Below are 144,179 nucleotides of genomic sequence, written 5' to 3'. Positions count from 1 at the left end.
CTAGCTTGGTCTACAAAGGATATTCTCAAAAGGAAGGAATTGATTATGATGAAACTTTTGCTCCGGTAGCAAGGATTGAAGCTATGAGATTATTTCTTGCTTATGCTACCCATAAGAAATACAAAGTTTATAAGATGGATGTTAAGTGTGCATTTCTAAATGGAGATCTTGAAGAGGAAGTCTACATTGAGCAGCCTGGTGGATTTTCTCTTTCAGATGGCAATAACATGGTTTGCAGATTGAGGAAAGCTTTATATGGATTGAAGCAAGCCCCTAGAGCTTGGCATGCCAGATTGGACAAATTTCTTTTGAAGCTTGGTTTCACTAAAGGTAATGCTGATAGTAACTTGTATTATAAGATCACTAATGATGACATACTGATTGTTGAGGTCTTTGTTGATGATATCATTTTTGGAGGTGAAGAAAAGTTACGTATGGAATTCTCTGATAATATGAAAAATGAATTTGAGATGTCTATGATTGGAGAAATGAGATTTTTCTTAGGTTTGCATATTAATCAGATTGATAAAGGTATTTTTATTTATCAAACTAAGTATGCTAGAGAATTGTTGAAGAAATTTGGTATGGAAAATTCTAAACCGGTTGGTACTCTTGTGGTTACAAGTGAGAAATTGACAAAGAAAGATGTATCAGTTCCGGTAAATCCTATAAGGTATAAATCTATGATTGGAGGTTTGTTATATTTGACTCAAACTAGACCGGATATAATGAATGCAGTTTGTATTGTATCAAGGTATTAGAGTGATCCAAGAGAGATTCATGAGAGTGCAGTGAAAAGGATTTTTAGATATTTACAAGGAACAATTGAATATGGTTTGTGGTATCCTAAAGATGATGACTTTACACTATGTGCATATACAGATGCAGATCGGGCTGGAGATATAGATGACCAGAAAAGCACATCTGGTGGAGCTTTCTTTCTTGGAAAGAAACTTGTTTCATGGATCATCAAGAAACGGTCATGTACTTCTTTGTCTACTTTTGAAGTTGAGTATGTTGTTGCTGCTACTAGTTGTACACAAGTTCTATGGATGAAGCAAATGGTGAAATATATAAGGGTATATTGTGATGAACTGATAGTCATTCACTATGATATCTCTACTGCTATTTGTTGACGTTGCTAAAGTCATGTTGCTACAACTCTCTCCAATCAACACAAAATAGAATGCTAAGTATCCTATCCTATCTTGAGATAAGGAAATCCCTAATGTTGTTTTAGTTGATCAGAGGGGGTGACCTTAAGGTTTCGATTGTTAGGTTTTGACTGCAGGATAGCTCAACAATTTGATGTGTTTTATTGGAAACACAAAAGGGACTCATGATTAGATAGTGTAGCGTCGTAAATTGTACGCACTTGCTAAAGTGGTACAATTTCACACTTGGTTTAGCTCCCGCCTTGGCGCATCTTGCACTTTGCATCGCATTTTTCTTTAGCACTTAATTAATCAAATTAATTAGGTCTAAGGTCTTATTTCATCATCTTCCAGTTGGGCCCTTTCATTAAAGTGTGCCCCTTTTATTTTATTCCTCCAATACATCATTTAATCAAAAACCCTAATTAGGTCCTATTTTGAACTTGGGGGCTTGATTTTGGGGGTCAAAACATCTTGAAATCAGCTGTAACTTCGGGATTTTCTCTAAAATCATCATATCCGACGGCCCTGAAAATTTGGTGAAAAGTTGTCGGGACCATGGCGCCCGGAGTGCACACGGTCCCGGATATTTTTCCCAAAATTTTAGGAGTGCAATCCAATCATAAAATAAAGCTTAACCCCAAGAAATTGGTGGGAGATTCAATCTCTAGGTCGGCCAAAAGTTGAAATTAAGACCTAGGGTTTCATATATAAGAGCTCTCTTTCTTCATTTGAAAGGATCTAAATTTTGGTTGTAGGGGCCTTCTACGCAGCGAAAGAGCAGATCTTTGAAGACTTCAACAACATTCAACATCCATCCATCAAGCATTCATCAATTTCATTCATCCATTTAGGGCTTTGAAGACATTGAAGAGCAATAGGGGATCACCAACTAAAGATTGGCTTGTACCCCTCCCTTGGGGTTGGGTATGATTTCATGTTGTTTTCATGTCTTTGCATAAGCCTCATTATATCATTTGTATTCATGCTTTAGATCACTTTGCATCTTGATTTGGAGCATTTACATTATCATTTACAATCAATTAGGGTTTACTTTCTAGGTTGCTCTAGTTTGCTTACTTGCATTTTAGGATCTTGCACACACACAAGGTCTGCACACACACTACTTTTACAATACAACTTGGCTATTCATGGAGGTGGAAATCACCAAAGCGGGGGTTTGACTAAGGCAAAACCCTATATAGCCGCCCACCACACCTTTTCAAATATAAGTGCAGATTTCAGGATTCGGATGACGCCACAAGTTGCAGATTCGGCAGAAGCAAACAGAAACTGAGCTACACACCAAATTTCAGGGCAAAAGACTAGGACAGGGGCATGGGGCACCCTGGTCCTGCCAGGACAGGGGCACTGGGCGCCCTGGTCCCTGGGACAGGGGCGTTGGGTGCCCTGGTCCCTCTGTCAGACAGCAAGTTTCAGCATTTCCAACAGCTTTTCAGGTTGCAAAATAGCAGTTTCAGGAGCAGTATCAGGACAGTGGCGCCTGCACCCCCATCCCAAACATTTTCACTCAGATTTTAACTCCAAGTATGCATCTGCATTCTTGCCTTGTCCTTGTGTTTACAGCTTTCCATTGTTTAATCTCAATTCTGCAATCTTGTTATTAGTTCATACTTGCACTTTAGGGTTAGGAATTGAACTTGCATCATTTTATCTTTCAATTACAACAAAGGAATAGAAACCCTAATAGGTAGCCTGTGGCTCTCTCTTCCACAAAAAGAAGTAGCCAATTGTGTGATACCTCTAGGCTCTTTCGTATTCCACAATGTGTGTCAAAAGGTAGGATTAGGGCATGTTAGCCTAGTCTTGCTTTTTCCCCTACACATTTTGGTGAACCCGACATGAAACTTATTATTGCTTTCTCTTGCATTGCATTTGTTAGATCTAGATCTAGATTTAGTGTGTTTCATTTAAGTTTCATTTTCATTAAAAAAAAAAAAAAAAAAGGAGGGAAAAGAAAGAGTGTGTTTCTTTGTTTCTTTGCAATGTGTGTCAAAAGGTAGGATTAGGGCATGTTAGCCTAGTCTCGCTTTTTCCCCTACACAGATAGAATTGGTTTTTTTGCAAAGGTTCCCTAAGATCCTATAGTTTTGATTTCATCAAATTTTACTTTAATATGATGTTGTTCGAACTTCAACTTTGGTAAAAAAAGGGAAAAAGGAAGGGAAAAGGGAGAAAATGTCTAATTAATCTACCTAAAAATAATACCTTCAAGCTAATAGACAAAAATCTTGGAATAATCAAATTTTATTTTGCCAACAATTCGCACAACTACATAAAATTGATGCAATTTCCAAAGGGGAAAGAGATTTTCAAGTTTTTAAACATAAACACTGAATTTGAGAGATTCATACATTCCATATTCAAAAACCGAACTAAGCATACTAATAAGTTCAGACCAACCATGCAGAGGAACTGGCAATCAACCAATCCTTAATGGTATGAACAAATATTTCTATCAAATATAAACTTGCACATATTATTTTGTAAAGCAAAATGCATACATAAATTTAAAGAGTGAAGAAATAGACCATGCACTCACATGAAATAGTAACAACTTTAATTTCCATTAAGTCTGAATATATATCTGCAGAGCTTTTGCAACAATCCACAATTTCTTACTAAAAAGAAGGAAGGGACTATCCCTCATATAGACCTTCAAAATGGATGAATGGCTAGGATTAGATTCTACAAGTGGCCCAGATTCATCCTATGAAACATGGCTGCCCATACCCATAAATGGAAAACAAAATATCACCATCAACCATAAAGTAACTAATAACTACCAACTACCAAACATAAAGTTGCTCCAAAAAGTGCACTTGCACGGAGCTCAAAAATTTACAATGACTTTGATAGTTGGAAAGGAACTTTATGTTGAAAAAGTGCATTTATAATTTGAAAGAAATAGATATTTTCAAGAAAGCACTTTTTCCTTCCACGAAGTAGACTTTTTCTCCAAAAATTCAACTTCCTCATGCAAGTAACCTTTCCAGATGTCCCAGTGTGCCGCACGTTCTTCCCAGACATATTCCTGAAATTTTATACAAATAGGGAACAATTCCTCATTAGAGGGAAAAAGGAGTATTGTGCATTTTGAACTATGTGCCCTCAAGATTAGAGTCCACTATCCCTAGTTGCTCACGCCAATCCGATTGTTGATCTTTGAAGCCTAATATGTCTATGTGTAGCTTGTTGATGCACACTATGTCCTCCACAAAGTATGCATTTTTATCGGGCTTCAACCCGACATTCCATCGTGACACTACATCAACATCCTTCATGGTATCCATCCAGCCAATGACCAATGCCTTATGGATATTTTCACTGCCATTTTTTATATGGAATAAGTCCTCCTCGCATTCCTCCCAAATTTTCCTAACGATGTCTGCCATGTCCATCTTCATGTTGACGATCCAATACCACTCTTTCAAAGTATTGACATCATAGGTATCTAGTATAGAATGTATTGTCGAAATCTGAGTGTGTCCAAAAAAGAGCCCTCATGAGTGGTTGAGCTAAGGCAACCGTTTCCTAAATTTTGACATACTCCCTTTATACCTCCAACATCTTTATCTATGTTGCTTGTATTTTGATTGTTAATTCAAACACATCATTAATGATTTTCTTTCCTTTTACTTTAATGCCCCAAATCCTTTCCCTAATGACCTTGGCAATATCACGCACCCCTTTAAATTCAATTGTAGTCTTTTGTGCTAGTGTCAATGGGGGAACATGGGATTCAACAACTTGTTGCAACGGTCTCAATAGGTGATCTATGTACCCCTCAGCTTTCTCAACACGAGCTTGGTACATATCTCTCTCAACAGTCATTTCATTGAGCCGTCTGAGCATATTTTGTGTGGAATCTTTGAATTATTCCCTTTCCTGTTCTTTGGATGCTTACCCTATTGGGATGGTCATGATGTTGTAATCAAGAAATGCAATCTGATCTGTTGGTTTGTCTGTAGGTTTGATCTACTATTTTTTTTGAGTCCTTCTATTAGCCCTTGCTCTCTTTCTCTTCTTTCCAGGTTTCTCAACCTCTTGCTTTGGTGCGCTTGAGGTTCCCTCATCCCCTTAAGACTGGGAGTCGATACTACCCATCAAATTGTATGTGAATTGGGTTCCTTCGTGGGTCAACCTCTCTATTTGTTGGGATAACCAATTATCTGTGTACCTTATTGGATCTTCCATGACTGCTTCAAAATATGTGATTGGGTCCTAAGTCCAATCAATGGCTGGCAGGAGGTCCTTGACTACTTCAAATTCTTGGACTTGCAAGCAATTTCCATAGTCCATTACATGATCTAGGACCTGGCGATACTCATAAAGTCTCATTTGTTGAACACTCGACCTTGAATATTCCCTCTGACAGACCTCAAAGTCATTTGAACAATTTCTCCAATAGTCCTTAATCGATACCTTGGCCATTTAATGCTTGTCGTTGACCTTCTTTCCCAATCCATCATGGTCAAAGCATTTCCTAGGGAAATGCTCCTATAAGCAAAAGGATGCCAATTCAGCAAATGATTCTTCAGCTTGCACCGAATTATTGAAGTGTGCATCAAGATTACCCAAAATCAATGGGAAGGTGAACCTCGATTTCTTTTTATCTCTGAGGAAGCTACATGTTGGGTGTGCTTGCCTTGCTACCTCCATGAGGACTAATCTGTCTGATGGATGACGTAGAAGCCGGTATGGTGTTCCCTAAAAGCCTGCTATTCTGATGTAGGTGAATTTGGGGAACTGGATGAACCATGCACCATATTTCTGGATCAGGGTGGTAGCCTATTTTGACATCCTTATATGCAATCCTCCTTGCATTAATCTAATCAAGCGCATTGTAAAAGCATCATTAACACGCTTGTACTGACCAATTGCATATGCGATGTTATTTTTTTCTCTTTGGGAAATGTCAAAGTAATCCAACTGAGGGTAGCAGTCGTATACTTTCACCTGATTTGGCCCATTCCCAATCTTGCCTTTCTTAACTAATCCTAACAATGGCTAGTGTCGAGCAAACATGTAGACCAAGTAGGAAGTCATGGAAAAGTACTTTTTTTCTTCAAGCTCAACCAGCTGTGTATGAATATTGTCATTGATGATCTGAGCCTAGTCGAACTTAGACTTCCCATTGAAGACTTGCTCAGTGAAGTAGAACATCCATTCCTCAAAGAGATTGGATTGAGTAAGTCCCATGACCCGACTGAGTAAGGTGACCATATCACCATACTCATTATGGAAATCGCTTCTGATGGTCTTTTTATTGATTCTAGTGCTTGGTGGTCTTCTCTTGCTAAACCATTCTTCATTTATCAATTTTTTGCACTTAATAGGATTCATGTCATAAGCAATTTGAGATTCATCGATATTTGTGGCAATGGGATCATCAGGAAATGGGATATCAAATGCTTCGCCAAGGGTCTCAGGCATGAAGTCAGCCAGTGCCATCCCCTTCAATACCACTAATCTAGTTTCCGACTAATAATATTTAGCAACCTCAACCACTAATTCATAATTGTACATGGCTGGAGGGAAACCAGTTGTCTGAGCAATGCTACTCTCCATCATCCGTTTGAGCTTGCCATAGGTGTTACGAGAGTATACTTTATTCCTGAAAACCTGAATATCAATATGTCCTAGGTTCGTATCTCCTATGTTGTCCCACACACTCTAGACCTTTGACTCCTTCACTCCTCCTCCCTGGTACTGGTACCTCATTTTTTGACCTTGTGGGGAATATCATCTTTGGAAATCCATGATGTTCTAGTTGCGTCAGGTGCTTTTGAGGACTCTGACGCTGATTTAGGCATCTATCCTGCACAACCAGACATGGATTATGAGATGAGATTAAGGTTAAAAAAATGGGTTAGCAAAGCCAAAAGATGACATTAGCGTTAAAATTGACGATCAACGAGATAATCAAAATTTGAAAACATTGCTAAAACGTGACATTTAAACAATTTTTAAATCTGACCACGCTGGGAGCTAAATGCAATTTGAAGCTGAAAAATCAAGTTGGTTTGGTTAACCACTAGTTTGAATGAATTTCAAGATACTACTATTTATGATGCTAATGATGAAAGTTTCTAGTGTTATTGGATCACGCGACTCAACATTTTAAGTTTTCAGTTTGAACTCGAAACTTCTAGAATTTCTCTAAGTTTACATTTTCGGCTGGAAAGCTAATTTTGATAGTTCGTTGTTATTGATTTTGAGCAAGTTTAAAATTTTATCATTCCATTTGTTGCCAATGATTGAAAATCACAAATGTTTTCTTCTTTCTAAAATCATTTAGTTTTCATACTTGTTTCCTTTGAGCATTCAAATTAGATCAAAATCCCAAAATTTGCCTGAGTCCCAAATTGTCAGCTGGAGGCCAAATTTGATAGATCATTGATGTTTCATGGGATTAAACTTAAGATTTCCACAATGCACTTCGCAAGTTAACCCTGGGTAAAAGAACTATGATCATTTTGCAAAACCTTAACCATGTGAAGGGTAAATTTTAACTTACCTGGGAATGAACCGAAGCGGTTTTAACTGCAAAAGGTCAAACTTGACATTGAAGAGAAAACCTGGCCAGCTAAAATTCACCCTCCTTTTGATGTGGAATTCGAGATATGAACTACAAGACTTCTTTATCTTTCGGCATTTCACTACTACATGTGAATCTTGATTTCAAAATGCCCTCTTTCTAAAATTGGATTCCTAAAACGAATCACGCAACTTTCTTGCTCCTGAAGATTTTCGGCCTTGAGACTGATTTCGAGAGCTGCAAATTGATGAGCCTTGTCTGCGCAATTTTACCTTGTGTTCATGATGGATGCGTTTGAAGATAATTGGAGAAATGAGGGTCAAAATAGCGATTTTGGATTTACCTCCCTTTTAGCTTCCCACGTGATTTCCTCCTTGAATGGTCTTTCACGATTTTTGATGTTCTCACATGATCCTGCAAGTTTTAAGTTTGCTTCTACATTTTTTGGGCCATTTGATGTGGAATGGGCAATTTTCTTATTTCCTTAAAACCTTCTCTCTTTGTCGATTTGGGGAGGAAGTTTGTCTTTTCAAGGGGAATACAAGTTGTTCTCTCTTTAACTTATCCCAAACTTGCGTGATCTTTGTTTTTGCCCCCTATTGTCAGCATGAAAGATTTTTTGTGAACTTGTTATTTAGCCCCCTTTCTCCTTTTCGGGCTATAAAGGGAGAATGGACGAATTTATTTTTTTAGTTTTTGGTTTAAATGGCAACTTCAACCTCTGAGCCGATTTTGGAAGTTGTTTTAATTTCAGCCAAATAGGTCGATTTGAAAGCTTTTGCTTGTTTTCAGCTTAGGAGAGCTCGTGTTAATTTTCTGGTCAAAAGACCTTTTCATGTGATTTTATTTTATTTCTTATCATTTTCACTTTAAACCATTACATTGCACGAATTTGTTCTTACTGACTTTTCAGCTCAAAAGCCTATAATGCATGATTTGTTAACCATTAAAGTTTTCGGGTAAATAATTTGAAATGTGTGATCTTTGTTTATGACTTGGTTTTCGGCCTAGAGGCCTCTTTTGTGAGATTTTTACTTGTCTTTTTCAAGCTAAAAGGCCATTTTGCAAACTTGTCTCCTATTTTGACTTAGGATGCAGATTTGTAAGCCTTTTCTCTTATTTTGACTTCTTAAGCCAATTTTTTCCTTTGAGTATCATTTCGGCTTTAAAGTGTTTTTATGCGAATTTGTTATTCCTTAGCGAATTTCGGCTTACATGACTAAAAGATGTGATTTGAGCTTTTAAGGTCTTTTCGGCCTAGAACAAGGAAATGCACGACTTAGATTATTTCGCCAATTTCAGCCTTTGAGTTGGTTTTGTGAGCTTACACCTTCTTTATCTTCAATTTCATCCTACAGGACCAAAGCGTACGATATGTTCTTTTTCGGCCTACGAGCTCTATTTAGATGAATTTAGCTTTTGGTTTTAGAGGCCGAAGTTTAACTTTTGAACTTTGCACTTCGGCCCTAGAGGCTGAATTTGGCCTCTTTCTATCATTTCGACCCTTTAGGTCGACTTTAGAGCCTTCTATCGTTGGAATTTCGGTCTTTGAAGCCGATTGACCAACCTCGTCTCACGTTTTAGTCTTTCAAGTCGAATTGGAATTCTTTGTGGTATTCTGACTTGAATTTTGGCCCTCTAGGCTGATTTGTAGCCTTAGAGATTTTTTTTGATTTCACATTTTGGCCTTACAGGCCAAATTTGGCCTTTTGGCTCATGTTCTTGCATTCACAAAGCTGATTTTGAAAAACGTTATGCTCGCTCACCCTATTCACTTTGCAATTTCGTCAAACACAAGTTTTGATTCGCCTTAGGCATTCTTGCTTCAAGCCTTAAACTTGCTAATGAGCAATCTTGTCTTGGCATCATTTCAAGGATTTACCTTAATCTCTTTCTTACTCAAGTAACCAATTTTCTTATCGGCTCAAGACTCTCTTGTCAACCTGTCGATCTGACTCAACTACAACATCTTGCTTCTCATTTTCAAGATGCAAATACTTCAGTATCTAGGACTTAGGCTAGCTCACTCTTGAAAAGGATCATCTCCTCTTGCCTAATGTTTCAGATGGTTGCATATTCTCTGTGAATTGTCGAAACTCCCTACTCAGGACCTGAGCGAGGACGAGATGAGAAAATTAAAAAAGGGGGGGACCCTGTCGACAACGGGGAGTGTGTGAAAGGTACAACACTATTGAAATATCAATGAATCTGGTATTTCATTCTAAGACAAAGCACATATCAAACAAGTATAACTTTTTGATGGAAAAGGTAGAAGCAAATAAAGTCAGATTGGTTTATGTGAACACTAAAGAGAAAATTGCAGATATCTTCACTAAAAATTGCCCAAGGAATCATTTGAGTACTTTAGAGACAGATTGGGGTTCTCTACCCCCCAATAGAGACTTAAGTGATGTTGATTGGCATCAGTCTTGTATGCATTATCTAAGCTATTATTCATTCCAGATTGATGAGATGGTTCTACTACTCAGGGGGAGTAGTCAGCTGTGTGGTTCAGAGTATCTATGTTTTTTCTTTGATGTTTATGTCAGATTTATGGCATTGATGTCAAAGGGGGAGAGATATACATGTGGAAACCAGAGCTTAACAGAGATATTAGTCAAAGTGGGAGTTTGGTTCAGGTCTATGGATGGATAATTGGTTCAGAACTTCATTGCTATATTATTTGTTGGGTGTCTTCCATTGGGGGAGACCTAGTTGGCATTTCTTAGCACTTGGATATTTTTCACATCTAGTGTTGCCATCAATGCCAAAGGGGGATATTGTTGGCAATATGGAGGAATTGATTGTGTTGCATTGATGTTTATCATTGATGTCAACACTAGCTTGTTTGGTTGTGTACTGGGCTCCAATAGAGTGGTTGTATTGCGATGTTGATCAGTAGACCATCTCCGATATTCTCTAGTATGTTCAGATAGGTGGAAATGGTTTGGTTTGGTCATTCATGTGGTTCAGATGCATGTCACATTTAGTTGGTTTGGGATTTTGTGATCCAAAAGCTATCATATGTTCTAGTAAACCGTTTGGTTACCAATAAGGGTTTTACCGACAGAGCTTTGTTGAAGATCTTTTGATGGATTTGATCAGTGGTGTTGGTGCGGCTTCTAGAAGGTTCTCAGGATGCTGATGGTTATCATGTTCGTGTTCCAATTGATCAATGGTGTTTCATTTGGATTATGGTGACTTATTTTAGGTCCAGTGCTATTATGTGTTGTTCTCCTAGGTTATGGACCGGTTTGTGTAACGTGTTGGTGGATGCTCCCGATGTGTTATAGGTTGGATTTATTGTTTGGTTAATAATGTTTCGGTCTCAGACCGACTTGGGTTATCATTGGTTTGTGGGTTTATGTAATAGATTTATTGTATTATCTTTTATGTGGTTGACCTAATTGTTTAGGTCCTGGGTTTGTATAAATATGATGTAAGATCTCTTTGTAGATCACGGTCATGGATGGTTACGGGATTATCTGTGTGTGAATAAAGTTGTAATCATATGCAGAGGTTTTGGTCAATCATAGGTGATTAAATTGGGTTTGTGTAAGAATTTTAATACCTCCGGTATTGAGCTTGTAGCGTCGTAAATTGTATGCACTTGCTAGGGTGGTACAATTTCACACCTAGTTTAGCACCCGCCTTGGCGCATTTTGCATTTTGCATTGCATTTCCCCTTTAGCACTTAATTAATCAAATTAATTAGGTCTAAGGTTCTATTTTATCATCTCCCACATCATAAAGTTGGGCCCTTTCATTAAAGTGTGCCCTTTTCATTTTATTCCTCCTATACATCATTTAATCAAAAACCCTAATTAGGTCCTATTTTGAACTTGGGGGCTTGATTTCGGGGGTCAAAACATCTCGAAATCACCTGTAACTTCGGGATTCTCTCTAAAATCATCATATCCGACGGCCCTGAAAATTTGGTGAAAAGTTGTCAGGACCATGGCACCCGGAGTGCAACATGGTCCTGGACATTTTTCCCAAAATTTTAGGAGCGCGATCCAATCATAAAATAAAGTTTAACCCCAAGAAATTGGCGGGATATTCAATCTCTAGGTCGGCCAAAATACGAATTTATGATCTAGGGTTTCCTACATAAGAGCTCTCTTTCTTCATTTCAAGGCATCCAATTTTTGTTTTCAGGAACCTCATATGCAGCGAAAGAGCAGATCTTTGAAGACTTCAACAACATTCAACATTCCTCTATCAAGCACTTATCAAATTCATTCATCCACTTAGGGCTTGGAAGACATTGAAGAATAATAGGAAATTACCGACTGAAGATTGGCTTGTACTCCTCCCTTGAGGGTTGGGTATGATTTCATGTTGTTTTCATGTCTTTGCATAAGCTTCAATATATCCTTTATTCATGCTTTAGATCACTTTGCATCTTGATTTAGAGCATTTACATTATCATTTACAAGCAATTAGGGTTTACTTTCTAGGTTGCTCTAGTTTGCTTTCTTGCATTTTAGGACCTTGCACACACACTAGGTTTGCACACGCAATACATTTTACAATACAACTTGGCTATTCATGGAGGTGGAAATCACCGAAGCGGGGGTTTGACTAAGGCAAAACCCTATATAGCCGCCCAAACACCTTTTCAGATATAAGTGCAGGTTTCAGAATTCGGACGACGCCGCAAGTTGCAAATCCGGAAGAAGCAGACTGAGACCGACCTTCCCACCAAATCTCAGAGCAAAAGACCAGGACAGGGGCGTGGGGCGCCCTGGTCCTACCAGGACAGGGGTGCTGGGCGCCTTGGTCCCTGGGACAGGGGCGCTGGGCGCCCTGGTCCTTCTGTCAGATAGCAAGTTTCAGCATTTTGACAGCTTTTCAGGTTGCAAAACAGCAATTTTCGGAGCAGTTTTAGGGGCAGAATCAGGACAGTGGCGCCCGCACCCCCGTCCCGAACATTTTCACTCAGATTTTGACTCCGGGTACGCATTTGTATTCTTTTCTTGTACTTGTGTTTACAGCTTTCCATTGTTTAAGTTCAATTCTGCAATCTTGTTATTAGTTCATACTTGCACTTTGGGGTTAGGAATTGAACTTGCATCATTCTATCTATCATTTGCAACAAAGGAATAGAAATCCTAATAGGTAGCCCATGGCTCTCTCTTCCACAAAAAGAAGTATCCAATTGTGTGATACCTCTAGGCTCTTTCGTATTCCACAAGTGTGTGATTGAAAGTGAGATTAGGGCAGGTTTGCTTAGTGTCACTTTTTTCCCCTACACATTTTGGTGAACCCGACGTGAACTCCAATCTTCTCTAATTCTGATTTATATTTTCAAATTTGAGTGTTTTCAAATTCAAATTTGTATTTAAAAGTTTTTGCAAGATTCAAAAATTTAGAGGAAATTTTTGCTAAAACCCTAATTTTTCAATTCAAAGTTGAACTTGTGGATAGCTTAATTGGGATCAATAATTTCAAATCTGATTTAGGAACTCATTTGAATCATAAATTTCATTTTCTAAATCTATATTTTAAGTGCTTGCATTGAACATTTCCTTCTATTTTGTATGTGTTATCATTTGAAAGAGGAAAATTGTTGTCATGATGCATTCATTTCATAGATGTGATAATGGGTTATCTTCTCTTGTTTCAATTTTTCCTTCTCCTAAAGAACCTCCCCCTATCTATAACAACATTTTAGTGCCTAAAAGAGTTTCTATCAATCCCTTTGAGACTCTCCCATGCTCTAAGGATGAAGACTTTAAGAGTGATCTTGACAACTCTCCTAAAATGTGCCCTTCCTATTTAGCTATCCTAGAGGAAGAGAAAAATATCATAAACACATTTCTTAATGTTACTTTACCTTCCCTACATGATGCCTCTCTAAGTGAAAAGGTATTGATGGACATTGAATTATTTTCTCCTAAAGTTGGTCCTTCCAATGGGGGCATGTTAGTGCAACAAGAGGTTATGAACACTTCTTTCAAAGATCTCCTTCCTAAGTATGAATCTTTGGAGAAATATGTTCATGTTCCTCCTAAAAAACACTCCCTTCATGAGGATCCTTTTGTGCAAGAAGATGACATTATCCCTACATTTCCTAGTGATGGCATTTCCTTTTCCAACAAAATTCCCACTAGAGATGATGAATTAATGATAAATGCTTACCCTTCTCCTAAAGTTTGTCTTACCCATAAGCATCCCTTAGAGAAAGAAGATGAAATAATAAGCAATTTCCTTAATTCTCTCTCCCCTAAAGATCATATTGAACATATTTTGAGAAAAGAGGATGAGTTTAACACATCTATTGATGCTCTCCCTCCTAAGGATGAGGAATTAATAAACAATGTTATCTCCTCTCTTGAAATTGACAATACTTCAAACATTCCTTTCAACAACTTCACCATTTGGGATGAACCATTAGAAGAAGGTGTAGATTATTCTCTCTCCCTTGATAGTTTCTCACCTTCCTTGAATATCAATTATTCTCCCTCTAAAAAATCATCTCCCTCTCCTCAACTTGGTTCTACTAATAAGGATACCCTAGTTCAAAGAAAGATGGTTAACATCTCTTTCAAAGATCTCCCTCTCAAAAGTGAGACTTTAGAGAGTAATGTTGATCCTTCTCCTAGAGAGTTTATTCCCCATGTAGGTCATTTGATGATAGAGGATGATATGACCTTTCCTCTTCCTACTAGAACATCAATGCCTGTCCCTTGTCTCTCTCCTAAAATTGATAAAATTTTAGTGCAAGAGAAGACTATCAATAATCCTTCCAACACTTTTGTTCATTCCTCTAAACCATCCTCAATCAATTTGATACATGTGAATGAAAGACCTAACAAACCTCTCTTCACTATCCAAGGTGCTTGTCCTTCTCAAAATTCTCAACCTTTAAATAAGCCTATCTTAGTGGTTCAAGGTGGTTATGCTAATGATTCTTTTTGCACTCCTAAGAAACCTATTATTACTGTGCAAGGAGGTTATTCTTCTAAGAGCCCTTATGAGTATGCTAAGCAACTGACTAGAGAGAGTTATCATGCGGTTGCTCATACCTATAACACAAGAAACAATAGGCAACCTAATCCTCCTCCAGTTATCCCAACTTCACTTCCTCCTTCTCAACCAATTCTTCTGCAAGCTCCACGTATTTCACAAGTTCTTGGTAAGGAATATGATCTCATAGAACAACTTAAAGCTACCCCTGCTAAGATATCCCTTTGGGATTTGATCCAAACTTCTTCCGCTCATCATAGAATGTTACAAGATGCCTTGAAAGATTTGAATGTTCCTCCACCGAATACATCTAGTAATATAGCATCTTTAGTTAACTCTGTGATGAATCCTAAAGCTCAAATTGTGTTTACCCAAGATGAGTTGCCTACTAGTGAAATTCAACAACAATATGATCCCTTGATGATTGTGGTTATCATAAATGACACTGCTATAAGACGAACACTGGTAGATAATGGCTCTGGTCTTAATGTGTGTAGCATTAATATATTGCACAAGATGAATGTGGATACATCCCTTATTGAGCCTGACTCTCGTCCCATTCGAGGCTTTGATAATGTGGCTAAGTCTTCATTGGGTATTATCACCTTACCAATCACAGTGGGACCTATTACTTTGCCTACTCCTATCCATGTTATGTCGGGAAATCTAACATACAACTTGTTATTAGGGAGACCTTGGATTCACAGTATGCAAGTTGTCCCCTCTACATTGCATAGACAAGTTAAATTTATTTATAACAATAAGACATATACCTTGATAGGTGATACTAATCTTCAGGCTTGTTTGCAAACATCTACTTCCAAAGGGAGTTCTTCTAAGCCTTCCTCTTCTAATGATGACTCTTTAAACAAGATACCTATGAACAAATCATTACCCTATGATAATCAAAATTCTTTGGATGAGTCTAAAGCTCCTGAAGAAGATCCTTCTCGACTTGAGTCTACACATGAAAAGGCTTTTGATCCTGAGAAGGTTCTCACAGAAGACGATTGGGGATCTCTTGACTTTAATCCCACCTTTGTAGGTGAGTATAGGGTTCCTCCTAGAGAGCTTAAAGTTAAAAGAAGGAAGAAAATAGAGATCAATCAGTCTTACTTGAACCTATGAGCAATAATTTTGTGGCCGCTTCTCAAACTTCTTCTCCTCACACCTCTAATTATGAAGAGTTTGATTCTTTGTCTTATGAAAAACCACCTTCTCTTCCTGAAATGGCTGATCGTTATGGTCGTAGTTTTCGCATTTTTGCTAAGCATGGGTATCATGGAAATGGTTGTGGCGCTCATGAACAAGGGATCAAAGTTCCTCTAGAGACTAATTTTCACAATTATGCCTTTGGACTCGGCTATAATCCCTGCAAACATACCAAAGCATCTAAAAGACCATCTCTCAATGTGAATGCTATATTTAGTAGTGATGATGATCTCACTTCAACTAAATCATCTTCTACTTCTATCAACTCTCATTCCCCTCATAAGGAAATCTTGGCGATGAACAAATCTCTTTATGACTCCCCTCAAATTTCTAAATCCACTTATGAATCTTTATCTCCTATTCATCATAAAGTCCTTTCCTCTAGGGATAAGGCTCTAATAAATTACACTCATCCCTCTTCTAAGATTTCTTGTGACTTTTCTTCTTCAGTTTTTATCATTTTATACATGTTTTTTATCTCACTTATAGTTGAGCATTTAGCATGTCATATTCAAATACCTCATTTAGTCTATCATGTCTTTAAATAACATTAATGGCTATTATGTTGCTCATCATTATGTGACATTGGTAGCTCATTTACTGGGGGCTCATTGTCATTCATGATGGTACAATTTCAAGTGCAATCATATTTTTGAAGCAACATAATAGCCTAATTTTCTATGTTATCTCTTGTTCCTATGGGGACAAGAGTGATTTCATACATCTCTTCTTTTTCTCATGTCTAAATCTCTCCCTAGAAGATTGTGTAAGTCCTTCTCATTATCCTTATCCTTGGGAGGCAATGATCTTTCCTTATTTTATCTAAGGATCCACTTTTTCCTATTTCGTGGATGGTGTGAACTTTATTACTTGATGTTATTCCTTGTATGCATTTGTTGTTGTTTGTTCAAGGATTCTCTCTTACAAGAGGTGTAAGTCCTTGACTACAACCTCTTTTGCACTTGGTAAAATACATCCATAATGAATTCACTCTCCCAATTGGGTTAAAAAGAGCATCATCCTTCATTAAGAATCACTTTCACCTCGCAAAAGAAGGAAGTATTGCATTCTTATTCTCTTTTTTTGTCTTATTCTAGAAGATGTTATATTTGTCTAAGACAATTTCTCTCAGGGATAGGTGTCTTTTGTACAAAGATCTCTTCTCCTCTAAGGATCTCCTTTACACATACTACAAGATATCCCTTTTCAACTATCTTATCCTTGCTTAAAGAGTGCAAAACTCTCTTACTTGGATCTATGACATTGTTGCATTTTTTGGGGTATCTTCTTGTGTGATGAAGGTAGGTATCCTTGTTCTACTTTTCTTATGACATAAACATTACACTTTTTGAGCAATGGGTCATTCTCGGAACCAGAGCACAGACTCTTAGAGCGAGATGTCTCCTTTTTTTCTTTTATGCAAGGTGATTATTCTCGGAACCAGAGCACAGACTCTTAGAGCGAGATGTCACGCTTTTGTACTATACATATACAGGTTGTAGCATACTCGGGCATAGACTCCTATGAGATACTTCTAACCTCCCTTACACACACATGCATGAGGTTGAGTGGAACTAGCGGCATAAGGCTAGACTTTCTCACTCTCCTCCCTTACATGGATCACCTAGACAGACTCTAGGGGCTAGTTTTCCATGTCCTTTTTCCCATGGATCACCTAGACAAGATCTAGGGGCGAGAAGTCCATGTTTTTCTCTCTTACTATTCTTCTCATGGATCACCAATGTGTGTATTCATGCTTTTTTTTTTCCTTTCTTTTCTTCTCTTTGCATTTTGTTTCCATTTACATCCTTCATCTTGTGTTAGAGAACTCTCAAATCCTCACACTCTTTGTTGTGTTGGAATTGAGATTTAGTCCTCTTTCTTACCAAATGATTCTCCATTAGTTTTTGATCTCATATCAAATCTTCTTGTGAGCATTTGTCATCAATATTCTTTAACAATTCGAAGTGGTAAACATGATACCCTGTTTCAACTCACTAAAATTAGCAAGCCGAAACAGGGGGGGCATATAGCTACCCTCGAATTTTCATCACCTTCCTTAGTAAGCATTAGGTGATTTTGTGATCTAACGTGTGTTTTGTAGGGTGCGGTTCCTAACTGTGTACTGCAGATAGCGCTGGGGGCTTCGTTCGACAGACTTATGGATATATCCTTTTTCAAATAATGTTTACTTTTCTGTACTTTAGCTTGCATATGCACGTAGTGTTCATATGACCGCTAAAGTGGGGGCTAAATGTAGCGTCATAAATTGTACGCACTTGCTAGGGTGGTACAATTTCACACCTAGTTTAGCACCCGCCTTGGCGCATTTTGCATTTTGCATTGCATTTCCCCTTTAGCACTTAATTAATCAAATTAATTAGGTCTAAGGTTCTATTTTATCATCTCCCACATCATAAAGTTGGGCCCTTTCATTAAAGTGTGCCCTTTTCATTTTATTCCTCCTATACATCATTTAATCAAAAACCCTAATTAGGTCCTATTTTGAACTTGGGGGCTTGATTTCGGGGGTCAAAACATCTCGAAATCACCTGTAACTTCGAGATTCTCTCTAAAATCATCATATCCGACGGCCCTGAAAATTTGGTGAAAAGTTGTCAGGACCATGGCGCCCGGAGTGCAACATGGTCCCGGACATTTTTCCCGAAATTTTAGAAGCACGATCCAATCATAAAATAAAGCTTAACCCCAAGAAACTAGCAGGATATTCAATCTCTAGGTCGGCCAAAATACGAATTTACGATCTAGGGTTTCCTACATAAGAGCTCTCTTTCTTCATTTCAAGGCATCCGATTTTTGTTTTCAGGAACCTCATATGCAGCGAAAGAGCAGATCTTTGAAGACTTCAACAACATTCAACATTCCTCTATCAAGCACTTATCAAATTCATTCATCCACTTAGGGCTTGGAAGACATTGAAGAACAATAGGAAATTACCGACTGAAGATTGGCTTGTACTCCTCCCTTGAGGGTTGGGTATGATTTCATGTTGTTTTCATGTCTTTGCATAAGCTTCAATATATCCTTTATTCATGCTTTAGATCACTTTGCATCTTGATTTAGAGCATTTACATTATCATTTACAAGCAATTAGGGTTTACTTTCTAGGTTGCTCTAGTTTGCTTTCTTGCATTTTAGGAACTTGCACACACACTAGGTCTGCACACGCAATACATTTTACAATACAACTTGGCTATTCGTGGAGGTGGAAATCACCGAAGTGGGGGTTTGACTAAGGCAAAACCCTATATAGCCGCCCAAACACCTTTTCAGATATAAGTGCAGGTTTCGAAATTCGGACGACACCACAAGTTGCAGATCCGGAAGAAGCAGACTGAGACCGACCTTCCCACCAAATCTCAGAGAAAAAGACCAGGACAGGGGCGTGGGGTGCCCTGGTCCTGCCAGGACAGGTGCGCTGGGCACCCTGGTCCCTGGGACAGGGGCGCTGGGCGCCCTGGTCCTTCTGTCAGATAGCAAGTTTCAGCATTTTGACAGCTTTTCAGGTTGCAAAACAGCAATTTCCGGAGCAGTTTCAGGGGCAGAATCAGGACAGTGGCGCCCGCGCCCCCGTCCCGAACATTTTCACTCAGATTTTGACTTCGGGTACGCATTTGTATTCTTGTCTTGTACTTGTGTTTACAGCTTTCCATTGTTTAAGTTCAATTCTGCAATCTTGTTATTAGTTCATACTTGCACTTTGGGGTTAGGAATTGAACTTGCATCATTCTATCTATCATTTGCAACAAAGGAATAGAAATCCTAATAGGTAGCCCGTGGCTCTCTCTTCCACAAAAAGAAGTAGCCAATTGTGTGATGCCTCTAGGCTCTTTCGTATTCCACAAGTGTGTGATTGAAAGTGAGATTAGGGCAGGTTTGCTTAGTGTCACTTTTTTCCCCTACACAGAGCTTAACTAGAACTGTACTCAGGCATAGGAGATGCCATTCTTGTTGTTCAATCTTCTTTCCGAATTGTAGTCCGAAGATTTCTTATAGTCAGTGAGACTCCTTATGTGATGAGAAGTGCACTCTAGGCAGTGTGTGTTCCTGAATGTGTAGGCCCCTTATATGTAATATTTATTCATTTGATTAGTGGATAGATATTGTGGGTCACCAATCCCATCATGATTTTTCCTCTTTGAGGTTTTCCACGTATAAATCTTTGTGTTATGGTGTTGATCTTTGTGGTTGCATTATTACTTCTTGTTATTTGCTTTTATGCATATCGCTTACTAAGTTGTTGTCCTGATAAGGTTAAAATTAATCATACCAAGAGAACATTGATTCAACTCACCCTCCCCCCTCTCAGTGTTCTTGGATTCTAACATTTGGATCTGTTCCTAGAAGGAGCTCTTGATTTGTCAAGAATGGGATGGTGGTCGCTCTGGTCCTCCACATTTTTCACACTCCAATGGGGGATTGATTTGTCATTGTAAATAAAGCCAATTTTGAAGATCGCAACTTCATACTTTCTCCTGCACATGATAGAGAAGGGAAATAGGTTGGGAATAGGGGTTTCCCTTAGGTCAAATCCCAATTTTGAAATTAACCTTGAAATAGAAATGAAATATAATTGAATTGCAATAATGGAAATGTTCTTTTGAGGGAGATGCTAAATTGTAAGGCCTTCCCCAAACCAAGATTTGATTTACTTAGTTGACCATGTTTGACCCTATTAATAAATGCCTTAAAATTAAGTAAAATGGACTATGTTAGGCAGATAGATTTGTGAGAAAATTAATTGAACCAAGTTATAGAGTTATCACACCTTGTGGTGTACATTTTGATGTGTTATGGATTTTAAATCCTAAAAGATCCATTGATTGGATAATCTTGATTTAACGTATGCCAGCTATGTCTGGATGTAGGACTTATATGATTCTGTGATTGGGTAACATTGATGAATGTGGATGCTTCATTTATATGCTTTATAAATACAAAACTCTATATGATTCTAGAATAGGATAAATTTGAGAGGAAGTATGTCATTATTAGATTTGTAGGACTTACTATGATGATAGAAATAGGAATGCATGTTTTAATGTATGGATCAAAATTATGTGAATGATGATAATTGTTATGAGGAGTTATTTGGATGAAAGATGTATTGATTGATAAATGTATGTTGTATGCAGAGTGTTGTAGTGCATTATTATTCATGTGTTTTATATTATATGAGATTACTTGGAAGTACTAATGTGTGAATTGAGTTGCGCAGGAATTATCCATGTGACCATGGAAATATTACGGAGAACCAAACCTAGACCTATGTATGTGCGTAAAGCCAGGGTTTGTCTATTTGGAGAGACAACACCCCGTTTGTGTTGTATTTTATTCGTAAAAGTAAATGATTCATGTGTGTTAAGTGTTATTTAATTGATTTATGTAAAATCCACAATAGACGATTTCATGTATAAATTTGTAAAAGTATTTTCTTTGTGTCACTTGACACATGTGTGGATTTATGTTTTTTTAAAATTTGTCTCTTGGTGGAAATTGTTTGACTATAGCTTTTTCAATTAATGTGATGTGATTTCCATAAATGCCTTGGGTAAAGAATCTTTGGGATGGTCAACATAGGTTTGACCCGAAAATAAACTTCAGAGGGGTTAAAAAAGGGTTAAATGGACACCTAGGGGTAGTTTAATAGGGTTTCCTAAAGCCCATAAGGTATACCTAAGGGTTAGGGGTAATTTTAGGCAAGTTTCTACTCCCATGTGACCTTTTAGACACCCTAAAAAGTAGGTTTTCTAAGTTGTGCGAAAATTGAAATTAGAAGGCTTGAGCTAAGTGGTTAACCTTCCTTTTTGGATGAGAGTTCCCTTTCCCATTTTACCCTACTTTCCTTTTCAGTTTTAGAAACTTGAGAGAACTCACACTAGTGTCTTCTTAAGCAAGAAAGAGAGATTTTGGGGGTAATCACCCACTCTCCATTTTTGGAGACAAAAGAATTTTGTAAAGAAATAGATAGAATTTGGTTTGAGAATTTTGGCTAAGGGTAGAAAGAGAAGAACCGTGGAATTGGGCTGCTCATCCTCAACAAAACTAGCATACCTTTGGGGCAGTTTAAGGTTGGTTGTATTTTTCTTATAATGATTTCTTATTGCATGTGTGTTGAAAGTAATGTTTGTGTAAAAGACTAGTATCCGTGCATGTTCTCTTGGAGACTTATTGGGTATTTTATGTTTATACTTTGTATGTGTTTTGGGGAGTAATCAAGACCTCCTACTCTTGGGAGAGAGAAGGATCTTGTGGGTGGTAGAAGTGACAGCCCTCGAGTGAGAGACTCTCATTATGAGAGCGATCACAAGGGAATTTATGTGACCCTTGCTGCATGGCTTGTTTATGCATTGGGGGTCATAAGGAGGGAAATAAGGCATGAATGCCTTGGGGGGCATAAGGAATAAAGGGTTGATTATGTTATACTTGATGTATTTGGTTTTCCATGAGGTGGCTATATGTTTTGGTTTGCCATGAGGTGGCTATTTGTTTTACCATACTTGCAGTCTCCTCAGGGTACTTGGTCCACTACCACCCTTGAAAAGACATCACCAATGTGTGGTGCAGTGTAGCCTGGGTTTGGGAGTGTGCTTGAGTTTGTGTATTCTATCTTCTTTGGTTGCATGTTTGTTACTTGTCTAGGGTTTGGTTCTCCGAGCTCGGGGGTGGCTACTAGTTAGCCTAGGCTGAGAGGTGAGCACTCCATGGTCATCTCTTTGTTTTATTTGCAGGTTGTTAGAAGAAAATATCAGGACATGTAGATATGGCTGGAGTTAATTGTTGCAGAAAATTTTTGTAAATGTAATTAATATTCTTTGAAAGTCCTCATCTATTTGAAATGAGAGACCTATTTGTAAAATGACAATAAAGACTTGGGAATATGTTTTAAAGATATGTGATATTTATTTATGTTATATTGCAGAAAAGAAATGATTATTTCTGGTTTTTAGTTTTGAAATAAATATTTGTTGTGTATAGGATGCTTTGAAAAGAAAGAAATGTATTGGTTCCCTTTATGCATTTAAAATCAAGATATTAGAAAAGAAATGGAATAGATCTACCTGCATGTAGTAGGTTGGAAAATAAAATAAAATCTAAAATTTAGATCTATACATGGAAATGTCATATTTAGTTTTATTTAAATCTGTCATTTTGTTTATTGCAGAAAATAAAATAAAAAACAGATTTATTATAGTCATTTCTAAAGTTTTATTTTAGTCTAGATTTATCTAGTTGCTGTTAAATTTATTAAATTGGTCATTTATATAGTTGTTGTTAAAATCATTAAATAATGTCATTTGTTTAGTTACAAAGAATAAAATCTATAGTTGAACAGATTAAATGAAATAAATAGAAATTCTAAAGTTGCTATTCTAACTGATTTAATTATGCTTTTTACTATATTTTGTCGATAGTAAATCAATATTTAAATAACCTATCTATTTCTTTTAGCAACTAGGATTTTGATAAAAAGGAAATAAATTCAATGATTCAAATCTGTAGAAATTATCCAATCTGCTAAATATGTTTCAGATTTTATATTTTTCACAGAAAGCTTTTTCATAGAAAGCTTTTGTCCTAGACACCACATATATATAAACAGCTTTTCATGCCTATATTGAATATTTAAAAAATTCATTTCTCAGATATAAACATAAATAAATTTATTGTCCAATATATCTATATATATATTAAATGTTTAAATGAATTCATTACTTAATAATAAACTTATTTGTTTGATATATATATATATATATATATATATATATATATATATATATATATATATATATATATATATATATATATATATATATATATATATATATATATATATATATATATATATATATATATATATATATATATATATAAACTTAAACCAACATATTCATATATCAAAATATATAATTGCGCTTTTTAAATAAAGCAAAAAAAAAAAATACTATTTAAAACTTTATTTTATAAAAAAAAATATTATTACAAAACAAAATCTTTTTTAAAAAACAAATCTATAAAAAATAAAATAAATAAATAAAAGAGGCTTTTTGTAATGATTAAAACAGAATTGGGGTTTATGGGTATCATGGTAAATTTAGGTATGTTTAACTAAAAGGGGGATAAACCTCACTTTAAATATATAAGTGTATATTAGATAGATATATATGTAATCGTATGTGTATTTTATATATATATATATATATATAGTTTAAAATTATGGAAGTGAAAAAAAAAAAAAATTGTCCTGAATTTAATTAGTTTATTTACCAACCTTAATTCCTTTTTATCAATGTTAAATGTGCATTTATATATAATGTATAGGACAAATTGAAGAGTTAATTATTTTATTAGGTGTTTATATTTTATAAACGTTTAAATAGTCAAGAGGGCATATTTAAAAATAAATAAATAAATGCTTAAAATTCTAATTAATTTTGGAGGTTAACCTTTTAGGGGATTTTTAATGGAAAATATAATGAAATATCCTACAACATTATTATTATCATATTTGGATAAACATAGTTTAGAAGTTCAATCGGTTGAAATTAAAGCAAGGGGTAATGGGATTAATAGAAGCAAAATATTAAATAGTTGATGTTGGAAAAAGTAATATATAAACTTGATTTAAATTATTTTAATTCATTTTAGAGATCAAAATGGTTTTTTTTTAATAATTAAACGGAATGATTCAATATAGTAAAATAAATAATTTAAGAGGATATTGTAATAAAATTTCTCTATAAAAAAATTAAGGGACTAAGTCAGGCGTACCTTATTATCCCAAGTGGAGTCTTTCATCAGACAATTTAATTAACTTAATGATGTTTGGCACCTTAATTGTATCTACTAAATTAGGCAATATTAATGAAATGAAATAGCAATAGTGTTAACATTTAGTAAATAATTGATATCAAACCCGGTCATTATATTAATGTCTGTTTAGTAGAAATGGATCCAAATAAGTACTAAAAAGCGCAACTGAAATGAAAAGAACTTTCGAGAGAACTTAATAACACCCTCATGAAAATTATTTGCTCTGCTTGATAATAGAAGTTATCATAATTGTTATGTTAGTATTTAATATCAATTAAGATTTCGTTTAGAACAAACTATTAAGTTGTCACAACTATTTAAGTAAATGAATGCATGTAATTAAGTGCTTAAAAAAAAAAACAAATTGTCGGTTGTGTTTTGCCCAAAAGTTTGGGCATGACATAAATAATGATTGAAACACAATTGCACACTAGTTATTTGCCCTAATTAATTAAGTAATTCTTTAATTATTATTTAATTAAACTAATTATTCTTCTAAACTGACTCAATCATCACATTCAACATTTCTAATTATAGAATTTCTATTCTTTAATTAATTAATCAGTTAAAAATGTCTCAAATATTAATTAAATATTATTTATTTAATTAATCATGATTTATTCTTTAGTTAAATAATCTTTATTATTTAATTAATCACATTTCCAATGTTATTTAAATTAACTAACTTATTCATCCAATTTCCCAAATTCAAATTTCAAATAATTCCATCTAATTTCATTTCTCTCAAATTCACAATTCCCCAAATGTGGATTGTTGGCGGCAATATTGTACACAAAAATAAAACTAGTTAATTGAGTTGTAATTGTGTTGGTTAGTTGACAATCGAGGGGTGGTAGTTGTGGTGCGACAGTTGGTGCTCGCACCCCCTCGACATCTTTATATACTTCTGAATGTAACTTGTGTAGGACATTTATGAATGGAATAACATCTCTTATACTTGTCTGATATCCATGGCGTTATCATTCTGCATTACGTGCTTTATGTTCTAAGTTATTCACCCGAGAGGGAAAACATTTGGCATCGTTGCCTAGACATACTCGGGAATGGAAGACGCTGATGGCGCACGAACATGATGGGCCTACCCATTGGTGAGATAAACCCAGAGGCCGATGACGCGCAAGCATAACTTTACACAAGAGAAGACACGACAACGAGAGAATTTTCAATTCTACTCCAGGTAGCCATCCAGACCTACGTTTGACGAGAGGCGACGGAGGCAGAAATCCCACCAAGTGCTGTGTGGACAGCGTTGGAGGTGAGCCCGACATTAAATCGGTTGATGAACCATCTTCCCCAGTTGCTTGCACAGGCATCGCTGGCACAACAAGCTCGCCTGGAGGAGATTCCCCAGGAGGAGAGATGCCAACAGATCCTTCAACAATATGAAGATAATAGCCGATGGGAAGCGGAACAGGATGGCGCCAGGCCAGGAAGGAATCGAACCTTGAATCTTCTATATTCAAGTAAAAGTGTCATTGACACGAGTTGTATTTGAGGAAATGAATTAATAAAGACGTGTTTTGAATTATGTATTATGAGATATGGAAATGTGCAGCAATTAATGCCCAACCTATAGAATAAAGATAGAAATAAAAAAGCAGAAGCAGACGAGTGAAAGGCCGCGCAGAGGGCCTTCATTCTGGAGCAGTGAGTAGAACGGAGATGGAGGCTGAGGCAACTTGTCGAAGGATGACTTGCCGAAGGGTGCCCCGAAGGGAACCACGGAGGTGTCACGGAGGGTGCAGAAGTTGAGGGAAATTTCTACGCGTTGCAAGAACACCATAGGGTGCGAATCCACGAAGAGTTTCTGGAAGAAACGAGGTTACGACAAAATCTAGTCGATGAGACTCGGGATCAGTTTAGAAACTTATCCCTTACACCACGGAGTGAGGATCACCAAGGAGAGCAAGGAGTGGGCGCGGGTGAGAACGAGGGGGAGGGCAACCATACAGCTGTAGGTACGACGCACGGCGAGCAAAACACCATACCACAAGTCTCCCACGCAGGACACACCATGGGCGCTGGAGGGAGCAGCGTAGGGGCTCAGACATAGTAATAGCCACCGCAGGGGAGACGACCCCCATCAATGGCAGGTAAACAAAAACTACCGAAGTTCAATGGCGACGGGAAGGAAGATCCCATTTGCCATTGTCGAATGTGCAAAACTATATGGTCAGCAAATGGTGTTACCGATCAAGATGAATGGGTAACACAATTCCCAGCAACCTTGAGAGGAGTGGCCATAGACTGATACTTAGATATGGACAAGGCCAAAGTTGGCACATGGCCCGACCTGAAGAAGGAGTTTGGGATAGAGTTCCACCTCCTGAGAGATGACAATGAAATAGTCGCCGAGATCTATGGAATGAAGCAGAATAAGAATGAGACAATGCAAGCTTATAGTCGGCGGCTGAAGGAACTACTAGGAAAAATGGAGAGTCAACCAGCAGATGGGTTGAAAAAGCGATGGTTCGTGGAGGGACTAAAGCATTCCCTCTGAAAGAAGATGAAAATTGTTCCACCTACATCATACAAAGATGCATACAATAGAGCGATGGATCTCGAGAGCGAGACCAAGACATCGAAGAAAAAGAAGAAGAAGGATAGCTCATCTGAGGAGGATGACTCATCACAGGAAAGCAACAGCGACAACGAGGCTGGCAAATGGGTGTAAGCGCTCCAGAAAGACATGGAGCGAATGAGGAGGGAATTCAAAACAATGAGAAGCACCGGTCAGACCAAAGGGGACATATGGTGCACTGAGTGCAAAGAGGAGGGGCACACAAAGGGTACTTGCCAGAAGAAGGCATTCTACGAGATTTTCCAAGTGATGGGACACTCCACCAAGGAGTGACCATACAACATGAAAACCTGAAATACGCAAATGAACCAGGTGTTGTTCACGGAGCAAGCCACAACGTCCGCACCAGTGGGTACGGGCCAACAAACAAACACAACGGCATCATTTGGAGGATACCGAGATAACAGACACAGCAGCAAAAGAAATAATAACAATAATAGAAACCGGATCTAGTATGACACCAAAGGCTGACCAATGATCTAGTGTAGGGCTTGCAATTAGTGGGGACACTTCGCCCATGATTGCACAAAGGAAGCCAACCCTCAGCACCTCTGCCGATGGTGCGGGCTAGGTGACCATGAGGACGCAAATTGCCTGAAGCCTGGTGTAAACCTTCTAAACATAGAACCCACGAAGGTAGAAGTGTTGGCAATCACCAGGGCACAGGCCAAAAAGAGTGCATACCCAAATCCCCGCACGGAGACCGAGAGGATGCGGGAAGCAAGAGACGAGATCATAAAGGAAATGGTCGCACAAAGGCAGAACAGCCACCAGAACACAAGTCCACCACGAACGAGGGGAGAAGAGGAAATCTTACGGCAAATATTGCAGGCGGAGGTACCCGTGAGAATTCAAGACCTCCTGGAGACCATGCCGCAGCTAAAAATGGCTATCTTAAACTCTGTACCTTCACAGGTGAAAATGAGGGAGGTCGTGAGCCCCATAGCTGACTCTGCGTTAAGGGAGGTCCTAAGCCCCATGATCGACCCCATGTTGTTGGTAGTCAACAGCGGACCCCAACCGGTGGTAGTAGAAATGGGCATACTGGGGACTACCTTGACAGAGATTATTGTGGACGGAGGGTCGGGAGTAAATGTGCTCCCAGAAGTGACATGGAAAAAATTGGGAAAGCTTACGTTGTGCCCCCCAACGTTCAACCTACTAGGGGCAGATCAGCATGGGATTAAACCCCTTGGTACCCTCATGAGCTAGCAAGTGATGATTGGCATGCAACCCTTTGTGCTGGATTTTGTAGTAATTCCCTCAAGAAGCAGAAAGGGTATGATGCCATCCTCGGGCATGGGTGGCTCATTGTAGCAAAAGAAAACCATAACTGGAAGCGTAATACTCTGTCCTTGGAAAACATGGGGAGGAAGTACGTGATCGATCTCCATACATAGATGGTGAGTGAGGAGTTGGCATCCTCCTTTGACTTAGAATCTAAGGGAGATCAGTTGGCAGAGGGCGGAGACGGACGCCGCATGGAACCTAGTGATGAAGGGGTGTTAGAATTGGAGGCATGCTCAGGGGACAACGGGTACTCCTTGAATGGCCTCTTCCATTGGCAAATGGGAGATTATGAATTATTTACACCCTTGTGCAATGTATTGAGCATCAAGGAAGAACCAGATATCACTAGTACATTCGGAGCTGATTTTTGACGGCCGTTTGTTGGATTTTCGATGAATTTTCGTCAGAGTGTCGACAAAATCCACCGTCAAAAACTCAGCATCAGATTGGTCGACGATGCCATGCCCGTCAAAAATTTGACAATCTAATGGACTCTGTCGACGGTCAAAGAAGTCATCGGTCAAAATCTTGGTATTCGTCGTAATTCCGACGATGATCATTTTTATAAAAAAAATAAATATAAAAGAGCCATCGAAGGAAGGAAGTTCTTTCAATTTGTTTTAAATCCTAAGGGGTTCAAGGTTTAGGTTTTAAGTCAATTCAATACCTGAGAAAAGCCCTTTTGGTTTCTAATTTGGCATTACTATATTCACTTAAGCGATGGGTCCATTTATCATAAAAGTGTTCTCCCCTTGTCATTTACCTAGGCGGTCCCTTTAAACATTTTATTCTTGCTCGCTTTTAATCTTCCTTTTCTAATGTTCGTTGGGCCTTATAAGTATCATGTGATTTTCTATTGATCTAACGGCCCGCGTTGATTCACGACCAAAAAGTACTCGAAACTTAGTTTCTACGAAGTAGCGAAAGGCGAAGGTGGACCTAGCATATAGGTTTGGACCAAAGCTAAACACTGATCAATTTTCATCTGATCGGACAGACAGTGTGGTTTCCTGAGATCAAGCTAAACGTGTTTTAAGCTTCATGAAGTGGTGAAAGGGTTTGGTGAGTCCCAGAGATAAGTGGTCTTCTTTGGTTAAAGAATGATCGGGTTGGAAAAAGATCAATGGCTTCTCGTTGTTTCGTGGTCAGGAGATGCACTCGCTATACCTTTAGCGAAATAGCGAAAAGGTGGAGGGTCCCGCTAAGAGTGGTAGTAAATGTGGTAACCCCAGTTGGCGATGACATGGCGGTGACAAGGCACTAAGTTGGCGGTATGCAGTGGGTCCGGGCAAGGTTGTCATAAAAAGAGTAAACAACGAGCAAGTTCTTGAGATCTAACAGCTCGCATGAATTCGCGAAGATAAGATGCTAGCAAGTTAGTCATTGCGAAGTAGCGAAAAGGCCGATGGGTCCAAGGGACAGGCATGGCATGAAGTTAAAAGCAGATCAGGTCTGTTTTGATCTAACGGTTCTCGTGGTTTCATGGCTACAAGCCAAACGAAGAATAATGTTCACGAAGTTGCGAAAGATAGGTAGAAATCACACGGAGGAGTGACGTGGCATAACAGCAGCCACTTTTTGTAGAGCTTGGAAAAAGATCAATGGCTTCTTGTTGTTTCATGGCTGGGAGATGCACGAGCTATACCTTCAGCGAAATAGCGAAAAGGTGGAGGGTCTCGCTAAGAGTGATAGTAAATGTGGTAACCCCAGTTGGTGATGACATGGCGGTGACAAGGCACTTAGTTGGTAGTATGCAGTGGGTCCACGCAAGGTTGTCATAAAAAGAGTAAACAACGAGCAAGTTCTTGAGATCTAACGGCTCGCGTGAATTCACGAAGATAAGATGCTAGCAAGTTAGTCATTGCGAAGTAGCGAAAAGGTCGATGGGCCCAAGGGACAGGCATGGCATGAAGTTAAAAGCAGATCAGGTCTGTTTTGATCTAATGGTTCTCATGGTTTCGTGGTTGTAAGCCAAACGAAGAATAATGTTCGCGAAGTTGCGAAAGACAGGTGGAAATCACACAAAGGAGTGACGTGACACGTGGTTTAAAAAAGTGGTTGAGGACCCGCCTAGGTGTAATCGATAGCTATGTGGGAATAGTAAAAGGGAACACGTGGCGGATTAAGGGTGGAACCAAAAGGAGTTTCCAGGGCTAATGGCCAACTGCCATGTGGCATTTATTAACCGGATAACAAGTGGGGTAAGTAATTCCCAGATAAAGGGCCCACTTAAAAGGCATTCATCTCAAGATTGATCCAACGCTTCTCATTGTTTTGTGACCCAAAGATGCCCGCAGCTTAACCTCAGCGAAATGGTGAAAACCATTAGCCGTCAAGATGAGGCGCAGTTATTTAAAAGGATTGATGGTCCTGGTTGGAGTTAAAGGCCGGGTGATTTGAGTTTGATCTAATTCTTGGCGAGGCCTCGCGAAGGAAAAGTGCACGACTGTTAAACTCCGCGAAGTGGCGAAAAGAAGGTAGGGCCCGACACTAAAGAAAAGAGATTAAACGGAGATAAAGGCGATGTAAGTTCTCGAGATCCAACGGCCAGCATTGTTTCGCGAAAGAAAAGAGCACGGGTTTTATGTTCTATGAAGTAGCGAAAGAGAGAAACAGAGGAAAGACTTAGAGAAATTATGACCCATTGGAGCCAGTTTTGAATTCGATTTGGTGAATTTAATTCTGAAAAGAAAGTCGAAGACTGCGGAGTTAATTTCTAAAAACTTAAATGCCAACTAGCCCTTTTCAGTTCGCATCAACTTGATTGCTAAGTATTGTTTCATCGAAGTTTGTTGCAAAGTGAATTTTTGTAGAGCGAATTGTTGCAAAGCGATTTTCTTCAGCCGAATAATCAGGTTTCTTGTGCTTTTCTTAATAACTCTTGGTTTGTTCTCAAATACTGTTGTGTGAATTACTTCATTAGAGGTTTGTGCTAGCTTCTAGTGGTATAATTGTTTGACCAAAATGGCACCCAGAAGAGAATTTACAGGGAAAGTGAATTACGAGGACCGAAATATCTGTGATGATTTTTTAGAGCAATTAACCATGTCCACCAATGCTGGGGCTAAGGCCAAAGAGCTAGTACCTAAGAAACCTCGTCTAAAAATTGGAGATGGCCTTAATGATAAGGGTAATTGGTTGAGGGACCCTGAAATAGGATTGTCAGGCTTAGGACTCTCTTCAAAGTCGGTTTTGGGCAGAGGAATTCCCCAACTCCTTTAAATGGCATATGGGAGCAGGATGTAGGAAAGCTTGTGGTCCCAGGTGTTTTTATGGATGTAGATCTGTTAGCCCTGATTGCACAGAATTATGACTTTGTGGCAAGATGCATCAGGAACATAAAGGGATCAGTCTTGATTGAGATAAATGAAGATGAATTTAGGAAAGTATTTAAACTCAGTGAGTCCTCCAATTTGTTAGAACCTATTGACTTTGAGTCGTTAGCCCAGGTTTACAACACACAAAGGGATCATCTTAGAAGTGGCCCATTGAAAGAATTCTTTGTAAAGATAGGGGGGTTAACAGTTGTAGGCCCCAGCACAATGGAACCATTCTCTCTCAACCTATTCACTCTAAGAGCTAAGGGTATGTATTGGGCATTATGCCAGATTTTTGGAGAGGATGCTGGAAAGAATATGCCAACCCATTATATGTTAATGATTGCACAAATTCTAAACCCCTCCCTAGCAATAACATTTGATTATGCCTCATACCTTGCTGATGCAATTCATAAAGGGCTAGTAGGAATCAAAAATGGTAAGGTGGATAGGCCATTTGGATGGTACTCCATGTTAATGCATATGTTTCTGTTCAAAGGGGCTGATTATTTTGGAAAGGCGATGGACCTGATTAAGGTCAAGGATAAAGAGGAGATGTCAGTGTAATTGTGGAGTATTGTTCTATCTTGGGATAGAGAAGATGCAAGTTATTTAAAGTTTGATAGATGATTTGCATCTAAAATTAGGATTCTTCTATGTAGAGAAAACCCTAGAATTCCTAAGGCTCTTTTGGAGTTTCTCAGACCAAAGGAGTTTGCAAAGGATATCAAGATTGTTCACAATTGGGGAGACATATATTTGTACCTTGTGTCTACTATTTTTAGAGTGTTTGGATTTAGAGGCACCCCCTTTTTACTACCCTATCAGGTCCCATTGAAGATAGGGATTGCAGAAGTCCTGAGACAAATTGGGGGAGTACAAGAAGCAGAGCTAACCAATAGAGGTAAAGGGATTGTTTTCCCAACTATTACCATGGATCACCATTTTGTGATCACTAAGGGTGGATGGAGATTTTTTGAAGAATTCTTTAAGCTATATAGGTTGTCTACTGCAGTGTCAAGATGTGCAGACCCCAAGGATTTTTTCAATGGCATGTTCAAAAAAAGAGCAGTGTACAGAGGTAGGCCACATTAATTTCAGTTCCTAGAAGATCTGATTAGAAATGAATTCAACTTAGATGAGCAAGAACTAAGGAAGGAGAAGTGGGTGGCATATAAGAAAGCCCTTGATTTTATCCATCAATTTGATACTGGCTATGACCCCCTTTCTAGTTTCAGTCCATTTGAGGAGAAAATAAAATTCCTAGTTCTTTATTTTGAAGATCTCATGTAGACCTTAAAAGAAAAGAGGGAGGCCATAATGCAAAATGAGCCTGATAAGGCTAAGATGGTATTGACTAAGCCTGCCTTTGCTAGAGATATCCCACGTGGTGACTATGTAATGCACAAAAGGTCAAAGTACATTGTGATAATGCCAGTGATAGGTGAGCCTTCCACTTCAAAAGGGATGAGGAAAATTGAAGATGTCATTGACATCCAGGATTCCCCTAAGAAGCAGAGAGTGGGAAAGGAAATTGAAACTGATGAGCCTCAATATTCTCTATTTCAGTCTCCTATCCACATTGGAGATGAACAAGTTGTGGCTGAACAATTATTGCAGTTAGAGAGTCTCAGTGAGATTGCCTATACCTATGAGGAGACACAAGAGGGGATGCCCGAAGAGCCACCTAATGCTGAAATGGATTTGATTGATTATGAGTTAAAGGGCCAAGAAATGGACCTTACTGTTAAGCAAGCTAGTGAAGAATTCCTAGCTAACAGTAATTTTGTCACATCAAGAGCTTTTATACAGTTTCTATGGAAGCAAAATATTGATCAATTCAAGACTAGATGTGAATAGAGGAAAAGTGAACAGCCTCTTAAAAATACAACTCAGGTAGAAGAAGAGGTTAAGCAAGAAATGATGGAGGAGTTCAAAGTAATCACCCCTGAGAAAGGAAGACAAATGGTAGCAAAGGCTAGTGTGTTGATTCTCCCTAAATGGGATATAGCTAATGCCTTAGTGCTTGATGTAGTGAGGAAAGAAACAAAGCCTATGGAAGGAGTGACATTCAACAAAGATAATGTTGCTCTTGTCATGTGGTCTTTAAAGAAGGATGAAAACAAAAGAAGGAAGGATGCATCAGATTCTAGCCTCTTAGGAGGCATGATAGTTAAAAGAGTCGAAGACACGGGGGTAGTGGAAGCTGCAAGCACAGTCCTAGAGACTACAAAATTCAATGTTGTGGTGGCAGAGAAAGAGGCACAAGAAAAGGCTAATCTCCAATTGAAGTTGGAGACTATTTAAAAAGCTTACAATGATGCTAAAGAAGGAATAGCCAATAGAGACAACATAATTGCTAGACTCCAGAGTCAACTGGCAGGTCAATATCATCCCGGTGAATCTTCTACACTCATGATAGCCTCCTCTCCAGCAAGACCCCCTCCTACTAGTCCCATCATTGAATATCCCCCTTCTCCTATGCCTTCTAGTTCCCAATTACTTGAAAATGTCGAACATGAGTTGGAAAAATTGAAACAGGCTCAGACATTGTATGCAAACAAATATGAGGAGAAGGTGAAAGCCACCATCATGAAGTTTGTTGACTCAATAAAAACCTCCAATGTATACATAAATATGAAGAGGATTCTTGATATTTTGATCAAATTGAGAGAAGAAGAAGCCACTTTGTAACCAGTCCTGAATAAGTGGGTGCCTAGAGGTAAAGAGTTAGAGCTCATGTGTTCTTCCCATGCAGATGCAGAAGAGAATGATAATCTAAGGTCCACATGTGAGTTTATAAAACAAATGAATATTCTTTCAGTGGAAGGAGCGGGTATAAAAAGAAAAGCCCAACTTTATAGGAAAGAATATTCAAATCATAAATTTGAAATGTTTCCAAGAGGTTTCATTGGTCCTGTCTAGCTAAAGGAAGAGAAGACTTGGTTAAAGGAGGTGGACCACAATTTGTCCCTAAGGATCAATCAGATTATTAGTATTGATGACACATCCTTATTTGTCCAAACAATTGAGGAAATTGAAAAAGTGAAATCTCATTATGGTTTCATAGAAATAGAGATTGGGCATGTATGAGTCACTTGGAAGCGGCTAGAAGATATGAAATAGAAGATTTCTAGTTTTACTTGGCCTAGTGATGATGTGTATCAGGAGTGGAAAGATAAGTATATGGGACAGAAAGAAGATGCTCGGGAGCAGTTACAGGAGGTTGCAATAGAACAACAAGCAAAGAAAGCCACAGATGCTGAAAAGGACTTATAACCACTTCTTGAAAACAACCGGTTGTTTGTAACAAACTTTCTTTTGAAGGGTCCAAAGCTTTTATGCATCCATACTATTATAAATGGATACCAAGACTCCTAAAAAAATGATCGCAAGTAATTGTAAGAAAACACTGCAGAAATTTGTCTGAGCTTTTTTCTAGTCTTATGGAGAATACTCTGAGTTTTGTAATATTTTCTCAAAATTAATATCAATATACAGACTAGAAATAGTGTATATACATAAATGTGCATAGCAGTCATAGGGCAAGTCATGTCAAATGTGCAACTCAATACAATAAATAATCTTAGTTTGTAGCCCTATAGCATCATAACGTAGTCCTTGACCAAGTATGCATACAAGAAACATCTAGTTCTATTAAGGCACAAGCATCAAAGTCAGAGGTTATGACAACTAGTGAAAAACATCAAGAACAAAAAGTTTAGTCTCAAGAATTAGGAGTTGTAATAAAAAAACTTACAAGGATGAGGCATATTCATAACTTTTGCAGTCCCAACTTGGATATCAACACTAGAAGCAACTCATATTGTTCGTGTATAGACAAGCCAATATGGGAGTTCATTATACCTGTTGTTGTTCGTGTTGGCTTTGTTGGACCCTGCAATTAAGATTCAATATACATTATTCAATAAGATTAACTGTGTAACATAATGAAATATTGAAAAGTGTGTTACCTTGTTGAGCTTCGCTTGGTTTCAAGAATAGTTTAATATTCTCTACTTAACAGGGCCAACCACATGAAGGTGGAAGCTCATTTGGCCCCTCCCCTCCCCCCCCAACATCACTCTAAATTCCCCGTTAACATCTTATAACATTCATTCATTAATATCACATAACGTTCATTAACACATAACATTGATTAACATTAATTAACACGCAACATTCATCAATATTAATTAACACATATCATCCATAACCATTAATTAGCACATAATTACATTCACTAACACATAAAAATCAGTCATTATCAAATAAGTTAGATTACAATCATTTCTTCCTTTGTTTTTTATTTGAAGCTATCAAAAGACTAAGTGGAACATCGGTGTCTTCATCATTTCCCCCCTCTGCAGATGTTCCGCCAACTGCTCATGATCTCAATATATGCCTAGTCCTATACTGAGGACGAGGACACTGAAGCGAAGGGGGGTCCTCTACAATAACAAAGAAATGGGTTAAATTCAAAACAAAAAAATTATTATTGTTACAAGTATTTCATTAATTTAGAGAACATTATTGTTGTGCTCTTTACCTGATGGGGCCACATCATTTTGTGTAGCCTCAACGTCAACATGTCAAACACCACGGTCCTCTTCACCTGAGTGGGGACCATCACGTTCTTCAGGTTGTGTACCCAGATCATGCTCCACTTGCTCACCACCGACTACATGCTCTAAAATATTAACAAGAAAGGTTACATTAATTACTACTCTAATTAAAAATTAAGATGTTTAATTGTATTAATAGATAAATAAATAAATTTGAATAGCAAATGAATACCTCCACTACTGGGATGCACATCCGGACCTTCATGTGCAGGTGGTGTTTCACAATTAGCAGGCTGCATTCCAATGACATGCACATTGTTATCATTGCTTGCTTATTTAAAACAAATATAGTCACTTTATGTTGGAACTCAACATCAATTAGATTATTGGTAAAGTATTCAATTTGAAACAACTTCCATTTACCATATTTACCTGTGTGATGGATGCACTCAAATGTTGTGTATGCCCACTCAATTCTTGTAGCCGATCAGCCACAGCTGAATAGCCTTGCTGGTAGGCAATTCTCTTGTCATCTTTTATGGGCGCTCTATTTAATTCAGAGCCCTGCATTTTTGCTTGGTACCGTGAATTTTTCTTGCATTGTTTGATAAAAAAAAAATGTTTGCAATTTATTAATATTTTGAGACGATATGGGAGTTTACATGAGATACTTACAATTCGTGTAGCAAGTTTCATGTAACCACCAGAGCTGAGTTTGTGTTGCCCGTGCTTTTCTTGCCTTGCCTTGGTTGCCTTTGACGTGTCACTTAGTCTATAAAAAGTTTGAAATATGCTAGATTATATAAATATAAAGAGTAATTAATTAGTACATAATTACATTCTTAATAGTATCTCGTACCTTCTTCTGGCATCTACTGGTGTATTTCCTTTTTTCCTTTCAATTCTCTCCTTGGCATCCAAAATCAGGTCCTTCCACTCCCTCTCTGGAATCATGGGGGGACGCTCGTACTTTAGGTTCCTCTCCAAATGGGTCCTGTATTGGTCCCTCACATACTTTAGATATGTGCCAGCTTTTTCAAGGAGCTTGGTTTTGTCAAAGGTGTCATTTCCAAACCACTCAACCATTTGGTTTGTCAATTCATCTTTTAACCTTTTTTCTTGGTCACTCCACCTTTTAAAGAAAAAACAAACCTATTAGATTTAGAAATGAACTGAAGCTACATTTATTACACTTCAAGAAATGGATCAAAGGAAAAGTATTCTAGCAATGATATGAAATCAAAAGTGGATAAGGGTTAGTTCACATATGATGTACCATCTTTTACGTATGGTGGGCCCAAATATCTGCAATGCAATATCACTAAGATGTTTATAGAAAATATCATTGCCTGCAAAAAATTCATGGGATCAATATTAGTCCAAAACGAGTGATCATAAAGTAAATTACAATTAGAGTATATATAATAATAATTTTAAAGTACCTGGAACCTTTTGTATCTTTAAGGGAAGCATTTCTTCGTTGCTCACCACGAATGTGGCTTGCAATGTTCCCGTACTAGCAATACGAGAAGATCCAGGAAATGATGATATGTTATCAGCAGTAGTCACCTCTGGCACATCCTCACGTGCATCTCCTCCTGCAAAAAATGAATCCACTATGAAATGGCATTAGAATTCAAGAAAGAACGCTTGAAGGGAAATAAACACATGACAGAAGATAGAGCAAAAGAGGGATCTACCAACAGTGGGCAGGCCAATATGACGTGCACTAGAGGATGTCTGCATGCTATGTGTTTCCGACATTGCAGTCGGAAATATAGGTGAGGGTGACCTCTGATGAGGCGGCATCAGCATTTGGATAGTAACATTGACAGCACCTAAAGAATAATACATTAAATATATCAAACATTAAATATATGAAAAGTGAAAGAATAGTAAACAAGGATGAACCTTTATTTTGAAAATTGACAGTATCAAGTATGATGTGTTTTGGGTACTCAGAGTGATAAGCCAAGCAAGTGATAATACAAGAAAATCGTCATCACCTGATCCTGCAACACCCTGATCGTAGGAATGACTTTCATGAGGGCAGATAAATTGTTGTAAAAACAATACGTACATATTTTAGTTAATGACATAAAAAGAGAATAAAATATAAACCATTATTGAACTTTTGTTATAATTAAAGCTTTCATTACTGCTTACTTGCAAGTTTTCTGCTGTCTTATATAATAATTCCACCTCTGTCGCATCTCATCAGTGGTAGGATGCACGGCTGCCAAAGCAACAATCTCTTTTCTAATTTTTATAAGAGGCATTTTAAAGAATTTCACAAGGTCTGTGGGATCTTCAGGGTCATCATTGCTTAACCCTAATGATTCCACATCCATAGAAAGGTGCTTAGGTACTGCAACTCCCTTTCCCTTTCCCCGAACATCCGTCTGTGTCAAGAATATCATTAACAATTACAAAATTAGTATAAATCACTAAAAAAAAGAACATAATAATGTAACAGTTTGCTTCTACCTAATTTGTACAATTAATGAGGTTTACCTACTCGGTAGAAGTGTCGCAAGGTACATCTTTGTCTGCGATATGTGATGGATCCATGTCGGCCTATGACAAAGAAAAAATATAAAAAACGTTAGTGAAATTACATCATACACAACATGAACAACATGAACTTTGTAGACAAAAAGAGTATTAAATAATAAAAAGATGTTGTCATCAAAATCATTGTAAATTTTGTAATTCCTTACCTTTAATTTATGTAGACTATGCAGGATCCTCAACTAAATGGTCACATAAATAGTCACATAGCTAATAAACAATCCAATTTCCATAAATAAACACAGTTTAAAAATTGTCACATAAATAGTCACATCCCCTAACTCCATCTCCATATTAAAAGGTGCATCATGAATTAATTATGTAATGGCATTAGAATTCAAAATAGAATGAATTAATTATGTAAAAAATCATCATCGTCGTCATCAAAATTGTCACATAAATAGTCACATCCCCTAACTCCATCCATATTAAAAGGTGCATCATGAATTAATTATGTAATGGCATTAGAATTCAAAACAGAATGAATTAATTATGTAAAAAATCATCATCATCATCATCATCTTCTTCTTCTTCTTCTCCTTCTCCATCCATATTAAAAGGTGCATCATGAATTAATTATGTAATGGCATTAGAATTCAAAACATAATGACTTCTTCTTCTTCTTCTTCTTCTTCTTCTTCAAACCATGGGTGATAAACATATGGATGATTAATAAATTTATACGTACTTGTTTATCTCTTAAACCATATGCTAAATCAATTTCCCTTTGCGTAACATTGGAATCTCCATTATGATGTTCTTCTTTAACCAATGAAGCCACACCTTCCCATGTTAACGTGTGTCCGAAATGTTGACAACATTCAATCCATACCGTCATCCAATCAATATTGTTTGCAATATACAAATGTAGTGCATCCCACTCTCGACCAACTGTACAAAAAATAAATAGATGTCTTACAATCGATTTATTTTCAAGATTAAGAATTAATTAACTACAATAACATCTTATAATTACCTCTCACTTTCCTCAATATACCTTTCCCCGTCAAGTACTCCCCTTCGAATTTTTTAATGTTGTTGGGATGCCAAATGCGATCCAAGTGGATCTTTGCTGCAAACTTAGGAAGATATTCAGAAATGTACACCATAGTCCGATATACCATATATCCCTCCACCATAGAACCCTCAGGATGTGCTCTTTGTCGAACCAAAGCCTTCAAAAATTTCAAGTGTCTCTCAACCATCCACATTGACCTAGTGTGTACAGATCCACACAATTCAATCTCCTCAACTTGGTGTATGAGGTAGTGTTCTTGTGCATTGAAAAAAGTTGCAGGTAGACACTTTTGCATTTCACACATTAAATGAGGAATTTTTCTCTTCCAATATTTAATATTGTCTTTATGGATTTCTTTACATGACAATCACCTACAAGGTATTCAAGACGCAAAAAAATATATTACATAAGAAGTAAAACAAATCGCAAATATAATATCTATACAACGAACTAGACAAATATCACTACTTACCTTATGTATTTTCCAAGATCATATATGACTTGCTTGACATTATTGTCGAAGTCGTCTGGGAGAGATAGAGGTAGAACATACTGCAACAATTATAAAATTATCTTTTCATTTTTTTGTAACATAATGAAAAGTACACGTACGCTCAGTACTTAAATACATACTAAAAAAACAAGAACATGAATTACCTTAATGAAGGTATGCCAATCATGTGTTTTCATCCCTGGCCCAAATTCACTTTTCTTTGATATGAGATTGTTTATGTTCGCAGCAAATCCTGTGGGAAATCAAATTTTTCGTATGACTTCTTTTATAGCATTGCTTTGTTGGTCCGTTAATAACCAAGGAAGCTCACTTATACTAATCTGGTCTCCATGGCTATTTGATTGAATGACATTTATCATTGCATGATTGGAATCCTAAATGTCACTACATTTTGACAATTTTTTCTTTGTCATGCCTTCCATCCAATATTTTCCATAATGTCTCTATTATATTCTTTCCAATATGCATACTATCAAACAAATGAACAATTTGTAACTTCTCGTAGTAGGGCAACCTACTAAATTATCGGGGATAACTTTTTATTCCCTTAGGAAGGTGGTCATTTATGCCTTCACAACCTTCATGATCATCAATCACATCATCAGTAAACAAAACAAAATAGAAAAGATGTTTTATGATAAACCAATAGATGGAATGGCATTACCTTGATGAGTAATTCTATTATATTCCAACTTCCACAGGTGAGGTGTCATTCTTCGTGGCTTTGATGTATTCTCTTCTTTCCCATTGAAAAGATGTTTTTCAGTATTTCTATACTTATGATTTTTGTGGAGAAAGTGCCTATACTCATCAAACACTTGCTTTCCTAAACTTTTTGAATGACGAGATTTCATCTTTGGACCACAAACAGGACATGCAAATTTTCCCTTTGTTTGAAGACCTACAAGATAATGTATAATTGGATATTGGATTAAATATGATAATTTTTTGAATTATAATGTTCATGCACAACTTAAACACTATAACATACCACAAAAATGTGTTAGCCCCGGGGCATCATGTATTGTCCATAGAAGCATCGCACGGAATTGAAATTGTCTTTGTCCTATTGGTCTAGAGACGTCATACATAGTGACACCATTCCATAACTCCAGCAACTCATTGATAAGAGGCTCGATATATACATTCATATCTTTAACTTGGTACTTACCTAATCGAATGAACAAAAAAATTACATAATTATTATGACCATTTTACTGCAATATTTATAATTAAATTTAGACGACTATAGTTAAATGATAAAATACCTAGAACAATCATTGCCAACACTATGTGCTCCCTCTTTAATGACATCCATGGAGGAATGTTATTGTTGATAAGAAAAACAGGCCACACTGAGTAAACAGATCTCATCTCTCCAAATGGATTGACACCGTCCGCTGCCAATGAAAGCCTGAGATTACGAGGTTCTTCATTAAAGTGTGGCCACTTTTCCTCTATGTCCATAAATGTTGAACCATCTGCAGGCATTCGAATAATGTCATCTCAACTTCTATTGTGTGCATGGTAATCCATAAATTGTGCCAAGCTAGTGCACTTGAATAATCATTGCATATGTGGAATAATGGGAATATAGTGAAGAACCTTGCGAGGAACCCTTTTTGTTATTTGATATGTTCGATATCTATTGATATGACATTCAGGGCATTCAGTTCAAAATTCATATTGTTTGTGATATATAATATGATCATTGGGACAAGCATCTATTGCTTGATACTCCATTCCAATATCTTTCATAATGGCAGATAATTCTCGGTATGAGCGAGGTAGAATATTTGATGGTGGTAACAAAAAGTCTCCTATCAATCTACAACAATAAAATATAATTTGTTATAATAAAGAATATTAATGGTACAGCATGATTCATAGTTTATTATGACATATATGACATGCCTTAACATACGTGACATTGTTATGTTGGATAAACCATTCATAACCTTCAAGTTCACCAACAACAATACAGCAGAGAGAAGAGTTGCCTGCGAGCCTTCATAAAGGGCCTCAGATGCCTTCTCAAGTAGAGGGACATCATGAACAAAATCAAGGTCATCTTCATCATCATGATCAGTTGCGCAAGTACTAAATGAGTCATGGATCAATGTATTTGTACCATCATCTTCAATTGTGTTTTTTGGCTCATGATCGTCATCTTCCATGGGATCATTATCTTCAGCTTCGATATTCACACCTCCATGTTTGTCCACTTCGAAAACCATATTCTCAGGGTTGTGTTGATCCATACCATGTGCTCCGGGGTGCTCGACCTATATAAAATTGATATACATAAATAAACCGTGATCATGATCTCATCATCACGTGATTTATTATGTATATAAATTGTCAAAACGATATAATGAAAAACTTACCAATGGATGATAATCATGTCCACCTTCAATGTGACCATGTAGCCTACAATTTTTCTTCATTGTTTTGATTAGAAGTCTTCTAGTCTTTAACCCCTTACAAATTTTGCATGGACAATAACATTTTCCATCACCTCTTCTTTTCAAGTTAGACCACAATCTAGCAATTGTCTCCTTATTTTGTTGTTCATTGATATTGTCTAACATGGTCTTTCTTCACAGGCAAGAAAATAGAAATTATTGTCTGACATGGTCTTTCCCTCAGGAGCTGGCAGATCCTGCTTCCATACTTTAATTCTATTTTCTCAAAGGACAATCCTAAAAATACATGCATTGCAAACAACTTTTTACACCTTTGTTGGTTGTGGTGGCATCACAGAGTTTACATCAATAAATGAAGAACATGCCAATGCTTTTAATGCAGCAGTAGAAGTCTATCTCTTATTCAATATCTCTAGTGAAACCCCCATGATCTTTTGTTGGAGTATAATTTGTTATATTATAGAAAGGGTCTTGTCCTTTGTTGATGGGATATTCATCTACCTCAAGAAATAACTGTTCTTTTCTCCAACAAGAAGTGGAACTAAATGAAGATCTAGCACCATGAAATTAATCCTCAAAAGGATTACTATAGTTAGTTTTGGTAGATAATGATCTGGGTAAAATACTAATGTGGCTTTACGAAACATTATGTACTAGCTTAGCATACTCTAACAACTTTGGTGCGACATGCTACATCAAATTAAGTCTCCATCGGTATCTCTATTGTGTTTATGGATTGGGATTCAATGTACTCTTTTTATACACAAATTTTACTTTCAAGTGAGGAGGTTTGTATGTACTTACTTGTCTTTCGATTGTATCCCTATTTCAATAATTTCTTCTATCAACAAATCATTTGTTGTAAGTTGTACAAGTGGAAGCTTGAACATGCCTTCCATGCTAGCCTTGTTGATACATTAAACACCATCTTGTGCAACAAATCTTTAGAACTCCATTTTTCTGAATTGAAGAGTGAGTAGTAGGGACAATCTAGGACACTTACAGAGGTTTTGCAAGAGAGATAAATAGACCTAAATATTATGGCTTAATAATGATCAATAGGTAAACAGATAAGAAACTCTCAATATCAAAATGACTTTCTCATTTGTCTTTACTAGAAATGGATAGATCTGCTAATAATGGCTTTATGACTGTATGTCAACTTTAGACTCAATCCAAGAAGAGCTATAACTAATATGCGATATCTAGATTTATGATCTCTACAATATAACAATCCCATAATTATGTTTCCACGCATCTATACCACAACACAAACATCATGCTAGTGTTCAGCCATAGCAATTGATATCCTAATTATAGAATGTGAAATATGCACATAACTATGAATAAAGATTAAGAAAAACAAAGAAAGATGCTTATTGCAAACATAAATGACTAATGGACAAGAATTGAATTCATTGTAGATAGTTTTGAATATCAAATTCACTTATTTGTGTGCATTTAGTAACTCATGTACTTGTGGCCAACCATTTACCTCTTTCACAAATTAAACACTTATTAATAACATTAAATGGCTGAGTAATTATGTTTTAGTTGAAATTGAAAATAAAATCTTTTATTTCAGGACAGCTCACACTATTACCCTATCATATTTTAGACTCTCGGTTTTGTTAGTAGTGGTTTGATGTCTTTGGAGCTGATCATTGCATTTCTTTAGTTACGTTTGCCAGCCTACTCCTAGCCTGTGCCAAAATGGGAGCTTTGGAATAGGGTATGGACATCCATCAAAGCATAAAAGATAGAGGAATTTTGTCAGATGTAGTTGCAACTGCACAAAATGGATTTGTTGAGAAGGCTTTAGAAACTTTCAAGCAAATGCAATTGGCAAGTGTAAAGCCAAATTCCATGACCATTGCTACTATCCTCCCTACCTGTGCCAAAATGGGAGATTTGGAACAAGGTATGGACATTCATCGAAGCATAAAGGATAGAGAAATTTTGTCAGATGTTGTAGTTGTAACTGCCTTGGTAGACATGTATGCAAAATGTGGAAGCATAGACAAGGCACGTGAACTATTTGATAGAATGCTTGAAAGAAATGTTGTCTCGTGGACTGCAACAATTGCTGGATATGCACAAAATGGATTTGTCGAAAAGGCTTTAGACACTTTCAAGCAAATGAAATTGGAAGGCATAAAGCCAAATTCCACAACCTTTGCCAGCATCCTCCCTGCCTGTGCAAAAATGGGAGCTTTGGAACAGGGTATGGACATCCATCAAAGCATAACGGATAGAGGAATTTTGTTAGGTGTTGTACTTGCAAATGCCCTGCTTGACATGAATGCAAAATGTGGAAACATGGACAAGGCTCGTGAATTGTTTGATATGATGTCGTAAAGAGATGTGATCTCATGTGAACAATCAACACGCGCATATACGGGAGGAAGGGATTGCTGATACAAAATTGAATGCTCACTCCTCAATCACAGTTCTATGGTTTTACGAGATTAAACTAGGACAATTAAGCACCACATGTATATTTTTTGCAACATGAAATTATAAACTAGGGCAATTTGAATCTACCTCCTGCGTGGGATTGCCTTCGATGCGGGTTTGATGTTCTTGGGGGTTGAAGTCGCCACAGATGCCTATGCGGGATTGCAATTCACAAATGAATTCCCCGCCTCTTTTTTTATTTTGTAATGGTCGTTGTCGTCGGAATTACAATGAACTCGAGCACTTTTTTGAAAAAAAGAAAATACTCATTGCTAATGCCTTCTTCGTCGAAACCAAATGGGTAATTTCCATCGGAATTACGATGAATGCGGGCATTTTTTCAAAAAAAAATAAAATTTGGCCACAATATACCTTCTCCGTCAAAAACCTCAGTCGAAAATCTAGTCCAAATGTATTAGTGTATATTTCCCCCAGAATATGGCGAGTACAAGGAAGGGGAGGCCTCGGTGAATGTTATTTAAATTAACTAACTTATTCCTCCAATTCTCCAAATTCAAATTTCAAATAATTCCAATTTCATTTCTCTCAAATTTGCAATTCCCCAAATGTGGATTTCAATTAATTTCATCTAATTTCAAATCATCAAATTAACATGTCACCAAATCTGAATTTCAATAAATTTCAGTTAATCTCATGTGCATTTCATCATTAGAAAATCTAAATAAGAATGAAATTTAATTTCAAATTCAAAATCCTACAGCACATGTTGAAAATCTTAACGGGTTCATCAAATCAGTTAACTAATCAATTAACTCTTCAATCTCCCCTTTTCACTCTAAATCACCTTTCCTGACTAATCAATCAAATCAGTCATCGCTTCAATCAACTCAGTCAAGTGGCTAATCTATTTAGTCACTATCCAATCTATTCAGTCCACTATCCAATCAATCTAAGTTAACAAGTCAATCAAATGAGTTAACAAATCAAACAACTCTGTTAAGTGATCAATCTAAATCAGTTCACTCCCAATCAGGACTTGAGTTCAAAATCCCTACCCATCTCTCTTGAAAATCTATATAAACAACATCAATTTCTCAAATCAATCTAGAATCACAGTCTTAAAAATATTTGTGTCAATCTTATGTAGGAAATCTCAATGCAACACCTGAGAGCCACCTACCATGAAAATTGGAGAAGAACAATGGAAGCCTTGTTACATCGATTGAGGGAGTTTAATTAGATCTAATTCATTATTTAAATTGATTTAGCATTATTTCATTGTCATTTAGGAGTTAATTGTAATTGGATTTAGAGTTGTGATTCGCTCTTTTGCATCTGATTATCTTGATGATTAATTTACCCCTAAGAAACAATAAGGTGAAATATGTAGTAGTGCAATCAGTATTTATGTATGCAATGTTCATTTTCTTATCCATTCCAACAACCTTTGAAACCTCCAACTTTCTTGGAGAGCACCAACGGTGTTTGGAAAGGTATTCTAATAGTGAAAAAAAATTGAGATCCAGAATGAATATAATGACTTTCTTTGTGTGAATCTAACTTTCTAGGATAACTCAACACTTATTTGAGTGCACCAACTTTCATATAGATTGGTATCCTATGCATCTAGGGTATTAGTGGTGTGATTAAAATTCATATTTTGGGTTATTTTATTTTTTTTAACTTCCGCGTATGAAAATGATTAAATAATTACATGATTATTTTATTATTTTGAGTAACTTTGGTGTACAAAAAATAATTGAATAATTACAATGGTTAACTATTAAAGTTGTCAAAAAGTGGAATTTATCAAAAGACAAATTATATTTAATTATTTAAAAGGGTTGTTATAAGTGTTAGAGTAACTAGGATAATCACTTAATTAACTATCTAATTACTTAGGTCCTTTATTACTTTACGCATTTAAGCCAAACCTAGGAGTCCTTTTTCTTTTATTAGATTGAGTTATATTTAACACAAGTCTCATTCATTATAATGTGGACACTTGTCAAGCTCTCTTTTAATCCTCTTATAGGATTTGCATCTAGGATTTTATCTTTATGCTTTAATAAGAATTCATTATATTCATTGCAATCAAATCCAATTCATTTATAGGTTAATCCCAATATTAGATGCCTAGTTGGATCAATCTCTCTCAAGGCTGCATATCATCAATCATGCTTTTTTCTTTTTATATGTAATAGGCATTTTTGTTGCAGGTGATTTTTGGGAGCTGTGGGGTGCTATTAACTCCAATATGGTCAAAAAATCAAAATTGTGACTTCTTGTCCATTTTTCAAGAGATCCAACCTTAAGAAGAAAACTTAATTCATGTTACAAAAAAAAGTTTTTTTATTACATTTTGTTTGTGGACATGAAAACCATTTGGGTATCTGTCAATTTGCCAAAATTCATCGTATTTTGTAAGAAAAACAAGAAACAAAAAGGAACAAAAAAACAAAATAAAAAGGTTTGGCCGTTGTTTTTTCTTTGTAAATTTTTTAGATTTTTTTGGGGGTTTGCTTGTAGCTCTAAAAAACCATTTGGATTATCTATTAGATTTTGCATGCAATGAGTAAATTTTGCAGAAACAAATCAAAAGGGTCGTGTCTGTTGGTTATTGACTAACTAAATTTAGCCCATTTTTTATTTTTGCCACAACTTTTGCAAATGGTGTCGAAATTGGGAAAACAAACATCATTGAAAAAGTGGTGGTTTCGAACACTTTCCAATGGTGGAGGTTCAAATATTTTTAGTCAAAGTTAGATCTTTTGTCCTTGCTTCGGAGGTCATACATTTTCACTAGTTTCTCTAATTATTGTGATTCTTATGGAGTTGGAAAAGTGATTTAGATCTATACATGCACTTTTTCTAAAATCTACCCCACATACATTTTATTCATATTTTTTTATTGTCACTTTATGTTTAATTACTTTGATATTTTGGCACTTGGAAAGGATTTGTTTATTGGAGAGAAATTTACTTGATCTAATTTACAAGCATTGAGATTTTTTGGGTTTGAGTTTTTCATTTGAGAAGTGTCATGGGTTTTTCTATTCATCCTTTTGTTATCATCCTAACAAAGGATAATTATGAGTTTTCATGAAAGAGCATCCTTATACATCTCAAGTGGCTATATTTTTTTCTTATATGTATGGATTCATCCCTAAACAAGCCACATGAAGGAGTGAGTATGATTTGAGGATCAACATTGATCATGTTGTATGAGTTAATTTGTCTAGTGTTAATCTTGACACTATGTATGCATTATTGGGCATTGATTCTCACCACACAATTTGGACTCACCTTTTAGAGATCTATGAAGACCCTCATATCTCTCCATTTTCAAAAGATTTTGTAGTAGATTATCTCATTACTCTTGCACATGTAGATTGTATACTCTATGATTGTGATACTTTTGAGATGCTTGATTTGATCATATGTTTGCATTTTTTATGGATTTGGGGCTTGTCTCTCAATTCTCACTCATTGGATTAAGATCCCATTTATATGTTTTGTTGTTCTTGATTAGCTTTCCATTGACACATGCATGTCCACCTTTGATTCAATGTAGTAGGACACAATTTTTCTTCTAGACACAACTACTTGGGATTCATATCTTGCATATATATCATCATTGTTTGTGAAGTCTCAAATTTTCAATCTAGAGGATTATCTTAAGGCTATTCATCTCCTCTTTGCTGGTAGCCACATCATCTTCATTTCTTCTAGCTATAGCTAGTTGGGTCTCATATCTTATAGACATATCACCCTTGCTTGTGGAGTTTTAGAATGTAGATTTGGAGGGTGTTCATCTCCTCTTTGTTAATAGCCACATTAGTGATGTCAACTTGTCTTCATTGCTTGTGGGGTTTGTTCTACGTCAATTTTTGTACATTATTAGAATGTCATCTTCTACCTTGATTGGGCACATCTACCTAATTGATTTGTGGCATTATCATTCTTCATGAACATAGAAAAATTTGAGAAATTTCTAAAAGCACACTCTCTTTGGATTTGGATTCTCGATTCTTCTAGTTTATGGGAATGACTTCTCCAATCATCAGTGGGTTTGTTTCTTCCTGAAGGGAGAAACGTTGTTTGCAAATGGTGGATCTTGACCAGTCATCAAGGTTTCATCATTGGCATGAGCTACTTCTTTATGAAGGGATTCCTATCCTCATTTCTCTCTTCTATGGGTATAATTTATTTTACTTATGTGACAAAAGCAGTCCTTGGGGGTCACATCGAGTCCTTTCCTTATTTCACTAGTACTATTGTTTCAATTTCTCTCTTTTCAAAAGAGAACTTTTTCACATGGTTTTCTCCTTGTCTCCAATTATGAGAGATCCATTTGTTTGTACATGGGTACCTCATTAGGCTTTGTAGCCAAGACCCATCCATGCATCCATTCATGCATCCATCATTGCATTCTTCATTAGGATTTTAGCTTCTCCCTAGGCTAACCTTAAGGGGAGGGTGTTAGAGTAATTAGGATAACCACCTAATTAATTGGGTCCTTTATTACTTTATTCACTTAAGTTGAACTTAGGAGTTTTTTTCTTTTATTAAATTGAGCTATATCTAGCACGTCTCTTTCATTATGATGTGGACACTTGTCAAGCTCTCTTTTAATCCTCTCCTAGGTTTTGCACTAGGGTTTTATTTTTACGCTTTTATAAGAATTCATTATATTCATTGTGATCAATCCAATTATTTACAAGTTAATCTCAATATCAAATTCCTATTTGGATCAATTTCTCTCAAGGTTGCATAGCATCAATCATGACTTTTTCTCTTTATATGCAATAAACATTTTGGTTGCATGTGATTTCTGGGAGTTGTAGGGTTAGCTATCAACTCCAATAATAAGAAAACATAAAAGTGACATTTTTTAGGCCAAAAGTTAAACTGAATTAATAACAGAGTTATAAAAGTCACTTGGGGGAGAGAAAATATATAAAAATTTGAAAAAAAAATTAAGTTTTTTTAAAAAAGTGATGAAAAAGGAAAAAAGCATTGTAAAAGTATTCAAATTTGGAATGTTAAGGATTTTATCTTTCTTTTAATTTCTTAGACAATATTCAATGCTATTAATGTGCACTCACTTAATTAATTTCTAATCATGAATTTAAACTTCTTTGGTTGCAGGTGGTTGTAGATAATATTTATGAATTTCGATATTATCTTCAGCATGCTTCATGGAATATATAGGCATTGCCTTGAGATCAAGGCATGCCTTGACAGGACATGTCTCATGACATGTCCGATCAAGACATGTCTTGATCAAGGGTGGTGCATCTTCGTGGAGAAAACTGATAACTATTGGTTAATGTCAAAACCGATATAAAACAAATGCCAAACGATTTGTGATTAGAAGCGGTTTGTTTATCATTGCATCCAATAATATATCGGTTAGATTCTAATGCAATTTAATTATTAACCGATCACCAATCAGTTTATACTTAATGTTATTTTGTAGTAATCGGTGGTATAGGTAACCTGATTATGAATCAGTATAAGAGCACAAATATGTTAAGGTGATAACTAATTAGTGTTGTCATATGACAACTAGAATAGTTATGCAGAACCGATTATAATCACAACATATAAATGAAATCAATGCATAGAAAATATGATCATATCTTGATGCTTATAAGGATGATTATGATGTCTACCATTAGTATGTAGATTTATCGATAGGATAGATGATTGAATGAGAGACTTCATTTATCTCTCATTCAATCATTTATCTTACTGAAGCTACATTGTTTCAACACTCCCTCTTAGCTAGGGAAGATAATTAATCATCTACCTATATAACATCACATTTCTCATAATAGAATGTATTACATGACTTCGTAATACAAACGATCAAGTCACATATGTTCGTGACATGATGTATCACATAACACGTGATACAGAAATATATCACATCATCTCGTGATAGAGACATCACATAGCACGTGATATCAGCATTGCATAACACACGATACCTTGGATATAAAATAATTTGAGAATATTGAATTCTCTTATATCCAGGTTATGGTATGTGCACAGACATAATGTCACATAATGTCTATCATAACATATCATGGCACATCCATGAGTCAAGATGATATCAAGTCGGCATGATATCAACATTACAAGATCGTCACCTTGTAATGTTCAGTACAAGTGTTCATTATCTAAAAAGTCGTCACTTCTTAGAAATGGACATAGGGGGAGGAGCCCATAAAGCCATAACACGACAAAACAAGGTTTACACATTAAACATCTTATATATTAGTACAAATTATAAAGAAAGTTACAATTCAATCATACCAAGTCCTTTCCTGAAGTGTTCAACTTTTACTCTAGATAGAGGCTTGGTCAGTATGTCTGATGTCTGGTCTCTTGTACTTATATAATGCAACTGAATCACATTCCTATCCACCATGTCTCTCACATAGTGGTAAGGAATCTCTATGTGTTTGGTTCTATCATGAAATACAGGGTTCACGGAGAGTTTTATACAACTCTGGTTATCACAATGAATTATAGTAGGCTTCAATGGCTCACCGAATAATCCCACAAGTAGTTTTCTAAGCCATACAGCTTCTCATGTAGCCATGGAAGTTGCGATATATTCGGCCTCTATAGAACTCTGAGCTACTGAAGATTTTTTCCTGCTAATCCAAGATATCATGGCTGAACCCAAATTGAAGTAGCATCCTGAGGTGCTTTACTTGCCAGTCACACTTCCAGCCCAATCTGAATCAATGAACCCATGAAGATCCAAATCAACTTTCTCATACGTGAGTCCATAGTTAAGAGTAATTTGAAGATATCTCATAATATGTTTCACAACCATAAGATGTATCTCCTTAGGTTCACACATGAACTGGCTCAAGGCATTTACTGGATAACAAATATTAGGTCTAGTATTGACCAAGTACATTAACAATCCAATCATCTGTCTGTAGAGAGTGGGATCTATCAATGGGGAATCTGTTGTTGTCGCCATCAATTTGTGAAGATTAGTTTCCATAGGAGAAGACATGGGTCTGCAGTTCATCATACCAAATCTCTTCAATATGTCTAAGGTGTATTTTCCTTGATTGAGCACAATATTGTCAGAGTTTTGCCAAACTTCCAATCCACGAAAGTAATGTAGAAGGCCTAAATCTTTCATATCAAATTCCTTTTCAAGGTCTTTCTTACATTGTTCAATAAGGTGATCTTCCCCTGTAATCAGAAGATCATCAACATATAAGATCAATATCAGCATATCACCTTTGACCCTTTTGAAGTATAGATTTGGATCTACATCACTTTTTTGAGAATCCCAATCCCTGAAGATAGTTGCCAATTCGTTCATACCAGGCCCTAGGAGCCTGTTTTAAACCATATAGGGCTTTTTTTTTTAATCTGCACACATGTGTTTCTGTATTGTGGATCTCAAACCCTTCTAGTTGTTCTAAGTAGACTTCCTCAATTTTACCATTCAAGAAGGCAGTTTTCACATCCATCTGATGGACTTTCCAACCTTTGGTTGTTGCAATGGCCAGTACTGCTCTGACTGAGGTGTACCTAGCAACTGGAGAAAATGTCTCATCATAGTCTATCCCTTCTTTCTGTGAGAATCCCTAGGCAACAAATCTAGCTTTGTGTTTCTCTATGCTACCATCTGCGACATGTTTGATTTTGAACAACCACTTGGATGAAACAACAGATTTCCCTTTTGGCCTAGGAACAATTTTCCACACATCATTGTTAAGTATGAAAGTATATTCTTCAGACATTGCTTTTTTTCAAACTTGATGTTTAAGAGCTTCCGGTACACTAGAGGGTTTTGATTTGGAGAGATCATTCATAAGGGCTACATAGCTAGAAAATCTTCAGGGCCTCTTACTTTCTCTAAAAGTCGTTGAAGGAGCTAAAAAGTCCCTTGCATCCTCCATTGTTTTGTGAGCCCATAGAGGTCTTTTCTTAGGGATTTCTTGGGGAGGAATTTGTACTTCATTTTCTTCTGAACACTCCCTTTGAATCTCAAGAGTGTGATCTTCTTCTAGGTTTGAAGATGGAGCATAGGTTTCAGACTCAATAGAGTATTTAGCGTTTTAAAGGCTATGTCTTCTTCAAATATAACATCTCTACTAAGTTCAATATTGCTATGTCCAAGTACAAAAATTTTGTAAGCTTTAGAGGTTTCACTATATTCAACAAAGATTCATTTTCTTCTAGAGGGTTCTATTTTTGTCCTTTTCTCTTTAGGTATGTGAAAGTAAACAGGGCAGCCAAATATTCTAAAGTGGGTGATATTTGGCTTTATCTTGGTGAAGACTTGTTCAAGGGTTTTGTCTTCAATGCGGGAATGAGGACATCTATTTTGTATGTAAACAGTAGTGTTGGAGGCTTCTTCCCAAAGGTGAGTTTCTAAGTTCTGATCAAGGAGTATGGCTTTGGCTGCTTCTACAATGGTTCTATTTTTCCTTTCAGCAACCCCATTTTGTTGGGGGTTGTAAGGAACAGTGAACTCCCTCTTAATCCCAGCTTCTTTACAAAATTCCCTAAAGATGTCTGAGGTATATTCCCTCTCATTATCAGTTCTTAGGACTTTTATTCTCTTTTCAGAAGAGTTTTCAGAGAGGGATTTGAATTCTTTAAATCTCTTGAGAATCTCTTCAGATTCTTTACGTTTAAGGAAGTAGATCCAGGTCTTCCTGGAGAAGTCATCAATGAATATTACATAATAAAGGAACCCTCCTAATGATGGTACGGACATTGGCCCACATAGATCAGAATGAACTAGTTCCAAAACATTGCTCGTTTTCCTAGAACTATTCTGAAAGGAACTCTTGGTATTTTTGCCTAGGGCACACCCCTTACATGTACCGGAATGGTATTGTTTTAACTTAGGCAAACCAATTACTAATTTTTCCATTGAACATAAAGCACAAAAGTTTAAATGACCTAATCTTCTATGCCAAATTTTATTAGAATCTACAATCTCATGAAGTAGGGCTAGGTTAGATTCAGTACATACCTCGTACAAATAGCTTTTTCTATATCCTAGGGTTATAGCCTTCTTGATGGAAGAGTTTTGTGGCCATACTAGAACTTTACCATTCATGAAGGTTATTATGTACCCATCGTCTTCAAGTGCAGATATGGAGATTAAGTTCCTCTTGATTCTAGGAATGAATAGGACTCCAGTGAGTTGGAGGGACATGCCTATCTTTAGCTTAATGGTGCAGGTATCGACGCCTTTCACTAGATGTGCAAAGTCATCACCAATGGTTACTTCTTCATCAGTTTCTTCTAACATGGAATCCAATAATTCTCTATACCTAGTGATGTGTCTTGAAGACCCATTGTCAATGATCCAGGTGTTAGATTTATTGGATACTTGACTAGAGAGGGCATAGTAGAATATATGCTTCTCGGAGTCATGTTCTTCCTTTTTCACTTTTGCAAATGTAGCTTGTTGTTTGATTCTATCTGGACATCTTGCTACATAGTGTCCATATTGATCACACCTAAAGCAATGAATGTGAGAGTTGTCTTTCTTAGATGACCTTTTCTCATGTCGATTATTTCTCTTCTTGAAATGTTTCTTCTTGCTTTTCTTGTTGGACTTAGTATTTGGGACGTGGAGATCTTCATCTATGTTCTTTTGCTTGATACCCTTTTTTATTTAAACTTGACTCCTCTTGAAGACAATCTTCTCTTAGCCTATCAAATTTCGGATGTTTTGCCCTTGCACTAATGCCTTGGACGAATGTTTCCCATGTACTAGGCAACCCATCTAGAGCAATGAGTGTTAGCTCTTTTCTCTCGATCTCGTATCCAAGTGTTGCTAGTTAATCCCTTAGGGCTGATATCCGCATAAAGTATGCATTGATTGACTCTCCTTTGTTCATACTTATATGATTCATTTCCCTTTTTAGAGCTAGGGTTCTACTTGCATTGTTTATCTTGAATGCACTTTCGAGTGCTTTGAACATTTGATGGGCAGTCTCATATTTTGTTATTATTGGCATAATGTGATTTCTCACTTCATCGACAATGATCTTCATGGCCTTTTCATTTCCCTCGATCCATGGCGATTTGCCAAGTTCATTCTCAGGTTCTTTAGATTCAACTTTTACAAATGATTCAACTTTATTCTCTTTTAGAATCATCTTAATTTTGAATTTCCATGCTAAGAAACTGTCGCCTCCTTCAAGTCTATCCTCAAATCTTATAGCGTTAGCCATGGAAATGTGATGTCCATATCCTCGATTTGAACTTCTCAAATTTGAATGCCTTAGTTTCGATCACCTTGGCTCTGATACCATGTAAAAGTATTCAAATTTATGTTCAAATTTGGAATGTTAGGGATTTTATCTTTCTTTTAATTTCTTAGACAATATTCAATGCTATTAATGTGCACTCACTTAATTATTTTTTGATCATGAATTTAAACTTCTTTGGTTGCAGGTGGTTGTAGATAATATTTATGAATTTCGATATTATCTTCAGCATGCTTCACGGAATATATAGGCATTGCCTTGAGATCAAGGCATGCCTTGACCGGACATGTCTCATGACATGTCCGATCAAGACATGTCTTGATCAAGGGTGATGCCTCTTCGTGGACCAAACCGATAACTATCGGTTAATGTCAAAACCAATATAAAACAAATGCCAAACGATTTGTGATTAGAAGCGGTTTGTTTATCATTGCATCCAATAATATATCGGTTAGATTCTAATGCAATTTAATTATTAACCGATCACCAACCAGTTTATACTTAATGCTATTTTGTAGTAATCAGTGGTATATGTAACCTGATTATGAATCAGTATAAGAGCAAAAATATGTTAAGGTGATAACTAATTAGTGTTGTCATATGACAACTAGAATAGTTATGCAGAACCGATTATAATCACAACATATAAATGAAATCACTGCATAGCAAATACGATCATATCTTGATGCTTATAAGGATGGTTATGATGTCTACCATTAGTATGTAGATTTATTGATAGGATAGATGATTGAATGAGAGACTTCATTTATCTCTTATTCAATCATATATCTTATCGAAGCTACATTGTTTCAACAAGCATTTTTTTTTCTTTCAAAAAAACAACAAACAAAACTAAATAAGGAGGGGGCAGGTATCCATTGTTCATTATCGAGTTTTCTTTATTTGAAAGATTGAACTTTATTCATCTTCTATACCTAGGACAAAAACTATGGTCAAACTAATTTTGGGGATGAAAACCCTCCTAACTAATTGAGAGTGACTTCATCTTGAACTCACATTTATGTTGAAGAAAGTAGGTTGGGAACAAAAACCCTCAACATCTAGTGGAGCAATTTCATACTGAGATTGAGAGCGTTGAATGATTTGTGAAGATTCACATTGAAGAATTGAAATATCATTTCGAGATTTTCAAATATTGTTGAAATTATTTGGAATCGTTTCATCTATCATAAATGTGTCTCATTTCAATTATTGTAATCAATTTTAGTAGCTAATACTATATTCAATTAGTCCATTGACAAATTTTAGACTATTTTGCATCATTTGATAAATCTAGAGGATCTAATTTTTTGTTACAACGATCCATAATTAATTATGGGACAACATAAAATAAACAAGAAGCTAGTTTTCAGATTAAGACAACTAATAGTAATAAGATTTATACTCATATTAGAAGCAGATTTGTGTTAACATATTATTCCAATCATATTTGGGAATTGTGGACAATCAACAAATTGGTTAGCATATTGTACTTTTTGAAACATTAGCTGAATAAAATTTGTATTCAATTGTATGACTGATGATCTCATTCTCACAAACAAGAGAAATCAATTCATTCATTTTTTATGTTTATTTGTATGCAATTTCCTTCAATGCATTTGTCAAATAGTTGCCAAATGTCGATTGTATGACACTGTTTGCTCAATACATGACAATTGTTTGTGAATGTGTTTTTGGTAATAAACGATAGGTGTAGTTATTCTTCACGAATTGCTTGATGAAATATCTATAAACTAAATTTGAAAAAAGAATGCAACTTTGTTATAATATTTTGATAGGGACGTTACAATTTAGTTATAGATTGTTTTTGTAGGGATGTTTTATTGGATGTTTTATTTCCCCATACACAATTGTAATTCATATATTTTGGATATGAAAGGTAAAGGTTAAATTCATAGGAAGTCCCCTCATACATTGAGTTATCCTTAAAGGCTCAGTAAAAATTTAATTTCCTTTATCAGCTCATAGTCAATATAGACACCAATTTGGTGTATTCAAAAAACCCTTTAGAAGAAGAAAAACTTTTAAAGTCCATGAGGCTAAACATTAAAAGCCTATGGGACAGTCAGCCTTGTCATCATTGACTTTGCATTTTGGTTCTTTTTCTATACAAGCTGATGATGAGCTCCCTCAGTTTCTCAACAGCCCCCTCATTGAAAAGATTATACCAAGAAGCAGCTGTCAAAACATTATCATAATTGTTCCTCATGTCACTATGAGCATCACACTCCAAAATGAAGTGTTTTACATATTCAACTGTCCCATCCTGATGTCACTATAAGCATCACACTCCAAAATGAAATGTTTTTTATATTCAACTGTCCCATAAGTGCAAAAGATACAGACCCTTTCTTCCCAAGATTCTTTTTGCCATTTGAAGCCAAGGGATTGTTTTTCCAACCGCCTTATATGTATATCGTTCATTGAAGCATATACAGTACTATGGGGTTCGATGAAGACCTACTTTATAGAAGATATACACGTTCAGCATTAAAAACATATAAATATGCTTTTTAGCAATCTGTCAACACTTTTTTTAAATCATGTTCGAGATGACATACCAAGTCTATCTCCTCAGCAATGACTTGAGAGCCCAACTCCTTAATAATTTGAGACACTACTTCTCCTGGTTCTCAATGAAAAATTATAAGAGAGCATGAAATCATGTTAGGCCGAGTATACTCGGATTAGGCTTAACCTTACTCAGCCTTGCATTGCGGATTTTCTTAAATATTTTAAATGGTAGTAGACATTATTTGTGAAAAGTAGATTCCAGTAGTTTTTGTTGAAAGTTTGTGCTGCAGTTAAAAGCAGAACTTGAAGACAACTGTGATGGAAAAATTCATTTGTTGATTGCCAACAAACAATTTGAGACACCAATTTGCCTGCTATTGTGCACTGAAATTAATGAAATACAAAATGGAAATACACTATAGAGCCAGAAAAACCTGCCCTTCGAAGAATTTTGATAATGTATTATCTTTAAAATCCAAGATGTCACTTGTACAGATAAAATACAAATTTTACAAAGCTCTCTTTTGAAGCTTGAGACTGTTAGGCCTTCTCCCCAACTTCAATATTGGTAGATAGTCCACATTCCATTCCTATCATGAAACACATTTGTTACATTTTTGAAGGAGTTCTATGATTATTGGTCTCAATGAAAATCTACCTCAGAGCCCTACTTTAATTAGAACCTGACAGTCTAAGAATGACATAATTTTTTAAAAATCTGTTATGCTACTAAGGAGTCTAATACTGTCCTTCGAGCATACTACGTGATTGTGCTGTTGTCTTTTTCTTGGATTATGCTGCTATTTATCAGCTATCAGTACAATGTGATCATTCTGTCATATTAAACAAGTCCACCTGTTATTTCAAGATTTGAATCAGATGGACTTGTTGTATTTGCCAGTGCAGCAGCTGAAACCTGAGATTCTTAAGCATCTCAAATAAAAGATGGCCTACGTCTCCCATTTCTCTTTCCCTTTGGAACAGATGCATCCCAGGGCATGTAACAGCCAGGACTACGCAACTCACTTCCTTGAGCACTTGTACAAAAGTCCTCTGTTCCTGTTTTTGTTTGAGTTGGTCCTGATGTAATCCCTAATCCAAATCTGGGGACAGGTGCAGGAGTTTTCTTACCAGGACTGGGTGCACTACGGATATATTTCTCCTTCATTTCCATACATCTATGGCGCTCAATATAAACTTCATCATCTGTTGCCTGTTCATCCAAATTTGAAATTATTAGTGGCTGTAAATTTTTGTTTTCATGAAACAATATTGCATTTTACAAGCACAATAGGAAAAGAGAATGTATTTACCTCCTCACTTGTGTCTTCTGTGTTTTGATCCAACTTCATTGAATCACCTACAAAACGCCAGTGAGGTGTCTCAATGAACCCATGCCTGGCTGGTTCAACATAAACTGCCATCGAGTTACCTGGCATTACTACATTATTGATGTCGAATTCAGAGATGCGCCGACGAGCGAGGGTTACTGTTTGCACTTTGCTGCCTCTACCAACATGCATTTGGTTTCTAGATTTACCTAAGGAAACGAAAGGGGGACCTTCCACTGTCCCTTTCGGAAATTGATTTGACCATGAATTATGTGTTATATTATTTGTAGAGATCCTTTTCACAAACTTATTAAGTTGATTTCTCATTTTGATTATCCGGGATTGCAAATTCTCTATATTCCATAACATCAGCTCCATAGTGTTTTCACCATCTAGTGCCCCTGCAAGCCCAAGGTGGAGATTGAAATGACTCACATCTGACATTCTGCTTATCAGCTCACCTGCAACTGCACAAGTACAAGAATTTAAATTACTTTCAATCAATTCAAATAATTAAGATGTAAAGAATGCAGTTAAGAATTCTAAAAAATTGCCTTCTGAACAATCAGCTAGATAAACAAGAATAAAGAAGCAAGCTGTATAAAAAATTGAAACTTTAAACAATATCTCATGTTTGCATAGTCAACACGTACCAAATACTACTGATTTACAGTTCAAAACAATACCAGCATTGAATGTAATTGATGCCGACTAACTGCAACATGCTACATTCAATTGAGGGCAGGCACAAACCCAACCGACCAAAACCCCTAAACCAGGCCCACTCAAATAAACAAAGAGAGGGGGGTGCACCAACCCACCTCCTCTCATTGAAAACCGACTGAATGGTGAGGAATATGACCATCAGTTCTAGTTCTAACTCTCAAAAATAGTGATGCCATAGGCAGGCCCAGACATTTTTTTAGTCTTTTTTTGCTAAACAGACAAAACGGAAACTTTTTTATATTAATGATGAAATCAAATATATTTCACTTAATTGACAAAAAATATTTGCTTCTTGTTCTAGGATCCATTGCCATGTCATTTATTGAGTTTTTCAAACATATGTATACAGTATACCTGTCCTTTTTGGATCATTTTTACATTTAGGGGCATAACTACAAACAAAAGCATGGAAAGATGAAAGTTTTAGTTTGAGGTCAAGGCTAGGGGCATTTATAATTTTATTTTTTAATTTTACTTTGAATAGATCTATATTAGATTACGTTGTCAGTTTCCCCTGGGGTTCAGTATTGCTGGTTTAAATACAGAATTGAGAACACCGCTGATAATTCAAAATCACTAATTTGATGTCTGTTAGTTTTAGGATCAGAAATGTAAGCAAGTAGAAATACAACAACATATAGAGCAATGAGCACAGCAGAAACCCTGGGAAAACCCTCCTACTCGAAGGAGAAAAACCCAGCAAATAATATTCTCTTATATATTGAAGAAATCTGCTTACAACTCAGGCCCAACACAAGGTCGAATTTGATACAATGAATAATAGCACCTCTCCTAGATGAAAAAATACAAATGAATATGTTTCTCCTTGAAATCGGTCTGCTGCTACAAAATGATGATCTGCTGCTACAAGATAATGATCTGCTGCTACAAGTGCGAACTTCTTCTAGGAATGTGAATTTCTGCTAAGAATGAACTCCTGCTGCTAAGAAATGGTGAACTTCTGCTGCTTGCTTGATGCGAATTATGATGAAGTGATTATATCCAAATGTGGAGACACCTTCTCCTTCATATAGCAAGTTATGTGACCTCTCTTCTAGGGCCGACCTAGAATAAATAATATTTTGTTCTACAAAGAGAAAGGCCGACTTGCCTTTGATTAATTTCTCTTAGGGAAATACCTGGCCGACTTGCCTTCTGATGAATATATATTTAAAGAAAAATATCTCCCGAAGCTACAAAACAATAACACTCCCTCTTAGCTAGGGAGGTATTTTCAAATATCCTCGTCATGGAGTTTCTCAACATGACACCCATAATGGCTACACCTATTAAAAAAAAAACATCTCAATCTCAGAGATGTACAAGAGTTCATCACAGAGTCTCTCAACGTGATGTCATCATGGAGTCTCTCAACATGACGTCCACAATGGGTACTCCCATGTGTGGAAGGAAACACATGTACAAGTGATCATCACGGAGTATCTCAACATGATGTCGTCATGGAGTCTCTCAACATGACATCCACCATGGCTACTCCCATATGTGGAAAGAGACACAAGCACATGATGTCATCATGGAGACTCTCAACATGACATCTCATCTCCGTCTTAGAGATGAACAAGGGCTTGCACCTTATATTTCTCCATCCTTGAGAAATATACACTACAAGGGCTTTCACCTCATATTTCTCCGTCTCAGAGAAATATGCACTACAAGGAATTTTCATGATGATGTGACTCCCTCTAAAGCTCCAAGTACTAGCATCAACCTCCTCACCTCCTCGTCCAAGGTTGCCTTTGTTGGTTTGTCACTCCCTCTGAATGTTAATTCCACCTCTTAGAAGAAACTGATTGACTTTAGAATAAGAAACCTTCTAAATCGACTTTAGAGCTTGGCTCCTTCTAAGATGTCCCCATGGCAATTTTTGTAGTAGAAACAAGTTGTGTAGACCTTAATTTGCAATCTCGAGCAAAGTGACCATACTTGTCACACCTGAAACACTGAATGTGAGAGAGATCCTTCTTCTTCTTCGGTTCTAGGGCAGAATCTAATTCTCTGTCTCTATTCCTCTTTCTTACTTTGCCTCTTTCTCTAGAACTATGTGTAGCAAGAACTTGATTTTCTACATCATGATAGTTTCGCTCAATTCCTCTTGCTGCCAACCTGGACACTTCTTGAATACAATCAGCTCGAAGAAGATCAAACTTGGGCAACTTAGATCTCTGTTGTGCGAATCGCACACCCATCCCCGTCTTGGACAAGGACCCCCTAGTTTGTGCCTTTTTGTCTTTTCGGAAGAGAAAGGGGTATAAAGGGTCAAGTGCAGCTAAAACCAAATTCGACCTCTAGGGGCTGTTGTGACGTATTCACACATCGCCCCATAAATGGGACCCCTTCTTTTTGCTTTCTGGGGTTTGTTTTTCTAGTTTTTTTTTAGGTTTTGTCTGTTAGCCTTTGCATGATGAGTGCTATCAAGGGAGTCGCTAGGATGGCAGGCTCTCCTTGAGCCGGGTGAGTCAATAGGGCCCCAGAATTAGGGTTTCTTTGAGAGTCTTCCTTAGGGCCTGGTTTTGCTCTTGTTGCTCATTGTGTCTTGCTTGGTGAGTGAATATCATCCTTGAAGGTCTGAGTTAGGTCAAGTTGGTGAGTGATGGAGTCTGGAATGTCATCTTGATCTCCAAATGCCCTGAAATTTGTCTAAGTCTGGAATGTCCTGATCCTAAAATTTGACCAAGTCTGGAAAACTGAGGAATCCTCCAAAAACTAGAATTTGCAATATAACTCCTGGAGGTCCGAAACCACTCTCAAACATCCTGAAAGTATATATGGAATATAACTTAAAGTATAAGAAAGAAGAAAGATATAAGGAAATGTCACTTATACTTAAATGTCCTTCGGCGAGATCTTGACAAACTCGCCCAAGTGCCCAAGCTCGCACTTCTTGAGGAAAAAGTTTAATATCGCCAAAATGCCCAAAGGAGCGAATTTCGGACCCTGGGGCTAAAATGTGAAAAGGTTCAAAAGTTGCCAAAAGCCCCCAGAGGTCCAAATTTCACTTAAGTCCTCCAATTTCGGACCCTGGGGCCAAATTCAAAATTTCCCAAAAGGTGCTTTAGGTGCGAAAATGCTTGGAAAGTTGCAAAAAGCCCCCAAAGGTCCGAATTTCACTTAAGTCCTCCAATTTCAAACCCTGGGGCCGAAATTTAAAATGCTTGGAAAGTTGCAAAAAGCCCCTTGAGGTCCGAATTTCACTTAAGTCCTCCAATTTCGGACCTTGGGGCTGAAATTTAAAATGTGGAAAAGTTGCAAAAAGCCCCCAGAGGTCCGAATTTCACTTAAAGCATCCAATTTCGGACCTTGGGGCCGAAATTCAAAGTTGTATAAATTTGCAAAAAGGTGGTCTAGGTCCGAAAATGCCTCCAGTTCGCTAAAATGCTTAAAACTCTGAAATTCGCCAAAAGGCGTTAAAGGTCCGAAAACTCCAAAATGGGCAAAAATTGCGAAAACTCCAAATTGGCGAAAACGATGAATGGTCCAAAGTTTACTTAAAAATCCGCAAAAAGCGTCAGAGGTCCGAAATGCTTTATTTTGGCGAAAACTCCAAACGATCCGAAATTCGCCATAGACCCCAAAGTCGCAACACGTATAAGGCAAATACAAGGGGTTCGAGATTGGCAAAGTCTCCCATTTCTCCGAAAATCGCAGCGCAATAAGTGCATTAGGCATCAAAACGTGAAAAAACGCGGAGTTCGTAATTTAGAAGATGGAGACGTGAAGTTTAAAGTCTGCAAACCCCCCTCCCCCATTCTCCGAAATTCACCAGGAAAGGCATGAGTGTTAGGATTTTAAAATTTGCAGAGGCTCTTCAAGCCTCCAAAATCGCGCTATAAGAAGTTTTCAAAATGCCAAAAACCCATTCAAAACGCCCAAGACTCCAAAGGTAAAATCACGCAGAAGTAACGCCCAAACACCATCAAGACCAAGGATCAGATTTCACATTCGAAGAGAAAGGAGAAGCATCTTCAGGATTCATCTCACAAAGAGCTTCTCAAGCCAGAATTCGTAATTAAATTTAATATTCATTAAATTAATTAATTAATTTCAAATTAATTTAATGAAGTGAAATTGATCATTCGCAGGTCACAGGACGTCATTAGAGAACCAGTGATGCAGAGAGATCAACTCTGGAACTCTCCCTAAGGATTAAATCAACTCAAGGAGACACATCAAAGGATCCTCTACATGCTAGGTGATTCAAAACCAAACTCAACTCAACACACCCAACCAAGGATAACATCAAAATGGTTTGTTCCAACACCTCTATTGGTCTTAACACATCCCAAACACCATAAGACAAGGTTCTACACACCCCCAAACTCAGACTCAAACTCATAAACCAAACTTGCTCTTCTAGGCTCTATTCCTTGTAGCCTCCAAATCGGGTATTTTCAACTTTTCTCCAAATCATCCCAAAACACTTGACAAAAAAATTACATATTTAGACACCCATTTGGATGTTACACAACATATCAGAAAACCAATATAGGTTGTTTTGGACGGACCCTTTGCTGTCCTCAAATGTGCCCCTTTTTAGCCTTAAAAACCACCCACTTTACAAAGGAAGTACCAACAAAACTTAACACCAGATTAAACCCTTTTGTACAGTCTCTTATTATGTTCCCAAACCAAGGATTTTTCAGGTCTTAGGTCTTGGTTGCACTCCTAGATACCCAAACACCAAAAAACCTCACTAAATCACCCTTTTCCCTAGGGCTTTCTAGAAATATCACTTCCAATCACTTCCAAGGCTCAACCAAAGTTCAAACACCTTTAAAATGGTGTGTCTAGACACTTCAATGCATAAAATACCCCCCTTGTTCAATTAGATTCTCTGCTGCTACACTCTAGCCTTCATTTTCACTCATTTCCAATCACTTTTCTTCAACTTTCATGCAACTTTCATGGTGTACACCTGCACTCTTCACTCCTTCCTGTCAATAATGGGTTAGTAAACTATTGTACATGTTATTTGGCATCCATCCTATGAGAATCAGACCTGTACATTCATAGGATGGATCCTTACATGCTTGGAAATTCACAAATTAGTGAAAAAATCACTGTCTTTTCTGGGACAGTCAGCAATAAATAAAAATATGATACTTTCAAGACTTCAAAAATGCACTCAATACATCAAAGGAATAACTAATAAACCCCCAATGTACAGCAATGATGATCCCTTAGCCTTTCAATGCAAAGAAAGCATGAAAAAACAAGGATTTGACAGCAAATAAAGAGTTTTTTAATTAATTTTCTGAGACAGTCCGTACAAGTCCGTACCAGCATCATCCAAACACACAAAAATTACTTTAGAGACTTTATAAGACCTTCCCCAACCAACTCCAACCAATCTCCAACTAATCCAAGTGATTAAAATGTCAAAACAACTCTAAAACTTATTTCCCACCAAAACTGGAACTAGTTGTTGAAATTCAAAATTTGAATTTTCAACTTTATTTCTAATACTTTTAATCAACTAAAACCTATCCCATTCAACTTATTTTGACATAATAAGATCATTAAATCACAATAAACTCCTATCCAACCTATCTAGACTCCATCATCCTATTACATTGCATTTTGGTCCTTAGGCCTTTATCAGGACCTTTAGGATTTTTACATAATTTATTGAATTCAACATTACAATAGGCCATTATAGGCTTCAAAACATTCCAATTGACCTCTAGTGATGTCATATCACTCTCCTTAGTCCTTGGTGTCCTCCTTTGTTCATTTGCCCTCCTAGATGCTCCGGCATCAACCAGGAGAAAGACCTGAAACGCAAATCGAAGAAGGATCACAATCAAGGCCAGGTGCTGAAGACTGGAAAAAGAAAAAGATGTGGGAACGTGCTGCAGGAGCGCAAGAGCAAACAAACATTGGAAACCGTGCCACTGAACAAAGATGAAGTCCACCACCGGGACCAAAGACCAAAGAACACTCTGAATGCTGCAAGTTTATGCCTTCTCGAGAAAAAGCACACAGCTGGATTTAAGTCCAGAAATTCAGTTTTAAAACTAAAACTGCTTTATTGTAAACTGCCTATGGGTCCCGCGCAAGATATTTTTGTGGATAACTATTCCCAGCCATCAAGAAGATTGGATAGACCTGAATTAAAGCCAAATAGTGGCAAGTAGTTGAGATAGTTGTTGGTTGGATAACTGAGAATCAATTCGGCATGGGTTGAAGCTGCCAGCTTCTAGAAGGCAGATCAGGACCCTTGGATGCAGTCCATACTAGCCTTTGATTCAAAATTGTAATAGCTATAAAAGGCAGAGGCCTTTCTTTTGTAAAGGGTTAGATGGTTAGATAGTTAGATTTAAGAGTTAGAATAGGTTAGATCTTAGCAGTGGCATAGAGATGTTGCAGAAATTGTTGTAATAGGCAGCTGAAATCAATATATAGACATTGAATTGGTGTTTATTGTCTTGTTTTCATCTTGTTTGCATGGTTTCTCTCAGCATTTTAGATAGATCTTTCTGTTTTGGGTGTGCAGGTATTTGATAGATTCAAGCTCATACCATTGAGGATATACTGATTGTGTATCCTTTTGTATGGTTAACCTGAGCCTTTAATTGTGCTTAGTTCAATTGCAGGTGTGCGTTTGAGCTGCACCAGAATTGGGTGCTTAGTCGTGCATCTCCAGTCTGAAAATCTTCCAAGTCCCTTTGAAGATTGCACCATTCCTGCAAGGTTGTGAGCTATTCTGGCCAAGCAGGAATTGGTTATGTTGAATCCGTCTACCCGCATACCCGTGTTGTTAGTTTTAGATCTCCTAACCCTTTCCTTTTGCTCTTTATTACGTAATTTGAGAATCGCAGCAGACTAGCTTGTTGCAAATCGTAAGTCCCCTTGTGTTTCCAGCAAAAACACATCAAACCACTGAGTAATCTTGCAGTCAAGACCTGACAATCAAAACCTTGAGGTCGTCCCCATTGATCAAACAAAAAACAGCATTAGGGACTTCCTTATCTCAAGAGAGGATAGGATACTCAGTTGGTTATTCTATTCTGCGTTGGCCGTATGGAGTTTGCAGCAATGCGATTTCAGACACGTCAACAATCTCCCACTTATGCTTTGGATAAAGGGCTCCCAAGATTGGGGAAGACCATTTAGTGCCAACATAACAAGATCGCTGTCTGCAATTATGTCCCCAATAGTGCTCAACTGATCTCTTAAATCAGTAATTTTCATAAAGAATGAGATGACTAAATTTCCTTATCGATTTTTACATGGTGAAGTTGTTGTCTCAAAGCAAGGGTTTTGTTGGTATTGTTGATCTCATACAACCCTTTTAGGGTATCAAACATTTATTTAGCTAACTTCAACTTGGAGATGGTCGGTACTAAGTGATTCATCATAGAGTCTATCATGATCTTTCTAGCCTCCGTGCCATTTTTCTTCCACTGGATTTTCTCAGTATCATCGGAAGACTCGAGCATATCACTTTCCACAAAATCAAGAAGATCATTCTCCTCTAATGCAATGAGTACCCTAGGTTTCCAAGAGTTGAAGTTTGAGGCTCCATCAAGCCTATCTTCTATCTTGACACCGTTCACCATCTTCTTTTTCCACACAAATTCTCCTTCAAAGATCTGCTCTTAAGTCTGAAATAATTTGCAACCTTAGATCTGCAATACTTTGCCTTCAAGATCTGCCCTAGATGAAAAGTTTACTTGACTGTTTAAACAAATCTGATCAGATCTTTTCTTAGACCTGCTCTGATACCATGTTAGTTTTAGGATAAAAAATGTAAGCAAGCAGAAATACAACAACACATAGAGAAATCAACACAACAAATACCTTGGGAAAAAACCCTTCTACTCGAGGAGGAAAAAACCCAACAAATAATATTCTCTTATATATTGAAGAAATCTGCTTACAACTCAGGCCCAACACAAGGTCGAATTTGATACAATGAATAATAGCACCTCTCCTAGATGCAAAGATACAAATGAATATGTTTCTCCTTGAAATCGGTCTGCTGCTACAAAATGATGATCTGCTGCTACAAGATAATGATCTGCAGCTACAATTGCGAACTTCTTCTAGGATTGTGAGTTGCTACTAAGAATGAATTCCTGCTGCTAAGAAATGGTGAACTTTTTCTGCTTGCTTGATGTGAATTATGATGAAGTGATTATATCCAAATGTGGAGACACCTTCTCCTTTATATAGCAAGTTATGTGACCTCTCTTCTAGGGCCGACCTAGAATAAATAATATTTTGTTTTACAAAGAGAAAGGCCGACTTGCCTTTGATTAATTTCTTTTAGGGAAATACCTGGCCGACATGCCTTCTGATGAATATATATTTAAAGAAAAATATCTCCCGTAGCTACAAAACACTAACATTGTCAACTGTCAAATGTTAAATGTTTAAAACAGAGTAGCCGAATACTCCTCCGTCCCTCCCTGGGCGCCCGTATCCCTATATCCAAAATGGATACGTATCTGATACGGCCTGGATACATGTCAGATATTGTACCCATGCGTGCCCCAAAAACCTTGGCTTTCCAACCATGCCAAATACATTGTGATTTGATTTTTTTGAAATTTGGAGTAAATTTTCCTAAATTTAATTTAAAAAAGCTTCATTCATGCAATTTAAAAAAAAATTGGTATAAAAAAAACCTACACCAAATGAGAAAGACAAATAATATTTTTTTCTATTTCAGGTTATCTTCCAATGCAACTTTACTGTTTTTGCATATTATAAATTGTTAAATCAATTTATAATTATTTATGTAGCAATTATGTGTCTATATTGCTTTTGAAGTAATGAAGATCTCCAATAACTCAGAAAATTGCGTTAAATACATGTGTATGTGTTTTTTATGAATGCCATATCCAGTAGCATCCATATTGGGGTTCTTAAAAAATGGTTGTATCGGTATTCGATACCGTATCTGTCTTTGTATCCATATCCATGTCCATGCAACTTTGGTATTCAGGCTGAATTGACAGGCCAAGCCACACCTTAGTCAAAATCTATATGATTAAAAAGGATTCAAAGCTTGGTTAAAAAACAACAAAATTATGAAAAATGGCATGCACCACAAAGGTCTCTATGTCCTAAAAGGCCTTGTTTGGGCTTTGGTTGCAGCAACATTGCACCTTGATCCCATCTTATATCATTATGGAGTTTGCACCAGGGGCGTTGCCTCAGATCCCACAAGCCTTTTGGGGGCTTCCACCCCAAGACTTTCACTCTAGTTTTAAAAAGCATTATTTCCTCTTTGTTTGGATTGAAATAACAAAAACAGCATTTTCCTCCTTTTTAAAAAAGAAAATCACTTTTTTTAGTATCCCAATTCATATCCTGTTAATTGCAGTCGATTTATACTTTTGGTTTGCCAAGTGAATCTATATTCCAAGTAATACTACCATAATATGAACCTTATTGATTTTCTTAACCAAAGTTGCATGGACACAAATACAAGTACAAATACAAATATGATATCGGATACAGATACAGCCATTTTTTAAGACCCCCAATATGGATACGGCTGGATACGTCATTCATAAAAGAACACATACCCATATATTTAACACATTTTTCTAAGTCATTTGAGGAGATTTTCATTACTTCAAAGAAATATAGACACATAATTGCTACATAAACTAATGATAAGTTGATTTTACATTTTACAATATGCAAAAGTAGTAGAGTTGCATTGGAAGATAACCCAAAAAATGGGTCACTCAAATAGAAAAACATTTCATTTGTCTTTCTCATTGGGTGTTGGTTTTGTTTATACCAATTTTTTTTTTAAAATGCATGAACGAAGTTTTAAAAAATTAAATTTAGGAAGATTTCTATCAAATTTTAAAAAAATCAGAGTATCTAGCATGGTTGGAAATCAAGGTTTTTTGGGCACATGTGGGTACAGTATTCAATGTGTATCCAGGCTGTATCGGATACATATTTATTTCGGATACGGGGATACACGTGCCCAAGGAGGGCCAAAGGAGTTTCCGACTACTCTACTTTTGATTAAAATTGATTGTTCAAAAACCTTGATGCCTCATTAGAAAATGGGACTCACTGCCCTTGATTTGACACTATGAGGCCAATGGTGCAACAAAAGGAGAGGGCATACTAACAACCTTTGAAAATGTGCACTAAGCCAACATGTATCATGAAAAAGTCGCATGCACTACATCTTGATTTATAGAGGGCTCACCCACTTACTAATTCATTTATTTGAGTCAATAACACAATGCTAAAAAGTGTTAGCACTGAAATGTCCAACATTGTGCGTAAAGGCAATGCTTGTCTCTGCTGGAATTTTTGTCATTGATGTCCTCTAGGTGGTTTGTGGTGTTGCTAGCATCTGCTCAGGTTGTCAGATGTCTTGTCTGATCTAAAATGTTTGGATCTGAGTTCCTTTGTTTGCTTAGACTTGTTTCACATCTGCCCAGTTCGAATAGTTCTTTCTTCTAAGTTTTCGGACTTGTCAGATCAGTTACAATTCGCTTGCAGGGTCAGGTGAATGATTTGGTAATCAGTTCGGTTTCACAGATTTGCAGGTTCAGATGCAAAGTGACAGGTAAGAATGATTTGTTTACAGAATTCTTGTTGTATCTGAATGGCATCAGAGAATCAAATGCAGAAAAATGGTTCCGTGTGATTATGTTATTCTTTCTGTTGGTGTTGAAAATAAGCCACACCCGGACCGACGATGGACTGGTCCAAGAGGGGCCAGTAGCTCAGTGGTAGAGCACTCCAGCAGCGTATGGAAGGTCCTAGGTTCGAGTCCTAGCTGGTCCATGTCTCAACATGGTATCAGAGCCAGTTCCAGGCTAGGAGCCCCGAGCACACGCGAAGTGTGGCTTAAGGGGGGGCGTTGGTGTTGAAAATAAGCCACACCCGGACCGACGATGGACTGGTCCAAGAGGGGCCAGTAGCTCAGTGGTAGAGCACTCCAGTAGCGTATGGAAGGTCCTAGGTTTGAGTCCTAGCTGGTCCATGTCTCAACACTTTCTTAACTGATTCTGAAGGCATTTTTAGTTGGTATCTCTGAAATGGTACAAGGTGTGTGGTTGGTTGTATGTAGGAGTTATGGCATTCTCTGTTCTTTTTGAAAGCGTGTTTTTTTTTCTCTGACAGATTCTTTTGCTTCTACGATTTTTTACTGCTAAATGAGAGTTACAATTTTTGCATGCTGGAGAAAAGAAAAGAAATCGTTCTGATATTTTTTTTTTTAAAAAAGGAGGTTCAGCTGATTCAGTTTGGTGTATGTAAGTAATGCGCTTAAAAGAAAAGTGAACTATGTATGACAAAGTGTTGTTGATTAAGCTTGTGGTTAAGTGATAAAAAAAAAAGTTCGCTTACAGATGTAGAAAAGAACATATATTCTATGTGAAGCAGATGAGAATATTTTGAGTGAACATCACACTTGGTTCTGTAGCCATGATTAATGTGAATGTGTGCAGTTTGAGAGTTAACAGAAACACCTTTTAATAGTTTGAATATACATTTTGGCGTGGTGGAAGAAGCTGTTGTGGGAGTATGCCATGTTTTTGACAGTAATCAGCAGATAATGAATGTGAGTTTTCCGTTTTATGAAATCGATAAGTATATGACTAATGGTGTGTGCATGCTACAGAAGTTCTTTGAAGTCTTGAGTTCTGAGTTGTTTAGCATGTGAATGTGATATTCTCCAAAGTTGATTGTAGTAAGTTATTGTGAAAATGTAAAATTTATAATAAGGAGAGTTCACTGGAGCATAACTGAGAAAATCAACAGCTATCAAAGAGCTGTACTATTTCTCAATCTGATAAACTTTGTAATGTAAAGGTTGGTGCCTTGTTGTGAAGTTGGTGCTCTCAGTGAGTTGCAGCTCACTTTTGTAAACTGGGTTGGAGCCCTTTTTTGAAAAAGTGTTCCGTGGTTTTTTACCCTCGAGGGTTTTCCACGTGATAAAAATTTTTGGAGTAGGTGCTTCAAAGAGAGTTGATGCTCTCAGTGAGTTGCAGCTCACTTTTGTAAACTGGGTTGGAGCCCTTTTTTGAAAAAGTGTTCCGTGGTTTTTTACCCTTGAGGGTTTTCCACGTGATAAAAATTTGTGTCTCCTTAATGTGATTACTCTCCTTTCATATTACTCATCGGGATCCATCAAATAAGAAACTTGATTACAATGAGGAGGTGACGAGTAATTGAGATACAACTCTTGAGTGTAAACTTAGATGTATGTGGCTAGTGGAAGTAGAATTGCAGCCCATCTAGAGGTTGAACTTGTTTTTTGGTCTATGATATGTATTAAACTCTAATTTAGATTTATATATGATGGAAATTGGTAAGATGCTCAACAAATTTAGTAATATGTGTGTTTTTGAAGAATATTTTTAAAAATTTGTATTTTAAAATGTTTGATAAAATTGTCAAGTAATTGCTGAGTTTTTTCCTGAGTTTTTGCCAAGTCCCAAGATTTAAATTTTTTTGGGCTTGTCAAGTTATTGCAGAGTCCAAGTATCTCAACTATGCTTCAAAGTATTCACAACATCCCTTAAGGCTAGGAGAAGAAGAAACTATATTGAAATTGATAAATACACTGTTACAAGCTCACTCCTCACACCATGTCATAGTTGACAACCTAGCACTACATCAGTGAGAAGTGCTTCTTTCTGTAAATCAGGTTCTTCAAGTTATGGTGGATATCATATTCCACGATGGTTGGTTGAATCCAGATCTTGTTGTAACGGAGTTGAGCCAAATGGCTAGCCAAGGTCTTTGGCATCCTGATCTTGTCCCACTATATCTTCCACATTTTGCCAAGTAACTTGGTAAAAAGTGCCATCACTGTACAGCTGTCATGTGCCAGTGATGGCATACCAATTTACATCATAGCTCTACATATAAGAGTACAACTAGCACTGCATAGTTTGAGTATTCTGCCATACAACACATTGGCTCTTCAACTTCTATCACGTGACTCTTGGGATCATCTGCCAATGTTCATCCTCCAACATAGCGCATTTGAAAATTCTATCGAATAGGTTCTAATAAAAAAACCATAGGTTATTTTGCTAGAATATATTCTGTAGTTGTATTGTTTACAATGACCACCTTCATGAATATTTTTTGAAATCAAATATATATTCAAATATGACATCTTGTTTGTATGGTCCACAAAGTTCAATCACTTGTATGGCCATTGACTTGTACATTCTTTATAGAGTGCATGACATTTGAGATGCGATGCTGATCAGTGTCTCAGTACTAAGTTTTCCTTACTATTTCCAACTAAAGAACTTATTGAAAATTTCAAATTGGTTTTTCCCAAAGCTCCACATCCATGGCTCTCTAGCCAAAGGCTCTTTTTTAGTACTTCATTGTGGGATGATGAGGTTATGATTCTTCTGTTCAAGCTAAATCAGTGAAACATCAGCAATTAAAACCTTCTCTTTAGTGCCGCTGAAACTATGGAATTTTTTTCCTGATATTACATGATCTATCTCACTTTTGTTGACCACTTCTTGATTAGGAATCCAACTTTTCTTTTTTGGGGGGGTGATGTAGATGGTATAAATTAAATTTTTATGTTTCATTAGTATGTTTGTAATTGACTGTGTATTACTACTGATCACTTGTTGGCTTTTGTGAGTAGTTGTTAGGAGTTTAATGGTAAGTGGTTGTTGATGGTTGGGTTCTATTTGGTAACCATTAGGAACTTTAAATAGCGTTCTCGTTGACTAGGAAGGCATTCTGATTTGGTACATGATCCTCCTTGGTTTACATTTGGATTTTACAATCACTACCTTGAATGAAGATGCAATTGATCTTCATTTATAGTTATTTGGTATGTCATGCTCTACTCTATTTATAGTGCATTAGTGCATTAATAGAGTTACAGTATGGGAGTAAACAAAACAACCAATGTTTTCCAATCATCTTATATTTCCCTTAGAATGATATGTTGATTATCCTCTACAAGTGTTGAGTCTATAAGTTGGATTTGCAGTCATCTTTAATAAGCAATTTTACTCATTGAAGAATGAATGAACTACATGATTCATGAGGTTCCATAGTTGATATATGGGGCAAATGTTAAATTGTGAAGATTCTTTCTGCTTCACATAATCATCCCTAATGATTTCACTCCATAACCTCTCCTCGTCATGATATAATCTCCAGAAAAAAATTGCTTTAAGAGATTTGGTCAAGATTTACTTCTTGGTCTTTATCATTTTGCTTCCTTTAGATTCTTAGAAGAGAAACTTTCTTTCATAGAGATTTTCTCTTCATTTCTACTCCAAGGAAAGTTTCATTGAACATTGACTATATTGTTGAAAGTTTCAACTAGAATTTGAAAAGGGGCATATATAGATTGGAATATCTTGAAAGGAAACCTTAGCAAGGTAAATCCTTCTTTTTCTTTAGTTTTGATTGTATCCTAAAAGATACACAAATATATAACTTCTCTTGGGACGAGGAGAGGCATGCTTACAAAATAATTGTTTTGAAGAGAAGCAATCTTGGACCCCAAATTCAACTGACTCATTCTTGTTTGATGGCTTCTATTTCTAAACAATGCAATTCAATAGTTGGGTATTTGGTTTTTATCTCTGCTGCCTTCTCATAACTAGAAAGGATATGCTTTATAAACCTTGTTCCATTTTATGAGGGTTCAATATCTACAAACTGTAGATTTCTGAATTGCCCAGTAGTTAAGGACACCTTTTACTCATATAGGTTTATATCCACTTGCACCTTATTAATGGTTCAAGATAGAATCTTATTTACTAAAATTGAGAATGAATGTGTGCTAAAGCAACTCCAAACCCATAGCCTTTGTTATTCTGAATAAAAAAAAATTGAGAAATTTTATCCAAGAAACTACAATTCACCTTATTATAAGCTTAATTCATGTGTAACATAATCAAAATCCTAGCTTTCTTCCTATGATGAATAGAATGCGAGGTTTCTTTAATAAATTAGATTTACCTTGTGAAGAGAGGGTTTCAACTTGTTAACAGCTGTATTCTCTGCTGTGTTGAAGAATCTGTTGTTCATCTCTTCTTACAATGTAGCTTTTCCTGTGAGGTATGGGTAGAGGTTTTTACCTCCCTTGATGTTTAATGGATTGTGCTGCGGACTCTAAAAGAGTATTTTATCGTCTGGATGACTAATTTCCTGTTCTCTCATCCTACGATTAGAGAATTATGGAATCATATTCCCCCTTTTCTAGCTTGGGGATTCTATAAGGAGTGGAATAATAGCATTTTTAGGAAGTAAGAAACAACAAAGATGTTTTTCAATCTATTAAAAGTGGCATCAAATAAAACATCATTGTGGCTAAGATAAGGAAGTGCATAAGCTTCCTTCCCATCTTGAGTTAAAAATTAGTTCTAATAAGGGAATTTCTCAACCCATGACCAAGGTCAAGCCAAGTAAGAAAATTTTGAGAAAACATATAAAATTGAAAAATCTGGAGAATGGTTGGATCATATTGAAATTCGATGGGTGTAGTAAGTGGAACCCTGGTGTTGCAATAGTTGGTGGGATCTTTAGAGATGAAAATGGGAATATAATTAAATGCTTTGCTAAAAATATGGGTGTCAAATCTAATAATGAAGCAGAAGCAATTGTTGTCTGGTGGGGGGTTCCAGAAGATGGAAACTAAGGGGAACTCTGAGTTAATTATTAATCTGCTTCAGAACTTTTCTCTTCATCCTTGAAAAATAAGAAACTTTATTGATGATTGTAGATCTCTGCTGCCCAACTTCACTCATTTCAAGATCTCTCACACTCTTAGAGAAGATAATAAAGTTGCCAATGCTCTAACCAATTCAGGCCTTTAGTTTAACGAGTGGCATTATTGGCTGTTCGATGCTAATCTCGAATTGCAGATTAAAGATCTTCTGTTTGTTGAGAGAAAGAACTGTATATGCATAAATCAGGTTTTTAATAATGTTCATGGCCATACATAATTTAAGTGTTAGCATTTTGTATAAAGAGGGGCTTCTTTGTTTGATGTGCAGAAGATCTTGCAATGTGAATAAAGTCTTATCTCAGATTAATTATTTAAATGTTGTGGCTAATTATCTGTTTGTTAATCCGACCCCCTCTAATTATTGTTTTCCTAGCTCACTTTACATGCAACTTGAGGGGAAAAGATTTTTTAAAGGCTTAGATAGTTTGAAAAATATCAAGGATATTACTTTTAAAAATGTAATCATTACTAGACGGTCTCATAAAAGACTCCCTAATCTCCAAGTTGGGATTAAAAGTTTTATGATGGCCTTTTATGCAAGCAAGTTGTACGAAAGTATTCAAAAGGGGCATGTGGACAATAATACCACTAGTCATTCTAAATATTAGATTCAGGGCTTTAATCATCACCGCAATAGTTTAATTATTGCAATGATTCGTTTCACTTGTGTCATCCTCAAAAGATCTATTTTAATGATGGAATTTTATCAGAAAGTTCACTGGTTTATTTTTTATAAAAGTTCTATTCCTTGCCCTGACACTTGTGCTAGCTATTCTGCTTGTGAGTCTCTAGTATTCTTTATATTCTTTGGGGTTCTGTTAGGTGAGAGTTTCGAGTGCAAGAGGTTTGCTAAGATGGGTGAGAGATTGCGTCTGAGAACATTACTTATGTCTCTTTGAAGAAAAATGTTGAATTTTGGGCTATATTTGAGAGTGGGGGTTTAACCTCCTTCTTTAGAGTGACAAAAGGGCATGATAATGAGCTAATGACTTGATTTGTGAATAGCTTCCATGCTGGTATTGTCTAGATTGGAGGGGTAAAAATTGAAGTTATCGAGGAGCTCATTGCTAAAGCAATTGATTTGATCTATTACGGAGCTAAGGTGCCTCGTCTTAATCAAACTGCTTATCAAGACTACATTGAGTCGTTTCTAGAATAGGAGGAGGAGCTCAAACGACACTAGAATGGTTTTAGCCACGAAGACCTGCCTATTCCGTGGCCTATGGTAAGCTATCACTTAATTAAATACTTTACTTTGGAGGGTCACTTTGCTACAGTCCATGGCTACCATTTCTAAATTTTAAGTCACTTGAGGTGTAAGTTGATTATTAGTTTTCCCTTTTTTCCCATTATTGTCCATGGAGAAATAAATAAAAGGCGCTAATCCACCCCTCCATCAAGGGTTGATGTCTACACTGTATAATTTTAGTCATAATGCCATCCATGTTGCTAATCTTCCTACTTTTGGCCCTCCAAAAATTCCAGTGCAAGACCTTAACCTTCCCCTTTTGGAGAAAGTGAGAAAAAGAATTGCTTTTAAAGACAATACCCCTTCTTCCTCCAATGCGCAAGGAATTGTGTTTGGCATGTCTCCTACTACCCCTGCTTCTAGAAAGAAAAAAAAATGGGGAAAGAGCTAAAAAATAACACTAATGATGCGTTGGGGCCGAAAAAAATTCCGCTTTCCCTTCAAGACAAAGAGAAGTTTTTCCATCTCACCTTCGGACAAAGGTGAGAAGGTTGCTTGAGATGTCAAGGGAAAATTCTCTAGTTGTAAGAATAGTAAGGAACTTGTTGTGCCTAATCCTCTTAGCCCTGCTATTGACATTTTTGATGGGGAGAACATGAAAGAGGAAGCTGTTGCCTCCTCAGTCCAATGGAGGTATGCCAAGATTGCAAAAATTATTATGGCTACTAAGATTTCTTCTCCTCTTAAATCTACCCAACAAAGCACTAACAATGTGGAAATGGAGGACTCTGGTGACTACGCCCAATGAGGAGGAAAATGTGGAGTATTCTAGTGAGCTGTTGGATATTACCCCTGATGGCTCTCTTTCTTGTTCCCCCTGTATGTTATGCCCCCTAGAGACTCGGTTGGATGCTCTCAAAGGTTTGAACAATATTAAAACTTATAAGGAAGAGGAAAAAAAGGGCAATGAGGACATAGAAACAAACGAGGACATTGCCAGAAAAGATGATACTATGCAAATGTATATGACTGAAATTAAGGATCTTCAAGTTAGGGTAGAAAGTGAGAAAGATTCTCAAGATTTTACAGATTGCCCTAGCTGCAAGGAGAAATACGCTGGTCTGTAGGAGTCTCTAACCTTATTTCAACCAAAAATTCTCACCCTAGAGAATGCTATGAGTAGAATGGTTAAAATCACTGATGGCCTAATGAGGAAAACAATTGTGGGAGTGGTGAGTATGAAAACTAAGCTGAATAAAAAGAAGAAGAAAATGAAAAAGTTGGAGAGGCCTGCTGAATCTTCAAAGTAGGTGAAGAAGAAAGGTCCTTCTCGTGGTGTGTCTAAATGGGAAGAAACTCTGGATCCTATGGTTGCAGATTGGAATGCTCTTTACTAGAGTCTCCTGCTGTTTTGTTCAAGTTTGCTATTTTTCTCGCAAGGCTGCTTCTATGGATCTTCCATGCTCTGGATCTATTTTGGAGGTTACTCTGCTGTTTTTCTTTTGTTATGCTGTACTTAGTTGCTCTTTTTTGGTGACTAACTTGTTCTGCTCGTTGTTTGTTCTATTGCAACTTTTTTCCGGTTAGCTTTGAAAGGGTTGGAGGTCCTTCCCTATGTAATCAAAAACATACTTTGAGTGATCCCTCTGATTTCTCCTTTCTTGTCAAGCATTTTCAAGATTGCCTTGAAGTCTGCCCACAAACTCCAATCAATGTCTTTATGCCTTCTATTAGGTGTCTCCAACAAATCTGTCTCTCTTCTGAGCTAATAATGCCATATGTATTTGAGAAAAGATTTTCCACAAGCCCCTTAAGTAACATATTTTTTACAAGGTTTGTGAAGTTTACTGATGAGCCTTGGAATTCACTGGGATATCAAAGTATTAGTATATCTCTCACAGATCCTTCTGCTTCCACCTATTGACAGTTGCATTCATCCCATACATAAGATGTAGTCTTCATTTTATTTCATGCAAGAGTACTACTCTTGTTGTTGTTTTTGAATTAGTTACCTGAACGGCCACTATTATCAGGGATATTGATGCCCTGATGTTCTAACTTCGTAGAATCATCTATTCTTGGTAGAAGGCATTTTCATCCCAATGATGAAAAAATTTGTAATTACTGTTTTTTCTTTATGGTGTATATGCAATTTTTATGCGGATGTCATTAGAAAACTTTGGAATCAAATAAATCAACGTTTAACTTTAAACATTTATCAAAATGATGCATTTTAATGTTTTACAGAACTATGCATATATCAATGGAAAGATGCATTTCAATTTAGTGAATTATGTTAAGTGATTTGATATAGAATATCACAAAGGAATGTGACAAATGAAAATTATCCATTCTAGTATATAACAATTCTAAATTTTGAGATGAAGCATCAAACATCACAACCTTCCCTGATTACCCTGTTCAGTTTTTATGTTGATCTATTTCAAATCAAAGGAATCACCCAAACCTAGTCTGTAGATTCACTAATATAGTATCTAAATTTTTTTTGCAAAACTTTATAAAAATTTCTGGCCTTTTCCATTAATTACATTGAAAAACATTCAGAATTGCTGTCTCCTTACCTGGTAAATTATTCGGATCGTCTTCAGCCAATCTTCCATCTGCTTCAGTCCTATTCTCTGCAGGTAAGAGAAAAAATGGAATTACTGAACAGTGTTTACTGATTTTCCACAGAACTGGAATTGATTCCAAAATTCAATCAGCATCATACCATATAAAGAGAACAGAGGGTGTTGTGACATATATGCTGATAAATCCTTCTCCTTTCTCACTTTTTTAGGCTTCCGATGTAAGATGCGTTGCTTGATAGAATGAGATATTAGAGGAGTAGTTCTTGCTGCAGAATCCTTGATACAAGTTAGGCTATCTCTCTGCAACTTTTTAGACTGAATTTTTTTGAGAATGCAGTCATACTTGGAAGCTTGAGACTGGAACTCCTTAATCTGTAACTCAAGCCAGTGGCATCGCCATTCAATGCCACGCCTATAAGATTTCCAGTCATCTGACAATCTACTGTTTTTCCTAATAAAAATCAGTCAGGACATTATAAGAAACATAGGGAAAAAAACTCCTTAGTAATTAAGAAATGTAAGAAAAACATAAGAGCACATGCAGATCATAGCTTATTTTGCAAGACCAAAGTCTACAGGCGATACACATTTCTTGTCCATAGCTTCAATTTCATTCTAGATAGTCTTATTAGTCTACTTTACTGTTAGTCATTACATTTCCAAATGAGTGTTCAATTTGAAAACTTTGGGGGGGTACAGACTGGCTGAAACTACATCCTTTAAATCTTGTAAAATATCAACTAATCAATCAAGACAATTGATTGATTATTATGGACATCAAGGTGTCTCTTTCTTAAATAAATGGACTGATTTTTCTCCGTATTCTATTCTTACTTGTACCGGCTTTGCTTAGACAAAGCTTTGACACAGAAAAAGAATATGCTTGCTAGTAACTATCATTTGCTATACACACAGACTCAAATGAGTGTTAAGGCATCAAAGAAAATTATTTATAATTCAGAATTAAAATATTTCCAGCTTTTCATTCTACCATGGGAAAGCATGATATAGATTTCTTCAGAAAGGATCAATACCTTTTTATAGATGCATAGCCATGATTCTCATCAACAGCTGCAGCTGCATTCCCATTATGCAACTCAGATTCTGATTCAACAGAACCACATGTTTCGTAATCATCAGCATCTGTATCTCCAAAAGAACTTGAACTTTCAGTGGCCTGATCAGGAGAATCAACTCTTACATCATTCCAAATACATTTGGATCCAGTGATGTCAACCACAGTATCATCTACTTCAATGCTAAGCCCAGCTAAATTTGAACTACCCAACACAACAGTTGTAGTTGAACAGTTCTCCAAGTCCTGTAGAGAACACAAACTTGCATTGGCCAAATTAGAGAAATGTTGACCCAATGGACATTCATCTGCCTGAACACATAAATTTCCACCAGTATCAAGTTGTTGAATATCCTTTGTAATATCTGGTTGCATGGAAGCTTTACATGGTAAACCGCAGAAAGGGATTTCTTTGTCCCATTTTGGGTTATTTTGTTTCATTTCCAAAGCCACTGCATTGCCTAAACTTGCATTTTGATTATTAAAAGCTTCTGAATTCTGATCCCCATTCTGTTCATCTGTTTGCGTAAAACAAAAATTCCAGTTTGCTCTTTTCGCAATCTGATCCAAATATACTCTACCTCGATGCAACATGTTGTTTGCAGCTTTCCAAAACACAGCATCCCTTTGATAATAACACATTACATCATTACAAATGCACTCAAAGTCATCCTGCATTTTGACATGAAAGTTTTAGTATTTCAGAAGCAATCCAAAAGGCTCCTTTCACTGTAAAATTTGAAAATGTGTACTCAAAATTCAAATTTGAGGAAGATACCACAAATGATTTCCAAGACAGGTACTCCTGAGATTCAATTTTTTTGCGTATCATTGTAAAGCTCTTGCACTTGCTGTTAATATCTGAAAATTTTGAGTCTAACGGATCTTCCACAGGATTTAAAAAGATGCCGGATTCATCAAGCCTGCACCACATCATGGAAAACCATATATTTATAATTTCTATTAGCTTTCAACAACATTTTGAAAAGGTTTATACTAAAGATTCTACATGAATGACAAGTTCGAATTTCATGTTATAAGGCAGTATTGACCTTTTCAAACATCATTTCATCTAGGTTATAACACAATAAATACATCTCTGCAGACTCTTGAAATAGGAAAAAGCATCTTCCAAAACTACTGTCCTTCACATAAGCGGAAGTTCCAGACTCTACAATAAAATTAATATCTATTTTTCGCTTAACAAGTTTCATTTACAGAAATTTGAAACAAATCTCATCCCTGAAGGGGGACCATAGATATTCATTTATTTTTAGTGAATATTATTTAAAGCACACTTAAAATCAGACTGCAAACTAGGACTGCAGGTGAGCTCACTTCTAAAAATAAAATGAAAGAAGTCACCCCGTTCAGACCAAGCTGTTAAATATAACCTATAATTGGAACTTTAGTTGCAACACAAGAAAAATACAACTAAATTGCTTGCAGAGTCTGTAAAGAAAAAGTAAAAACCTTGAATATAAGTGCAGTTAGCAAATTCATATATATCCAGTTGAATGATTTTGATTTTAAACATAAAGATTGCTATAGAAAACAAAACCTTGAAATGCAATTAAGCCAGCAATAAATTTACTTGCCTGGCGAGTCCTTCCAATATATCATACAGTATGACTCTGCTCTCCCCCAGACCAAATCCTAGATTAGGCCCCCTGCTGAACAACAAGCTTTCCTTGCCACTTTCCACTGTTGTGCCTTCAATGTCTCTATTTTCCAAGTTTGCAATCACATTGGCTTCATGAAACGTATCTTCTCTGTTTTCTCCTGTCATCTTCTGTGTGTGCTGCTTTCCCAGTTGCTCCAAAGGAGAATAAATGGTGCCTTCTCCAAAACATTCCGTTATACCTGATGCAGGGAACATGTTTCCAAGATAAAATTTATAAAATGTAAAACTAAGGTTGCAAATGCCAAATTTGCCAGCCTCTGTGTATCACAAAAGTTAAATAAGTATGATATAGATGTTTACCTAACCATCATTATTCTTCCAAACAATTTCAGAAAGGCCATTTAATAAGTGTTCAGCATGCCTGTTTGGTTATATTCTTAGCAGGTTTTAAAAAAATCTTCCTATTGGACAATCACTGTTTGGAATCTGGATAAAGGATTCCTTATTTATGACTAACTTAAACTCTTGGATAAAAAAAAAGAAAATCGAGAATTTAATTGCATTAATCAATTAAATTGTTGAGTAAATACTAGAAACAACATCACCTGCAGCTGTGGGTGCTTAATTGCCACACATAAAGATAGGACATGTGGGTTGAGTCAGTGAATTTCTGAGATCACTCTTGGATGGGAAAGAGACAAATAAGAAACATCCCAGATTTGTTGTTCAGACACCAGCTTCAAGGCCATTGGTGAAGTAAACTTTGTGACTATTGTTCAAAATCTTGGAGAGAAGAAACTGAGGTGGGAGGGGATTCATTGAATCACTTCAAATTCCAAGTCCCCAAAAGATTCTCCATCAACACCATCTCTACTTTCCAAATCCCTTTCTCTACAGAACAGGACATTTCAAGATATATAAGTTGAACCAGGATGTTACCCCATGAAATCAGGTTATAAGGTTTCCCCTCAAAATCTGAAATGGTTTAGCCAGGGGTTAGGTAAAGCTAACAGTTTTGTTTGGTTTGCAGCTGAAAAAGGAAAAACCTTGGGTCCCAAGGGAATTAAAGATTTTATTTGGGAGTTTGTTCCACTGCTGGTTAGTTGGGAAATTTGGAAGGAAAGGAACCATAGAATCTTTCAAGACAAGAATAATACCTCAAAAGAGTAATTCCTAGAGTGGAAGTAACCATCTTAATGTATCAAATGTGTGCATAAAGAAAAGTAAGAAGGAGCTGTCACCAAAAGACACAAGTTCTCCATATTGTGGAGTGCCATGAATCCTATCCTCACTAAAGAGGTTTTCCCAAATACAGTTGGCAGTGAGATAGAATCCCCATCATGGACATAAGTTGAAACTTAATATCTATAGGCCATCCAAAGAAACTCAGGTATAGCTGGGGTTTGGTATCATCAAGGAAATCTCATTTAAGTATAACATATTGGCCAAGACACCATTAATGAAGCTAAGGAAACAATGGATTGGGCACATGGATTAAAACCAGTTGTATTCCAAAGGAATTAAAGAAATTGAGGTGGAGGTTGACTCAATGCTAGATATAAATGCTACAAACAAAAGCATGAGTTAGAATAGGAAACTAAATGGTATCAATGTTTAAGCTTGGGACCTCTCCACAAAATTTAACTCTTTCATTTCTAGCAGATTACCTGACCAATGTGGGTGTTCTTCAAATCCTTAATAAAACTAATTACAATGTTAGAAATCCTTTTTAGGAGAAACTAGACCCTTTGATTTAAGGGGTCAGCATGATTCCTAGCAAGAACTTGGGGATCTTGTTAATTTGAAAATATAATTTAAAATTTAAATAAAATGAGACAAGATGCAGGTAGTGGTTGCCAATGGCAAAAATAAAGAGTGAGCAAATGCTCCTAGCAGTCACTACAAGGAGGAAATCAGAGTTTCAAGATGTTTTATGTTGATGAAGACGAATCAAAACTGATTTCCTTCACCATTTCTTTATTTCCATTTCATTATTTTGCATAGACTAGATGTATCCAATGAAGTGAGGAGCCTGGGAATAAAATAAATTCCAGCGACACCCATATAATATTTTATTAGTGGATGGAGTCAAAGCTCTAATCATCAAGGAAGTTTAAGAAAGAGAAGGAAGGGAAAAATATCCTTCAAAGATAAGTTGTTTAATTATGACCTAAAATCAATCTTTGAACCTTCCTCCCCTTCAGCTATTGATTTCATCTAGGTAGGGTGTAATGGGGCATTAGAGAGCTTGTATACATGGCTCTCTGGATGCATGCAAATGTAGCTAGTGCATCATGATATTCCTTTGGGAAACTCAAAGGAGGAGGTTAGCCTTGAATTTGGATTCAAAAGAAAGAAAAAAGAGTTCTCAACAATGTGGAGAGCGACAACATCAGTCCCCCCAGTTGGCACCTTCGATGATTAGGTACAAGGGAAGGGTCAAATCTAGCTCAAAAGAAGAGTTATGTTGCAACAAGAGTTGTAGTGAAACAAAATTCACTATTGGATGAAATTAGAGATCCCCTTGCCTAGGGGCTTTGGAAGAAACTCCAATATTGGTATAATATGAGGAGTTGGAAGGTAAGATACTTACATTTCTTGTAAGGGGATAATCTATGTTGGTGTATACTTCCATTTCTTGTAAGGGGATAATCTATGTTGGTGTAATGTTTTCTATTATACCTTTTTTATTTAAGTTTATTTAAGCAATTAATTTTTATCCTAGGTAGCTAATAGACAGGTGTGCTTCCTTGATTGAAGGAAATTATGTGCAACAACTACCTCTTTATGTGCCACCACTGTCTCTAGTTATGAAGTTAGCATCACTCCTCATGGACAGGTTGTAACCATGACTCATGCATTCATGCAGCTATATATATGTGTTTTTTAAAAAGTGATGAAAGAGAAAGGCAACTTCCATTTACATGCATTGCCAATATCTATCATTTCTGCATTTTTATTTTACTACTAGTAGGTGTAGACACTTAAAATTGTCATGCTTACATCAATCCATATCATCAATCTTGCATTACATCTTCACTAATTAATAAAATTATTTAATTAATTAGGCCATCTTTACTCCAATAGTTAATTAAATAAATTAAGCTATCCCCTTTAATCAATCCATCACTAGTTAATTAAATAAATCCTATTTATTTAATTAACCTAACCTAATCTTATTTTGATTAATTAATTAAATGAACCTTGTTTATTCAATTAATTATACTAATCTATTCTCAATTTTTAATGAATTAAATCATTTTCTCATCTTTTAATCCCCACTATCCATTATCCCAGAAACATCTAAACCCTCCACTCTCACACGTGTGAGATCATTCATTTGTCATTGTCACACAAATCCCCACATTCTCTCACGTGTAAGATTTTCCACTCGTCGTTATCACACGAATCCCCACATTCCCAGACATGTGAGATCTTCCACTTGTCATTGCCACACAAATCCCTACATTCTCTCACGTGTAAGACATTCCACTTCTCATTTCCACACACATTCCCATATGTGTGAATCTTCTACTTGTAATTCTCACCCTTTTATCTTCTTCCACATGTGCAAATCCTCACCATCCATCCTAGATCCTAAATGAATATACACCCTCCATTCTCACATGTGGGAGAGCTTCCATTGTCAACCTTAACTCACCATCTCCCTCCACTTGTTATATTGAGAGCTTGCACAATCAACAAGCTAATCCCCACCCTTGATCTCCCAAACAAATCCTCATCCATCCTCATTGAGGAGATCTATTTAAGAAGCCTCCTCCAAAGGACAAAAAATAAACAAAATCATTCATCCTATGTACATGCTGTCTATTTGGTAGCTTCCAAGCAAAAACAAATCTACATGCAATAATTGCAACCATTTATCAATCATTAGAGAAATCTCAAAAAAAAATGGAAGGTATAATCATTGCTTATTTTTGTAGTGTTTATGTCTCGTGTTTCCATTTATGCTCAAATTGAAGTTGTATGTTTTTTTGGATTCTGTGATTGTTTTGTATGCTTTTACTCCCTTTAGTCCAAATTTCACCATCAATATAGGAATTAGTTTAATTTCCAAGGTCCTCGTAGAGATTTTAGGATTTTTCTAAAGAAATTATAAGATCCTCCATGGTAGTAGAGTCAATTTGGCTATTCGACTTATTCATTTTTTCTCATTTTGTGGGTTTTTGAGTTTGAGGGTTCCATCTTTTGGAAGGTATTCTTATATGTTACCTTTTTGGAAGCATGCAAAAGCAAATATAAGCTCACCATCATTTCTAAATGGTTTAAGAAAGTTTATTTTTACTTTCATTTCATCCAAATCAAACACAGAGGCCAAGCTATTAAGGTTTGGGGTTACATGCTATTTAATATTTTTGTAGGTATCTTTCTCTATAAGCATGCTAGAGCGAATTTGAACGTGTCATTGATTTCAAGTGGCCAAAATCATAAATATCACTTGTCAAGTCATCAAAAATGTTGGTATTAGGTGTCTTACACCTTGCACTTCTAATGTTCTTATTTATATTTAATTTTTATTAATTATGTGCCCACATGGAAAAAGGTGTCCCACTTTGTAATAGATATTTGATAAGTTGTAAGTAGCATTTAGTGCCATGGAAGTTGCTAAATACAACTATAAAATTTATTAAGTGTTAAAGGGTTACTTTAACAAAGCAAATGAAAATAGAAGGCTATTGCTAATGCATTGAGAGTATCTTCCTAAAATGTGGATAAATCTAAAATTTTCCTTGATTTGGGCAGCTAATTGCTCATGATTTTTGAAACTATCCTTGGTTTCTAGTTTTGGGCTTGCCTATATATTAGATGCATGGGTTGGTGGTATTGGTTGCACTTGTACTTGCAAGGGTTATGCTGTCAGATTTTGTTCACAATTGATCTCTTGTTGCTTATGGTTGTGACATTGCAATATGGCTATGGATGTATATATGAGGTGCTATTATAATTTTCATAGGTTGGACAAGTTGGAGAGAATGCGTTAGAGATTGGGGATATGTTGTTATATTGAATCTAAAAGCCAATGATATTCTCTTCTTTCTCCTAACAAAGCATTGATAAAATTTATGAATGAATTCTAATTGTTTTGTTACAAAATAATATATTGGGTGTGCTTTGGAGATTGGGTTTTTTTCTAAAAAGGATTTTCCTAGGTTATATTTTTGTTATGTGTTTTTTTGTATCTAATGATATTGTGTACATTTGAACTCACTTGCATTTCTTCTTTCACTAAGTTAATGTAGGGAGTTTCCATGTCTAGTTTTTTATTTAAGGGCACAGTTTCCTTCCACTTATTCTTAAAACTCTATCTATGGAAATGTTTTGATCTAGTGTGTTCTAGGATTAGTTCCTTACATTTTGTTATCAATGCTTGGTTTGGGCTAAACAAGGGGATACCTTCCTTATGATATTAATCCTGTTTTGAGTGGAAGTTTTATGTAGGTGATCTTATTCTCAAGGATAGAGAATGGTAACACAACAAGACAGAGATTGTGATTCTATTTTGGATTATATAGTTATGTAGTTGCATGAAGTCATGCACATGATTAGTGGGTTGCATGTCTAATCTATGCTTTTGCATGCAATTGCATGTAATGGTACTATTGACGAGCGTTTTGACACACCCACCAACAGTCAGGTAGTTTATGCAAACACTCACCACCTCTCCTGAAAAGTAATGGATTCGGAAGAACTCACTACCCCAAGGTCTCTGTAGTCGGGTCTCGACAGTGATGGATAACTCAATGGCTGATGTGGTTATACCTGTAAAGGGGCTTGCTGGTTAGAACTAAATCTCGCTGGTTTACGAACAATTGCACTTCCTTTTTTTTTGTATTTTATGATTTAAGACTCTCTGGGGAAATAAAATGTGAAGCGTAAAGGAAACAAGAAAATAACAATTAAGATCAATACAATGACAACTCAATAAACTATTCAATTAGTTCCCTGCAATTTGAGCAATTATCAGATATTATCCAAGTTAGCATTCAACAACAGACTTCCATAAAACCTGCAAAATCATCAATTTCACAAATCTGTGGACATAGAATCATCAACAATATGGCCTATCACAGTAATTCCCATATACCACTGACGTGTGCAATATGGTTCATATCATAATAGACAAAAAAGATTACCACGTTGCTAACTCAAAATAATAGACATTACCAATTACACAGAACAATTTGGTAGAATATAGATGTAAATCAAGCAATCTACAAGCTGCTTTTCATATTAATCTCCATGAATGTATAGCAAAAGTAACTCAAACTTCTTAACAATCTGCAAAAATCTCTAAAAATCTCTATGTGGGCCACAAATCATCAATTTGGGGACCCTTACAAATGAATTCAACTTCTCAATTTATAGAAGTTTTTTCACCTTATTATTTAGGAAATAACTCTACCCTAAATTAAGAACTAAAATTAGGAGCCACAGTTAACTTGCAAGTTTCTGCCTGGACACTCCACTTAACAACTACGAAGCGAACGCTGCATGAACACTACGAAGACCATGCTGGGTGAGCCACGTTTTCGTAACCATGCAGGATTTTCAAAATTGGAACTTTGAGTAAGAAGAGCAGTTTTAAAATCAAGAAAAAGCTTTGCTATCTTTAGCAATTGTGTGCCTAGCTTTTTTTTTTATTTCTTGGTAAATGCCTTATAATTTTCGATTATGCATGCAACTGCTTGGACTGGCGGATTGGCTACATGCTTAATTCTAAATTTATACTTCTTCAAAGTCTCCTCTGCATGTACTCCTTGTTCCTCTAACTCCTTTACCGTATCTGCCACCTCCTGACACTGAGTAATCAGCTATGTGTATCTATCCATAAGGCCAGCATCGAACTGGGCAGCAGGTCCTAAGTTTTGTGCCTCATATGCATCCCATTGATTCAAAACTTGCTACTGGTCCATTATTCCATTATCAGCCATTCTGAGGCCAAAAGGCCCTAGTATATTCGTTACAAAATCTTCATATGACAAAATCTATCTGAGAAGAGGGTCCCGAATATTAGTCATCTCCTTGACATACTGCTGATACATCTCTACCTTCAACTCCAAAATGTATATGTAGGACTGTAAATTCTCACAACTATCTCCTCCTAAGAGGTCTTCTTTTATTATCAGCTCTTCTCCTAACCGTAGTATCCTTTTCAAAATCCGGAGCTGTTTATTAAAGGTGTTCTCCTTCCGTTCCCAGTGTGTGGAACAGGTTGCCAAAGCTCCACCTGCCTGTACCGCTTTACGGTATATTTCCATCGTGTCCTGTAGAAACAACCTAATTTTGGCTGCATTCATTTGAGTCCAAGACTTAGCAGCTGCAGCTACTCGTCTCACCTCCAATAGTGCCTTTACATCTCCTTCTGGCAAGGATGAGGTTGAAGGTAGGTCATCTGTCCTACAGGAGTCCAAAGGTTTGCACATTTCTACCAAGAGATGTTTATACTGCCCAAGCTGCGCTTTAAGTTCTACATTTGAACTATGCTCCTTTTCCACACGCCCTCTGACAACGCTTGTGGCTAGTTCCAAGGTATCTAACTCTCCCCACTTGGTCTGCTTACCTAGGTTTACCTGTGATACCTGGTATTTGGGAGATGCTTGTCCCTCGGCCTGCGATGGAACCACCACATCTGCAATCACTTCACCGAAACTAGTTTTCGACAGGTGGTGAACCGTCTTTAACTTCTTAATCTTTGGTGGTTCCTCGATGATCGCTTCTTGTAGAGTAACTTTGGGAAGCTCTGCTTTTCTCTTTTTCTTCTCAAAGGTAAACTCTAACCATTCTGGTATATCTTCAGCTTTATCACCTTGATGTGATACAATCTCAGCAATTATAACATGCACCTCTGCCTGCTCCTCTACCTGCTCCTCTGCTTCAGCTCCAGTTTGGCCAAGAACCTGGAATGATGAAATTTGGCGGGCTAAGTTAGCTTGGAGAGCTTGTTGTTTGTGTAACTCTCCTAGCTTACCACTAACTTCCTCATTGAATGCCATTTCTTCATTCCCTAGCTCCATCTCTACTTGCCCGGCTTCTATATCCTTAAGCAAGTCTTCTTGGTCTTGAGAAGTTAGAATCAACCTTTCATTCAGGATATCCTCTGCTTCACCTCCTTCTTACTCACTACCTAGAGGCTGTTGTTGGTCGAGATCCTCTTCCTCCTGGTCAGAGTCAGACTCGACATTTCTAATTTTCACTTTCTCAATAGTGGGCGTAAAACCTTGCACTCTGGGCTGCCCTGTGGATACATTAACAAATGGTGGTGCGGGAGCAGTGGTGCCCGAAGCACTTGTTGTCCCTGTGGAAGGTGGCTGAACAGGTACCTCCTTGGTGGCCTCTAGGTTCTCTTCCTGTTCTTGAGTATCTTCTCCTCCAGTGTGGCCTATAGCAGTCCTTGGTAGAAGAACTCTAGCAAGTGAAACAACGCCTAGCCCATCGGTGACCCCTAGGTCTGCAGCCTTCTTCAGAAGTTCAGACTCCTTCATCTTTTCTTGGAGTTTCTTCAGCAAGTCCTCAGTGCTTTCTTGAGGCTTGTCTTCCTCACCTGGGTCAGTGGAGGTATTCTGTATTGAAGCCGACCTTGTTTTTCGGGCATACTCTTTATGGCCTCTTGACTGCGGCACCCCTAAGGTGGATTCCTTTTGCTTTGTTTTTAATGCACTAGGTCTAACCCTCTGGTTTAACCATTGCTTAGTCCTATTAATGACTACCTGGGAGACCTTCTCCATATCTGTATCTTCGCTTGCAGACCATTTCACTGGGGAGAGGGGCCTCTTGTCTATCCCTGATTCTTTATAAATTGGATCGAGTAACTCTCCATCATCCCTCAGGTCTTTAGGGAGGTTAGTCTCGATACCAAAGTCTCTAACCTGCGGCACGGACAACCTGTTATAATTCTTCTCCCTGACTTCAAAACTATCCTGCAAGTTGGCCCAAAAGTCTTCCAAGCTGGGCCTATGCCCCTCATATGCCTTAGGCATAGCTTGCTTAAGTTTCCCGTAGGGATCATAAAATTCCCTAGTATGATATATTCTTTCAGGTTCAAATCCCGAAGCTCTTGCTCGGCCAATTTTGCCACTTGTATTTTAGAATAGGTGAAGTACCCAATGGATACCGAGAAGTCAATACCTGTTTTATGTTTAGAAGATAGCAGTGATTGGAGACCAAGAAGTTGTCTTACATACTCCAGCAGGATTACCCTATCGTTGCAATAACGAGGCAATAGCATTGGATTCCCTGTGAATCCACTAACTCTGATGTAAGTAGAACGTGGGTTTTGGATGAACCAACATGCCCACTCTCGGATAATAGCCATGGCTTCTGGGCTTATCCGATATCCTGTGTCTCCAATCAACTTAATGATTATAGGGAAGATGAAGGCATCATTAACCCTCTTGAAGTGTGTCTTTGCATTTGTTAGAGTGAGCTGCGAATAATATTCCCATATCTTCTTCTGTCCCTCCTTCTCTCCTAGCTGCCCTTCTACCTGTAGGCTTGGAAACTTTCCAGCTCTGGTAGCTACCCAAATGACATAGGACGTGAAAAAGAACTTCTGGATGTGCTGCACCTCCTTCATCTGCTTACAAATGTTGTCGGAAAGGATTTGTGGCCAATCAAAGTATTGCCTTCCTATCAATATGGTACTCATAAATTGGAACATCCAAGGGTGGAAATGCTTATAGTCAAGCTTGTCGAAGGCCCTACTGAGCATGATAATCAAGTCCCTTTGAGGCTCTTTGAAGTCTGCCCTCAGGATCTCTGTAGCCTTGAGCCCTGTTTTCCTCTCCTCTTCCAACCAGTTGGTATTCATGTGTCTTTTGCTGGCTGACACCTTCTCGTTCCATGTTTTCAAGGCCTCTTCTTCTGTTAATAAGAATGCCTCTTCCCTAGTTGGGATTCCAAAGACGAACCCTAGCATATCCAGTGACAAGTCAATAACAGTCTTTCCATGTGCATCCATACACTTTCTTGTCTTTGTATTGTAGAATGGAGTGATGGTCATTATAAACTCTGGTGCTTGAAGCGACTGCGGGAATACAGTAGCTTCCACAAGACCCGACCTCTTTATCCTTCGGTGGAGAGCATCTAGGTTAAGTTTATCCGATTGGGTTGCAATATCCCCAATCCCTATGTGTCCCACTTCGCTGTCCGTGACCCATTTAATTTGATCGTCCAGCTTCGAAACATGGACCTGTCCTTGATGTTGGTACTTCATGGTGGCTAGAAGTCTGTCAATTTCTTTACCTCTCTTGTTGGTGGATGAGTCCATCTAACCACTGTAACCTGCAGGCAAAACACAAATTTTAGTCCTCAATATTAAACATAATTCTTGATCCACTTCGGGACTTCGGGGTCCCGGGGTAAGCAAAAAGGAAAAGGGCTTGGAACTCCGGGGTTCTGGGGTTCCGGGCTCCAGATTTGGGACGATCTGGAACTCCAGGGATCTGGGGTTCTGTTGATGTGTATTTTGTACATGACCAAACACAGAATAAAATACCTAAAAGGTACCTTATCCTCTCTTGATTAAAGTCTCCGAATGCTGAAGATGTCGTGAAAAGGATCAATCGGGATGACTTCAAGGTTCTTTGTTGTAGGATCTCTATGTGTGGATAAGCACCAATGGTCGTTGTATATGCTGTTTCTTCAAGGGGCCTTACGTACTTTTAGAAAAAGCTTGTCCGTGTTACTCTCTTTCCAAATGCGGGAACAGGATTTTCCTAGCACTAACAGATTTTCAAAAAATGTCAAAAGGTAAGGGTTTCAAGGAAGAGATACTTAAACTATTCCTAAGAATGACTCAATGAAGACTAGACTTGATAAGATTCTACCAATTTCAGTTTCGCCAAGAAATTACAACTTTACTGGAATTGATGCGATCTTCTAAGGGGATTCAACAATTTTTCAAATCATCAAGGATATAGATACTATCATAGAGATACATATCAATACTTCCAAGAATGATTGAATTCTTAACCAATCTCAAGGTTTCCAATTGACCACACAAGGCGTCCTTACAATCGGTAAGAAGCTAGTGGTTTGGAATATGAATCTTATCAAGGATCAAGCACAACACTTCGTCTTTCAAACTTAAAATCTAAATGCTATTTCGACTAAGAGTGATTCAAGAAGATAAACAATCATGAAGATAACCACAAGTATCACAATAAAACACCATAACTTCAATATTTTATTGATCTCATAGCCAAATGGACAACAATTGTTCAAAATTCTTTCTTCACTACTCAATCTTGCTACAACAATAACTTTCTAACTTTCTTCTCTTTAAGCTCTCTCTCTTCTCTAACTTTTCTCTCTGTAACCCTTGAAATGAAATGAGTGAAGGTATATATAGCATCCTCAAATACAATGAATGGCCCAAATCAAACGGCTGAGATTTTGACACCTAAACCCTAATTAGGGTTTGTTACAAAAAAGTCCCCATTTAGATAAACATCACCAATCCATAGCCAATAAAGAATTGGCACAAAAACCAAGGAGACATAGACCAATAGGAATTAAGCTGCCACATCATCCTATAACAACTTTTCATCTAGAATGTTGTTCCCTTTCCTATGCTCTTTCTTAGCATATTCAATGAATCTGGACACAATTCCTTCAATCTCTGCAATGGGAATCTCAGGAAGATTCTTCATTCGTTCTTCCAAGTGAAGGACTTGATCAAAAGCAGTGAGAAGAGTTGTCTCCCATCCAGGTTCAAGTTCTTTGGTCTTCTCAATCAAGAACATAGTAGTGTACATCTGATCTCGTTGCTTATCTGTGATGATGTTCTCCTCTTTGCAAAAGATGACCTTGATTCTATCCTCCAACTCTTGGATGTCCACATCTGTCTCGATCTCGATCCGCTTGTCAAGAATGGTACACAACACCTCAAACACCTTATCTTGAATTGGATGAATGATACCTTCAACTCGACTGCATCTGGTGTTGATGTCTTCAAAAAGGACCTCTTTCATCTGGAGCAGGGCTGACCACTGTAGGAGGTTATGAGTTCCTCCATCCATTATCTTTTCTTGTGCCAAAATCCATCTTGGTGTTTGTCTTATTACTTGTAAGACAAGAATGATAACATCTCTAGTGTGAGCGAATGCAGCTACAGTTATCATTAGATTATGGATAATCTCAAGGACCTGGATAGCTCGATGAACTGTCTTCATCATTCTTGTTGTAAATTCAACGGCTACCATGTGGGATTTATCAATCCAAGAACTTATAAGTTGAACCAAGCTCTTCACCCTTTCTGCCTCACCAACTGATTCAAGAGGGAGTGCTTGTAAAGGAGATACTGCTGGATCTTGACGTCTCAAGGGCTGATTAAGGTGACTAAAATAGTTCCTCCAAGCACTGACCTCCCTTTCAAGCTTCTTATTCTTTTCCATTTCTTCTTCAAGTTTGTCCTTAAGTGCTTCAAATGAATCAGTTGCTTCTTCCATCGCTTGCTCAGAGGTAAGTGGACCAAGCTCAAATGTTTCTAAGTCATACTCTTCTGCAAGAATTTCATCCTCATATTTGTCCACCACTGGTGTAGCTACCCGCACTTTCTTGGATCCTGTCTCATCTCTAATTACCTTAGACATCTTTGTGGCCTTTTTCTTCTCCATTACCTCATGAGAATTTCCTATAAGGCTTTCCAAGTCAAACACATCTTCTTCCTCTTCAACCACAACTACCTTTGTCAGTCTTTCTTTCAGCCAATCGGGAATGGCAGATCTTGTTTCCCTCACTTGTATTTCTTTAGGTAGTGGTCTATCTTCCCGGAAAGGAGATGTTGCTTCATCATCATTCTTTTCTTCGTGTTTCTCATTAGCATCAACTTGGGGAGATTGACTTGATGAAAGCTGAGGTGTCTGTCCTTTCTCTTGTTTATCATTCTATACCATGGACTCCATAGACTCATCAACTTCATATACTATCTGCCTCTGATCTTCCCCTTGACTCGCCTCCTTTTCATGCCTAGAAGATGTGCTTGGTGGGTGATGAGGGTTTGTTTTCTGCTTCTTCTTGGAAGGTTCTTTCTTCTCAAGTCCTTCTTTCCTCTTTGAGCCTTTGGAATGAGAAGTATTCTCACTCACACTTGCTTCTCCTTCTTCTGGTCTTGCCTCCAAAGTAAATGTCATTGATACATTCTGCTCCTTCAACTTTTGATGTTGTACATCCACCCATCTGCGAGTGCAGGATAAAACGAGAGCCATCAAAGCTCTCAAGTCTAAAACCTCGGGTTCATTCCAATCTATCTTCACTTCTTTGTCCTCTTTCTCATAGGATGACTGGAGGTATCTACCATTATCCTGGGCTTGATTGGCTACTCTATAAACTTTGCATTTCCTGATGAGATCTAAGGGTAGCCTGGAATGCATCTTTCTTTTAACCTCTAAATCACTTGGGAGATTCATCCAAAAGTCCTCCACCTGAAACTCATGCTTGTACTTTCTACCGACTGTCTCCTCCATATAACCATGAGGGTCAAAGTTCTCTCGCGAGGCAAAGGATGTGAATGAGTATAAAGATAATTCCTTCTCTGCATCTTCCACGGCTTGAGTATTAGGACACACCTCAACTGCGTTCCCTAGTATGATGGGCATGGGAATCCCATTTCCATGCTTGTGTCTGGATGCCTTCGCATAAGCTGCCAACTGTCTAGTCACCTCAAGTAGCACTATCCTGTCTGTTGGATATCTTGGCAACATGTAAGGAGGTGAAGGACACCCATGAACTCTGATGTATGTGAACTTTTGAAACTGGATGAACCATGCGCCATACTTCTTCACAAGGTCTTGTGCATCCAGAGACAGTCGATTGTGAATTCCCCCTTGCAATATCCTGGTAATGTTCATCGTGAAGGTGTCATTGACTAACTTGTAGTCACTTCTAGGCGAATGGTGCAGATGAACATAAGAATCACAAACCCTTATTTCTCCGGGTCCTCTTCCAATCACTCCTCTGTGAGGTAGCCCTGCATACTCGAAACTCCTAATCAAGGCATATATAACATATGAGCTCATGTGGAATGATTTGGTGGGTCTTAGCCTTCTCAACTGCACGTCCAGACAATTGCTAATGATTCTAGCCCAATGAAGCATTCCCTTTCCTTGGACTATCACTTGTATGAAGAAGAACATCCACTTTTCGAAGAAGGCGGCTTGAGAAGCACCTGTAACTCGATTGAGCAAAGTTATCAAGTCTTTGTATTCCTCCTGGAAGTCAATCCTATGTGGTGTATTGGGAATCTTGTTCAGGCAAGGCCGACTTTTGAGCAACCAATTCTTATTGATGAAGTTCAAACAAGACTCAGGATCATCTTCATAGATTGACCTTGCTCCTTCTAAGCTTTTGTAAATCATGTCTTTATGGTCCGGAAGATGAAGAGCTTCCCTTATAGCTTCCTCTGAAAGGTAGGCTAAGATATTCCCGTCTTTGGTTATGATCGTCCTTGATTGTGAGTCATAGTGGCGGGCACACTCGATCATCAACTCATGACACTTGACTGCGGGAGGGAAACCTGCCGCCTTGATGATGCCACTCTCGATTATCCTCCTTGCAATAGGTGATGGTTTGCCAATATAGGGGACCTCTCGAAACTTCTTCACATTGAAGTTTCCTAAGTTGGTGTCTCCGACATTATTCCACTTGGACACGATCCTGGTCTCCAATTCGTCGCTCCTCTGATCTTCCTTGATGAGAGCCTGCCGACTAGTAGATCCTCCGACTTTGGGGGTTGTCATTTGATGCCTACACAAAAATTTAAGATTAGTCTTTAAGCATCATACCTTAAAGCATAGCTTTTAAGAACTTCCAAGGGAATAATTCAAAACATTAATTTGAAAAGGACATGATTCCTCAAATTAATTATGAATGAAAATTGGATTTTCAAGACTTAAACTTTTTTTAAAATGCTATGAAAATCAAAACAAGTCTTGAATAAGAGCTTCAAATAGTTTGATTCTTCATACCTTCTCCTTTGAAAGCCTAACTATGAACCTTGAAAAATGAAGAATGAAGATCAGACTTTGCTGGATAAGGATTGAATTGCTGGCCTTCTTGGATGAATTATGTCTTGATTAACCTTCAAAAGAAGTTCGCCTTCCACTAGCTTCCAACACTTAGCAAAAATTCACCTCCAATCTGCTGAGATTCGCTCCTCTAATCTGCTCCTCAAAATTCGCATAAGAAGTAATGAATGAATGATTTGAATTTTGAAACAATACTCCCCCTTTACATAGGGCGCTCACCCTAATTAAGCATAAGGCCGACCTAGCAAATAAGCTTTAAAATAAGATAAAATCCACTAAAAAGGAGGCCGACTTGCTTGTAAAAGCAAATAAATGTATTTGAGCGCTCACCTTTATTTTTTCATTTTTGAATTAATTTCAAAGCTTCAAGGGTGGATTTTTACATTTATTTTAAGGCTTGAAAATTAATCAATTCAATTACAAAGGCCTCAAATTATGCGAACTTAATTTAACCTCCCCAAATGTCTTAATTTTAGCAAATTTGGTGAAAATTTGGGAATATGGAGGTTTGATTGAGGCTTAATGGAGCTTCCTTTCTCCTTAGGCTTTGAAATATTCAATAGTGATGAAGGTTTAGGTTCACTTCAAGACCTGTTTGAACCCATCCAGGCTTGTTCACTTGATCAAATTGAAATTTTCTCAACCTACATTTTTGCAAATTTCCATGACTTTGTCTTCACAATTTTGCAATTTGCCTTATAGACTTAATCAACCAAGGTTGAATGATAGGTTTTTTGATGATTTCGCCCTGGACCCTTTGGAAGGGTCAGGAGCGATTTTTCAATTTAAGAGTTGAATACCTCATTCCCTTCACTCCAAAATCTCCCAAAAGGCAAGCTTATGTTTGTTTTGGCCTAATCAAGGTCTTGCATTTCAATTTTTTATCATTTCTCATGAGTAATTAGGTGAAAATGTAAATTTCGCCCTGGACCCTTTGGAAGGGTCAGGAGCGATTTTTACATTTTAGGCCAAAATTCAGTTTAGTTTAATCATTAAACTCCTCCAAGGCAATCTCCAGGGTTCATTTCTCTCCATCACTGGGTTAGCTCATCAAAATTTTGAAGGAAATGCCACCTTTTGGGAATTTTGCTCTGGACCTTTTGGAAGGGTCAAGAGCGATTTTCTCTCCTGCGTTCAAAATTCTCATTTTTGTAAGTCCAAAACCTCACCAAGGCATTCCAAATGGCATCTTTTACTATAGTTCAGGCTTAGTTTCACTTGAATTTTGGAGGAAAAGGTGTCTTTAGTGTTTTTCGCCCTGGACCCTCTGGAAGGGTCAGGAGCGATTTTTCTTGCTTAGGCTTACTCCTCCATCATTTTAACTCCAATCCACCTCACAAGGTTAGGCAATGATCCTCTTCATTCACTTCATGCATGCTTGGTTTGTTATTGCAAGGCAAAATAGGTGTTTGAAGGATTTTCGCCCTGGACCCTTTGGAAGGGTCAGGAGCGATTTTCCTTCTCTGACCTAGAATCATCAAATTTTGAAACAAACACCTACTCACAAGTGGTCTCAAAGGCCTTTTCTAACTTGGTTTAGCCTTGTCTTAGCACAAACTTGAAAGGAATGCACTGGTTTTGGATTTTTCGCTCTGGACCCTTTGGGAGGGTCAGGAGCAATTCTTAGGTTTTAGGGCAATTCCTTCATCCTTTCATCTTCGAATCATTTCCAAGTGATAGAACATCATGTCTTACTCCCATCCAAGTTATGAATAGTGAAATCTTGTCTTAAATTTGCAAGAAAAAGGGAGAATTTGGAAATTTCGCTTTGGACCCTTTGGAAGGGTCAGAAGCGAATTTCCCTCTTGGCTTCAAAATTTGCATTTTTAGCATTCCAATTCCACTTCAAAGTAATTCAAAAGTCGTTTCAAACCCATGTCTAAGCTTGGTCTAGTCCAATCTTTGGAAGAAAAGATAGGTTTTAGGATTTTCGCCCTGGACCCTCTGGAAGGGTCAGGAGCGAAAATCATGTTCTAGGCTTGATTGCTTTTTCTTGACAATTTCAATCATCTTCAAAATGTAAAACACTCTTCCTCACACCCATTCAAGCCATAAAAACTAAAAAGTTGCTTTGACCTTGCAAGGAAATAGGTGCTTTTAGGAATTTTGCTTTGGACCCTCTAGAAGGGTTAGGAGCGATTTTTGCAATCTTGACCAAAAATCTTCATTTTTTCACCTTAAAACTTCTTTGATTAGTGGGAATTCATCTTTTATTGCCCTAAGGTTTTCATGTCCAAGAAAGGTTAAAAATGGGTTTACAAGGAATTTCGCTCTGGACCCTTTGGAAGGGTCAGGAGCAAAATTGCCTTTCTTGGCTAAAATATCCATCCCTCAATGCTATCAAACACTTTTCAAAGCAAGATCATGTCCATTCCTCTTTTCAACATGCTTTGGGCATCACAATTTGGTCAAGCTGAGCAAGAAATGCCTCCTATAAATTTTTTCGCCCTGGACCCTCTGGAAGGGTCAGGAGCGAATTCCTCAATTTAGGCTCAATTCAATCATCATTTCAAGTTGATTTCACCTCTCAAGAAAAAGACACTACTCCTCTTTCATCTATGCCAAGCTTGACTAGATTTTTGCAAGAAAAATAGAAGGATTTGAAAATTTTCACCCTGGACCATTTGGAAGGGTCAGGAGCGAATTTCCCTCTTTTGGGCAAAATCCTTCATTTCTTCATGACTTCTAAACATACCTAAGGTTTGAATATGCTCATTCTTCCTTTCATGATGCCTTAGACTCCTCAACTTGACCAAACAAGGCAAGAAATATCCCTCATAGAGATTTTCGCTCTAGACCCTTTGGAAGGGTCAGGAGCGAAAATTAGGTTTTAAGAAAAATCCCTCATTCTTCAAAGTTGAAACTTCTTCAGGAGGCAAAAACAAGCTATTCTTCTTCCATCATGTCAAAAACTTGACCTTCTTCATTGCAAAATAAGAGCCTTTTGGGAATTTCGCCTTGGACCCTCTGGAAGGGTCGAGAGCGAAATTTCCCATTTTGCTCAAAGTTCTCCATTTTTTCATGCTTCCAAATCTCAAGGATGTCCAATCTTTCCCCCAAGATACCCTGCACATCACAATTTAGCCAAAGTCAGTGAAAAATAAGCTCAAATAAAATTTTTGCTCTGGACCCTTTGGAAGGGTCAGGAGCGAAATCTCCATTCCAGGCCAAATTGCTCAGTTTTCAAGTTTTAAACCACCTCATAAGGCAAAGTTAGGTCTTTTTCTAAGCCAGGAACAAAATTGCAAGGCTATCCAAGGCAAGAAATAGTGTTTAGGATGAAATTCGCCCTAGACCCTCTGGAAGGGTCAGGAGCGAAATTCCTCTTTCAGGTATCATCTTGTTCTTCAAATTCAATCAAATCCTTCTCCAAGCAAGAACACATCAAATTACCTCCAAACGTGCCCTAGAAAGCATCACTTAGTCAAAAATGAGGAGGAAAAAAGAGGTTCATAATGATTTTCGCTCTGGACCCTCTGGAAGGGTCAGGAGCGAAAATCCTCTCTCAGCTTGATTCTGGACATTTTAAACTCCAATTTTCCTAGAAAGGCAAACATAGATTCTCCTTCACGCATTTCCATTGAGATCCTGCCTTTAATTACCGACTCTGCTCAACTTACTCAGCCCGGGAAACAAACATGACCCTGACCAAAAAAAAGCCTCTTTCAATCTAGACCTAACCTGAGATGAGACCTATTCACCCTTCCCCCTGATCTAACCAACTTGAATCTCCTGAAAGGCATGCTTCATTCTGGCAATCTTGAGGCTTCAAGCAGACGACTAACAACCTCCTAAACCAAACTAGACTTAGCTTGAAAGAAACCCTAAAATGAGCTTCCAAAGTTTAGCCCTAATCTAGCTAGCCCAGGCAGACCACTCACTCACCCAAAACCCTAAAAGCAAAGAGAAAAACGAGCAAAGAGAAAGCAAAACCTAAGGCAAAAAAAAGAGGGGGTCCCCATTCTAATGGGGCGATGTGTGAAATGGTCACAACAGGTTTCGGGGTGGAATGGAAGGCAAAACCTGGAACATGAAACCCGGAACTCCGGGGTTCCGGGGTGGAATGGAACATGAAACCCGGAACTTCGGGGTTCCGGGGTGGAATGGAACATGAAACCTGGAACTCCGGGGTTCCGGGATAGAATGGAAAGCGAAACCCGGAACTCCGGGGTCCCGGGGTGGAAGGCAAAGCGAAACCTGGAACTCCGCGGTTCTGGGGTGGAAAGCTAGCGAAACCCGGAACTCCGGGGTTCCGAGGTGGAAAGCTAGGGCACACCCACAAACAACAAACACAAAAGAAGAAAAAAGAACAAAAACACGAAAAGACATCTAACCTAGAAAAACACAAGGAGAGAAAACTAATTCACCAACCTGGTGAATCGAAAATCGAACGGACGCCAAGAAAGAGAGCTCGGGAGTCCGGAGGTTTGCGACTTGGAGCTAGGGAGGAGAAACTCTAAATGCACAAATGAACTCAAAAAGTTCATTATCTCCTATATATAGCCTCCCAAAACCCTTCCGTACGAAAACCATAAACACAACCCCGAGACTCCGGGGTTCCAAGGTTCCGAGGTCGACAGAGAGGAAAACAAAACAAACCACCTCGGGACTCCGGAGTTCCGAGGCCAAAAGACCCAAGACCTCGGGGACTCTAGGATTCCAGAGTTCCGAGGTCGGTACAACAAGGGACCTTGGGACTCCGGGATTCCGGAGTTCCGAGGTCGACACCAAAAAGAACCTCAGAACTCTCGGAGTTCCGAGGTAAAAAACAAAAGGGACCTTGGGACTCTGGGATTCCGGAGTTCCAAGGTCGACACCAAAAAGGGAAGAAAGAAACTAAAAAGGGGGTCCATATTTTGACTCAAGGAAACCAAATGGGGAAATAGATATGCTAGGCATAACAGGTACCATGATGTTTTATACTTGCATAGTGGGCACGTGTTGCATGTGTTGATTTGTTGGTTCCATGTTGGCGCATGTTGCTGATACATTGTAATGTCCCCTTTTTGGAGCCCTCTCTATTTTTCCCTGAATTCACAAAATCGGATGAAACAAAGTATACAAGATAGTTAGGAAAACATCTTTTACTTAAGAATAAGATGAGCTAAGGCTGTTCTGGAAACCTTTAATCGAGTTAGGTATCATTGCAAACACATTTCATAAAATAAATCTACTATTAGGGAAGGCAAATCATATATTCACCAATATGTAGCAAGTCTGCTTTGTATGTGAATCTTAGTCATATAAGATATGGAATAAGGAGGCAAGGTAGGGTGCCCTAAGATGGTCGTTGTAATGTCCCCTGTTTGTAGGCTATCAATTCCCAAAGGGAAATATACATTACTACTTATCATGCTACATAAATTGTCATATTAAATAACTAGGTTGCTCATAGTACAGTAAGTATTGTCCTTATTCAGGCCCAACCTTAATCTCCTTTTGATTTCCTAGTCCTGGATGGGAGACTTGCTTGTCTACTGCACAGTGATACCATCTCTAATGCAGCCCAGACTACCGGAACCTCAGCACCCTTGGGGCCTACAGCCCAGATTTCAGGATCCTGAGTTCTTTCACCCTTGGGGCTCATCTATCATGAGTTGGTTTTACTCTGCTTCTCCCTAAGAGCATCACACCACTTCTCAGAAAAAAGAAATCAGAACTGGTTAAGGCATAGGTTTTTAACAGGCAAACATCTTTTTGTATTATGCAGTGAACCACGGGGACGCGTCTCCCCCCTTTTTGGGCGCATCCCCCCGTCAGAGACGTCTCGGGGACGGGGGGACGGGGGCGCGACGTCTCCCGCCATCCCGCCACCGCCACCCAAATGACGCCGGGACGTGGAGACGTCCCCGCGTCTCCGCATCTCCCAGGGAGACGTGGAGACGTCCCCACGTCTCCGACGTCTGGGCGTCTCCGTGGGAGACGCCTGGGCATCTCCCCGTCCCTCAAGAGACGTCCAGGCGTCTCTCGAGGGACGGGGAGACGCCCAGGCGTCTCCCGCATTCCCACACGAAAAAAGACAGTTTTTTTATTTTTTTAAGTTTTTTTAAAACATGTGCCTTTTGGGGGGGGTTAAGGGGTAACCCTAATTGGACGTGGGCCCCACCCTACCCCCCAAAACAACACAAAAGCATGTTTATTTTGAATTTCACTCTCATTTTGGAAAACTGATTTTTTTTCCAGCAACTTGAAGAGGAGGAAATACTTGAAGAAGATTGATTGAAGGGGTGAGAAAAGTGACTGCAAGCGTGATAGGAGCTAGAAGAAGCAAGAAGAAGAGGAAGAAGAAGATTCTTCTACATTTTGGAGAGAGTTTTCAAGCACAAGGTAGGGTTTTTCAACTTCTTCTTGTTTTTTTTTTGTTTTACTTTCTGATTTTCATTGTTCTATGTCATTTTTGGTTTTTTTTTCCCTATTCATCTCAAGACTCAAAATGAGATTTGATGTTGAATCTTGAGGGCAAAATGATTCATCATTTTGCCCTCAAGATTCAACATCAAATCTCATTTTGAGATGAATAGGAAAAAAAAATTAAAAATATATTGTTAAACAAGGCTGATTTTATTTTTATTTTTATTTTGTGAAATGCAGTGTCAATTTCACAATGAGCTCCCAAGGCACGAGTGAAGATGACATGGAAATCCATTCTCATAGTGAGAATGATTCAGAATATGAACCTGAAAATGAGGGGGGTGACCATGGGGCTGATCCTGGAGCCCAATCTAGTTCTATGGCAAGTGCACCAGCTAGTACAGGTTGCCCTTCAGAGTTGTTGGCACCATATGCTAGGGGTCATTTTGATCCTAAGTCTCCTCTAAAACAGTTTGCTTCACAAATATCAGTACAAGGCACTGCATCACATTCAAGTGGGGGAACAAGGAAGTGGAAGTGCAATATTTGTGACAGAGAATGGTTCGGTAGCATTAGCAGGGTGAATGCACACTTTCTGTTTTGGAGAGGAAAAGGTGTGAAACATTGTAAGTTTTTGGAGGAACCCAAAAATATACAATACAGAATTGAGTTTAACAGCCTTTGGGGGGTTCTAGATGACACAAATATTTCAATGCCTACTACTTTATCTGCTAGGGCATCACTTCACAACAACCAGAATGTGTCAGTGCCACATACTTCTCATGCTTCGCAGGCGGGAGGAATGATGTTTGGATCTCCATCTACTTCCACTTCTACTGCTGCCAGGGCTGGGAAACGTAGGTTGCATACACCACAGAGCAACCCCATTGCTGATATGTTTAATGTGCAGCTAAGAGATGAGATAGATGAATCCATTGGCAATTTCTTCTTTGCCAATGGCATTCCATTTCATGTTACACAGTCTCCTTATTATAGGAAGATGATGGATATGGTGGCCAAGGGAGGACCATCTTATGTGCCACCAGGGGAGACGAAAATGAGGACCTCGATCTTGGATAAAAGTTATTCCAAGATCAATATTTTGATGGAGAAGATGAAGGCATGTTGGGCGGCATCGGGGTGCAGCATAGTTATGGATGGGTGGACGAACATTAGCCATCGTCCACTCATCAACGTCATGGTCACATGTGCAGAGGGCCCATACTTCCTTAGAGCAGTTGATTGTACAGGGCATCGTAAAGATGCTGATTTCCAGTTTCAGGTCCTCAGGGAGGCTATTGAGGAGGTTGGGCCACAAAATGTGGTCCAAGTAGTGACAGATGCAGCCTATGTGTGTAGAGCAGCAGGGAGACTCGTTGAGGCAGCCTATAGACACATTTGGTGGACCCCATGTTGTGTGCATGCCATGAACAATGCACTCAAGGACATGGGGAAGATTGACTGGATTAGAGGAGTGGTCACCGATGCGAGAGATGTGCAGATGTTTATCTGCAACCACCACACTTCACATGCACTCTTCAGGACCTTCGCGAAGAAGGAGTTCTTGAAACCAGTTGAGACTAGATATGCATCCTATTTCATTCTCTTGGAGAGAATGATTGAGTTGCAAGAGGCATTGCAACTCATGGTTATGACTAATGAGTGGAATAGGTGGGCTGAGGCCAAGACAGAGCAGGGGAGAAGGGTGAAGGAGATAGTGAAGAGTGATGTGTTTTGGACTAATGCGAAATACATTGTCTCCATCATTTCTCCAGTATTCCAGGTGATCAGATATGGGGATGGGGATGCACCTAACCTTGGAGAGGTGTATGAGTGCATTGACTCTATGCTTGACCAGATGAGGGCTGTTGTACGAGTGAAGGACCCCTCTCTAGCATTCTACAATGAGCAAATCCGGCCTATCATTCAGAGTAGATGGGACAAGTTGAACACTCCTTTGCATATGGCTGCCTTTGCCTTGAATCCTAAGTGGTACAAGGCTAGACCGGGTAGAATGACACTGATTGAGGATGATGAGGTGAAGGCGGGTTTCTTTAGGTGCATAGAGAAGATGTTTGATTCCAAAGATGCCGGCACAATGCGCACTGAGTGTGGAAGATTTGCCACTCTTAGAGGTTATTCAGATGCGGCAAAGATGGATATAGACACTATGGCACAGGAGGACCCACTTTTGTGGTGGACTTGTCATGGCCCAAAATCTTTGACCACCACTCTAGCCATCCGTTTGCTATCCCAGGTTTCCAGTTCTTCAGCTGCTGAGAGGAACTGGTCTACATATAGCTTCATCCACTCTCTTAAGAGGAACAGACTTACCTCTAAGAGAGCAGAGAAGCTTGTGGCTGTACACAGTGCTTTGCGTCTCATTGACCGCAAGACACTTATGTACAAGGAGAGTCCAGCGGCACGATGGGATGTAGAGCCAGAGGAGCCTTCACAGATTGATGAGGATGATCCTACCACTTCAGATGCAGGGCTAGTTGGTGTGAGCTTGAGGGACCTTGATCCTCAGGAGTCCAGCAGTTCCAGTGAGGAGGAGTTCGCAGATGATTAGAGGCCTCCATTAGCTACAGTTTGAGTTTTCACTTTTCAGTTTTGTCATTTTGTATTTGACTCGTCTCTTTTGTAATGCTATTGCTACACGTATTTGTATTTGGCTACTCATTGTAATGATGAATCATGTAATCATCTTTATTATTATAGACTTTGCAATGGCATCAGATATTCATATTTTTCGTTTTCCTTTTTCGATATTCATATGATAGAAATGAGAAATCTCCAATTTGACAATTTCATTTGTCAAATTTTATTTACTTTTAGCAATTAGTTACGTATCACTAATCTAAGTAATCTTGTTATTTCCTATAGTTTCATTTGAAATCTAATTCTTATACTGTTATACTGTTATACATCTTTTCAAAACTAGTTTTTCAAGTACTATATGTATATATATGAGCACCACCACCCCGCTGCCGTCCCCCCGCCGTCCCCAAATTTAGGCCCTTGGTCCCCCCGTCCCAGAAACGCGTCCCCCTCATCCCCCCGTCCCCCCGTCCCCAACGCCCGTGGAACACTGGTATTATGTCAACGTTCTAATACTTAAAAGATTTTAGATATATCTGATATTTATCTTATTATTATTATCTAACAGTCATGAAACACTAATTCATCAACTTAGATGCTTATTTAAATTATAAAAGGAAAATATATATAATAGGTATGACTGACATACATATTGCAGTCTATATTAATATTATTAATATTACTACAAAATTCCGCATAAGAATATTAACAGGCTTCACATATTAAGCACACATATTCAGCACATCCCTATGCCAAGAACAAGGATGTTCCTACCTGAAAGTTAATAACAGATCTAATCTGACCTGATCTGATCGATGGTGATTGTCAGTGATGCAACCCGACCTTCTTTATGAGCACCGACTATATATAATAATTTCTGATCCATTTAATGGTTGCAGATAATGGGTGTATTTCATTCTCCTGCCCCTCCTCCCTTCTTCCATATTGAGGGCATCTTTAATCGTTGTATGGGCATGACCCTTTCAAGGGTTGCACAGATTAGGGAAGACATGACTGTTTGTTAGCACAAGCAATGATTGATAAAGGAACGATTCAACAGTGGTTACATTTAATGGCAACGATCAGAAACGAATAAACATGTCCAAGCAATCAGGTATTAATTATTAGTTTGTTAATCAATATTTGTTAAGGCTAACCATTACTAGTTTTAACCGATCAAGTATTATGATCACTTTCTTTCCCGAATATTTTAAAATGAGTGAACAAGTAAATAATATTATTAATCAATAGTTATTATTGTCCATCAAATATATCAACGGATACAGGAACATGATACTATCATCATAATTGCTGCCAATAAACACTAAAGGCTGATTATCATTGTCTACTGTTGAGGGGACAATCTCTGACACCTGCAGTCCACTTAGTATTTTCTTTAATAATTAACTTTATTTATTTTGCAGGTTACTAATCAGGATGAATGCAAATTTTTATACATACGATTTTTATTGAATGTATTTTCTGAATTTATTTATTATTATATTTGTTTCAATTACATTGCTATGATAATGAATATTTATTCGGGGCATGACAGTCGTTCTCCCTACATGCAATCCTCCTCCATTCTTCCATGGCTGGAGATCTTTGGGCTCATAAACAGTCCCTCAATGTATGGATTGAAAGGGGAATTGCAATAGGGTGCCCTTGGCCATTCTCTCCCTCTCAAAATGCAATAGGGTTCCCTAATAGCTGTTCTCCCTACTTGCCACAATAGCAGGGTGCCCTAGAGCTGTTCTCCCTAAATGCTAATTCCTTCCTTACCCTTTTGATAGACTGTTGCACTATTGCTAAGGTGTCCTGTATGCTATGCTGCTTATGCATCACACCAAATGCTTGGGTATATATATATATATATATATATATATAGGCTGATTAATAATTCTGAGTTTGCCTGTGTTCTTCCTTGATCGATTGTTTTTCTCTAAGTTGCCGGTTGCCGGTTCGGATTCGGAGATTCAGGTTCACAAATTCATTCACTTTTTGGGGGGGTGGGTTCGGGTTCTCTTTGGGTTCGTTCGTACAAACACATATAGAAATAAAAAATAAAAAATATATGCATATATGCAGCAGCAAATAAGTTCATAATACAGCTCTGTCAAGTGTCTCATCCCCAAATGAGATGTGTTTTACCTTTTTGGCCTTTTTAGTGGTCTATTTAAGGGTTGGAGGGTCGAGTTGACTAAAATAGGCAATAAAAAAACTTTATAAAATTTGTAGAACGTGTTTAATCATCAAAATTCGGCCTGGGTTCTGCCACTGAATTTCAAATTCGCTGGAAATTCCCCAAAATTCGCCCCGGGTCCTTCTCAGCGAACCCACAGGGCAAATTAGGGACCCTGGACGATGGAGAGAATTTGTAGAGGACCAGAATTTGGACAGAACCAAACCAGGAGCCAGCGATTTTCCAGAAGAATCTGGCAACTTAGGTTTTTCTTATTATTTTCCTATCTCCCCCCTTATCTCATGGAACGACCTCTCTTATAGATATCTTGTCTCATTGTGAGACATATCTCTTCACTGTGCCCATTTGAATATTATTAACAAACTTTATTTAACTTCAGTTTATTTTTGTTGATTTCTGATCGCCACCCTTTGTATTAACATACATGATCATTATCTTCCATTGATTGTTGCAGCTCATAATATATATGCTGCTATAATATATTCACTGCTTCTTAATGCTCTTTAATTGCTATTAATCATTTCCTTTCCAATATGGTTGTTGCCTTCCATATTATTCTCTGCTACTAATAATATTAATTTCTGCCTTTCTATTCTCTAATCCATCGCTCCCTTCCTTCTCCCAGCCTTCCTCCATTTAGGATAGTGGTTTTATATATATATATATAAAACCACTAAGGAAGTCGGCCAGCATTAAGTAATAACCATTCGGTTATTTTGATATTTGTTCTCCAATAGCAGGTCGGCCAGCATAGTGAAGGTCGGCTTTAAGAATATGAATTTATTTTCCTTAGTTTTGAACTAATCAAGGTTGGCCCTAAATATCTTGCCTGGGCTCTTTTATTAGCTCTGCAATTTATATTTATAAAGTTTCAATTTCCTTCAGATTGGCAGAGACATGACATCCATGGTGTTTTGTAGCTGCATGGACTCATCACTTGCATGTTGTAAATTCACAGAAATTTGAGTTTGTGTATGAATGCATATTGCAAATTCAAGGAGATTTGAGTTTTTTCATATAAATACATGTTGCAAATTCAGAGAGATTTGAGTTTGCATGTCAATGCATGTTGCAGATTCATGGAGTTTTGAGTCAACATGGACTTGCATGTTGCAAATTCATGGATTTTTGAGTCTACATGGACTTGCATGTTGCAAATTCCTAGTCATTTAGATGCACATACATTCACTTGATGTGAATTTGTAATATGCCATTATTTGAAAGATAGATGTGTTTCAAATGTGTCAACAATTTCATATTTGCATGTATGGTTTGCAGATTTTGTGTTAATTGATATTTTTGGTTTTGTAGATATATGGATGAATGTTCTTCAAAATATAGTTCTTAAGGATTGTTCAAATATGAGACGTTTCATATTTGCATGCATGCTTCATAGTTGGTTAGAGGAGATCAGTTACAACTTTCTCCATGCTAGAGTTTTGGTGCAGGTATGTAATCAGTCACTCAACATTTTTGTAATGGTTCTTGTTGGGTTTTTGTAGTGGATTAGTGGTAGTTCTAAACTGAGAAGGACCTTGTAGTGGATAGCTTTGTGGTTTTGCAATAGTGTATTTTAGTAGTAGATGCATTCAACAGTAGGTGGTTTTGTAGCAGTGAACTTCAGCAACAAACATGTTTCAAATCTTGTGGTCTTCGTATCTATGTCTTTATTGGTTGTGACTTTACTAGTTGTGACTCCATAAATTGTGTCTTTGTTGGCTGTGACTTAGGTAAGAGTGACTTCATCAATTGTGTCTTTGTCAGCTATATTTTCAGCAGCACTGTCACTTCATTAGCCATTGAGTTGAACTTCATTAGCAAGAACATAGTTGCTTGTGACAGATTGTCTTCTAGGTTGAAAATGGTGACTATGATGCCATAGAAGTTCTAGCATGCATTTGGAGTTTGACGTGACATGGTTGAATTTGAATTTATCACAGAGATGCTCATCATGATGCCAAGGGTAGCTTTCGATCACTTATAAAACATAGTTGCTTGTGACAGATTATCTTCTAGGTTGAAGATGGTGGGTGTAATGCCATGGAAGCTCTAGCATGCATTGGAGATTCGGCATGATGTGGCTGAGCTTGAAAATTTGTCACAGAGATGTTCATCATGATGCCACAAGTAGTAGCTTTCAATTACTTTTAGAGCAAGTTTTGGCAATGATGTCTTATTGTGCCATGGTAGACCCTAGATTATGTTTTGTAGTTTTGGCTATCCTTTGGAGATAGATGATCTATTTTAAATATGTAAATCATGAGGTCATGACGTGTTCCTAGATTTTGTAGTTTGTACTAATCATGTAGAGGGGATTTTGGTAGTGATTAGAGTCGACTTCTTGTGATGATCCTATTTCCCACAATATTGAGTAAATTTGTAATCAAAATGATTAATAGTTACATTGAAACTTATGAATTTCTAAATAAGAAAATTATAATTTACGAGTACAACAATTTTTCCTAGATGTATTTAAGTAAAAGAAATAGAGAAAGAACATTAAAAATAATATTCAATTTATTTAGTGTAGGGAAAAATACATATTTGTGAAATATTTGTTAAGAGGGTTGGCCTTTTCTCTAGCTGATTGATCACAGTATCAATTTCTGACAAATAGTTCCTGTGTAAATACATAGTGTGCCTACTCGCTCAAAAGCATTGGCTAGGGCAATCCTAAGTGTACTTTGTACCTTGAGTTGGACACACTCTATGTTCCCCTTCCTCTAGTGCCCACTTCTTGTATTCTCACTCAAATCAGATAAGAGAAATCACACCCACTCTACTCATCAAGTGTACATGTTAATAACAAATTTTCGTAGGTAGTTGTCCAGCCAATATACTTCCTAAAAAGACCCCTTCATAACAAGAGGGTTTTATCACTCCACTAAAATCAAATGATTTATATTCTTCTTCTTTTCATATTTTTTGTTCTCGGGACTTATAAATGAATTACATCCCATTTCTTTCTTTTTTACTTCTTCACTCCAACATATTATTTTTAATAATTTACTTTCATTCTTAAATACTTCTACCCATATGATGATTTTTTTTCACTTCTTTTATTTATTTTTTCTTTTCTTTTTAAGTAAAAAGTTTTATAACACTTTTGGTGTTGAGAACAGTGATCATTTTTCTTGGGGGAGTTTTTGGATACTAAAATTGGAGTTTGGTTGGCATTATATGATTGGTTGATGGTAGATACACTTTGTGTGAAGCTAGAGATCTCTATCATATTGGATATTTCAAACGACCAAGGAGCCCACATAAACAAATTAATCAAAAGGACACAATGAAAGTCATTTGATGATGGATTACACCATTATGAATGCTATCAAGGATATTTTGGAAGAGCCTTAAGAAGGTGAGAGAATGGCAGAAGAAATTTTAAATTAACTCTCTAGAAACCCTTAGAATGGAGGAGGTAAGGCAGATTGGATCCTTTGAAGATTTAGGACAGAAGCAAAGTGTAATCAAGAAAGCCACGAGTAGCACCATCATGCAATTTACCAATGAGAAAAGAGAAGATTTAGGACAAAGCAAATGGGGAAGAGATAATACAATGTATTAGTTTAGAAAAAGAAAGGCATGACTGGTAAACTGATCCCAAACTCTTCTAGCAAAAGTGATTAGGAAGAGCCAAAATGCTGATCTAAAAATTGAAGATTGCCTTGGAACAAAGAGGACATGAGTTCCCCTGCCAAGAGACAGTAATTAAAGGTTCTTATAACACAAGAGATACCAGATATCTTACTTTTGCAAGAGATGAGATTAATAAAGGCACATTGGAGAATTTCAGAAGATCCTAATGGTATAGATCGAAAAATCACCAAAGTAGATGCAATGGTCAAGCTACAAGTGTGGTTATCTTTTGAGATCACAAATTTACATCTTGTGAAGTTCTAGAAACCTCAAGGACTGGATCACTTGTAAGGTACATAGTATTAACTCCAATTTACATTTCTTACTTCTATGGGTATAGAGGTAGGAATCAAAGAAATGCTTGATTTGGTAGGACTCCTTTTAGGGAAGAAAGAAATGGATTACTGAAGATATTATAACACAATGATTGAAACCTCCAATAAGAAAAAGTAATTCCATAAAGTTATCAAAAAAAAAAGGCTTTACATCTTTGAGATATTAAGCTAGAATATGGGTTTTTCGCTTAGAATAATTGTAAAAAAGGTTTAAGTTTATAGTTGCAAGATTACACAGCTTTCTTAAAAATGAAGATTGGTTTAGTTTGAATCTTGTGCATAAGTCTAAAGTACCACAAAACAGGAATTTTGATCATTGGCCTACCTGCTTATGGATTCTTGAGGATAAGCCAACCACAAGAATTTCTTTCTTCTTTGAAAGATGCACCTTGTAACATCCAAAATTTGAGAATTTGATAAAGGACTACTGTGTTGAGGACGTTATGGAACAAGATAAGAAGAAGTACAGATATTCTAGAAAGTTAGAAGTTCTAAAAGCAAAGTGGCAAAGATGGAATAAAGAAGTCTTCAAGAATATTCTTTTTGGGTTAAAGAAATCTAAGATGTCATTCAAAAGCATGGCTTAAACAAAGCCTACAAGGTGAAGGAAGAAATTGCTCACATGTTGGTAGATCTTTATAGAAAGAAGGATTTTTAAATATAAAGAACTAGAATCTCGTGGCCAAAAGAGGGACATAGGGATTCTAGAAAGAGGCTTGGATTAAAATTCACCCCCAAAAAGTGTAGCTGAAAGAGATCCAATTTAAAAGTTGTCAACACGTGATGACTGTTAGATCATTCAAAATGAAGTTCATTGGCATATTCAAAGATGTAAAGATTTGGGTCCCTTGTGTGATCAAAGGATCCCTACTATGCTTGAGCTTCAACAAATCCTATATGCCTTTAGAGTTCCTCAAAGAGAGATTTTGGATAATTTGCAATTGAATATTGATGATAAAAAGGATTTTATAGTAAAGGAAGGTTATCTTTTAAAGGTTAAAATGCCTTTAAATCTTTTAATCCCAACTTTGGGAGGAAGTGTGGACAACCAAAGCATGGCTTAAGACACGGGCATTTCTTTAGATATTAATGGAAAGAATGATCTTTACAGGACAACAATGAAATAAAAAGGATTTTTAGGGACCTTTTAGGTGTGTATGTCTCATAGGGAAGCAAAACATGTCCAACATCTTATCCTAAATTGCAAAATTAGAACAAGATTTGGTGAGGCATTCTAAGTTAGTTCAGTGTGTACTCGATCTTTCAAAATCTTTTAGATGAGCACAGTGCTAACTAACAGTTGAAAGAACAATAAACAATAGCAAAAATATTGTAGAAAATGGCTGTGGAAATAATTTGATGGTCCTTATGGATTGAGAAAAACATCACAATGTTTTGGGATGCTACAAAGAGTGAGGAAATGAAAATATGTCTAGTGAGAACTATGTATGAGATTATATTATCCAATCTTATAAGAAAACATGGGAGCTTGCTCCAAGAGATCTTGGAAGTCATCGTCAAAATCAAGGATGATATCCAACGACTTCACCACAAAAGGGGTGGACAAAGTTGAATTTCAATGAGGATTCAATAGGGAACCTAGGGATAGTCAAATTGGGTTGTGTGAAAATAAATTCTCATAAAGAAGTGATGATTTATGAATAACAATGCATTGGGGTCAATCCCAATAATGTGACGAAAGGAGGTATTATGGCTGCCCTTAGATTGAGCACTCAAATAAACATATAGAGATTGGTTACCTAGGGAGATTTGATAATCCTTAATGGTTATCTTAGTTAGTTTAGGTAGTTTCTAATTCTGGCTTCTGTTTACGTTTGTTTCTTTTAGAAACATTGTAATGTAATTGCCTATATATGTAAACTCCATTTTCATTATTGTATATACAACTACTATTACATGGTATCAGAGCCAGTCTAGATCTGACTCCCTCGTGGGGGGGCCCAGGATTTTGGGAGGGTTTTCCAATTCTATAATTTGCGTGTTAGTTTTCTAGAAATAAATTTAATTCTCATTTTTTAGTTGAAAAATATTCACTTGCTTGAGTAAAATGGTCTTCATGCATTTTATTGACAAGGAAATAGAGGGATAAATTGTTAGGCTGATTTGTAAATTCCCAAGTCAGAGGTAGCCAAGACAAAGCTTCTTTTCAAAAGATCTCTTCTAATATCCTTCAAGATGGCTTGGCTCATAATAAAGTTCTACCCAAATTGAGTGTTTGAACTCCAGCGAGTGGAGTATCAATGGTAATTGTTGAGGAAGGTGTGCAATGTTTTTAGGTCTTTCTCTTCTGTCTACAGAATTTTGCTTAATGCGTTCATTAGCAATCTTAGACTGAGTTTGGGATCTTGTTGTGGCTTATCCCATGTTGTGCTTTGGTGTGTGTACTTGCTGGCTGACAGTTAGAGTGTTGTTTTAGAAGAAGAGACCTTCTTTTGGCATTGTCAAAATGAAAACATATTTCTACATTGTGGGGTGTGGTACTTCTTTTTTCCTTTCACCAACATTGGTGAAGTGATTGACATAAATGGCATCTTGAATGAATAATGCCTGCATTTTCAGAAGGCTGAATAAGAGAAATTTAGCACTGTCATGCAGACTTCTGGCAGTCAAATATCCTGCAAGCAATTTTGTCGTCTTAACAACTTTCCTTCCTAGATACTGCAGTGCTGTTGTTTCCTCACTGCAGGCTAGTCATTCACACCCTTCATGGTATGGTGTTTGGCTGATTCAGAGCTGTGTAGACAGTTTAATATTGCCCATTTCAAAGTGAATCTTCCTGTTAGCCATGGTTCTAATTGACTATGCACATCTAGCACCTTTTGGTATCTCTAAGTGATAATTGAAATTGTGGATGTAAATATTTGAACTGGTGCAGCTAACTAGAGTGGTTTGGTACAGATTATGAGTTTTTAAGTTTCCTTACATATGGAAGCTATGTTTTCTCTTATCTTTTCTATTTTGATCTCAGTGACAATCTTTACTTTTCTGGTTCATTGCTTCCCCCTCTATTCCTTATAGTCTTTGGGTGTGTTGTTTTTTTGCCATTTCTTCTTCAACAGCAGAGATTCTGATGTGCAGTGCAGGGCATGGGATTGTTTGCTACCTGCAGCCAATTCATTATCTGTGTCTTCTTATTCTTTTCATCCATATTATAAATCATTTCAATAAACCAGAAGAGCTTATTTGCATCTCTAATTCTAATGCAGAAAGCTAAACAAAAATGATGATTTTACAATCAAAGGCAGGGACAGAGAGTGACAAAGATCAACAGAACATTACAGAAAAAACTCAAAAAGAAATGGGATAGGAATGAGGAAGGAAATGATCTAAAAATGTGAAAGAATGGGTACCAAAGCCAAATTTAGAATCTCTCTCAAACAAATTGAAAATCTGGAGGCAACTGCTAAGAAGCCTGGAAGGAAGCCTCTTGGAGAATGTTGGCTTCCTTTAATGTCACAGAAGAAGATGTTGAAAGCAATACCATCATGAAAAGTTCAACTAGAACAATTAACAATGTGATATTTCTGTATGAATATCTACATGAGACTGTTATGTCCAGTGTCACTTTTTGAAAAAACAAGTAGAGCCTAAAACAAAAAAAGAGAAGGGTGATTTGGCCTTGACTAGCAAAGAATGATACTGACTAAAGCTACTTCTTGAAGTTTCCTTATTTCCGTCTTTGTTTATTTGTTAATAAGAGGGCCAAGACTTATGACCTAGCTTCCATGTCTGCTCATTCCTCTCTTGTTCAGATGCCTTTTCAGTTTCCTGGTATGTTTGAATGTGACTTTTAAATTTTTTGATTAATATGATACTTTTAAATTTTATCAAACAAAATAGTGTGATGGAACAGTTTAGTCAACAAGCCACATTGAAAGGATTTCAAAACCAACCTTTCTGTTTGTATATTCCTTGAGCAAGATAGACAGTTCAAAAAAGGTGCTATATGGAATACACAGAAGGGGCGTGTAAGGTTGCAAATTATTTTTCTAAAAGTTCCTTTTTCTGGTCAATTTAATGTTATAGAGGAGGCAAATCTATTTGAAGAATCCATTGGCTAGTCTGAAAAAGGAGTTTGGCCTCCATTTTAATCCCAATATTCAGGAAGGAGGGGAGCAAGCATGCGAGAGAATGTATAAAACTAGCTATTAGGAATAGAGGCAGAAAAGAACTCTCTCTAAAAGGCCTGAGTACATAGAAGGAGGCAGTCTCTTTGAAAAATTCCTTGGCTAGTTTAGAGAAACAGATAGGTCACCATTTTAATTCCAATATTCGAAAAAGTTGGGAATGGGCTAGTGTCTTCGGTGCTACAGCATTCCCAATGCATAAAAAAATTCTACTCCTGATCAGAAGGAGGAAAAGGAAATGAAGCATAGCCAAACGAGCATTTGGGTTGAAGGACGTGGCAATCGGTGGGTGTGCGGGAAAGATGTTAACATGATGAATCACTTGGGTGACCTGAACATGAGTATCCCAGCTATGGCTTCAAGGAAGGTAGCAAGAGAAGACCATCTAATGGTCCTACTGGTAATGATAGAGGAGATGGCAGTAGTATGGTACTATGGTGTTTGCTTGTTTCATGGCTGATCATATACAGCCTGGACGAAATTCAAGATATGGAGATAGTTAATGACCTTGGTTCTATTATAGAAAAGAAGATGGTGGGGAAAGAATGTAGAAGTTAGTCAGAGGTGATGGTTGATGGTGGATCCACAATTGGCTGTTCTACGAGTAATCACAAATTGACAAAAAATCATTTTTTAAATTTACTTCTAGAATATTATTCTGATTTCAAAATTCCTAAATCTGTGTGTAAGAACAAGTGCAGAAATTACTGAAAAGAAAAAACAGAGTAGAAACAGGAATTCACATGGAAGATGCAAGCATTTATCCCACACAAACACTCTTGCAGAAAACGCCAGAGAGGTATATTTCGCACTGACACTATTCCTTTTGCTGCATTCAAGGACAATGTTTTGAAGATATTTGTTCACTTTGGAAAAAGTACATTGCAATTCCTCAAATGACCTACGTTGGTGATTTTATGTGCCAGCTATTTGGTTCTCATAGATTACAAAAATATTAAAATATAAATAACTACTTATGTCCATTATCTACTAGCTATTTCAATATTGGTCCATACTATTATCTCATGCCATTAAGACCTCTCTTTATTTAGTACGAGTTCTGTTCAACTAACTCCTATAAGGGTGATCATAGATGTTTAATTGTACACTTAATTTTAGGAATTTTGTTTGATGAAACTCAAGGTGCGCCTGAACTAAGGTTCTTATGCTGTGTGAACATTGTTCATCGGTTATTCATTCGTCCCAATGTTATATAGATCTCTAATTGTACAAGATTGCACAATTTTTGTTTAAAAATTATGTTTATCAAAATTCAATTTTTTTTGCAATTTTATAATGTGCAAAAAAAAACCTTACAACTTCTGTTTCCGAAACCTGTCGTCAGATGGTTGCTCTATATGTGCAGCTCATACAAAAGACACATTCCAAAAGCATACAGTTCCAAATACAACCAAGAATAGAAAATTCGAGGCTAAAATATGCATAGCTAGGCAAAAACAAAGTCTACAGTACTCTATATGTTTCCAATCTAAAAATCTTGAAAAAAGGCCGGGGGCTGTGACATGGAGACCAAGAAATTCGTAACGAAAAATAGAATGAACAAGCCCAGTTACTGGAAACCGCAGAAAGATCACTTGTTGCATAAGAGCAGAAACATTAAGGTAATCTTTTCCTTCATTAAAAGCGGAAAATTAATAATGTAAGCAACCTTCATGAATTCCTTCCCTGCCAAGTAAAGCCAAAGTCATGCATTGCAATGTAATTCAATTCCACAAATTTAAAGGAAACGATATCGGCTTTAAATCCCTACAAACTCGAAAGAAATCCTGTAAAAGAGAGTAAAAAGGCTCAGAATGGAGTCATTTTCTTCTCCATCCTTCAATTCAAGGCAGAGCACAACAAGCAAGAATGACAATCTGAAATACATAAAACCAAATTTGAATTTGAATCCCTGATAATTCAAAAGTAATTCTCCAAAAGAAAGAAAAAGACTCAAGATAAAGCCATTTCTTGTCCATGCTTTGATTTTAGACAGAGCAAAGCAACCAAGATTGACAATTCCGAACACATAAATTCCAAAGAAACAGTTCGCTACACTTACCATCACAAGGCGACAAGATTTGAACCCTCTCCCTGCCCGGCGCCACCCTGGGGCTCTTATTCTTACTCTCATCACTCTTTCTTTTGCAATTTCCTTCCTCTGAAGCAAGAGAAAACGAAGAAGAAGAAATTTGTATGCAATAATCCGTGGTGGTGGTCGTCACAGTCATGCTGCTGACTGTTCAGCTCTTTCTCATCAATTCATTCTCTCTGCAACACTAATTGTAGTAGAAGTTTCTTTCTTTTCTTCCGCGTTGTTTCTTTCTTTTTTCTTTTTTACTTCACATGCCGCAAAAGTAGAACAACGACAACCGGCTTCATTTCCCGGTGACTGAAAATGATTTGGAACTAGAATTAGTGTTTGCTTTCCAGGTAGTGGTTTCTGTTTGGAAGCATGGGTGCCAGACTCCATCGGCAGTGCCACCCCACACACATTTATTCTTCCTTAATTTTGTTAATGAACATCAAGTCCTTTCTCGACCGTTTCAGTTTGTTGATTTAGTATTCACATTTTTATAAGTACTGTTTTTAATTTCAGTCCCAACAATTTATACATTGTAGGTAAGATTGTCCCCTTTTTAAGAAAGGTTTGGGTTATTGGATCTTCTGGACTGTTGGGTAAAGACTATGGGGTCTTTTGGATTTTTGTCATATTTTAAATATTTTAATTTAGTGTTAGAATTATTGATGTCAAACATTAAAGTTTAGTGAATTGTAGATATTGGTTTTCAATTTTTATTGTAGATGTTCAATTCTTTTGGTTTAGTGAATTTTAGATATTTGATTTCCATTTCTTATTGTACAATTTAACGTTTTGATAATATTAGTAGCTAATAGTTTAGTGTAAAATTAATGGGTCTTTTGGATTATTGTTATTGACTTGATGTTAAATATTTTGACTTACTGATTACAGCTTGGTGAATTGCAAGTATTTGGTCTCCAATTCTTATTATACAATTCAATGTTTTGGCAAAATTCGCATGTAATTGTTTAGTGTAGAATTATTGGGTCTTTCAGAGTTGAGATATCAAACATCACAACTTGGTCAATTGCAAGCATTTGGTCTCCAACTCTTATTATATAGTTGAGCATTTTGATATCATTCTTATGTAATGGTTTAGTGTAGAATTATTGGGTCTTTCGGATTATTGTTAATAAATTGACGTTAAATATTTCGATTTGGTGTAGAATTATTGGGTCTTTTGAATTATCGATGTCAAACATTACATCTTGGTGAGTTGCAATGATTTGGTCTTCAACATTTTGACAAATTTCACATGTAACAATTTAGTTTAGAATTATTGGGCCTTTTGGATTATTGAACATCCAAAAGGCCAAATAGCCTATGTGACTTATGGGTAGCCAACAAAGAGAAGCATGCAAAAGCCAAAACGTTGTGCTGCTAAAACTCATTTTTCTTGGATCTTCTACTATGTAAATTGATTAGGAAACCTGCGACTCTTGTTATCTTTTCCTCTTCAAATAGATTGCTCAAGGTGTTCACATTTAGCATGTCAATGTAGTCGATTTAGATATTCTTGTAAGTCGGACACTCAATGATCTAATGCCATGATGTATTGCCAATAAATATGATGTTAAACATTTGATTTAGTGTAGAATTATTGGGTCTTTTAGATTATAGATGCCAAACAATATAGCTTGGTGAATTGTGAGTATTTGGTCTCCAATTCTTATTACACGATTCGACATTTTGACAAAATTCATATGTAATAGTTTACTGTAGAATTATTGGACCTTTCTGAATTATTGTCAATAACATGATGCCAAACATTTCAGTTTAGTGAATCAGAAACATTTGGCCTCCCATCTTATTACACAATTCAACGTTTTGGCAAAATTCAATTGTAACCATTTAGTGTAGAATTATTGGGTCTTTCAAATTATTATTAACAAACATGATGTCAAACATTACAAATTAGTGCATTACAAATATTTGATCTCCACTTCTTAATACACAATTTGACATTTTGACAAAATCCCACATACAAATCACAAACACTTAACCTCCAATTCCAATAACAAAATTTAATATCCTCGAAAATTCACCATTAAAACGTGTGTACTTATCTCCCATTCCAATCACACAACTTTTATGTAAAACCAATTAATAATTATGGAGTTACAGGATTCCATTATTGGCCGACCAACAATTTTATTTTAGATTTATAAAGGTCAGGAAGGTGGTTGGAAGGAGCATTTGTTATTTTGGAGCTTATTTTATTTTATTAATTTTTAATTTTTAATTTTTTATTTAAGTTTTTTGAGCTTATGGTTTTGTTGCTTTCTATGTTGTGGAGGACCTAAGCTATATTTGTTTGCACAAAATTCGTGGAGAGCTTTTTAATTTTAATAAATAATAATAATAATAAAAAGCGTCCAGTTAGGCGTGTTCCGTTTATTGGTCCATAGGATGGCCGTGCAAACAAGTGCATCTCCTATGACTTATATTAATGTGGAATAATTCAATTATCATTTTGGATTTTTATGGGTTAGAAAAAGAATAAAGCTGTCGTCAAGTAAAGTTTGATCACGAGGCCTGAATCCAAATGATGTAAATTTTACAATAATTATCCCCCCGTGATGTGATGTGATGTGAAAGGGTGCTGCTTTTCCACGTTAGGGGATCTCCTAGGCCGCCTAGGTAACTTTTCAACTTTGCAATAATGAAAAATGGATATGGGTAATATTAAAATTGAATAAAATATCAACTTTCATTAAGATTTAGAATGGTTGTTTTTGTGGAGTCGTGTTTTTAATTTTGTGTGGTTGTTGTTTGGGTATATGTGTTTTTGTTATTTTATGATTTTATAATTTGATTTTCGAGGTGTGATTTCAATTTGTTTTTATTTTTTCAAAGATCGTAACTCAATATTTTAAGTTATTGTTCTAATAGAGAATCTCTTTTTGTATAGTTCTGCGATCGCTGGCATTGGCTCGCCCAACTCTTTTATAGTTATGCTGTTCTAAGTTCTCTGATTGTCTTTTTTTTTGTTGGAGGCTGGGCCTCCTTGATACTCTTGTAATCCCTCTTTTACTCTCGATATTTAATACAAAAAAAAAGAAAGATTAGAAGTGTATTGTTGTACAAAATAATGAAAAATGAATATGGGTATATTATGTTTATTACTAATTAGATGAAAATATCATTTTTTTTAAGGTTGAGGGTGGATGTTTTTTAGGAGTCGTGTTTTTTGTTATTTTGGGTGGTTGTTTTTGTGGAGTCGTGTTTTTGTTATTTTGTGTGGTTGTTATTCGGGTCCATGTGTTTTTGTCATTTTATAGTATTATAAATTTGATTTTGGAGGTGTGATTTTGGTTCGTCTCTATTTTTTTATGGATTATGATTTAATATTTTAAGCTATAGTTTTGATATATAGTCTTTTTGTCAAAAAGATTGGAAGTGTGTTATTGCATATATAGTCTTTTTGTCAAAAAGATTGGAAGTGTGTTATTGCACATAAAACAAATGGAATCATACATAAATGTCCTAGCATAAATCAATTAATTATTACTAATAAATAATCTTCACAACAAGAGTTGCGATTGATTATGAGATTGAAATAAATGTTTGAAATTTAAATAATAGAAATGGGTATTTATCTCATGTTTTGATGTTGAATTGACTCTGCAATAACATGCTTTTAATTAATGTGCCCATACACTTAAAATTAGCACACACCAAATGTTTTGTGTTGTTGTTGTTTGGGTCCATGTGTTTTTGTTATTTTATGATTTTACAATTTGAGGTGTGATTCCAATTTGTCTCTATTTTTTCAAGGATTGTGACTCAATATTTTAAATTATTGTTTTAATAGATAGTCTTTTCATAAAAAAGATTACAAGTGTATTGTTATACATAATAATGAATAACGGATATGTGTATATTTTGTTTATTACTAATCAGATATCAATCTTCTTTAAGTTTGAGGGTGCTTGTCTTTTAGGAGTCATGGTTTTTGTATGTGTCATCAAAAGATGAAGGACAAATAGGTGTGGCACTTTAAGATAGTGCTTGTACAACATAGCTCAAAGAAGAAGATCCAACATGAAATGCAATTGTGCAAAACTTGAAAACATGTAGATGAGACTGCCACCAAATGATGCCATGTAGAAATTTGTGCAAATGATATGCCCTTTGGTTGGAATATAGCCAAGGGACCTTTAACCTATCTCCTCTATTGAGCATGTGTAAGTATGTTTGTGTAACCGATGGTTCCCATACTTGGTCTGCGTGTCTGATCTTTATCATCTGTAGTGAGTGATGCATCGTATGTGTCATCAAAATACAAAGGACAAAGAGGCGTGACACTTTAAGATAGTGTGTGTACAACATAGCTCAAAGAATAAGATCCAACATGAAATGCAAGTGTGTAAAACTTGAAAATATGTAGATGACACATATGATAAAGATCAGGCACGCAGACCAAATATGGGAACCATCGATTACACAAACATACTGACATGCTCAATAGAGGAGACAGGTCAAAGGTTTGATATCGAATTCCTAATCTACAATACAGAAGGATTGCAGCGAGTGATTCATCGCCATCGACATTGGTGCCTGGTTTTGTCTCACTTTGACGTTTTTGGTGCAACATTAGTTCTCATTCTTCCTATGGAGGAACATTTACAGGAGATTCTACATTTTTGGAGGGCTTCATGGTCTTCCTTCGTCTCTTTTTGGAGAGGAGTTTTGTTCCTACTGGGTTTTCTCCTTTTCTCCACTTTACAAAGATTTGCATGTTGTGATTGGGTACCTCATCAGACCTTGTTGTCGGGACCCAAATTTGCATGTAGTTGCCTTTGTTGCATGTAGCTGCATTCATGCGCTTAGCTTTTTAGCTTCTCCCTAAATTCATCTTAAGGGGGGGTGTTAGAGTAAAAAAAATTATTTACTTAATTAATTCAATCATATTGATTAATTAAGTAAGTCACCTTTTCTTTTTTCACTTAAGCTAAATTTAGGAATCTTTTTTAGGCATTTAATATGCATGCATTCCTTAGGTATATTAATAATTAATTCATTATTAATTATTAATTTCTTTTTAGGGTTTCTATCTTTAGAATTAGATTTCTTTATAAGGATGTCATATCCTTCATTGTAAATCAAGCAATATAGGCAATATTCAATCAAGCATTCAGTTCTTGTTATTGTCTTCAATATTCTCGCTTGTTGTGCAATTTCTCCTTTGTATGTAGCAGGTATTCTTGCAGATGATTATTTGGGCTTGTGGGAATTCAACAATCATGAATTCTAACATATTGTTGTACATAAAACAAATGGAATCGTCCATAAATGTCCTAGCATAAATTAATTAATTATTATTAATAAATAAATAATCTTCACAATAAGAGTTGCAATTAAATAATAGAAATGGGTAGTTGTCTTTTGTTTTGATGTTGAATTGACTCTACAATAATTGGCTTTCAATTAATTTTCCCCTACACTTTAAATTAGTACACACCAAATGTTTTGTGTAGTTGTTGTTCGGGTCCATGTGTTTTTGTCTTTTTATGATTTTACAAATTTGATTTTGGAGGTGTGAATCCAATTTGTCTCTATTTTTTTAAGGATTGTGACTTAATATTTTAAGTTATTATTTTACTATATAGTCTTTTCGTCAAAAAGATTAGAAGTATATTGTTGTACATAAAATAAATGCAATTGTACATAAATGTCCTAGCATAAATCAATAAATTATTGTTGATAAATAAATAGTCTTCACAACAAGACTTGGGATTGATTATGACATTAAAATAATTGTTTAAAATTCGAATAATAGAAATGGGTATTTATCTTTTGTTTTGATGTTGAATTGACTCTAAATTAACGTGCTTTCAATTAATTTTCTCCTAAGCTTAAAAATCAACACATATCAAATGATTAGATATAAATCAATTTAAAATTGATTTAACTATTCATGTCACTTCTATGAGTATGGAATCATCTTTTGTGTTTGTAGATTTGACATTTTTTAAGGAAATTTGATTCATTGCATGTGTGATTCATCTAGCCAAAATATCTATCACGATTGGGTAGTTTGGGTATATTTCTTGAATTCAACAACTCTTGTTTTAAGTAGGTTTAATCTTTGTTGAATTCTAGGTCTATACCTTGTTCACCTTGATTCTTGTAAACTACATAAAAATAGTGACGTGGTCAAACGAGCTTGCTAGGTCAAAAATATTCTACTGTGATCAAACCCTTAACATACTTATTTAATAATTTTGAAGCAAGATAGAAGATAGTAGGAAGTCATACAATGTGCTCTAGAATGTTGATGTAATGCTAATATCATGTGAAAATGTTTAAATGCTTTGTGGTGTGCATAGATGTGTTCTTTTGATGCTCAATATTTTATATATTCTAGATGTTCAAATTAATTATGGACAGTCATTTAATTATAACTCCAAAGGTGGCAAGTGACACATTTTACACTATGGGGCAATATATAACAACTAAATGGAGAGAAATAAGCATTTCTCAATTTTGATAAAATTTTAAAAATTTATGGTTTTGTTGGACATTGTTGCTTCTAATATGTTGTTGTCATTGATGTCAACACATTCTTGTGATTTATTGCTCTGGTGGTTGCAGATTGGTCTATTGGGATCATGGTTCGGTTTATGGAGTATTTCTAGTATCATTATATCTTTTTGTATTGGTTTCAGTGATCCAAAAGCTTAATTGATCATATCATATGATCCGGTTTGCAATTTGGTTTTTCTGATCAGTGCTTTGCAGAGTTCGGTATTTCCTCTGGTATATTCCGGTGTGATCAGATCTTGAGTTGAGATTTTGGGAGATTGTTTAGGATGTTCATGTGTATCTATATTTCAGATGATTCATGATTTGGTGCTCTGCAAGTTATCTTTCCTTGTGACAGTTGTTGTTGTTTGAGTATTCTTGAGTTTCAGATATTGATCAATGATTTGATAAGTAGTGTTGGTGCAGTTGTTACAGATGATTCTAGCATGCTTGCTAGTGTTTTCTGATCGTGTCCTATTAATAAGGAAACTTGCAGCCAACTTTATGACAATTTCCACATAACCCAACTAAGATTTCAATCAAATCAACACATAGAAGCCATATGCAAAGAATATACAACATACCCATGAAAATGTGACACAAGATATATCCTAGGAAAACCCTCATAAGGGAAAAACCCAGCCTCCAAATGCATCATCCACCATGTATTATCAACAATGCATCCATTACAATACAAATATGGAAAGCCTTCGAATACCCAGCCATAACCAAGCATGAATACACACATCCCATGCCATGCTTCCTCCTTCACAAATGCTAACCTGGATAACCCAAACAACTACCCTTGTGGTTTCTTTTATAAACACAAGCTCCCACAAAAAAATCACCAAGTGGTATTACATCAAAACCATATGCTCAAAACCATGTGACAATAAAATATAATATTTTTCCTACCTACCCTTTACCCACATTTAATACTGGGTACTTCATCACAATTACATTCCCCAATATTAAATAAATACAATATAATAATACCAATGTGTCAATACAACTCATCAAGTGGTTACAAGAATATTCCAAGGGAATCTCTACATGTTGCACGTCCATCTAGGTGCTCCTAGGTGCAATAATATAATATGATATTACAATATAATTCCATGTCCACCTCACACAATAATAAAATAATACAACAATGAAACATTATTATGCAAGGTGTACAACACCTATTTTCCCAACACTATTTGTTTTGGTGGTCCACATTGATCCTTGTGCACGTTCTTGGTGGTTTAGTGTGTTGTGGTTGATCTTGGCGTAATTTCTAGTGGTGATGCATAGTTGGAGATTTGGCTTAGGTCCATGTTATGTCATCTATATCATTATATTGGTCTAGTGGTCGATTTTTGTATCATGTGTTCTAATTTTGTAATTGTGAGTTGAGGGTTTAGCCAACCTTGTTGCCAAGGTTGATGATCAGTATATATAGATGACTTAGTCATGTAATTTCAATGCTGATGTAGTGTCTGCATTATCAAAGAGTGGTATATGTGGTGCTTAAGAAAAATTATCCTTCGGTGTGGTGTATTGAGTAGAGATTGTTGCAGGGCAGACAAATGTGCTTAACTGAAACTATCATCAAGCATTAGGAGATGTTATATTTGCAGTTCATGTAATCCAGATTGTAGTCTAATCATTATTGTAAGGTATTGAACCTTCCTTGAGCATCGTAGCCTTCTGGGTTATCATATTTTGACCAGTGAGCTCTAGGGAGTGTGCCTAAATGCATGTGCATTCCCCTTTGTAATATTTACACATACTACTGCAGAGTATCATCTTATTGTGGGTAGGTTCCCACCGTGGTTTTTCCCTTAACCGGGTTTTCCACGTCAAAATCTTGGTGTTGTGTGTTGTGTTGTCAATTTGCTTATCTTTGTTGTTATTGCAGTTTATCAGATTTGTATTTGAGGTTAAGTTCGATAATCCGATGAAAACTGATTCACCCACCCCCCCTAGTTTTCCTTCATTGTTGTTGCCAACAATTGGTATCAAAGCTAGATCCTTCGGAAGAAGCTTGACCGCTTGAGGAGATTCAGGATGGCAACTGGAAATGTTATTTTTAAGAAGGAAAGTCTGAGGTTCAATGGAAGTAATTATTCTATATGGAAGAACCAGATGGAGGTGCACTTGAGATGTCTTGGAGAGGATTACTGGAAGATTACAAGGGATGCCTATTTTGTTCCTCAGAATGGACCGGTTACTGTTGTTGAGATCAAGGATGTTGAAAATAACATTAGAGCTAAGGAAACATTGTTGAGTGCCCTAACTGACTCTGAGATGACTAATGTGATGGGACTTCAAACTACACATGAGATCTAGGAGAAGCTTGAGACCTTATATGAAGGAGGCAAACAAGTAAAAGTTGCTAAGTTGCAGATCTTGAAAGGGAAGTATGAGATGCTGAAGATGGGAGAAGATGAGAACATAAACTCCTTCATGGCTAAGGTGAATGAACTTGTCCTAGGTATCAGATGTGCCTGTGGAACTATTAAAGAAGATAAAATTGTTGCTAAGGTGCTAAGATCATTGCCTCCTGCTTACAAACATAAGGTAGCTGCTATTGATGAGATCTAGAGTGTGACTACTTTGACAAGAGATATGTTGGTTGGAAAGATTGTTGCATTTGAACTGAGTGAATTTGGTGAATCACATGGAAAGTCTAAGACAACATTTAGAGCATCTATATCTGAAAAGCATAACTATGACCCTGAAGAATGCATAATATCCATATATGAAAGAGAGAGAAGAGAGATGGAAGAGCAAGAAAGAGAATTGGATGAGCTTGAAGCATTGATTGCCCGGAGATTGCCTAAAGGAGTTGGTAAGTATGATGAAAATTTTCCTTTGAAATGTTTTTCTTGCAATAAGATAGGACATTTTTCTTCTAGGTGCCCGGAGAGAATGTCTAAGTATGATAGACATGATAAATTTGATAAGCATGATAGAAATGATAGATATGAGAAGCATGAGAAGTATAATAAGCCCTATAAGTCTAATCGGAAGTATAAGCATCAGAAAAACTGTTATTATGTTGTTGATGAAGCTGTTACGGATGAAGAATCAGAAGGAGATGAAATGGTGTTTATTGATATCAAAGAAGATGGACTAGTTGTTGTCATGAAGAATTGTGCTTGAATGCTAAGTATAAAACCCAACAATCCTGTGAAACATGGGAATACTTTTAGGCCTGCGGGTATGCCTATGGTGAAAGTAGACCTTTGGAGATCAAGTCAGCTTCCTGTTTGATGAATCTCCTACAATTAACTTCTTCTGAGAAAAGGGATAGAAGGAATGCTAAAGTTAAACCTATCCTATGAGGTGATGTGCCAAATGTTTCTTTTGAGACCTTGCAACTGCTTAACTCACAAATACCTCAACAAATAACTTCAATTACTCACAACTCAACTAAACATGCAAATGCATCAATATTTCATAGAAAGGATTGAATTCAAAATTGGGTTGACTGAGAACAAATTGTTCTCACAACTAAAAATCACTAAAAAATCAGCTTGCACAATCTACAACCTACACCTATCATGCAACTACTCACATTAAATTATGATTGAATGAGATAAATTAAAGGATCAGAAGATAAATCACAATAAATCATCAAATCACTCATTCATATCGCAACACAAGAAGTATTGAGAAGGAAAATGTTGCCATTTTATTGAAAAATATAGGAACTTGCTGCTGTTACAATCTCGGAAAAGTGAGCTATAATCCCTTCCTTGAGCATGAAAGGGTCTGAAAATAGTCCACAATCATGTTGAGGAAAGAAAAAGAACTCTTGAATAATGAAGAAGGGACGAGAATATATAGAAGATAACTAAAAAATTGCCTCCCGAAACCCTTAGTAATTTTGCCTAAAATAGTGTGTAGAAGGCATGCAAAAAACTATCAAAAATAGCCTATGCCGCTAAAAATAGCTCCCCAACTAAACCTGTATGCATGAAGAACCCTCTGTTGCATGAAATATCAAAAATAGCCCCCCTGGTAAAGCACTTTCTGTCTATAAAATCTGCATGTTTCTCATGCCAAAAATAGCTTCAAAAAAGCAATCCCCTTCCTCTAAAATCTGCATGCATTCTGAACTTGCCAAATATAGCCAAAAAAAAAAATATATCCCTTTTTGAAACCGTATGATGCCTATACTTTTTGCCTTCTTTAATAATTTTATTTTAATATTTATTGAAATATTTGATAGAGTTGATTTCAATAAATAATAAAATAAAATATTATTTCTTTTTATTTTTATTTTCCTATAGTTACTGCTTTTATAGGTTAACATAACTTTATTAAGATTTATTAAATAGTCATATTAACTTTTAAAATACATGCAAGGCAAAAATAAAAAATCTTAATTAAAGCTCTTCCCCTTTATTTGGCTCTAAACATAGCCTAGGTCGAAGACTTTCAAGTCTTGTCCATGCAACAAAAAAAAAAAAGGGATTTGTTTTATGAAAAACAAATAAAAAACCATCTCTTGCCCTTGAATGAGGGCATGTAATCAAAAGCTCTCGAACCCTAGAAATCATGCATTCTTTTCACTTTGCACACGTTTGTCTTGTTGAAGAAGACTTCTTTGAGGTCGCCAACATGCACTCTTTCTCTAGTATGAGCTTGAGCTACAACAAGGTCTCAACAGAGTGCTGTCATGGTATGCATCATTCTTTTTCTCCTTCCAGTTGTTTCCTTATTTTGGAAAAATGCATAAGTATTTTTCTTTTTATGCGTACACTTCATTCACTGTGCTTTGCATGAAGGAAATAAAACCCCTGATAATGTGTGCACTATATATTGCCCTGTGATAGTTAAATGAGTGTTATTTGCTAGTCATTGATCCTTCATTATGCATTCACTATGAATTTAAATTTGTTGCATAACGTTTGATGCTTCTATCTTTTTCCAATTGCTCTATCTATTGTTCATTCACTGGCTTTGTTGAGATTCATACTACTGCTGAATCTAGGGTTACTGTGACTGGTATAATGGTTGTATCATTGTTTTATTGTATTCAAATCACATAATTCAACTAGCTTCTCTTTATACCCTTTCATACCTTTTGTAATTGTGGTCAAGCCCTCGTATGGGTGTATGATCTGTTAACAATGCTACTCTTATACTTGATTTGTTGTTCCTTGTGCTGTGAATGGTTTGAGTTGTCTCTATAATCACTAGTACTTTTTCTCATGATGTTTGTGTTGTAGAAGGTACTCCATATTCTGTAAAATCTTGATGAGATGCTTTGGTTGCTGCTGCAAGTCTTCTGCTATTATAGACCCTTATTTTTGTGCATCATTTCACTATCCTTGGGATCATTGTTTTCTCTTGTTACTGTATATTCACTGTGCTCGATGATTTGCATGCTTATGACTTCTTTTATATAATAATCCTCATGGCCTTTCTCATGAGTGGATTTTGCGTGGTGTAAACTGATAAAGCTCTCTGTTCTTAGGCGATTATGGGTTGTTGTTGTTCTTTGATGTTGGAACCATTCATCTATTATCACTATGTTTATGCATTCATTGTGTTTGACCATGATTGGTCCAGGGTTTAAATGGTTTGGAGCTCTCATGGCTGCCCAAGATGTTAGATCATGGCTCAAAATATGATAACCCTCCTTTCTTACTCTTTCATTTGGTCCATCCTTCAATGGCTGCTATCAATGTCCATCATTGTGTAGATTGCACTTTTTAAAGTTTGAGATTATACATCTTTTCCTCTAATCTCTGCAATCTATGGTTGCATTATGATGACCAAGACTTGTTGAATTTATGCTCTAAGTATAACATCATTATTGAAGAGCTGCCCCATGGCCTATTATTACTGAAAGACAATCATCTATCCTAGTGGTGCCATTGATAAGGCCATTCATGAAATCTTCAAAGCTATTTGATTATGATGCTATATGTTTAAAATAAAATCATTGCTTTCTATTGTTTGCACAAACTATATCAACCTTACTTAAAATCCACAATATACAGTCTTCTTGATTTTTATTGTGTGCCTGTAGCTGTTCTTGTAATTATCAAAGATCTTTCTTTTTTGTCTTTAACCAACTGCTAGCCTCTTGTTTTATCACTATCATAGTCCATGATGTATCTCTGCTACATTTTTATGCATTTGAGAGTGGTCTCATTTTTACTAATGAAGACTGCTTGGAGTAACTGACCTGCTACCCTATATGTTGTCAAATGACCTTTCTCATTACCTTTTGTGGGCTCTTACTCAGATTTGTGAAGCTTTTGGATTGATAACTTCACCTTTACTTCCTTAAATAGAAATGACATCATACAAAGTCTCTTTCTAACTTTTAGGGTTTGCTTATGTGATCACTACTTTTTTGACCACTTATTCACTATGACTATTCTTGAGTTGGAAAGTAATTTACGATGCTATCCTTATATTCTAGATATGATATATGCTTGATGCTCATTGCGATTAGTTTGATCATTGCATGTGATGATGTAGCACTTGTAGACGTATAAATTTGACCACTTTCCTAAATGAATATTTAATATTCATTTTAACCTCATTCCCCTTATTAATTAAATTTTATTTTCTTCATATTCATCTATTTGATTAAATAAATTACTCAATTTATTTAATTAAGTTCACCTAAAACCTTTTCTAGCCGTTAATTAAATAAATCACTTTATTTAATTAATTCCCCTTTCTCCTCTTTTAATTAAATTTACATTTAATTAAATCAATCCTTACAGATAGATAAATCTAATTTATTTATTAAATCCCCCACTTGTATTTATATAAGTTGCATCTATTTTGTTAAAATAAAGTAATTTTATTTTAATTAAAATACTCCTCCTTCCACTTGCATTTTCCTACATCTCCCACTTGCCTCCTAAACCCCTTCTAGATTCTTCTAATCCCTTTCAATTTAGCCTAATCCATCTCCTAATTATTGTCACATTCCTAAGCAAAGAGGAGTCACTGCTCAAAGCCTCCAAGGTCTTCAATAACCATTAAAGGCTTTATGTCTTCAAATGGTTAACCTCTAAAACCATTAAAGGCTCTTACATAACCATTTACGGTTAACTCATCTTTGACCTTTGGTTGGAGACTTTCCTCTAACTTAACCATCATTTTGATCCAAGGGTCTCATCAAGCATTCATGGCTTTAACCTTGGTTATCCTATTAACCCTTGCACAAGAGTTTACCCCTTGGGTAAAAGATTTATCCAAAGGATGACCCTAACCTAACCTTAACCCTACCTCCTAAGGTAACCTTCATGTCTTTCTCAGGCATTTAATGCTCATCTCCTCTCAAGCAGTCTCTTGTTGACAATTGTCACCATTTCATTGGTGAGAATTGTAAACATGGATTGATTAACTTTCAATCTTGGCCCTTGTTAAGATTATTCAATCTTGACAATCCATTGCCCCATTTTCCTTATAATAGAGCTCTCATTCTTCATTTTCGAAAAAATAATTCTTTGTGCATCAAACTTATATTCATTTTTGCTCAATCAATAATCTTTCATGCGTCCACATCATAGTCTAATTACTAAATATTTAGCCTCTCTTTGTTAAATCATCATAATAGTATTTAGAAGCATTTGTATATCATAGAATATCCATGTTAGACTAGCATATCATTGCTAGGATAATTTTCTAATATTATCGTCATCTTCATGCTATCTTAATAATCATAGATTCGAATATCATACATCTTAGAATGCATTCATGCATATGAATCAAACATCACTCGTTCTTGGAGTTGTCATTCCTAAGTCACTTTGCTCAATGATCTGAGAGAAAAACTTTGACTTTAGGGATCCTATGAGATAGAGAACAATGAGATAGCCCTTGGGAAGTTGAACTATTTCAAATAGTTCCTATACTTGCACCAAGAGTCTCATTAGTGTGTGGGTCATTTGAATCCGACTTTTTCATTTTTTTAGCCTCATTTCCCCGCATACATTTTTGGCGCCCACCGTGGGGTTGATCCCCATAAATCACATCATTTTTGGTGCAGGACAAAGATTACAAACACGTTGGAATACTATTTTAGTGCATTTGGAACTTTCTTTAGTGCATTCATGGCAAACAGTAGTTCTTTCATCACATTGTTTGGCGCATAGGAACCTTTTTGTAGCGCTCTAGAGCTTATTGTTAGCGCATAACACTTTCATTTTCTTTCTTGTGCATCGAGATATCAGTATAGCACATTCGGTAATCAGTGTAGCACGTAGGAGTCATTCTTTAGCGCATTTGTACCTTTATGTAGCGCATCTGTGTAGAAGTCCAACACATGACTCTGGAAAAAAGAAGGAATAATTTGTAACAGAATTGAAAGTTAGGCTTGTATAAGCTCACCTAGGATCTCAATCTTTCACTAACTTTTATTTGTTGCAGGTTACTAATCATTGTTTGCAGATGAGAGGAGTTATATTTAGGCATTTGATTTGATTTTTTTTAATTTCTAGCTTTTGCAAGTTAGTTTAAAAAGAGTTCATTTCCTATTAGTTAAAAATAACATCATTACTCCTTTGGTGCTTAAAACAAAACCTCACTTTCATTTTTGCAAAAAGGTTAAAAAGAACTACAAACAAACGTTTTTTGCAAAGTTAAAAAGGATCCCATTTACTTTTGGTGTTAAGTTAAAAAGAACTTCATTACTCCTTTGGTGCTTAAAACAAAACCTCACTTTTATTTTTGCAAAAAAGTTAAAAAGAACTACAAACAAACCTTTATTTGGCAAGGTTAAAAAGAATCTCACTATCATTGTTTTTGTACAAGGCAAAAAGAGATTTATTGAGGATTGATTGCATGATTTTCATTTTGTTGACCAAATTCACGATTTACTTTGTTGACTAGGTTTGTTTTTCAAGGTTTTAAAACACACATTTTTCTATGAAAAGCTAAAAAGAACACCATTCTTGTTGGAGCAACATCTCCAAATAGACTTTAGCAAATCATTGTCTTGAAGGCTAAAAAGAATATTGTTTTCCTTGTCTCGAAAGTGGAAGGTATATGCTCTCCCCTTAAATGGGTGACCAAAAATCCAAACCACTCTTATGTTTTCCGTACTTCAAGCAATTAAACCCTTTAGAAGGCTCTCCCTCCTGAGTTGCCCTTAGGGAACCATTAATGGTCAGTGAGAGGGGAACAACCTAAGTGGGAAACGACTTTATCACCAAGTGTTCCAACCCACTATAATCAAAAGTGGAGGCTAATGAAAGTCCCCTTCAACAGTTTTGCTCAGCGATTAGCCTTCCCCCAGTATCTTTAAGATACATAAAGACTTTGTTCTAAAGTTTGGGAAGCCTCCCGAGGGAGTTCATCACTGAAGACCAAACGAAAGCTTGATTAAAAACCTTAGAATTAGAAAATTTGAACAGAGTCAGTCACCAAATATTGGCAATATCATAGTGCAAGGGTGGGGAAGAATTCGACGCCAAGATCACTCACCATATATCTCCCAAGATAACTACTCAATTGTGAAGCAATTCACTTTGGGTTAATTTCTGGCAAAAGGCAAAAAAACAGGCGCCCCCTAGGGGTAACAAGGTTGTTTGAGTTGACAGAGTATCGAGACTAGTGGGCTATAATATTTTTGATGACCCTTGAATAAAGAGTGTGCTTGATCTATCTTATTGTTATCCAAACCAGTGAAAACATCGAGGATTTGAACACATCCTCAAAAGAACATACACTACTTATTTAGCATTAAAAAAATTGTTATCTCTTCTATGTTCCATGTTTTCAAGTCAGTTTCAGAAAATCATCCATCAAAATCACAAGTGTTATTTTTCAACATAGCAGAAATCAGAACAGTTAGCGCATAGGAGCAACATCCTAGTGCGTAGCAAACATTCAATAGCACATTTTCACTTAAACCTAGTGCTTTCATCACTGAACTTAGTGCATAATCAGTATCATACTGGTGAAATTTTTGGTAGTGCTTATCAACATTATTATAACACATTCAAGTATCAATCTAGCACATTCAAGACATCTTATAACACTTTCATATCAAACATTAGCACGTAATCAAGACATAATAGCGCATAACCCATCTAACACAGTCATTTTCAAACAGTCTAAGATTATGCGTAGGAAAGGCAACATAGCGCATTGTGAACATTCTGTAGCGCTTCGGGAACTATCTTTAGTGCATTTGGTCTCTGTCTTAGCACATGATCAATATTAGGAAAAAATAGAGAGTAAATCAATCACTTTGGGAAATTTTTATCTACAGCTTCAAATACCCTTTCAGGTCCTTAAGCAAACTCAATAGAAAAACTTCAAATCCGATCATCAGTGAGAAATTTTCAAAAATCAACAAGACACTCTTGGAACAAGTTTTCAAATCATTAAACTAGTTTGAGATCAGACTTTATCCAACAAAATTAGGGAGAATCAGAAACAGTGGTCAAAGTTTCACCATCCAGTGGATCCTATCAAAACAAATACCTAGTGTAATCCTTAAGTTGTTCAAATCAAGTTTCCATATCGGGAGACTTTATTCATATCATTTGACACACTTTGTCATGGAGGCAAATCAAACTAAACCTCTACTTGATATAGTAAACTTGAGTTTTCAAACAAAGTATCCAACATCAACATCAACCTTTGATCATTCGTATATGACCACTCCTCATATTTTGAGAAGAACAAGTCTTCATCACAAAACTAAGTTGAAGAAGATACAACCTAGTTCTAAGGCACTTGCTAAAAGGAATAATTTTCTCTATATCAATCGTCAACTCTTTGCATCACATCATGCATTCTTACGTCATATGCGATTATATATCCAAGGAAAAATAAATGAGTTTGACAAGGAGCCTTTAAGAAGTAGGGCTTATAGTCAGAAAGTGACATTCAACCAACGCCTAAATCATGGGGGGAGGATGAACCCCACTTTCCTCCCAGAGTTCCTTATCACTTATAACGAAGCTCAACTTGAGCCACCAACACCACCAAGAACTCCCATAGAAGAAGAATAATTCATCACAGTAGAAATATATTAATGTTTGTTATCACTCGATCCTAGAGAAATAAGCAGAAAGAATCACAACCGGAATTGAGTATGGGTCATAGATTGTCCAATCCTTTTGATGAGTATGCTAATATGGGAGAAACAAAGATCACTGAAGAACTTCTCCAAGAATGTCAAGAAAACATAGCTTTTCAAAAACTCATGGAAAGACTTATAGAAGAAGACAAAGAAAAATATCTACTCATGCTGACTAGCAAAGGGGTCAACATTCATGAAGAGTTTGATACAAAAAACTTAAGGAATAACGATGAAAGAATTTAAAGAACAAGGCCAAGAAAGTATGCCTATCAAGAACAATGAAGAGAAGAAGAGACACATGATCCAGAAAACATATGCAACCACGATCGCACACACGAACAAGACAACACCCACGAGCAAGACCATGCCCGCAATCGAGACAATCATAATGAATGAGGGGAAACTCTCCCTCGGAGGAAAAATGCACCCATGGTTTCTCTTGCACAACAACTCCAAATGCTACAAAGACAAATGCAAGACATGCAACAAGGGACTACAGTACAATACTTCTTGGAGGAAATTTGTCCTTATCCTTTTGATAGGAGATTAAACATGGTACCTTTTCCCCCAAATTTAGATATACCAAAGTATGACAAATACGATGGTAAAAGTGATCCCCATGATCACGTTCGGGAATTTTGTACCATGAGCCTAGAGTTTTCTCATGATGATAGTTACTTAATGAGTTTATTCCAAAGAAGTTTGGGAGGGCAAACAATGGAGTGGTTGTCTGAACTTACACCTCCCATCAGATCATTTGATGAGTTGGTAAACAAATTCATAACACAATACTCCTATAACATTCAACACGCAATGGCCATGTTGGATGTGTGTAATACAAAACAAAAGAGCAATGAAACATTCATGGTGTTTCCTCAACGATGGCGACACATGGTTTCAAGATATCCTCGAGACGTACCTAAGAAGGGAAAGATGGAAATCTTCATCGATAATCTAAATAGTGAGATGAGTTATCAACTCAAACTCCAATGCATACCATCTTTTGCCAAATTGATAGAAAATGGAATCAAGTAGAGGAAGCATGCATCAAGAAAGGAACACTGAAGTTCTTTAAGGAAGGTGTTAATTCATCAAGCACTAACACCTTTAACAACCAAAACAATAACAACACTAGACAAATCCTGATTTTGGACAAGGAACAAACACATTGTTAATGATGGGGTAGTTGATGCCAACAATGTGAAGTCTAAACAACTAGTGATGGCTTTATCAGGTAACCCACCATCCAATAAAGATCCAAAAAATGTTAATCAAGGCACCAACACTTATCCATGAAATATCAATCAAGGAACTCCAACATCAAACTCCAATAAAAATCATCAAGGCAACACCACTAACCAAGGGAACAACACAAACCTAAAAGGGAACACCACTACTTTCTCATATTGACGCATCTACATGCCATTAGGGAAAACCTTAGAATCAACGTTTCAAGAACTCTTGGCAAATAAGATCATCACATTACCAGCCACGAACAACTTTAAACCCTAGATCAAGCCACCTTGGTGGAATGACTCACATTATTGTCTTTCATCGAAGAAAAGGGCATAACACAAATGATTGTATGAGGCTAAAGAACATAGTGTTGGACATGATCTATAAGGGTGATTTAACAGTTGATGGTCACAAAACAAATGGTGACCATGAAGCCTTCAAAAATCCTCTTCCAAATTACAACAAGGGAGGAGATTCGACATCAAACAATACGAAGGGAGCTCGAATTAATCACCTATACAAGAACACCATCAATCACATATCGACATATGACAATCAAGTAAATATCATAAAAATCAAGGACAAGCAAGAACATGTGTTGATCAATGTGACAACTAGAGCACAAAAATACATATTGAAAGGGAACACATCAACATCCACAACCCTCTCCAAGACTCAATATAACTTAGTAGATCAACTATAGAGAACTCTCGCTCAGATATCCATACTTGAGTTACTCAAACTCTTGCCAAAACACAAAGATATCTTGGAACAAGCACTTATCGAAACAAAACTTCCAAACGATTTGGACATCTATCAATTCCAAGCCATGGTAGCTCATATGACAGGGTTGCATAACATATCCTTTTCCGAACATGATGATGTCTCCTTGAATCATCCGCATAACACCCCACTCCATATCAAAGTTTTAGTCTATAAACATCGAGTAAAAAGAGTGTTAATAGATGGAGGAGTTGGTCTCAATATCTGTACTTTAAAACTTATCTGTGCATTGGGCTTCTCTGAGCAGTCTATTGATTCAAAAAATAGGATCGCCATCAAAGCTTACGACGATGAAGAGAGGTCATCCAAAAGAATGGTGATACTACCTATTCAGGTAGGTCTAGTAAAAAGAGACACCATGTGCCAAGTCTCAGGCATATACTTAACATATAATATACTATTGGGTCGTCCATGGATCCATGAAATGCAAGAGGTACCTTCCACATACCATCAATGTATCAAATTCTCGTACAATGGATAGGAAATTTTCATATCTGCAGATAATAACCCCTTTCAATATTGCAATGCTATAGGGGCAGCTCAAAATAGTCTGGTTCCACACAACAGAGAGGCCCAAGCTTCCTTAGCATCCAATCATAATCATGAAGAACTCAAGTCTTTGTCCATAGAATTTAAGCAAAAAATGAAAATCAAGGACCAAGGCATGGGGGAATACTCTTTTGAACCCCTATGTCTATCAAAATTTCCAACATCACCAAAATCTTATGGACAACCTTATACATCAACACATCAAGTGACACGGCCCATCACCAAGTTTGATGGTAAATTTATCCAGCTAGGCACACTAGTCGATGAATCAGAGGAGAAAGACATCCTTAGTTAGATATACAGGGATGAAGAAGAAGTCAGGGCTGCTACCATAGAAGCATTCATACCAACCAAATAATATGGAAATGGATTCTAGATCATGCAATGGATGAGATACAATGGAAGAGGACCTATTGGCAAGTGTCAAGAAGGCATTATAGAACCCTTGCAACTTCCTTCACAATTTATAAGAGATAAAACATGCCTTGGGTATGGACAACACGTGCCACCTATGCAGAAACAAAATAACCATAAAAAACCTAAGTGGAGAGTGAAGAAAAAATATGATGAAAACTCATGGCAAGAAGCACTACACCAAGTAGTAGAAATGACAAGGAAATAACGAGAACATCAAGAAAACAAGAAACGAAAAGAAGAACTAGCCATTCAAAGGGAGGAAGCCTCTTATAAGAAAGTGCATCATGTACAAGAACCTATTCAAACTAGAGTGGAGCCACCTCTTGAAGAAATTACTACTCACCGAAGGGAAACAACGTATGAACAAATGCAAAGAACACAAGCAGGATCCGATTCTGAATTAGAAAAAGCTACAAAACTGGTATCAATTGTCAAAGATCTTTTCTCACCATACAACATACCTGTTAGAAGCAACGAGATAATCTGGGACAATAATTTTGAAACCAATTCTAATGAATATGAATGGGGTAGTTGTTCAGATGTTCCTGAAGACATTGAGGTTGATACCATCCATTCATACACATCCCTTTCTCAGGAGGGACAAGGCTCAGAATCTCGACCACTTGAATTTGGACCACGACATATCTACGAGGCTAGTGAGAATGAGCAGCGACAATACGCACAAGGCTACATCAAAGATAATACCATCGAGGACCTTGACAATATCATACACCTCACTGATATCCCAAATGACTATAATGATGCCTCTATCATGAAACTTACCCCGACTGATCTTAACCCACCAAATGACTCCTTATCGCTCGTTTATCTTGACCTCATAGCTGGGAAGAACCTGAACACCATGATATACCAATATTCCCAGATGATGAATCCATTGTCCAGTATCTATGTTCAGTCAACCTAGAAACATGCTCTACCAGTTAACAAAATAATGATATCTGCAATCAGGGGAGTACCAAGTCTCTTAGTCGCAAAAGTGAAAGAAGCAAAGGATCTAATGGTGAAAACCAGTCAATGGTAGTATTAGATCACAAAAAAATAAAAATAAAGGATGCATTTGCGGGTGAAAACCTTTTTGAGGCACCTAAAGATGGGAGACTTGACACTCTTCCTGAACATTATCAAGAAAGGTCACCAATATTGATTGAGCCAACTCAATCAATAAACATTGGTATTAAGGCAGCAGTCAAAACCATACACCTAGCAGAATCACTCACATAAGAGGAACAACCATATTTTAAGCAAATCAATTTTTCATGGTCTTATGCAGATATGCCCGGAATAGATCCAAACCTGATCATGCATCACTTATCCATCACTCCAGGAGCTAATCCAATCAAGTAGAAATTAAGAAAGATGAATCTACATGTGGCATTATTGGTCAAAGCAAAACTAAAAAATTTATTAGACGTCGGATTCATCCAACCTATAGACTATGCTGAATGGATTTCAAACATTGTACCAGTTTCAATTTTTTGACAAAAGCATCAAAATATGTATAGATTTTAGGAATGTCAACAAAGCATGTCCAAAGGATGAATTTCCTTTACCAAGTATTGACATAATTGTGGATCTAACAATAGGCCACACAATGTTATCATTAATGGACAATTTCTCTAACTATAATCAAATCAAGATAGCCCCAGAAGATCAAGATAAAATTGTGTTCACCTATCCATGAGGAACGTATTGTTGGAACGTCATGCCTTCAGCTTGAAAAGTGCTGGGGCAAATTATCAAAGAGCCATGACTACAATTTTCCACGATATGATGCATACCTTCATGGAGGACTATGTGGATGATTTATTGGCTAAATCATTCACCCAAGAAGAACATCTAGGCATATAAGATAAAATCATTCAAATATTGGAGCAATTCAAGGTCAGACTAAACCCCAAGAAGTGTGTCTTTGGAGTCACATCAAGCAAATTGTTAGGTTACATTGTGTCAGAAAAGGGCATTGAAGTAGATCCAGAAAAAGTACAGGCTATCATGGAAATGCCACCTCCCAAGAACATTAGTCAAGTTAGGTCTCTATAGGGATGGCTGCAATCCATCAAGTGATTTATAGCTCAACTAGCTACCATTCAATCATCTGATTCATAAGAATATACCTTTCAGATGGGAAGACAAGTGTGCAGAATCATTTCACCAGCTCAAACAATATCTAATGAATCTGCCAGTTTTGGTACCACCAATAGTAGGCAAGCCCCTCATTCTCCACATATCAACAACTGAAGTATCATTAGGGGCACTGCTAGCACAAGAAGATCCAGAAGGCAAGGAAAGAGCTATTTATTACATCAACAAAACTTTGAATAGATATGAGCTAAATTATACATTCATTGAGAAGGCTTGTTTAGTAGTGGTGTTCACCTCTCAAAAGTTTTGCCACTATATGCTAACCCATACAATCAAAGTGGTAGCAAAAATCGGTCCTCTCAAGTATTTACTCAGCAAGGGAGCTCTTATAGGATGATTGGCTAAATGGGTCATGATTCTCATTGAGTTTGATATCCAATACACGAAACGTCAAGCTATCAAAGGACATGTAATTGTAGATCAACTAGTAGAAGCACCACTACCAGATCAACAACCACTACAGGTGTAATTTCTGGACATGGATGTCCTCACTATCACACCCAAGCAATGGACCCTATACTTTGATGGATCCTATACACAACACGGATCAAGTGCTGGCATCTTGATCATCACTCCAGAAGGGCACACACTTCCAAGATCTTATAGACTAATGTTTCCATGCACCAACAACATTGTTGAATATGAAGCCCTGGTGACAGGAATCAAAATGGCAGTAGAATTGAGAATCATGGAATTAAGAGTCTATGGGGACTCTTAATTAGTTATCAATTGGATCAACGATGAATATCAGACAAAGGATGATAAGATAGTGCCTTACAAGAGAATGGTGAATGATTTCAAACAATACTGTGTACACATCACCTTTGAGAAAATACCAAGATTGGATAATAGAATTGTCAATGCAATGGCCACTATTGCTTCACTACTGCAAATTACAGATAAATAGAGTTGTTACAAGTTCCTGGTAGAGCAATTGCTTTCCCCAGCCTATGACAATTCCTCATCCCAATTCATTTGTGCCCTAACCGGTTTGAATTTACCTCTATACTGTTGAACACAGAGTACCACTGAGAGGGGGGGTGAATTAGTGGTTCGTAGCTTTAAATCTTTACCAATCCAACTCCTGACAATCAAATTTTTACTTAACCACTAAACAGTTACATCGGTAATGCAAGAGAGAGGAACAAAGAGATCATCCACACTCAAGAGATTCACAACACAAGATTTATGAGGAAAACCCAATATGGGAAAAACCTCGGTGAGAAGAGTTGCTGGAGACTACTGCTCCAATCCAACCTCACAAGTAAAATATAGATTTACAAAGATTTTGGGAACCAACCCCTGCACTTTTAGGGCACCAACCCAAGGAGCACCAACCCCTGCACTAAGCTTCAACTTGGCAATGTATAATGAAATACTATTTGAATACAGTTAAGGCTTCTTGTTGCAAATGAATTCTGTAACTCTTGAATCAAATAACTCTCTGCCAGTTTACAATCTTTTCTCCTCCACTATAACTCGCACTACTGGTTATAAAATTGATGTCTCTATTTCTTAACCTTTGTTATCTGTCTCTCTCTCACACACAGTCTCTCACTAGGATGTTGCCTGCTCTACCACACCTTACCGGTTAGGCTCAACTGCCAAACTATGATATTGCCGGTAGAATCCTCTCAATGATGTGCTTTCTCACTCACACTACTCTCCCCTCCATGATCTTCATAGCATCAACAACACTTTTCTGTCCGAAGCTCTCATCTCTTATCAGATCATTTCCCGCCAAAATGCGATTCAAATTTTTGACGGTTAGGGTTTCCTCACCATCTACAAGGAAAACCAAATCCAATCAGATCCTACATGATCTGATCACCTTGATGTCCATTTGTTCATCTCCATCATTTCCATGCCTTTTAAAACATGTTTTCCAGATAAGGAAAACACGATCCATTATATCGATCTACATCTGTCAAACTGCTATTAATACCTTTGTTATTTCCTTCTTGAGGTATTCTTTCAATACAATCTTCTTGCTTCAATCCAGGTGCCAATTGCTCCCTGATCTTCCTCTGTCATTCCTTCTTCCTCGAGCTGCAATTAGTTTGATGCAATCCCTTGATTTGCTGTTCCTTCATTAATAGCAAATATCTGTTTCATCAACCCTGTTGATGAAGCTTCACCAACCACGACACACTTGCCACCTTAGCTCCACATGACATCACACCAATCAAGACACGACCTACCAACACGCAGTCGGTCTGACAAACACATACTGACAAACCCTTGGACAAAGTGTTCTCCTTCTGTTAACTGGTAGAGCATTCGGTATCGGTTTGCACATCTTCACTTCCAGTGGTATGAGATAACTTTTGACATTCTGCCTCTTCATCATAAACAAGCCACCATCCTTCATGCTCAACCACTACCGGTTGAAATCAATGACAACTTAGTGCCAATATGCCAACATATATGAGATAATCTATGATTATCTCAAAAACAATACTCCCACCCAACTTGTCTCACAACAAAAAATGCAACT

General features: G+C 36.9%; 1 protein-coding gene across 1 annotated transcript; it reads right to left on the bottom strand.

Annotated features, from left to right (window-relative positions):
* Positions 1 to 58,708: 58,708 nt before the first annotated feature.
* LOC131053417 (uncharacterized) lies at positions 58,709 to 119,426 on the bottom strand. Its single transcript, XM_057988029.2, has 8 exons — positions 118,927 to 119,426; positions 82,515 to 82,779; positions 81,695 to 81,839; positions 80,876 to 81,588; positions 79,982 to 80,292; positions 79,833 to 79,889; positions 59,582 to 60,066; positions 58,709 to 59,481 (listed from the first exon to the last, which is right to left on the bottom strand). The coding sequence occupies exons 1-8, from the start codon at positions 119,093 to 119,095 to the stop codon at positions 59,203 to 59,205; spliced, it is 2,424 nt and encodes an 807-aa protein (XP_057844012.2). The 5' UTR covers positions 119,096 to 119,426; the 3' UTR covers positions 58,709 to 59,202.
* Positions 119,427 to 144,179: the final 24,753 nt, after the last annotated feature.

Source organism: Cryptomeria japonica, chromosome 7 (genome assembly GCF_030272615.1).
Source record: "Cryptomeria japonica chromosome 7, Sugi_1.0, whole genome shotgun sequence".
In the NCBI taxonomy this organism is placed as follows: domain Eukaryota; kingdom Viridiplantae; phylum Streptophyta; class Pinopsida; order Cupressales; family Cupressaceae; genus Cryptomeria; species Cryptomeria japonica.
This window is presented reverse-complemented; position numbering and strand designations above follow the sequence as displayed.

Coding starts and splice junctions, on each gene's coding strand:
- LOC131053417 (XM_057988029.2), bottom strand. CDS start 119,095: ATGACTGTGACGACCACCACCACGGATTATTGCATACAAATTTCTTCT. Junction 81,589..81,694: donor TGTCTTGGAAATCATTTGTG/GTATCTTCCTCA, acceptor GTCAAAATGCAG/GATGACTTTGAGTGCATTTG. Junction 59,482..59,581: donor CAGAAGACACAAGTGAGGAG/GTAAATACATTC, acceptor TTGGATGAACAG/GCAACAGATGATGAAGTTTA.